The 144,179-nt window shown below is 36.1% G+C and overlaps 1 protein-coding gene across 1 annotated transcript; it reads right to left on the bottom strand.

The window, feature by feature from the left end:
- Positions 1–65,380: 65,380 nt before the first annotated feature.
- Positions 65,381–107,851, bottom strand: CCDC172 (coiled-coil domain containing 172). Its single transcript, XM_061193025.1, has 6 exons — positions 107,773–107,851; positions 107,488–107,573; positions 82,035–82,151; positions 80,648–80,813; positions 65,849–65,950; positions 65,381–65,487 (listed from the first exon to the last, which is right to left on the bottom strand). The coding sequence occupies exons 1-6, from the start codon at positions 107,849–107,851 to the stop codon at positions 65,381–65,383; spliced, it is 657 nt and encodes a 218-aa protein (XP_061049008.1).
- Positions 107,852–144,179: the final 36,328 nt, after the last annotated feature.

Here is a 144,179-nt window from a genome sequence, read left to right on the forward strand (position 1 = left end):
AAAAAAATGTCCTCTAGTGGGGGGCGAAGCAGGTGAGGGGAGATGAAGTCTAACACATAGAAGGAAGGGTTGGCCTTTGTTGAACGGCTCACCTTTTGTGAAAGAAAGAAGGCAGAATGTATGGACAGGAATATGCAGGTAGATGGATAGATGTGGTGCTGGGAATTTGTGGAGGGTCTCTTCTTTTTGTTTCTATTTTCTTTTTTTCTTTTTTTTTTGGCTGCATTGGGTCTTCGTTGCTGCACGTGGGCTTTCTCTAGTTGCAGCGAGCAGGGGCCACTCTTCATTGTGGTGTGGGGGCTTCTCATTGTGGTGGCTTCTCTTGTTGTGGAGCACTGGCTCTAGGCGCTCGGGCTTCAGTAGTCGCAGCACACGGGCTTCAGTAGTTGTGGCACGTGGCTCAGTAGTTATGGCACGTGGGCTCAGTAGTTGTGGCTCTTGGTTTCCAGAGCGCAGTCTCAGCAGTTGTGGCGCATGGGCTTAGTTGCTCCGCGGCATGTGGGATCTTCCTGGACCAGGGATTGAACCCATGTCCCCTGCATTGCCAGGCAGACCACTGAGCTACCCGGGAAGTCCTCTATTTTCTTATTGAAATAGGAAACAAGACCATCAGCCAAGAGTGTTGGTGGGCAGGGAGGCATTGGCGGTTTGAGAAGAGGGGAGAAAAATGAAATAACCCAGGAGCCTGGGAAAATGAAAGGGCCAGGGAAGTAGAATATGATGGCTTGGCAGACTCATAGTCCACTTTAGTTTAATAACCATGATTTCACAGTGAGACAGTCAGCATGGGTTGTGTTTTTCTCCAGGCACACTCAGCTGCACAGGTGCAGTCACAAAGTTGCAAAGTGTTGAATTTAATCAGGGTCATGGTTAAGCCAAGTGAAGTAAGGGCAGCAGAGAAGTCCAATGTGCACACTAAGGAATGATTATGATTGATTATGGCATTTAAACTGTCTAAGAAGGGGACCTAGGAGAGAGTTAGCTGCCAGATAAAAATTTTTTAAAATATAGTTATATGAAATTTAGATTATATATATTTCTACTACACACATATATACATTACACAGCTGCCATAATTTAAAAATTGAGTCTATATCGTGTTTGTATTATTACCTATATTGCGTCTATTAAATTTGTGAGAGTCCATTTGCATTCAGTTCTCTGCTACCTACCATTTTTTACTTTGTGCTTAATTCAATGAGCTTCTAAGCAGAAGTCACTCCCTATTGAAAAGCAAATATTTGAAAAGCAAATATTTCTGATGGGCTCTAGGGAACTTACCAATCACAACTGTATCTCCAGAGCTTAACACAGTGCCTGGCACATAGACGTGACTGTATTTGTTGATTTAAAAAAATGTATTAGCATCCTTGTTCAGAAAGGATTTTGAGGGGTAGGCTGTGAGCAGAGAGAGCAAAAGGACTTTGAACTCTAGAAGGAGGAGATGCCACTGAGAAGAGATGTGATAATACAAGAACGTAGACCAGGGCATACTTCACTCGTTTCTTAATTCTGTTTTGGAATTTATTAATCTGCTTTCAGCATTCAATTGGGACTGTCCTGGGGCAGGAAAATCATGGAAAATAGAGCACAGTTCCTGGCATATACTAAAACTAACGATGGCTCCATCTCCTTTATTTTTCATCTCATAGAGGAGAGCTGGAGGGCAGGGACTAAAAAACACTGAAATCCTTTGATTCTATTTTGGCTAAAACATATCAACTAACTTTTATTTTACAGTTACAATGTTGAACCAGGGTGGTAAGAACAGAAGAAACCAACATCTACTACATAGGTAATGTATAAGGAGTCCACAGTATAAAGTGCACAAGTCAATGAATATTGAGTTAATATGTAAGATCATGACCCAAATGGAAAAAAAAAAATCAATGTGGAGGTTCCAATCAGCATTAATTAATCATTCATTCATTCAAACATTTATTGAGCATCTACTGTGAATCAGGTACTGAAAATGGAAACATGTATGTTTTTATTTACTGCTACATACTCATCTTAGGAGTGAAGAAATTGAGACTTCAATGGACAAATTACTTGACCGAGGCCATAAGGCTAGTAAGTGATGGAGCTGGAGGCCCAGTACAAGACTGTCTAGTGACTTCATTGGAAATAGATGCTTTTCATATGCTCATCAGATTCATTATTATGAAACTGATGCATTTTCCTTAGATAATTTTATGAAGAATAAAATATAAACAGAGCCAATATTTCAAAGTCCATGTCAATTACATTTTAGATGTGAATATACTCTATTTTAAAGAACTTATAATAAATTATGAGTCTTACCTGTTGATGTGCCAAAGAATAAAAGTGCAGCAATCCAAATTCCAAACATCTAAGTTGATTTTAAAAATCACATAAAATCTTCCTGAAATTTTTCACTTACAAAGTCACCTCACTATAAAATATTAAGCTGTTTTGTTCAAAATGACATCAGTCAGTATTTAAGTTCTAGGTCCAGAAGAGGATGGAGCTCACACTACCTTTAATTCTCCTGCTCTGCCTAGTAAATGTGCCATACTTCAGACTCCTAGCTTCACATAAAGAGATATAATTAGCAGGGTATGCCTTGCGTTATGTGATGGGTAATTAAAATTTCTGAGGTTTTGCTGTTTCATCATTAGTAATATTTTGGTTAGGCACAAACTGAGTCACTCTTGAAAGCTACTGATATTTTAATGCTTTGGGATGGTAGTTAACAAACACTTAAAAAAGCAAAATTTTTCCAAACCAGGATTATACACTTTGTATATTTTTTCCCTAACACATTTCTTTTTTTTAAATTAATTTTTATTGGAGTATAGTTGATTTACAATGTTGTGTTAGTTTCTGCTAAACAGCAAAGTGAATCAGTTATACATATACATATATCCACTCTTTTTTAGATTGTTTTCCCATATAGGTCATTACAGAGTATTGAGTAGAGTTCCCTGTGCTATACGGTATGTTCTTACGAGTTATCTATTTTATATATAGTAGTGTGTATATGTCAATCCCAATCTCCCAACTTATCCCTCACCCCCCTTTCCCCCTTGGTAACCATAAATTTGTTTTCTATATCTGTGACTCTATTTCTGTTTGTAAATAAGTTCATTTGTACCATTTTTTTAGATTCCACATATAAGTGATATTATATGATTTTTGTCTTTCTCTGACTTACTTCACTCAGTATGACCATCTCTAGGTCCATCCATGTTGCTGCAAACGGCATTATTTCATTCTTTTTTATGGCTGGAGAAAGCCATAATTTGAAAAGATATATGCACCCCAATGTTCACTGCAGCACTATTTACAATAGCCAGGACATGGAAGCAACCTAACTGTCCATCATCGGATGAATGGATAAAGAACATGCGGTACATATATACAATGGAATATTACCTAACACATTTCTGAGTGCAAACATTCACTTAATACAAACAGGCCCTACTGGAATACGCTATGAGTCAAACAACGAACATGGCTAATCTGCCAGTCTTACCTGTGTGGAAATGTAGCATAGGAGTTGCCTGGTGATTGGAGCCCGATCACCTGGATTCAAATTCTGGCTATGCCACTTATTAGCAGTGACCTTGGGCTAGGAAGCTCACTGTGTTTTCCCTTGCCTGTAAAATGGGGATAACCATGGTTCCTAACTCATAGGGTCATTTAGGTGATTGAATTACTTATTATATGAATAGTATCTAGTATACAGTAAGTACTATATTGTGTTAATTTTATTATTGTCATTTTTCAAGTATGTTAATGGCTATAAGAGCAAATGTATGCTCACATATAGCTAAATATACCCTTATATCATTGTACATAGGATTCATAATAAACTTTAATGTAATACAAGTTCGTCTTTTTGGCTACTCCATTAACTTAAAGTGATGAGCAATTCAATTCACAGATATCCTGAGTCAGTTTCTCAGTTTTTAAATGTTCATAGAAGATGGCTGAAAGTATTTCTTAGTTTTTCATAATTTTTTACTCTCACCATATTAGCATTAAAATTTTAAATTATTTATGAAGCGTTTAGCCTTTTTATATAAACCTTGTTACACTGTGCAAAAATGCAAGACAAAGGAGAGGTTATGAACAAGACTAGTTACAAGTCTCGGGTGGTTTTTTGCTTGAAATATTTCCTGGAACTCATAATAGCCAGTCCACCCTGGCATGCAGATATGTAGTGATTAGAGAATAGACCAAGCTCAGTGCCTGGCACATTGAGCGTCCAGTAACTATGCCACAGAAAAGGCATGCTCTAAAAGCTTCACCAGTTACAACTGGTCATTTTTCCCAAGTGGCATATCAAGAATCAATGTTTTCAGCCACACGCATGGGATTGGCATGAATAACATAATCAGCAGCACCTCTCAGAAGATTGTGTCTTATTCATGTCTGCATCCCACAGGACAAGCATAATGCCTGGAACTTAGTAGGTGCTTAACAAACATGCTTAAGTGAAAAAATACAAAGATCTACAATGATAATATAGGAATTAAAAGAAAACCATTCTCTCTTCCATGTTTTCACAGCACTTTTCAGTGAATCTGCTATAGCACTTAGCATGTCATAGACTTGTTAGGCAATTACCTATGAATTAGTCTCCTTCCCCAGACTAAACCATTCTGGGATAAGGACTGGCTTTTGTTCATCTCTGGGCTCCTAGCATCTATCATAGGTCTAACATAGTAGACATATGGTCAATATCTGTTGAGAAAAAAAAAATAGCATTAGATTTCATTGATCTCATATCATTCAAGGAAATTCTTACTCTAGAGAGATTATCATTCTGAGAGTTGAAGACTCATTATACTTTAACAATTATGTTTAACGAGGGTCAGATACTGGTGAATCCTAGATGCTTACTGAAATCATGGCAGCTCTGCCTGAAAAATGTCACATAGAGGAGTTAACAGTAGCTTTTAAAAGTTCATCACAAAATCAAATCTGTGCTTATATATGACAGCACAACAAAAATGAGGAAAAACAGCAAATCAGTTGAATTCTTGATTCAAGAGTAGAAAATAATTCAATTAATTTTGTCCCTGACATGATCAATTATTTTGAGAATTTAGTAAGGCAGAGAACCTTTCAAGATGCCATAATGAATATTTCATTATTAATGTCAGAACCTTGAATATCATGGCTATAATTTCTTAAATAACTTTTTAGGCTATTTCTTAATGCACAACTCTTTAAATTATCTGAGATTTCAAGGAGGCTGGCATTGTGGCTATTTTGGGGAAGCAAAGAAAGAGTGAAATACAAAGATAAGTGCTTGAGTAATCTTAGCACTCATTCATTCATTCACCTCATATTTGAGTGGTTGCTATGTGACAGGTACTCTCCTGGTTTCTAGTGACACACCAATGAACGAAACAAAATACAAAGACCCTGCCCTCTTGAATATTATAGTGGGGGAGGCCGCCAATAAACACAATAAACAAGTAAGTTATAGAGTATGTGAAAATGTGGTTTAAGTACTATGGGGAAACAAAGCAGAGTAAGGGAGATTGGGGCATTTGGGATTTGCTTGGAAGAGAAGGTTGCTATTAATTTGGGTGGTCCAGGGAGGCTTCATTGAGAAGGTGACATTTGAGCAGAGACTCGAAGAAGGTGAGGGAGATAACTAAGTGACTCTCTGGGCAAAAGGACAGGTCAGCCCAGGTCTCAAGGCAGGAGTGTGCCTCGTATCTCTGAGGAAAAGCAAAAAGGCCAGTATGGCAGGATCAGAGAGAGGGAGTGGGATGAGCACAGGATGAGGTCACAGCGGTGCTTGGAGGTCAGAGCGGGTAAGGCTTTGTTGGCCATTGTAACAACTTCAGCTTTTCCTCTCAGAGAAAAGAAAGCCAGTGGAGGCCTCTGAGTAGAGAAGGAGCCTGGTTTGACTTTGGCTGTAACAGGGTCATTCTGGCTGCTCTGTTGCAGACTGTAGGAGAGGGAAAGCAGAAGCAAGACGACCAGTTGGGAAGCTACTGCAGTGATCCAGGTGAAGATGATGGTGGTTTGGACCAAGAAGGTAACAATGGAGGTGGTGAGAAGTGGGTTGGCTCAGGATATAGTTTGAAGGTAGAGCCCAAAGGGTTTCCTTTGTTATTACCCCCATTCTTTGATTTACTGCTTAAAGGATGTAATGATTTAGGAGCATACTGAGCGCATTTTGCAGAGGTAGAAAAATTTACTTTTTTTCCTGTCTTATTCTTGAATAATGGATTTTCTCTCATGATTATTGTCAGAATATTTCTTACAATGTTTGATAGGACAAAATATTTTAATGACTTGTTTACCTTGATTGGTTTAAGGCATGTAATTTTTTTCTGCAAATTTTTGAAAATGTGTTTCTAAAACAGATAATGTTTCTAAAGTCTATATTTTTTAGTAAGGCTTTATTTGCATGCACATTTTGTAGTAATATACCACTTGTATGCAGACATAAAACAAGAATCTCATATGGAAGTATAACCTCTACTGAGGAAATATTGCTGCAAACTATTACTTTGTGAACTATAATTAGATAGTCATCACATGCTTGTTAAATTATATACAATAAAAATGCACATAACATCAACACAATTCATTATAATTACAAGTTACTCTAGAAGGCTACTTGAAGTTTCCAAGTAGCACACTTTTCATAATAGCAATTTGCCATACTAGAATGTGGCATATTAAAATTACACTTTGAAAAATTAAATTCTTCCACATTCAGCAAAGAAGACGGAATAATATAATATAGAAAAATGTCACCATCAAAGAGGCAATTGTAAGGAAAGGAGAGGTTGGGAGGATTTATACCTACCTCTAGAATTGGCAAATCATGTGTGGGATTTCAATACAGTTTGAAAAGGCTTAAATTCTAGAAGCAGGCTCTCATGGAAGGAATGGTGATGTGGAGCCTGGACTTCAGAATTGGATCAGGGTTCATAGCCAGGCAGGGCTTCTTTAGCTGCATGATCCCTGACAACTTATTCAATTTTTCTGAGCCTCAGATTCCCTCTGTACATTGACTAATAAGTATATGTCTCATTATCTTGCTTGCACTAATTTTATTTTATTTTATTTTATTTTATTTATTTATTTTTTCACACACACGGTATTTTATTTTTACAAGAGATAAATAGACTGACACCAAGCATTGTACATGGATGACCACAACAAAAGCAACAATGATCGCAATTACCAAACATGAAACACACTCATACTATGTCATAATATTGACATTCAGTCCAGTAATCCTCCCCTGCAACAGCTCCTTTACTTTGCAGTGAAAATTGATTTGTATATTCTTTGCCTCTGAGTTCTTGTGGGATTTTTTCTTTTTTTTAAATTCAACCAGAAAGTCACAAAAATTATACTCATCCTCATCAGTTCACTCAGTCCCATGTAATTAATTTTTTTTTTTTTCATCTTGATCTTTTGTTAGCACTTTTATGAGCTCATCAGTTTTTCATTAGAGTTCTGAAAATGCTTATTCATTCAGTTCAGCAGTACAGTCAGGTACCAGAAACCTGTACTTGTCAGAGTCTTTTCCATGAATTTCCTGAAGATGAAACCCTTTTATAGGAACATATTAACAAAAGCATCAGAGTACACCCAGAACTGTCTGTAAATGACAAAAGACTTAAAAATGACCACGGTTAAAGATTTGATGAAAGTTCATAATAATGCAGTTGACAAGAAAATTAGTCATTTCTGAGATATACATTTTAAAGTAATAACTAGGATTATGACTTATAACATTATACCAGAACATATAAGATTTTTAGAAATTTCATGTAATGTCTGAAACATTTATATTAACATATTTCCATACAAATAACCCAATGAAAGTTTAGTATTAGTTGTTTTGTTTGTTTGTTTATACTGCAGGTTCTTATTAGTCATCAATTTTATACACATCAGTGTATACATGTCAATCCCAATCCCCCAATTCAGCACACCACTATCCCCACCCCACCGCAGTTTTCCCCCCTTGGTGTCCATATGTCTGTTCTCTACATCTGTGTCTCAACTTCTACCCTGCAAACCGGCTCATCTGTACCATTTTTCTAGGTTCCACATACATGCGTTAATATACAATATTTGTTTTTCTCTTTCTGACTTACTTCACTCTGTATGACAGTCTCTAGATTCATCCACGTCTCAACAAATGACTCAATTTCGTTCCTTTTTATGGCTGAGTAATATTCCATTGTATATATGTACCACAACTTCTTTATCCATTCGTCTGTTGATGGGCATTTAGGTTGCTTCCATGACCTGGCTATTGTAAATAGTGCTGCAATGAACATTCGGGTGCATGTGTCTTTTTGAATTACGGTTTTCTCTGGGTATATGCCCAGTAGTGGGATTGCTGGGTCATATGGTAATTCTATTTTTAGTTTTTTAAGGGACCTCCATATTGTTCTCCATAGTGGCTGTATCAATTTACATTCCCACCAACAGTGCAAGAGGGTTCCCTTTTCTCCACACCCTCTCCAGCATTTGTTGTTTGTAGATTTTCTGATGATGCCCATTCTAATTGGTGTGAGGTGATACCTCATTGTAGTTTTGATTTGCATTTCTCTAATAATTAGTGATGTTGAGCATCTTTTCATGTGCTTCTTGGCCGTCTGTATGTCTTCTTTGGAGAAATGTCTATTTAGGTCTTCTGCCCATTTTTGGATTGGGGTGTTTGTTTCTTTAATATCGAGCTGAATGAGCTGTTTATATATTTTGGAGATTAATCCTTTGTCCGTTGATTCGTTTGCAAATATTTTCTCCCATTCTGAGGGTTGTCTTTTCGTCTTGTTTATGGTTTCCTTTGCTGTGCAAAAGCTTTGAAGTTTCATTAGGTCCCATTTGTTTATTTTTGTTTTTATTTCCATTACTCTAGGAGGTGGATCAAAAAAGATCTTGCTGTGATTTATGTCAAAGAGTGTTCTTCCTATGTTTTCCTCTAAGAGTTTTATAGTGTCCAGTCTTACATTTAGGTCTGTAATCCATTTTGAGTTTATTTTTGTGTATGGTGTTAGGGAGTATTCTAATTTCATTCTTTTACATGTAGCTGTCCAGTTTTCCCAGCACCACTTATTGAAGAGACTGTCTTTTCTCCATCGTATATCTTTGCCTCCTTTGTCATAGATTAGTTGACCATAGGTGCGTGGGTTTATCTCTGGGCTTTCTATCTTGTTCCATTGATCTATGTTTCTGTTTTTGTGCCAGTACCATATTGTCTTGATTACTGTAGCTTTGTAGTATAGTCTGAAGTCAGGGAGTATGATTCCTCCAGCTCCGTTTTTTTCCCTCAAGACTGCTTTGGCTATTCGGGGTCTTTTGTGTCTCCATACAAATTTTAAGATGATTTTTTCTAGCTCCGTAAAAAATGCCATTGGTAATTTGATAGGGATTGCATTGAATCTGTAGATTGCTTTGGGTAGTATAGTCATTTTCACAATGTTGATTCTTCCAATCCAAGAACATGATATATCTCTCCATCTATTGGTATCATCTTTAATTTCTTTCATCAGTGTCTTATAGTTTTCTGCATACAGGTCTTTTGTCTCCCTAGGTAGGTTTATTCCTAGGTATTTTATTCTTTTTGTTGCAATGGTAATTGGGAGTGTTTCCATAATTTCTCTTTCAGATTTTTCATCATTAGTGTATAGGAATGCAAGAGATTTCTGTGCATTAATTTTGTATCCTGCAACTTTACCATATTCATTAATTAGCTCTAGCAGTTTTCTGGTGGCAGTTTTAGGATTCTCTATGTATAGTATCATGTCATCTGCAAACAGTGACAGTTTTACTTCTTCTTTTCCAATTTGTATTCCTTTTATTTCTTTTTCTTCTCTGATTGCCGTGGCTAGGACTTCCAGAACTATGTTGAATAATAGTGGTGAGAGTGGACATCCTTGTCTCGTTCCTGATCTTAGAGGAAATGCTTTCAGTTTTTCACCGTTGAGAATGATGTTTGCTGTGGGTTTGTCATATATGGCCTTTATTATGTTGAGGTAGGTTCCCTCTATGCCTACTTTCTGGAGAGTTTTTATCATAAATGGGTGTTGAATTTTGTCGAAAGCTTTTTCTGCATCTATTGAGATGATCATATGGTTTTTATTCTTCAATTTGTTAATATGGTGTATCACATTGATTGATTTGCGTATATTGAAGAATCCTTGCATCCCTGGGATAAATCCCACTTGATCGTGGTGTATGATCCTTTTAATGTGTTGTTGGATTCTGTTTGCTAGTATTTTGTTGAGGATTTTTGCATCTATATTCATCAGTGATATTGGTCTGTAATTTTCTTTTTTTGTAGTGTCTTTGTCTGGTTTTGGTATCAGGGTGATGGTGGCCTCATAGAATGAGTTTGGGAGTGTTCCTTCCTCTGCAATTTTTTGGAAGAGTTTGAGAAGGGTAGGTGTTAGCTCTTCTCTAAATGTTTGATAGAATTCACCTGTGAAGCCATCTGGTCCTGGACTTTTGTTTGTTGGAAGATTTTTAATCACAGTTTCAATTTCATTGCTTGTGATTGGTCTGCTCATATTTTCTGCTTCTTCCTGGTTCAGTCTTGGAAGGTTATACCTTTCTAAGAATTTGTCCATTTCTTCCAGGTTGTCCATTTTATTGGCATAAAGTTGCTTGTAGTAGTCTCTTAGGATGCTTTGTATTTCTGCGGTGTCTGTTGTAACTTCTCCTTTTTCATTTCTGATTTTATTGATTTGAGTCCTCTCCCTCTTTTTCTTGATGAGTCTGGCTAATGGCTTATCAATTTTATTTATCTTCTCAAAGAACCAGCTTTTAGTTTTATTGATCTTTGCTATTGTTTTCTTTGTTTCTATTTCATTTATTTCTGCTCTGATCTTTATGATTTCTTTCCTTCTGCTAACTTTGGGTTTTGTTTGTTCTTCTTTCTCTAGTTTCTTTAGGTGTAAGGTTAGATTGTTTACTTGAGATTTTTCTTGTTTCTTTAGGTAGGCTTGTATAGCTATAAACTTCCCTCTTAGAACTGCTTTTGCAGCATCCCATAGGTTTTGGGTTGTCGTGTTTTCATTGTCATTTGTCTCTAGGTATTTTTTGATTTCCTCTTTGATTTCTTCAGTAATCTCTTGGTTATTTAGTAACGTATTGTTTAGCCTCCATGTGTTTGTGTTTTTTATGCTTTTTCCCCTGTAATTCATTTCTAATCTCATAGCGTTGTAGTCAGAAAAGATGCTTGATATGATTTCAATTTTCTTAAATTTACTGAGGCTTGATTTGTGACCCAAGATGTGATCTATCCTGGAGAATGTTCCGTGCACACTTGAGAAGAACGTGTAATCTGCTGTTTTTGGATGGAATGTCCTATAAATATCAATTAAATCTATCTGGTCTATTGTGTCATTTAAAGCTTCTGTTTCCTTATTTATTTTCATTTTGGATGATCTGTCCATTGGTGTAAGTGAGGTGTTAAAGTCCCCCACTATTATTGTGTTACTATCAATTTCCTCTTTTATAGCTGTTAGCAATTGCCTTATGTAATGAGGTGCTCCTATGTTGGGTGCATATATATTTATAATTGTTATATCTTCTTCTTGGATTGATCCCTTGATCATTATGTAGTGTCCTTCCTCGTCTCTTGTAACATTCTTTATTTTAAAGTCTATTTTATCTGATATGAGTATAGCTACTCCAGCTTTCTTTTGATTTCCATTTGCATGGAATATCTTTTTCCATCCCCTCACTTTCAGTCTGTATGTGTCCCTAAGTCTAAAGTGGGTCTCTTGTAGACAGCATATATATGGGTCTTGTTTTTGTATCCATTCAGCAAGCCTGTGTCTTTTGGCTGGAGCATTTAATCCATTCACGTTTAAGGTAATTATCGATATGTATGTTCCTATGACCATTTTCTTAATTGTTTTGGGTTTGTTTTTGTAGGTCCTTTTCTTGTCTTGTGTTTCCCACTTAGAGAAGTTCCTTTAACATTTGTTGTAGAGCTGGTTTGGTGGTGCTGAATTCTCTTAGCTTTTGCTTGTCTGTAAAGCTTTTGATTTCTCCATCAAATCTAAATGAGATCCTTGCCGGGTAGAGTAATCTTGGTTGTAGGTTCTTCCCTTTCATCACTTGAAGTATATCATGCCACTCCCTTCTGGCTTGTAGAGTTTCTGCTGAGAAATCAGCTGTTAACCTTATGGGAGTTCCCTTGTATGTTATTTGTCATTTTTCCCTTGCTGCTTTCAATAATTTTTCTTTGTCTTTAATTTTTGCCACTTTGATTACTATGTGTCTCGGCGTGCTTCTCCTTGGGTTTATCCTGTATGGGACTCTCTGCGCTTCCTGGACTTGGGTGGCTATTTCCTTTCCCATGTTAGGGAAGTTTTCAACTATAATCTCTTCAAATATTTTCTCTGGTCCTTTCTCTCTCTCTTCTCCTTCTGGGACCCCTATAATGCGAATGTTGTTGCATTTAATGTTGTCCCAGAGGTCTCTTAGGCTGTCTTCATTTCTTTTCATTCTTTTTTCTTTAGTCTGTTCCGCAGCAGTGAATTCCACCATTCTGTCTTCCAGGTCACTTATCCGTTCTTCTGCCTCAGTTATTCTACTATTGATTCCTTCTAGTGTAGTTTTCATTTCAGTTATTGTATTGGTCATCTCTGTTTGTTTGTTCTTTAATTCTTCTAGGTCTTTGTTAATCATTTCTTGCATCTTCTCAATCTTTGCCTCCATTCTTATTCCAAGGTCCTGGATCATCTTCACTATCATTATTCTGAATTCTTTTTCTGGAAGGTTGCCTATCTCCACTTCATTTAGTTGTTTTTCTGGGGTTTTTTCTTGTTCCTTCATCTGGTATATAGCCCTCTGCCTTTTCATCTTGTCTATCTTTCTGTAAATGTGGTTTCTGTTCCACAGGCTGCAGGACTGTAGTTTTTCTTGCTTCTGCTGTCTGCCCTCTGGTGGTTGAGGCTATCTAAGAGGCTTGATGGGAGGCTCTGGAGGTGGGTAGAGCTGACTGTTGCTCTGGCAGTCAGAGCTCTGTAAAACTTTAATCCACTTGACTGTTGCTGGGTGGGGCTGGGTTCCCTCCCTGTTGGTTGTTTTGCCTGAGGCAACCCAACACTGGAGCCTACCCGGGCTCTTTGGTGGGGCTAATGGCAGACTCTGGGAGGGCTTACGCCAAGGAGTACTTCCCAGAACCTCCGCTGCCAGTGTCCTTGTCCCCACGGTGAAACAGAGCCAGCCCCCGCCTCTGCAGGAGACCCCCCAACACCAGCAGTTATGTCTGGTTCAGTCTCCCCCAGGGTCACTGCTCCTTCCCCTGGGTCCCGATGCACACACTATTTTGTGTACGCCCTCCAAGAGTGGGGTCTCTGTTTCCCCCAGTCCTGTCAAAGTCCTGCAATCAATTACCACTAGGCTTAGCTACAAGTGACAGGAACCCATTTCAAACTGATGTTAAGAACAGCAGAGGCGAGTGTGAGTGGCAGGCAGCTGGGGGCTGGGTTGGATCCAGGGCTTCAGCTGGCAGCCTCAAGGTTCTGTCTCTTTCTCCATCTCTTGGTTCTCACTAATTTTATTTTGAACATTAAGTTTGCCTTTTATCCTTTATCCAACTATTCATTTCTCTCCTTTCCTCCCCCCCAGCTTTATTCAGTATAACTGAAAAATAAAACTGTATATATTTAAAGTATACAATGTGATGATTTGATATACCAATACATCATGAAATGATTACCACAGTTGAGTGATATGGGGATTATGTACCATAGAGTATTATTGTGAAGATAAAAACGAGGTTATGCTCATTATGAGCTTAGCTGAGCATGAAGCAAACAGTCAACACTCAATAAATAGGAGTTATAATAATTATTATTATTTCTTAGGCAACCCAGTCTCCTGTTACATGTGAAGTGTTACTCAATGAATGTCGTTGAGAGAGGCTGGTTACTTGTCCAAACAAGCCTAGGAGAAAGGCAGGACTGGAAGGGAGGGTCATCAATGGGTGGGTCTTCTGAGAAAGTGAAATAACAATAGGGAAGTCTGGATGTGAATGGCTTATGCAATTATGAGGGATTGTGGACCCAACAGAAATGAACTGCGTGGAGAGAGAGTCATAGAAAATGGGCTCATTAGGAAGCATGATGAAGTAGGTAGACATAAGTGAGGAAAGGGATGACTGAAGGGTGGGGATTTCAGAAAGAAGAACAAGAAAAGTATGTCCAAGGACAAGTTACAAGAAGGTGACTTATAGGTAAGAGATCAGAGGGTGATGATTTGTTTCAGTGTGGATTAAACTTGGGCCCTATGCACTTCTTGTCTTGTGACCAACAGCATTTCTACCCTTGTCTAGTAGTTCTGTCACATACTTCCACTCGTCCACTAGGACAACCAGGGCGTAAGTAGAGTAGCGCAAATCCAGCCAAACACATTTTAAAACAACTCAAATACTCATCCATAAAAGGATTTCAAGTCTCCTCTCCAGTACAGGTGCTTTCAAGACCCTGGAAGTGGTCTTGGCAATGTTTCATCTGCTAAGATATTTTGACTGCAGTTGCTTAAGACTCTTAAGTCTCTTCCATTCTGGCTTTCCTTCCATCAAACTTCCCCATTTTAGCGTGGTGCTAGAGGGGCAGTGGGTGTTTCCAGGGTCCAGCTAAGGGAGACTTAGGGAAACACTTTGTAAGAAAGAGTCTGACTCCGTTTTTTTCATATTTGACTGCTGACAGCTTTTAAGAGTCACCATTACCTTTTTCCTTTCTGCCCCACATCTAAGCAGGCTAAGAAAGCCTCTTGGCACGGGTGTGAAGTCCAAACCACGGAAGCCGTGCCCATGTGAATGGGAACCCTTTTGCCCCAGCCTCAACTCCTCACCACCATAAAGCCCCCAAGCCAGTATCCTTTCTCTCCCCTCTCCAGCCATTTTTAGACTAGCACGGGAGCCTGCCCTGATTTTCTTAGAAAGACTCATGATGTAATTAATAAACCTTTACTACTCAGGTTCTATGTTACATGTTACATATACATTAGCCCATTATTTTGTTCTCACAATTACCCTACAAGGTTGATATATTTCAATTTTTATTCAGATAAGGAAGGTGAAGTTACACAGGTTAAAGAAATAATCCCCAAAATAATTATGAAAACTGACCTAGGATTTGAACCCAGTATAAACCCTAAACATTACAGTGTCTCTCAATAGCCTTTCAAATTGTTGGTCCTCCCTGATCTTTCTGCTGCATTTACTTTCCTTGGCACTGAAACACACATCTTTATCTTCAAGGTCCCTGAAGTCATCTGTTTTCCCACCTACTTCTATGGCTTCTCTTGTTCCATTGCTCGTGGCTTTTTCAATTTTCTTATTTTCAAATACAATTATTCCCCAAGATTCATTTCTTTTCTCCATACTTTGTAGATACCTAGATATTTCCACCTGTGGCAAGATAGTCCCCTCCTATGACTTCATCTTTTGTCTCTTTGTGAGAAACTTCCCTCCATCCCCTTTCCAAAGCTTCTTGCCCGGCAATGTCAACTGTCTTCTGGGCCTTTCTAACTGGGTGTTTTATTTGAGTCAGAAAGTTACCATATTCAAGTTTTAAGAAACTCTTTTCTTTCCAAAGAGCTTTTCCTCACACCCTCCCCACTCCTGTTGTAGGAACTGCTATTCTTTTTTTTTTTAATGAACTTTTTATTTTAAAATAGTTTTTGATTTACAGGAAAATTAGGAAAACAATATAGAGAGTTCCCGTATACCCCACACTAAGATTCCCCTATTTTTCACATCTTACATTGGTATGGTATATTTGTTACAATTAATGAAGAACTATTGATGCATTATTATTAACTCAAGTCCATACTTTATTCAGATTTTCTTAGTTTTTATCTAATATCCTTTTTCTGTTCCAGTTAGCCCATCCAGGATACCACATTACATTTAGTCATTGTTTCCTCAGGCTCCTCTTGCTTGTGACATCTTCTCAGACTTTCCTTGTTTCTGATGATCTTGATGGAATGAGGAGTATGGGGCAGGTATTTTGTGCAGTGTCCCTTAATTGGGATTTGTCTGCTTTTTTTGTTATGGATTTTGAGGAGGAAGATCATAGCAATACAGTGCCATTTTCATCACATCTTATCAAGCAGACATATTATCATCATGACTTATAACTGTTGATATTGACCTTAATCACCTAGCTTGAGGTAGTGTGTATCAGTTTTCTCCACTGTGAAGTGGAGCTGCTATTCTTTGCATATTGGCTGGAAATGTCCAGATTGTCTTTGACACTCTCAAGGTCCCTGGCTTCCAGAGAGTCCTACTGGACTCTGCTGATGCTTCCTTTTTGGTGTTTCCCTCATTCATTTCCTACTATGAGACACATGGTCATAATCCCCGCTCAGGATTTCATCTCTTGCCTGAAATATCGCTGCTGTCCCAGGCTTCTGTCTCTTCAATCATGTATTCTAGACATTATTTACAGATCATCCATCTTGAATCACATTTCTAATCACGTTCTCCTCAGATATCTTTACTGAATGAAACAAACTGTTTAACTTGCATAAAGGACCTCCTTATCCTCTCCTCAGTCTAGCTTCTGAGCCTTCAAGTTCATACCCCTTCACATCCATTGCACCCGCTGACTGGCTGAGGTTTTGCTCATGCTGTTTCTTCCAACTCGATGGTCCTTCCTCACACTTCTCTACATGCAAAATCATTCTTATAATTCAAGGACCAGCTCAAGTGTGACAATCTCTTTCATGAATATTTTTGCTGATTCCTCTCAGTCATATAAGATTTCTCCAGTTTATGGATACCCACTGAATCTTGTATTATTTTTATCCTACTTATAACATTTTTTATATTTCCATTTTTAATATTGTGCAATTTCCAATGTGCTTTCTTTTTTTCCTTGCTTCTTTTTCCTTTTTATCTTTGACCCCCTTCACCCATTTCTCCAACACCCTCCTCCCCCAGCAACCACCCATCTGTTCTCTGTATCCATGAGCTTGGTTTTGTTTGTTTGTTTTGTTTTGTTTTGTTTTAGATTCTACATAAAAGAGAAATCATATGGTATTTGTCTTTCTCTGTCTGACTGATTTCACTGAGCATAATGCCTTTGAGGTCCATCCATGTTGTTGCAAATGGCAAGGTTTCTTTCTTTTTTATGACTGAAAAATATTCCATTGTATATAAATATCACCATTTCTTTATCCATTCATCCATTAATGGACACTTAGATTGTTTCCATATCTTCGTTATTGTAAATAATGCAAATAATTACCTTTTATCCTTCCTATAACTGTAAAAATGTCCATGTTACTTATTTATTCATCTCCATTAATAAACTGTAAACTTGAAAGCCAAGACTATATATTTGTATGCTTGTTATGATACCTGATTAGTACAGTTTTTTTCTAGAACACAGATCTGATCATTCCATTACCCTGCTTTGTCTATGAGATAAAGTCCGAACTCATCAGCATGTAATGCATAGCTTTTCTGATACTGCCCCCTTGTGCTTCTCCCACTGCTTCTCACTCTAAGCACCCATCAAGAGGAACCACTTAGAACATTGCAAACAAGCTAGCCGTGTCTATGCCTCTGTGCCTTCATTTTTGCTATTTCTGCAACACCATTCACTCCCCCTCCTCTACTGGGTAAACCCCTAATCCTCCATCCAAATCCAGCTCAAGTATTACCTACTATGTGAAATCATCCCCAAGCCCTGAATTGGAAATTATCACCCATTCTGGGATCCTCCACACTTATCCAGAGATATCTCTAATTCTGATGCTATTGCATTATAGTTATTCATACATTGGACTGTCCCAACTGATCGCCATCTTGAGGAAATCAATGACATCAGCGATATCAATGTCTCATAGCCATTTTTGTGTTTCCCAGTATCAGGTAAGGGGCCTGTCACTTTGTGGACACTCAGTACTTCTTGAACAGATACATTAACAGATAAATGAGTGAAAGAATGAACGAAAGAAAGGAAAGAAGTGATCTGAATAAATATTAAATGGACTCAGACTGATTTGTTTAACTATATCAAAAAGTAAAATTCTTGTCTATGGTCCAAATTTTTATAATTATAACTTTCAACAACTTATGGAGAAGGAAGCAATTCTACAAGTTTATTCATTCCATTCTTCATGTTTTCTAGTACATGGAGGCACTTAAAAAATCAGCTTCAGGCTGGGTTCCCATTCTCTGAAATCCAAGGATCACCATTACGTATTGTTCTCATTGAGATAGTAAAACTGGTATGTGTATCCCAATATAACAAATATATGTATTCCCACAACAAATAATGCCAAGAATTCAACTTTGGTACTGATGACTATTTACCTCTAATCAGGTTAAATATTGGATTATTTCATTAACTAGTTCAATTTTATTTATTTATGCTTCTATATTTCCAAAATGTCTAGTTGCCACATTAATGAATTCAAATTTTCTGAGAAAAAGATGACTTAGGGGCAACTTGAAGACAATTGGGTTTTCTCTTTTCACTAGAGAGTCAGTATTTGGGCTGCTATAGACAGAATGACATGCTACTACTTGAGGTTTATTGAATACATACCCTTAAGCTCCTTACATGATAAATCACAGAACACATTTTAACCAAAGCACTTATTTCCCTCTGGTGGATTTTAGATTTAAATTTTATGTGACAGTACATGATACAGAAAAGACAACCTAATTTGACATCTGAAGAGAGCTGTATGAGAAAGTACTCTGGACACAGAGAGATAATAGAAATAAAGGGTGTTGGTCTCTGCTTCTCATACCACCACTAGCTAGCTAACCTAGGACAATACACTCTGAGTGTGACTCCCTTGTCTATAAAATGAGGAAGTTGAACTTTGTAATATAATGTCTTTTGTGGTTCTAAAACTGTCTATGCTTTGAATTTTAAGAGTCATATTCACAGATATTTGTGTAAGTTCTTCTCCTGAGGGGAGGAGGGACCTCTCTCACAATAATTCTGGTGCTGTAACCATAAAACCACCCTAAAGTGATTACTTCTTACCATCTATACGGACTCAGTGTTTACCACAGCCAGGTGCTGACTCTTGGCACCATCCAGAAAGGAACTCTTCTCTTGAGCAGGACATCATGAAGTAATTTTAAGAATGGAGCATGACTGGAATTGCAACTAAAAAACAAACAAACAAAGAACCAGTGTGCTTTGGTGAGTGAAGGGGTTGATTTAGGTCCAGTCAAACCTGAGACCTTGCAGCGGCAAGAGCGAAATGAATACCACTGTTGTTTCAAAGAAACCCATAAACTGAGATCAGCTTCCCCATCCCGCCCCAACCCCTCACTGTGGAAGGGAAGAACAAGGAAGCAATAATAAGGAGCTGCTTCACCTTAAAGACGAAGCCCCACCCTTGGGCTGGGAGACTCTTCAGAAAGGAATAGGACCAGCTGACAGAAGTTGAAGAGTTCAATTTAGGGAGCAATTTTCTAATAAGTAGAATGTCCCCAAATTGGAACTTATTGGTTGATTACTTCAATAATACATTTGATGGGACTTCCCTGGTGGTCCAGTGGCTGGGACTCCATGCTCCCAATGCAGGGGGCCCGAGTTCAATCCCTGGTCAGGGAACTAGATACCACATGCCACAAATAGGAGTTCACATGCCACAACTAAAGATCCCCCATGCCGCCCACATGCCGCAATGAAGATCCCATATGCCGCAACTAAGATGCAGCCAAATAAATAAATATCTTAAAAAATAATAATACATTTGAGAACGTTGTTACAGGGAAAACACTTATTATAAACAGGATATTAGGGATTTAAATATTGAATCTGCCCTCAAGGAGACTACAGTCTAGTAGAAGTCATACATCATATACATAAAGAGCTCTAAAACTAGACAGAAGGTAAGATTTATGAACTGAGTAGAAAGGTAATAAATCCAATGTCAGTGGCACTGTTCAAGGAGAGCCTGCATGACTATTTGGGGTGACGTAGAGAGATTTACACATCTGGTAGAAAGTTAACTATTATACATGACCTTCAAGATCCTTTCCAACAAATGCTTTGTGGTTTTATTAAAACTATCACTGTAGTAAGGATTTTTTAAAAAACAGGATTGTCTGATTTTCTGTTTCACTCACAGCTAGTTAGATATTTTTTTCTTGCAGAAATGTAAGAAATCATTTTCCAACACAAGCTCTTAAAACAAACATTCTTTTTTTCTTTTTTTAAATAAATTTATTTATTTATTAATTTTTTGGCTGCGTTGGGTCTTCGTTGCTGTGCGCGGGCTTTCTCTAGTTGCGGCAAGTGGGGGCTTGCGGAGCACGGGCTCTAGGCGCACGGGCTTCAGTAGTTGCAGCACGCGGGCTCAGTAGCTGTGGCTCGCGGGCTCTAGAGCACAGGCTCAGTAGTTGTGGCACACGGGCTTAGTTGCTCCGCAGCATATGGGATCTTCCCGGAGCAGGGATCAAACCCCTGTCTCCTGCATTGGCAGGCGGATTCTCAACCACTGCGCCACCAGAGAAGTCCCAAAACAAACATTCTTAATTTACTTAAAACATGTTTCTGAGAATTCAACCAGTTTTAAAAAGCCAATAGAGCACATTTAAAACTATTTCTAAAAAGGCAGGTACCAACATTCTTTCCAGTATAATTGTGATGGATTTTTTAAAGTAAAACTTAGTTATTTTATATAATACAAACCAGAAAAATGGGACTAATATAATAAACTTACATACATCTATAATTTCCATTTGCTTTTCATACTATTCTGGTTTTAAAATTAATTGTTCAGAATCTTATTTCACAGTCACTCAACTTTTATTGACTCCAATATTGACAGTCTTGGTACAAGTTATAAAGCCTTATGTGGCGTGATATATAATTAAACTACTTCGTCTCTTAACTTATATTAACGGGTGCATGTCAGAGAACACCAATTCTCTCTGAGAAGAATGTAAACTCACATTAATTTATTGAGGAAAAGCCTACCAGGGCCATTACCCGCTTGGCCTGTGCCTTATCTAGTGAAGCGCTGGCAGCTGCAGGCCGTGGTTGGGAGCCCTGCAGCTCAGTCTACAATCTTCCTTAATGTGACTTCTGTTAACAGTAAATTCATATTTAACTAGCCTGCTAGGTACATTTTTCAAAATGTAAAGCCACTGGATTAGATTAAAATACAGCAGAAAAAAAAAAAGCATTAGTATAAACATCTTTTCCTGGAACTACTCACTAGCTATTTTGATTAGCATTTTAAATAATCCCCAAATTTCTCCAAAAGTCTTCACCAATGCCTAAGCTCATCCATTTTATGTGGGCTTTCGAAGATTACTTTTATTTCTAAATTATTGTGGTAGGGGAGCCTCTCACTGTTGTTCCTAAATACTCATACATAAATTCAGTTGAACGGTAATGGGTCTGGTCCAACCATTTTTAGAACACTGAGTTACAAATAAATAAGTAGCAGGATCTGGTCCGTTGTTTATGGGTCAAGACACTTACTCTGTTCTTACGCCTAAGGGCGATAAGGCCCTAGTAACTGATTTAGCCACCCAGACTGACAAGAGGCTGCTATGTAAACTGGAAAGCAAATTTATTAATGTGTAAGGGAAAAATTCACTTCTAAGGAGAAAAGATACTCTGGTGCCTGATAATTATGGTCTCTCCCCTAGGCCAGATCAATAATGTTCCTGTTACTTGGTGAGCATAGCATCTGATCAAGGATAGCTAGTTGAATGATAGTTATGGCCACTGTTATCCATCTAAGAAAAGACTGATGCATCTATCTCCACAGTAACAGTATCCTTGAGGCCACTGGTTAGGTACATTTTCCCCCTAGACAGTGCTGGAGACACTCTGACAAATTCTTGCTTCCCGAATCTGTTTATAGACACCATACAGGCCATTCCCTTTAATACAATCTTTCATCAAAGGATGATTGCACATCACATAGAGGCTTAGGTCAAGGTAGGGGTTACTCATTCAAATGCTTACAAGGGCCAGCCAGTCACGGAAATAAGTGAAGCAGATGAGACGTGAAAGAAATCAAGTGTCAGAAAAACAACCAAATTTACTTTATATTTTCTGAATGTAGTATTAATATAAACAGGTATGTACAGTTTTTTTTTAGAGACACATGAAACTTTAAAATAAAAAATAACATTGAAAAAATAGAAATATTTCATTACTTAAGTTTTCTTTCATAATTTATTACTTCTTGACTTGTCATTGAACCTAACATATCACCATCAGACCATGTAAACCTAAACCACAAATCCTTTAACTGGGTGCAATAATCTGATTTACTCAATTTCATATGAAAAAATGGAATTTACAAACACCAGTGCTACTTAACATGTATAGACTCTCTTTACATGAGGGTTATTGTTGGACAAGTGTTCAGTTATGACATTCCAACATCACTGTATTTAATTTTCAGTTACTTATTGTTTTGCAGTTCTACAACTTCAATTTGTAGCTTTTTTCATATTATCAATATCAAATTATAAAGGCAGGCTTTCTAATGTTTCAATGTTAGTTTATTTTCATAGAGTTTAAAATCAGAGAATCTTTTTGGAGTTTTATTTCAACTCTACAGCTTTGGTAATGTGGTTCAAGCCATGCCTTTCATTTCAGGAAAATGATTTCAGTGTAGGGTAATGGGCCAGATTATTCCTTGCCAAATTATTCTCTTAAAGGTACAATTTCACTTCAAGTGAGCAAATTGAATCATACATTTGTGTAGCTGTTTGTGAATGCCTTTGCAGAGAACTATTCAAAGTTGATAGGTTCTAACATCAACCCAAAAGGCCAAGACTTTGATCCACTTTTTATTTTTAGATATTGAGTAAGGATTTTTTCTCTTGAATAACATAAAAGTGTCCAAAAATATCTTTCAACACTCAGCCACGTAAATCCATATACTACAACAGGCCGCCATAGCATACATCTAATTCATAAAAAGAAGGCCTGGAGTATCTGGATTTCATGCTATGGGATTTTATCCAGTTCACACTGTTAATTACTGCACATTCATGGTATATTACATTTTAAATTATTTAGCACAAAGCTATTCCTGGAAAATGATGTAATCAGGAGACCTAAATTCTATGTCTCTTGGAAAATGTTACCTTCCTGAATTTAGGTTTTCACATCAACCCTGTCCATTTCAGGAGTTGAATCACACTGACTGATTCTGACCAAGTACATTATATTTTGTGAATTTTCTTATGGACAAAGAGAAGTCATTTGCTAAATTCCAATCAGAGCCTCTCATCTTTCGACACAAAAATTTTTGTCAATATCACCAATTTAATATAGCTGACTATGTGATATCATTTATATCTGTGCTCTCATCACCTATTCTATTTTCATGTAACAGAAAATGCTACAACCAATTTAACTTTCCTGTAAGTGCTAAGACATGACTTCAGTTTGCTGGTCAATAGTATTTCCAGTAAGACTTAAATTTACAAATGCTTCTCTCTGTGTAGAACACATAATTTCTGCTGTATTCTTTTATAAAATCGTCCTCTATTAAAAAAGCTTTTGCTGTCTCAGTATTTTTTTGACTTAATATATAACCTCATTTATAGTAGCATCAGATATTTTATTCATTTTCAAAAACAATTGTTTGTTGACATTTCAGTCTTGTTTTCAGGTTAAGTTTTTCATTTCTCATCTTCTCCATATAGCAGTCCTGGATCTTATCGTGGTTTACTTCTTGTGGTTTCATATGGTTTATTACATATTTCACAACCATTTAAGTTGTGGTTCTTTCAATACAGACATCTTTTGTTTGCATATTACATATGGAATAATTTTCTTTACTTCATCAAGAAAACATGATCTCGTCCACTGTGCCTGAATCAAGCATCCTGTTCCCACATTCAGTGGAGACAGGGTATAGAGTAACTATTCTCTGTTCCAGGAGAAACAAGTGCAGGTGGCAACTAAAATCGGCTTCAGTGTTAGAGACAATAGGGCGTCATAGTAATTGTGGCTAATGAAAGAGCAAATGTTCCAGCTTAAGGGAATAATTGCTGCTGTTCCATATAAAAAAAAAGGTGGCTACTATTTTCATACAGAAATGCAAGTTTAGTATTGCCAAAATCAATTTTTTAAAAAGAGAAGCTGAAAATGATTGGCTTAGTTAAACAACATCAAAGCACTATAAGTCAATAGGCTGGACAGAATAGTTCAGTAAGCTGAATTAGCCCCGTAGGCAATCAGTATGCAATCTCTGTATTCGATGTTAGATATTTTCATAGAATTTTACTTTTCTGAGACTACATCGACCACCATGATTGGAGTGCTATATATTCCCCAACACTTCAAACATTTGCAAAAACTTTTATAGATGTGAGTTTACAGTGTGAATCTCTTATTTTTGTTATCCCAGCAAGTTCTCCCTACTGGAGGGGATGTCCCTACTGGGTGGTTATACTGCACCCACCATCATAGAGAGGAAGTTATGTGCTGCAGGCTAGCCACAGTTCTGAGGTTTGTGGATGGGCACATGACCCAAACCAGCCCAGTCAGAATCCTTCCCAGGTTTTTGTTTAGACAGTTGAGATACTTACTCTCTTTGGGGCTCACTTTATCTGAAAGTACAATGAAGTCTAGAATTATTTATGGTCGTTTTTGCCACCACATAGGAAGAGTCTACTTCAAGTTATGCCAACGTGGAGGAAGATATCAGAGCCATAAAAACTGGAAGAAAAGAGACAAATTGGATAATATCATTTGAACTGCTGAATCCAGCCATTTCTGAAGCCAGAATTTTCCCTGGTCTTCCTGGTTACATAAACCAATATATTCTCTTTTCGGCTTAGGCTGGTTTAAGGTGGGTTTCTACAACAAGCAAAGAGTCCTGACTCTGTATCTGACTAGTACAGATAACTCATATTACCAATTATGTCTGAGTTGTTTGACAAGCTATGTGGTCCATATAATCCTGAGTTTTCTTTATTGTAACTTACTACACTTAATCGTAATCTCTTATTTAACATCTACTTTACATGCTAGCTTTGGAAAACTTTTTCTGTAAAGGGCCAGATAGTAAATATTTCAGACATTTTGGGCCAGACTGCCACAACTAACTCAACTCTGTATTTTAGTGTGAAATCAGTCATAGACAATACATAAACAAATGAGTGTGGCCATGTTACAATAAAACTTTATTAACGGCACTGGAATTTGAATTTCATATAATTTTCACATCATAAAATATTACTCTTCTTTTGATTCTTTTTCAACCACTTAAAAATCATTTTTAGTGTGTGAGCCATATTTGGCCTACAGGCTATAGATTGCTGACCTGGTAGTATATTGTAATCTCCACAAGGGTGAGGAGTGGGTCTCATCCTCACTGTATCCTCAGCACCAAGGGGCAGGGCTTGCCTATAGCAGTTTATCACTAATTATTGAAAGAATAGATGAATGCTCAAGGAAAATCAAGATTATAGAAAATTCAGTTTTCACAAAAAATACAGTCACACCAAGTATTTTGGAAAATTAGTAGAAATTATTAAAGACTTAAGGAACCTGAGGAAGGTCGTGCTTCTTCCTAGTTCTCTGGTATCTTCTTTGTCCCTCTCTAATCTCTTTACAACGATTGCTCCTGAATTGTTCCAGGAACCCTCAACTTTTTCTCCTTCTGTTATGCAGATCAATTTTTTCCCTTTACAACTTCATCCCCAAACTTGCATATCAAAACCAACCAAGGTATTCAGATGAACAGAGGGATCTACCCCACAAGTCAGGTGACCAACCTCCCCAGTTCCATTAGCGACATTCTCAGTAGGTCACTGGTCTCAGGCAACACACTTAAATGCTCATTTTTTTGACACAGAAAATGGAGAGAGTATCACCTATTGATCCAACTCATACGTTTTCTTGAAAGTTTCACATGAATTACTGAATATATAGTATATATTCATTCATATATATAGTGGAATATATACATAAGCTTTTAAAATTCTTCAAAGAATTTAATACATTATTAATAAAAATTTTAGCAGTGTTCACAGTGATCAATGTGTATAAGGAATGTGATCCAGCAAGCTTAGATCAAATTTGTTTTTTAAAAAAGTAGTCATTTTAATGAAATTTCTCATCTTAAAATAAAAACAAACTAGTTCAAAGGCTTTCTCAGAAAAAATCAACTACAACCAGAATAACTTTCATACTATATTTTTCTTAACTGATATTCTCATATTCAACTAACTTCAAACTGTTAATGAATGAAAATGAAAAACGATGACACCTAAGTTTTAACTGTGTAAAAATAAACAGAAGAACTCAACCAGTCTAAGATCATAAAATATGAAAAATTATCCTTTTAGGATGTTTTGCTCTATAGGAACATGGATATTTCTGAATATCTTTAAAAATAATATTTTATTCTCATGGAATCTTTCTCTCTTTCATTAACCTGGAGGATAAACTTAGACTTTTAGTTAAAGTAAGTATAAAATGAATAAGACAGCAATGTGTTATCAATACATAACACAGCAGTATTATAAAATTTTTAAGTCTTTCATACAACAGTGAACAGGTCTCTTTTCCTCAAAATCATCTTTAAAGCATTGCTTAGCTGCTGTTGCTAAGATTTTTTCTTTTTTCTTTTTTTTGAAAAAGGATAATAAGTCATACAACCTATGCGCTCCTCTTTTTCTGCCTTAATATCTGCTATTATATCCATGTAAAACTAAAAATCTGCACAGATATATCTTTGTTTTAAATAATCACACATAAAAGTAGCTATAATTTAAATTGTTTTAAATGTTTGCATTATGTTTCAAACTGAAAATTCTCACAAATGAAAAGTTTGGATTTATAGCTCATACCATCCATTTAATCTGTCCATTTTTGCATTTACATCCATTTATGAAATACGCAAGTAAAATATGAAATACCTAACGCTAAGCAAAGGTGATTCTGTCATTTAAGAGACACAGGATGAAAACACCTGATTGCAGACTTTCCTGGTGGTGCAGTGGTTAAGAATACGCCTGCCAATGCAGGGGACACGGGTTTGAGCCCTGGTCCGGCAATATCCCACATGCCGCGGAGCAACTAAGCCCGTGGGCCACAACTACTGAGCCTGCGCTCTAGAGCCTGAGCCCACGAGCCAGAACTACTGAAGCCCATGCGCCTAGAGTCCGTGCTCTGCAAGAAGAGAAGCCACCGCAATGAGAAGCCCACGCACCGCAACGAAGACCCAACGCAGCCAAAAATAAATAAATAAATAAAAATTTAAAACCCTGAACATCTGATTGCTTTAACACTAAACAGAATTGATAGCTCTCACTGGTTATCTCCCCCTGGCTTTACAAAATCAAGTGTGGACCTAAAATGGAATATTTTTTCCCTGCTCTAGAATGTAATGTCATTTTCCACAGCTGACTATGAGGAGCTTTTTCCAAAGAAGATTTCACTCTCATTTTTTTTTTAATTGAGGGGATGGTGTGGGGAGAAGGGCAGTAGGGGAATGCAGGAAATTAAACCAAGTCTAGTCAATTCTTAAAAAAAGATAATGCGTTCTTGCCTCCTGTCAGTTGCAACCTCCTAATTGGCAGGAACCAAGTTTGAACCGAGGTTGTGCACAAGTCTAACTACCCCATTACACTGCGAATTCTTCAAAGGCAGGGCCCTGTTTTATTTATCATTTTACCTCCAACACCTAGCACAGTGCAAGAGAATTAGGAAGAGTTTAGTAAGAGTGTTGAAGGAATTAATGAATGGGTGAAAGGCCATTAGTTGAGATTCTATTTGTAGCCATGGCCATAAGTCTTTTTAGAAGAGAAATGAAGACGACATCTCATTAACTAGGACTGTAGGGTAAGCCCCAAAGAAGAATAAGAGTAATTACTGTTATTGATTTTAAATACAGAAAATAGTGAAAATCACTCAAAAATTAGCATTCATCTATTGAGATCTGAAAGTTTGGGTTAGTTTCTGATTGACCACAGGATAGGGATGAAAGAAATACCATTGGATTAGAAACTAAAGTTTCGCCATGTCAAAGACCATTTTGATCAGTTGTTAGAATTTTTGTCCCCTTTCAATTCCTGTGTTGCATATGGCAATATTTTAGAACAAGGTGGGGTCAGAATTGCTTTTTATCCAATAAAAAGCTAAATGGAAGAATTGGCTTATCTTCTATCTATTTTTTGGAGACAAAGGTGGGATTCTGTTGAAAAGAAAACTGGACCAAGAAGGGCATAATCAACTCATTCACATCATTCCTGATCTCCATCTGGTACTCAAGTAGATCCTTTGTTTTAAAATGAGCACTTTGGGACGTACTGATGAGTTAGATGTTGATCAGTATATGTCCCAGGATTTCCTTGATGGCTTTCCTTTGCACAAAGAAACAGATGTCTCTGAGCAGTTTATGGAATTTGCTCATGTATTTTGATAAGGCTTTCCGTCGTTACTGCTTTACTTATAGTAGTACCATTGATCATCAGAGCCGTAACATCAGACATTGCTCAAAGGTTACCCCTTCATAAGTGGAACCAAGAACTAAGCTGCTTAGGTCAAAGACCTATATACCTTTTTTCAGCATTTAAGTTTTTTGCATTTCTTAGACAACATAGGACAAAATCTAACATGGAGTTACCAATAAAATCCTCCTAATATACTTTCTGACTGAACTCAGCCCAAGTAAATTCCCCAGCCAGTGAGGCCACATAACCAAGCATCACGATAACTGAAGAAATATATCCTAATAACTAATGTTGTCCATATTACACAAGGAGAAAGCTGCTGCCCACAGAGTCAGCAGAACACAGGAATTGCATGCATCAGAATACAAGGAGACAAGCCCAATATGGCTTTGGCTATGTAGTATCTAAAGCTTTACCTACAAATTCAAGGATACCATATGAATATTTTCTCAGGAAGTGCCACTTTGAGTGAACCTGCCATTAGGATGAAAACTTAGCAATAGTATAATAAATTTCAGGACTGGATATGAATATTCATGTGACCTTGACTATAAAAGGGTTTTACTCAGAGGGTCTATGCTAGGGCATAGACCTTAAGGCAGGGAAACATTAGCAGTAGCCCTCGAAATGGCCATGACTTGGTAATGTCTACTGCAGTTCTTGGGAGTCAATCAACGGTGACTACTTCCTCACATGGTCTGTTGCACAGATAAGCACCACATCTGATGTAGCTAGAAAGAGTGCAAAGAAGGGCAACAGCAACTCAGGCAGGGGGACAGCTTATAAAAGCGTCTGGGAAAGAAATGATTCACAAATTTCCTAAAATATAATTCAGGGAACTGGGAGCTTATGAAAAGAAACCTGTGTAATCCACCTGGATTCAGACGTTACACCATTTACTTGAAAACTGAAATATGTATCTCTTGTTTTAAGGGGAAAAAAACTGAGCACCAATTAAGTTAATGGAAAAAGAGGGCCTCAGACTAGTGGGACGACCCCAGTTGGACTACACCAAGTCCCTTCAGAAAGGTCCCAAACATAGAACTACAGGAACATGTTGAGAGACCACCAGTTATCCATCAAATAAGAATCTAAGCACCTATATTTAGTGCTTTCGAGCGCCTCAGTTTTTACCATATTTTGGTTCAATAAATGTGAACTACTGCTGAATTATTTTATAGCCCACTAGAAAAATGTTGCTCCATGATATTAAATTCACCAGCACAGAGATGCTTTCTGGAATATCAAGCAGGTACTGAGTCTTGAATTTGTGCCACAACATTGCAAACACAAGCCACAATTTCTTCTGCTTCACATTAAGAAATCAGACGGTGCTGAGGGAGCAAATGCTCGTTCTTAAAGGACAATGTCATCTTCACAATGGAACCAAATAAAGGAAGCCCTTGATCCTATCTCAGAGTCGAGAAGTTCTAGACATAATTCTAGAACTTTTATATAGAACAATTATGTCTATATAATTTACATTGATCACAAGTTGCTTTCCGGACTACAAGGAGGATGCATGCGCTTTGAAGCAGTGGACAGAGAGAGGACATTGTAAGAGCCTTAGTGTAAATAGTTAAGGCTGGTGGGGGTAGGAAACGGGTGGCTGGATAAACAGGACCTGAACTTTCTGACAGGAAGAGCAAGGAGAATCCCAGCCTTATTCACACGAAGTCAGGTGTCAGAACCTTGGTAGAGAGGAGGTATCCAGAAGAGAATATCCAGGTTCAGGAATATGACCCCTCGTAGCCAGAACAGTGTCCAATGATTTTTTTCTCCAAATAGAAAGGAGACCAGGAAGAGGCAAGAGAGCCAAGCATTGCAGATTTACAGGGAAAAAAAAAACCCCAAAACTGCTGACAGAGATAGAGATACATCAGTATAATCCACACTTCCCCAATTTCCACAATATCCTACAGAGGAGTGCAACTCATAGGTATGAAAAACAAAATAATTATCTTTGGCTCTCAGCCACCAACAACAAAATAGACTTTTGTGACACAACCATAGTTGTATAGTAGTTACCTGCAACTGACAGATCACTAGATCAGATGGTTTCTGACTCAGAGGCTAAATGAGTGAATCAGTTTGTCTATGTTGATATTGGGCAGTCTGTGATTATTTGAACTGTCCTTTGCCTCCAGCATTTAGTCAAGTGGAATGGATGATGTAGATAACAAGGATTATCATTTTGAAGAAAATCGCCATTAAGGCTCACCGGGTTTCTTATCACTCCAGTATCACTTGTCCCATATTTAATTTTTAAAATCAAAGTCTGTCCAGTGAAGACAAGAAGATGGTGCCTCACTCGGCTTCAGCTGTCTCAAGTAAACTGAGAATTCACAGGACAGTCATTAAGGCTGCTCCACCTGTACCTCCCTTCACTTTTTTTTTTTTTTAACAAGTTGGTCTTTGCAAAAAACTATGGAGTTATCAGGGTTGTTTTCTGCCATGGGTGCTGAGGAATCCAACTTTCAAATACCCAGTACGGTGTGCAGATGGGCCAACAGCTCTGGAATGGCCAACTGGAAGATGTTTCCCCCAAGGAACTAAATAATACCAGAACCATTAAAGTATTTCTCAGACTTAACTGAATATTCAATGTTCATTTGAATTTTGTTCAATGAAAAAAATCCAGTGTTCATTTCAATGAGTATTTTTTTAAAATTGTGGTGAATTATAGATAATTAATGATAAAATATATCATTTTAACCATTTTAAAGTACATAGTTCAATGGCATTAAGTACACTAACATTGTTTTGCAGCCATCACCACCATCCATTTCCAGAACTTTGTAACCCAGACTGAAACTCTGTACCCACTAAACATTAGCTCCCCTATAATGTGGAGCATCATTTCATACACTAACTTTCCATCTGAATATCTTCTTTGGTGAGGTGTTAAGGTCTTTGGCTCATTTTTTAATCGGGTTGTTTGCTTTCTTGTTGAGTTTTAAGAATTCTTTGTATGTTTCTTACTCCCACCCCTTCCTCTGCCTCAGGTAACCACTGTTTTGATTATTTTTCACTGTGGATTAGTTTTGCCTGGATTTGAACTCTATATAAATGAATTATACAGTATGTACTCATTTGAATCTGCCTTCATACAATACCTGTGAGACTCTCTTGTATTGTTGCATGTAACAGCAGTTCATTCATTCAGTGTACCAAACACTTTATTGTATGTATACAACCAATACCATTCCAGATATTGGTAATTTGTGTTTCCTCTCTTTCTTGATCAGGCTTGTTGAGGTATATCAACTTTGTTACTCTCTCAAAGGATCAACTTTTGAGTTTGTTGATTTCTTCTTATTTATGTCTACACACACATGCAAGTTCCACATCACAGGTTTTTAAAATGTTATTGTACTATATTTCTAAATTGCTTTTTTTTTTTACTTAACAATATATCATGGATGTTTTCCAAAATTGCTAACATAGATATTTCTCAATTTTTAATAGTTGCACAGTATGCCCTTGATTCCATATTTAGGCCAATTCCAAATTTTTTAAAACTACAAATGATGCTGTATTCTTGTTCACAAACATTCACACAACCCATGCTGATACCCTGTAGTACCTGCTAAGTTATAAATTATGAAGTTAAAATGTTGATAGATTCTCCAAAAATATTCATGCCCTCTCCCTCTTATTTCAGCATTACTGGCATAATCTTTCTGTTTAATTTTTGTCAATTTACAGGAAAAATTGTTATCTTGTTTTTATTTGCATTTCTTTAGTTATAAATGGGCATCTTTTCATATAAATATTAACATTTGTATTTTTTCTATTAATTATTGATATCCCTTGCCCATTTTTCTGTTACCTTTTATAATTTTTTGAAGTTCTCTCTATATTATTCATGTTAACCCTTCACTTATCACTTGTTGCAAATGTTTTCCCAGTTTTGTGTGTGCACATGTGTGTATGTCTGTGTGTTGGATGTCTTTTGTTAAATCAATATTTGAGATGTAATTCACATACAACAAAATGCACAGATGTTAAGTGGACAGTTTGATGAGTTTTGTCAAAGGTAAACACCCATGTAACCACCACCCAAACCGAGGGATAGAATAATTTCAACACTCCAGAATGTTTCTCGTGTCTCCTTGCAGTCATTTCTTGCTCTTTTAAATATTAGAATTAGATAGACGTTTATAACGTTTCTGGCATAGTGTCCAGTGCATAGTAGGCATTCAATGCATGAAATTGTTATTATTAATCCTCTCCTGGGAATGGCTGATACAATGAGCCTACCTCATCTGCCTGTACTACTGAAGTCCTTTAGGAAGCTAACTGCTTCATTTTCTATACACTTCTGACTTAGGTGAGACTCCTCCCCCGCCCCACACCAGTCATGGAGAACCACTGCTTTCTTTTTTTTTTTTTTTTTTTTTTTTAATTTTTATTTATTTATTTATTTATCCATTTATTCATGGCTGTGTTGGGTCTTCGTTTCTGTGCGAGGGCTTTCTCTAGTTGTGGCAAGTGGGGGCCACTCTTCATCGCGGTGCGCGGGCCTCTCACTATCGCGGCCTCTCTTGTAGCGGAGCACAGGCTCCAGACGCGCAGGCTCAGTAGTTGTGGCTCACGGGCCCAGTTGCTCCGCGGCATGTGGGATCCTCCCAGACCAGGACTCGAACCCGTGTCCCCTGCATTGGCAGGCAGACTCTCAACTACTGCGCCACCAGGGAAGCCCGAACCACTGCTTTCTTATTACCATATTCCACTAACAAATCAGCTAAACTTAAATTCAATAACAAATTCAGCTAAATTTCAATCTCCAGGAAACTGAGTTTTAATTACTCTAATCCAACTTACACTAAAACATTGATACCATTTTTCATGACAAGCATCAGAAAATAATTTAAATTCTTATGACTCATCCTTGAGAACAAAATGTCCTCAGACAATGGAACGCAGGTATAATATGTGTTGGTCGGTCTTGCAGTCACCGTCTCATGCTCCCTGGGTGAGAAATAATGTACCCTGGACAAGAAATGAAGAATGTTGATGGTATTTATTGTATTCCCTATGCACCTTATGCCACAAGGAAAAGATTTTGGTGAACTATCTTGCTTGGTTTGATCCAATAGCCTTCGATGATATAAAGAATTCTGCAGGTGCTGTTAGATAAGACAGGTACTTTTTACTGGGTTGGCCAGAAAGTTCGTTCGGGTTTTTCCGTAAGATGTTGAAGAATCACAGGTTCTCTGTGAACCTAGATGAAAAAGTGGGTAGAGCTCTCATAAGGAATCAAGAGGGTGTGAGATCTGACAATTAACTACACTTACAAACAGGCCTTTTGAGTGAGAGACTCTAATCACTCCTATATACTCTCCTAAGTCTTCTGTCTACCAATGACACCTTTCTTTGGCCCAGATTAATTAAGCCGAAAACAGTTTTCTGTCACTGAAACTGGTCTGCCACTGGGAGAAGCAGAAAGCTGGCTGAATACTAGTCATACAATGATGTGTATCATTATATGTTTTATCCCATCTTCAAGCAGCCTCATCTAAATTTTTAACCAAAACAGCTAAATTATTCAACAAATATCTATTAACCATTTACTAAAAGTTTTTACCCAGACTTGTATTCTTAGTACATAGCACTGAGCCTGGCACAATTGCTGATGTTTAATAAACATCTGACAAATGAATGAATGAATGGATGGATGAAATTAGGTGCTGGGCAGTATGGACATGTTTTAATCCTTACTTTTCTTGACAGAAGTTGAACTAGTTGCCCATTTTTTCCTTCTTGAGAGCTCTATTCCTAGGCTTCCTTACGTCACACTCTCCTGTTTTTCTCTCCTATCTCAGGGCAATTCTCACTGTTCTTTGCTGGCTCCTCCTCCTCTACTTGACCCTTAAATTTTGGTAGTTCTTCCAGAGTCTGTCTTAGGCCTTCTTCTAAGCCTGCTCACTTTCCCCAGGCCATTGCATCCATCTCCTCAGACAACACACTCCTGTTTTGTTTTTTAAGCTAGTTTGAGTTGAATATCTGGTCTTTTCCAAGTAAAAAGTGTCCCAGCTTATTCAGTGCTACATAAATATCTATTAAAAAGTATACCAGGTTATCAGGCAGAAAACATGAGACAATATTGTAGGTCAAACGTAAGCGAAGGAGGAAATTAACATTTGGACAGCTTGATTTAACCTTTCTTAAAAATGGAGGAGAATATACACATTTCTGTTCTCAGCAGCCCACAGATGCAAGGTTTTTGATGCCTCTTAAAGCACCTATCTTAAGGCTCCTTCTTCATCCCTCAAATTGTCATACATAAGAATCATGGTACATTATAAAGGAATGATTTGTCCAATTTTGTTCAAAGAAGGCTATGCATCTTGTTTATGCTCTGAACAAAAAGATTCAAAGCAATGCTACAGAACTTATTCATTATATCTATATTAAGCTATTAGAATCAACCCTTAAACCAACCATTATGATGTCATTCTTCTTGACAAGCACCAGGAAACAATTCCTATTCTTAATTTATAACCAAAAGATCTGCATAACCTGTATTATATTCAGACGACATGCTTATGACGAGAGCACTGCCAACTCATGAGGACATGATTTCACTACCTCTTCTGCATTATCAGATTACACATTTATTGAATTAGATCTTCTCAACTTGTCTTGTGTAATTTTGATGTTGCAACTTTTCCATACACACAAAACCTCATTTTTGTTGCTTAATATGATTCAAACATAGTCTACCTTTGACAATCTTATTTCTGGCACACCTATCTCTTTTTTTAAATTGGAAATCCAAAATTTATAAACTAAAGAATTTATATAACAAAGATATGAAAAGGGCCATCAATTGGCTTTTGTAACTCTAAAACCTAGGTTTTAAATTAACTTTAGCAGTTGCTAAAATGCACTAATTGGCAGAGGTTCATAAACTCAATCAAAACTAGTGCTCAAATTTTAGTTATACCTGAAGATCCCACTAAATTTAAACAATATGCCCCCTCTAATATTAAAGGGGTGACTAAATGTAAAATTTTAAAAATAGGTATGTCTCACTTCAACTGTAGCCTTGTCTAAATTTCCCATAATCATAGTACTCATTGCCCTAAAATATCCCATATTGGGTATAAATGCTCTAACACAGTGAATAATAAATGAATATCAAAGTAAGTTCTCAGCACTTATAAATTGGCTTGATAAATGGGACCTTATGGACTCCCAGTTAAAATAGTTAATATGACCCAATGCATATTAAAACAGAGCCTTCAAGGATAAAAACTTACTGTATAAAACCTAATTAATGAAGGGGTGATCATTCTCACGACTTCTCCATTTAACAGCCCAATTTCACCTGTTCTTTAACCTGGAAAAAAATAAAGGGCATCCCAAGGTGGATTACTACTTAATGCTGGCATCCTTTCCATTAAGGCCTCATACTCAATACCCAATATTATTAAACTTACTGACTTCAGTCAACAACTATAAATATTTCGCTCTTATAGATCTGGCTAACACGTTCTGTTCAGTGCCTACTTCAGCAGACTCTCAGCTGCTGTTTGCCTTTACCTCCAAAGGGACATCATGACTTTTCCAGGCTATGTGTGGGGTACCTGTAAAGTTTTGCTAAAGCACACAATCTTTGCAGACAAGGTCTTAACCATATCCACCTTCCTCCAGGAGCACAGGTATGAGATTACATTGATGACATCCTCCTCCAAGGAGATTCATTTGACACACTCACCTTTCTTTAATAAGAGACAAATTCTGAGGTGTTGCTACAGAGGCCAAATGCAGGCCAGGATTCCAGGGTCACAGGTGGCTACTGCTATAGGAGCAGAAACTTAAAAAAAAATCCTTCCATTCTATAAGGAACAAAAACTCTTCACTCCTTGTTCTAACAAGTCAATGGTCCTTAGACTAGCCCCCTCATCACCTATTACCAGTTATACCTAGCCTCCAGCTAAACTAACCAGTCCCTTATCTGCCTTTATCCTATGGAGTGGGGGAGAGGAGATCAAAGGACAAATATATCATGCTTTAATATTTGTCAAAGTTTTTAGCATTGTTGCATGTGTAGTCATTCAGTCATTTGTTCATTCATTCACTCACGTAATCATTCACTGACAGCTGACAGTGCTGGGTCCAGCACTCGGCCCTGGAGTACGAACAGTGGATGAAGCACCACTTCTCTCTCTAGGAGCTCAGTTACCATTTGAAGGCTCTTCTCAAAAGAGGCAATGAAAAGGAAAGATGCTAGTTGTTTTTCCTCAGTTTTTAGTTTTATCCAAGTTATAACTTAAAAAGTCAAATTCTTCTATACATTTCTGCTTCTATCTAGTCATGACAGAGTAATGGGCACTGGACTTGCTATCCCACTGAAAACAAGGAGAAAATGGGACAAAATATATGAGACAACTTTTTCAGGCACTGAGGACAGGCAGAGCAGAATCACAGTTCTGAGACAGGAAGCACAGGTAGGTGAGCCTGGGGCAATTCTGCTTCTGTTGCACAGAGAGGTCAGTCCCAAGTAGAGAGAGGTGAGATAGGTGGTTTTCCTGAGCTGAGAAGGCACAGACTCAAGTTCCAGGTAGCCAAAGCAGCTATAATTTGTGGGGCGGGCTGCCTAAGAGGAGGCTTCTACCCAACAGGGTGGGAGAAGAGGCCTGAGTGGGGGGTGCAGGGTAAGAAGTAGAGGTGGGGTTAAGACCTTCAGGAAAGCCACGCCTTAGTATAGAGACCACACCCTAGAGTAAGGGCCCTGCCCTAAAACTAAGTTCATAATGAAAGTAGAACCGCCCAAACAATAAAACCAAGACTAACAAGATCAAAAGAAATTCCTAGTAATCTAAATGACTGTTGGGATAAAATGAAACAGTCTTTAAAGGAAGATGTCATAATCAAAATTCATTACAATGTTATCACACACAATATCCAGCACAAAATCTTAAACACTGAGGTGTATACATATAATAAAATACTTGGTACGCTGAATGATTGAACTGCTGTTACATGCAACAACACAGGTGAATCTAATAGACATTGTGTGAGGCCAGAATCAAGTGAGTACACACTGTGTAATTCATTTATATAAAGTTCAAGTGCAGGCAAAACTAATCTACAGTAAAAAAAATAAAATAAAATAATCAAAACAGTGTTTACCTGAGGCAGAGACAGGGGTGGGACTAAGAATTGACTGCAAGGAGACATGGGAAACTCTCAGGAATGATGAAATTGTTCTATTCCTTCCTTTGAGTGGTAGTTACATGGGTGTTTACCTTTGTTAAAACTCATCAAACTGTTCACTTAAAAACTGCATTTTATTGTATGTGAATTACATCTCAAAAATTGATTTAAATTTAAAGAAAAAAAAAACAACAGCAAAGAAAAATATAGAACCATGTTTTATATAGCAACACTGAGTTTTTCATGCAAGTCAGAGAGGAATTTTTTACTTAGAAAAAACAGGTACATTTATTGAAGTCTTTATAAGTTGATTTACACTGCCTTGAAAGAAGTGATTGTTAAATTTTAGGAACTTTGGAAGCCAGCTGTTGTTAGCTCAAAATTGGCCATGGTAGAAGTCTTTACAACACATTACAAATCAGGCCTCCCCAAACCCACTCCCACCCCAAGAGCTGGTTTATTAGCACACGACTGGATTTATGATTTATATTAAAATAAAGATCTGCTTTGCATGTCATGTCTAGAGTTATGGTCAATAAACAAAGCAAACTTTCCAAAATATAGTTCTACAAAGATTATTGGTAATAATGGAGACTATCAATACTTCCTTCCCTGCTCCCCTTTTCATCTTATCACCACTACTCCCAAGCAATGATTTCAACTCCTTTGGCTGTTTACTTTTGGATTTGCCTTCATGTCACTAAATGATACACTCATGCTGCTACTTATTTTTTCAGTTTTGGCATTATCTACTGATTTCCCAATATGGAAGATGTGAATTTAGTCTTCTTTCCCACAAAACACCTGCCACCATCAAAAACACATTTCACACCACTCCCATCCTTGCAACATTGTGTTATACTTTTAGTTAGATCAATATTCAGTATTTACACTAATATGGTTATGAAAATATCCACAGCTGATCTGTCTAGTATTATGATTAGTATTACTTTTCCTTCCTTGCACAAATTTTTGTTTTCCCTGGAGTTAGTGATATCCTTGTGGTTTGCTTCTTTCATTTGCTTAGTTTTCTATGCACTTATCACTGATTTATACCAAAAAATGTATCCCAATTGTTTAAAATTTCTCTCAATAGTTCCAACATATCAGGTATTCTAGCAATTTAATCTTCTTGGAAACATCTCTCTGGAGGCTGCTCTCATTTGGATTGACTGCTCTCTAGGCTGGTACACAGTTATGATTCCGGAATTTACCTTCCCCATATCTGTGAGATTCTCATCACCTCTCTTGTGAATTGTTAAACCAACTGTTGGATTGTTTATCCAAGTATCGCTGTTGTTGTTCCTTAAGCACAAGGACCACATCTTAGTCACCTATGCCACAACTATCATGATATCCTGATTAGTAGGTGCTAATTTTTCACTTTAAAATATAGTGAGAGATAGTCAAACTGACTGTATGTAAATGATAAGAAGGTTATACTTATTTGGATATTTTAATTTAGAGTTGACAAAAGCACCAAGAATATGTCCCTACTAATATAATTTATAAAATATTTTGAGAAAGAGGAAAGTAACTCAAAGCAAATCCGTTTGTGTGAGAAATATGCTATATGAGTACATACTATGTGTCAGGCATTGTTTGAGGCACTGGGGAGATTGCAGTGAACAAGAGACAAAAATCCCCTACATTCTAGTCGGAACGACAGATGGTGAATATGACAGAATTCATAAATAAGTAAAATATATCAGATAAGTGCTAAGAGACAAATAAAGCAGAAAAGAAAGACAGGAAGTATCAGGGAGCCTACACCAGGGCAGTAGCCATGGTATAATGAGGAGAGGTTCCAGATTCTGCATATATTTTGAAGGTACAAACAACAGGATTTGCTGATGGATTGGACACATGAAGTATTGTAAAATATTCAACTATTAGGATATTCTTGGAGTCAACAGACATTCAGCCCAATTTCCCTTCATCAACAGCACTGCACTAGGAAATACTCCAATCACTTAATTCATGAAACAACATGAATTCTGACATCATGAATTCTATAGATGTTAAATGATAAGGAGATAGGAAATATTAAGTAAAGCTTTAAAGGAAACACATACCTGGTGATAAAGCTGATTGGCAGGTCAATTACCAAAGATCCTAAGTAGAATGACTTCACTTTATTTGATGGACCAATAATTCATGAATGAATATTTGAAGACTAAAGACAAAGACTAAATAATCAAGATTAACACACCCAGAAGTTATATAAATAATCAACAACTTAAATTAACATCAACTTTTCATGTGGTCTCAGGGTGAAAGTCTGTTACTTATATTTTTTAATTCAAAAATAAAGAAAATGCGTTGATTAACCAATAAGGCTCTTTTAAGTTTAGCAAAAGTAAAAACAGTACTGTAATGTTACTGAAATTTCACTTTTATGTCCCTTAAACTTTATATTTTCTCAAGGGTACATGTGATACTAATTTGAAAATAAGCATCAAATACATAGTATTTGAAAATTATGTATGGAGCAATTGTAAAATATATATAGAGAGAAATTTAAAATTTATACCTATATAAATGGGGAAGGAAGGAGGGAAGAAGGAAAGGAAGGAAGGAAGGGTCACTCTTACAATTTTATCATCTTGTTCGAGGTGGTACCAGAGAAATCCAGCAGATGGCACTCATACATTTTTCTAAATATGATGCTGAATTAAAAACAGAATTGTTTAAACTTTGTATTTCAGACAAGAAAGACCGAATAAATCACAGTTGAAAGCAAACACATTTCAAAATTTTCTATTACCATGGAGAAATAATGCTTTTAAGCTACTCTAATGCACATTCATGGCTTGCAAGCAACTTACAATTTTCACTTCCTATTCTAGCAGCTGGTGGAAAGTAAGCATTCATAATCATTACCTGCCAATCAACAGCTTGATAATAGAAAGCTGTTAAGTTGCCATTGAGAGACTCACAAACTTTTCCCATGATGGAATATGGGATCATTATTTTCTTCCAGTCTCTTTTCAATGCTTTTATTGGTTATTCTATATAGATGGGTTCTGAAATTAGGAAACATTATTACTACCATTTTCAACTAAGTAAACAGAGGCTCAGAAAGAGTAAGAAAATTAGGGGATATGGTAACTCAACCAAGAAAGAGAATCAAAAATAAATGAACCCAGTTTCTTTAACTGGATAATCAATAAATCCTCAATTAATAAATACGGGTTAAATGAACAAGTTAATTCAAGTCATACTTCAACGCACATTTATTGAACACTTCCTATATGCTGACACTGTTCCAGGCTCTGAGAAAAAAGTGGTGCATAAGACAAATAATATCCCTGCTCTCATGGAACTTGCGGTTTAGTAGTGATAAATAGAAACAAACAAACAAGAAAGAGATCAGAAATCAAAAATAGTAGGAAGAGAATTAAACTAGAGTGTGTGATAATGTGATGATGTGAATACTTTAGACTGACTGTTTAAAGGACGGCTTCTCCCAGGAGGTGACATTTCAGCTGACACCTGGACTACAGAAGCAGACAGCCATACAAAGATCAGGAGGAGGAGCATCCCAGGCAGAGGGAACACAGCTTCCAAAATGATCCCAAGGCCAGAGTGAGTCAGGCCTATTTGGGGAGCAGAAAGAACAGCAGTGCGGCTAGAGAGGAACGTGCAAGGAGGAGAGTGTATGACTTGAGTTCCAAGAGGTAGCTAGGAGCCAGGATGAATGGATGGAAGAATGGGTGGAAGGAACAACAGATAGGGAAAAGAAAGAAATAAGAAGAGTGCTACTTTTAGGTTAATCAGAGATTCTTTTACATGTTGATCTTTCTGGAAGTTCTCCATTAGTCCATATTCCTGCCTTAGCAGGTACTGAAAAAATGAATATCTCTTATTATTTGATATTTTAAGAAGATGCCATCCCTCAGGTTAGCACCTTAAATTATCAATGACCACAGGGTAGCACTGAAAAAAAAAATCTGCAGAAAATGTAGTAAAGTAGAGTGAATAGGTATTAATTTCAAGAGATACCCAGAAGGTGAATTTTCAATAGTACTTGATTTGAGTCTGTTTTGTACTGATTTGCCTCTTTCTTCTCATGGAGTGTAAAGGATATTCTTAATTAATTCAAGATTCATTCACTGATTCTGATTAATCAGTGTTTTCTGGTACCAAAAGAGTGATTTAAATAATTCTCAAATTTCTCTTATCTTCTAATATTTACCTGCTGTGTAAAAGTTTATTGTAAGCATATTTTCAAAAGTAATGTATTTTTAAGATTGTTGGAGCTGAAGCCCAAGCAATTAAACAGTAAATAAAGAGGCCCACCGCCCTCTGTGACCTCACACGAACCAGATCATTAATCAAAATCTCAGTTCCTCCTGAAAAAAACTGGGATATATGCTTGGTCTCCAACTAGAATCTCAATAGAGATCTTTGATTTTATTGGATAAAAATATTTTTATAAATATAACCTTCATTTTATAAATTTTAATTGGCACCAGATTTTAGAGGTGACATTACACTGACTCTATGATTGCTCTCATGTCACCCATGCCCAACCAGGAGCTTCTTTGTCTAAAGTCCACAAAAGCTGCCAACATCATGTCATGGTGGTTTGAATTTACAAACACTTTCTCTCAGCAACCACAAAGCCCTATCCAGAAATATTTATTAGTAATTGTATTTGCATCTATTAAACGTAGATTGAGAGGATTTTATTTTAACAAGATTTTATTTACCAACTAATTAGAATGACAATTTATTACAAGTATGACAATAATTAACTTAGAATTAACAGAACAGTATAGCTTTTCTGGTTGTAAGAAAAAAATAAAATCATTTTTCTCCCCCGCTACGGGCCTCGTTTTGCACAGCTACTTATATCAGTCATTGTTATTAATTTCACATTTTTATTTACTCTTTATTTTCCCAGACATTTGAATTCTGCTGCTGTCAATTTCACAAAGGTCTTTTAAAGATAAATTTGCTATGTATCAAAAGCAGTTGTTTAAATAAGCATTTGGTTCTGACAGCTTTGCTCTTGATACTTTTCATAGCAGCAGCTAGGAGAGCATTTTACCATCAGTCATGGTTTTCCTTGTTATGCTTTCTTTTTTTCCTCCAATCAAAGTAAATATGTTCTTACAAACAGCATTACCCTAAAAAATTTTCCTCATGTTTAATGAATGTGACCCTCAGTACAATGAATAACAACAAAGCAATGAAATCCCGATTTTCCCTAAGAGACAAGAGAGTTATCACATTATTTCATTCATATATTAGTCAATGCTGTCTCAGTATTATTCTTTTGTCAAATGTCAAGTTAATAAGAAAATAAAGCTTCTTCACTGGTATGATGATTTTATCGTTAGCAGGCCAAGCAAAAACTTATTTAAACTTGAAAATACAATGTTTAGAAAGCACAAATGCAACTAATTATACATTTCCTACCTCCAACATTTTCAAAGATAACTTCATTCTTCCCATTCTTCCATTAAAAAAAAAATCTGTTGTCTTAAGATAAAAGGGCCACAAAACTCCGAGACCTAATCCCTGCTTCAGGCTAATGACAAAAAATATTTTTCATTTTTAGTTCACGTCTTGAAAAAAATTCCCTTGACAGAAAATGCTCTGAACTAGACTCTGAAAGGCAAATGTGTTTGCTTCATTTAAGTTTTTCAGGATGACAAAGGAGAGAAGAGGAGTCAAGAAGAAACATGAAAGTTGAACTAAAATATATCTGCCTCAAATATTAAAATAGTTTTTAGTATAATGAACAACTTTAAATATCAAATTTCATACTATAAATAAATATTTGAATGACAGAACACCTTATCCTTCTACACCCAGGATTAAAAACCATATCATATTTATTTCTAATCATGTCACTGAACTGCTACTGTTTTCTGGACTGCAAATAAATGACTTATTCATAATAATGCGACACAGTTATGTATGATTGATTGGTATGAAATAGAAAGGGACTTTGTCCTCAGCATAGATTAGAACAGGGCCTGTCTAGTGCATGCTGTCTGTCTATCTGCAGCTAGCCAGCTGAATTACTGATTGCCCTTCTGGTAAAAGACTCAATAGATTTTTCTCAGCATAATTTCTACTCTACAATAAATTACCAAATCTCAATTGACTCTGTTTTAGAGTCATTTCTAGATTCCAATTCATTACAATACAATGACTTCAAACTTATCTTGGACTTTAAGAATCTCATCATGGTTTTTCAAGTTTCAAGAGAAAAAAGGTAGGCAATGTGCTCCTCAATTTTTGTTACTTTTACAGAAGAAAACACTACTATTGATAAAACAATGAGTACTTTAGAAATCTTCCTGACTGTACACACTTTAAAACTTTTCCTTTTCTTTGCTTTTTCCTCCCGTTTCAATAATTAGGCCAGGGAATAAAGAAAGGGATTTCTAGTCCAGTGGTCATGCTCTACATCCTATAATTTTGTTGCTGTTTTTCCCCTAGCCAAATAGCTCCATTCATCAGCAGGAAAAATATGCAGCAAACTATCTATACATCCTAGTATTATCCCCAGTGGAAGGCTGATAATTAGGAAGTTGCTTCTGAAAGAACTTCCATTAGAGTAAAGAACTATGGTGGCATGCCAGGAACCTCAGAGATGTATCAGTGTTACTCTAGGTTAGTTAGGCTTTGGTTATAACTAAGCATAGGGAAAATTTAGTGAATTTATTTAATGAATGAGCATTCATTTAAAAATTGCCTTTTTATATAGCCAAAGTCTTACTTCCAGAGTAAAGTCAGTCTGAGACACAGTTTTACGTAGATAATTTCAGTTATTTTTCCTACTTAAGGGTTTTATGAATTACTAATTCTTAAAAAAACTAAAAACAGACCTAATCTGCTGATATACTGACAGTGTAGTTTCGTACACTGCAATTTCTATTCATTGTTGTATTTCCTTTTTTCAGTGAACTTGTTCCTTTGATTACATTGATTCTAATCGCCCCAGTTATTTTGGTTGGTATTACACGGGCAGTGCACTGTATTACTCTACCATGCAGTGCTAAAACAATCATTCGATTGTTTGAAAAAAATAGTTTAAATCTTAAAATACGCATTTTAAGCATTTTGAAATAATGAAAATACGTAATGAACCTCCCATTTTGTCTCAAATTCAATTCATATGAATTCTGATTCATTACTGAATATTAATCTAGATATTCTATATGATGTGAAGACATGACAAGACTGTTATATCAGTAAGAGTTTATTCTGCATATATGCCATTGTGTGTTAGCTGTGCAAATAACTGGCAGATCTCTAATTCACATTGATATTTTAGCTACAAAACCAATAATGAACAAATATTACTGTGAAAAAGGCTTTACATGTAAACTTAGCCTGCATATTAATGATGTGATACACATTTAATAATAAATATTCAGAAGACTTAGAACTTAGAATGTGGTTAGATAAATGGACTAAAATAAGACAGAACTGAAGTCATGACTAATCCCAGTAACCATTTCCCACTCTGCATTTGCATATAAAATAGACTGCAATTCTCTGGTACCATTCATTTTTTTTTCTTCTTAAGCAAAAGTAATTTACTCTTAAATATTTAAAGAATCAAAATAAAAATAACTTTTGAAAATGCAAATTATTTAAACAGATGGCAATTGGTACACATCTCAAAGGAGAGTTTTAACTTTACTACTTTTTTAAAAAATAAGGATGTAAAGCAACCTATACAAAAAGCTATGCCCAAATAAGACTTGATTTGAAACAAGACTACCTTAACATTAATAGATCTAAGACATTTGTAAACATCTTATATTTGATATTAAACTAATTCAACTAGAATCATAAAAGAAAACATTTGCACTCAGTACTTTGAGTTATATCCTTAAAGTAGCTTTTGTTCCCCTCCCCTGCCTACCACAATTTAGGGCCTTGTTGAATAGTTTCAATATACTTTTTTAAGAAACAGGTGAAAATACACCTTTCTTCCTAGTTAGGACTGCTAACAGCAGAAAGAGATGTGATGTTGGAAATTTGGTGGCAATATCATGATTGATCCAAACATAAGTACACTGTTTTCAGTTGCAATATTTTAGGCCACCAGCAAAAATGAATCCTGATGGCCATAAGGAGACTATGTACCTCCCCGAGTAGATGACTTATTTCATTCTAACCAACACTGGCATTAGGAAGAAAACTGGCAGGCACAGAGTGCTGGAAAGTAGCTGCAGGTGTCCCAGACTTAAATCTGTAGACACATTTAGAGAAAAGTGGAGAAAACTGGCTTCTGTAGATGAAAGGCCTCAGAAGGCCTTTGTCAAAAGACATCTTATGATTAGAGAAGGATTAAAATGAAAGTAAGCATCTTTGCTGGTGCAAATGGCACTGACAAAATTGGGTCAATAATCTGAGCTTTTCTTCCTACACTTGTTTGATTGGATCTGAGGTAAACTGCAACAAAGAATGAACAACATCAGAAAGTACAGATCAGCTTAAGGGTCAGGGGGGGATATAAGAAGCCCGAGAACACAATATCTGTTTCTCCTTTTTTCTTCCTTTAGAAATACAATCAAACTACATAAAAACCCTTAAGTTTCAGCAGGTAACAAGACCAAAAAATTATTTTTTTAAAGTGCTAATATATCAATTCTAGATATCAACAACTTTGAACATTTTAAACCTCACGTTTTCCGCAAGAAATGGGTATCATTCATGTATCTACCACAAAGATTTGATACTAAGATGCTTTGATCAAATCTTAGATAGCTGATCACTTCTCTACAAGTTATTTGTTTCCTGAAGATCTTTCTGTGCCAATGTCTGAAATGAAAACATACAATTATTCATGAGAGAAATGAAATTCTTAATAAAAGAATTACATAAAATTCATGTGAATTTAGCACAACAATAACTCTGGGCATTTCTAAATTTTACTATTGAAAGTTTTTATAAATATATAAATCCTATAAAATATAAATCCTAACATACCTATTGGATAATCTTAAATAAGAAAATATTTCCAGAAAATAAATATGGAAGAAAATGTAGTGTATTAAATTAAGACTATATTTTAACATACTTTAAAGCTAGCTATATATGTCTTCTATTAAAATAGAGCATGACAAATACTGGGTTCATTTTATAAACAACCAAAGTAAGAGGTTAAAAGCAATCTGAAGTGCTCCCACACAATCTGAAAATAAGTTTCCAATAATTGAATCCAAAGTTCTTGAAATCATAAAAATTTGTAATAAGAAAGTTTTAGGATCAAATATAATCAAAGTATAATTTATGCCTATCAAAAACAAAAAGCTTTTAAGCATTATGATAGTTAAACTTCTTCAGTGCATTAATCCTCTAATAGCAGTTTCAGTCAAGGGGATGTTGTGAGGTCAGGTTTGAATTTTTTTTTACTTAGTTTGAAACTGTACATATTCTCTTTATATATTGATATAACTTGCCTTATGCAGCATCTAATTTTCCAAGGCTCAAAACATTTCACAGGTTTATATCATGATCTTAGTTTTGTTTGTTGTTGCTGTTTTGTTTTTTTGTATCTAGTGCAAATAAATGTGAAGGGCACAACACATTCCATGAGATGTATTCCAGTAAAACCATTCTTACCAGTAAGTAAAAAAAGGGCTGAACAAAAGTTAAACAATCAATTATGGCTTACCAACTGCAAAAATTCTATTTCTGTTTGGAGAGCATCATAAATACTTTGCATGTCATCTTCCTTATAAAGTTCTAATTCTTTTTTAAGTCTGTTTTAAAGGAAAAATTCACTCTATTAATTAGTTCATTAGTAAACTTTTATAATAATTCTTTATTACATGAATAGTGCCAGATTTGCAGCTTCTATTATCAGAATTTCAAGTTAACACTAAAGAATTTGGAAAGAAATTTTAATTCTCTATAATTCTGTAAGGAACTAGCCATTAAAATTAGTCTAGGAAAGATAATTGGAGGAACAAGAATTTGAAAGAAGAAATAAAGCTATCTCGTTTTTCAGGTAATTTGAAAACATACTTGGAAAACCCATGAATCAGTGATAAAACCAACTCAAACAATAAAATAATTCAGTAGGGTGACAAGATACAAAATTAGCAAACAAAAATCAGTAGCCTTCATTGTCACCAGCAATAATTAACATGACTTTTTCATGGATAGGACATCATAAAAATGTTAACTATCTCCAGTTAAATAAAACTTAATTTGATCCTAATAAAAATACTAACACTTTTTTCCCCTGGTGCTGGGCGAATTTGATTCTAAAGTTCATATGAAAAAAGAAAAAGAACATTCTAGAAAAACCCTTGAATTTTTTTTTCCCAAGAAAGCCCTGAAAAAAGAGAAAACAAAGAAGGGTAACTAGCCCTATGAGATATTAAATCATACCATTAATCCTTTATAATTAAAAGAGTGCAGTACTGGCATATAAATAGAGCAGTGGAACACAGAAGACAGAAATAGCTTAAAAGGGACAAGTGGACATTTAGCATATGCTAAAGAAGCTTCTTCAAACCACTGTAAAAGACTGACTTTTTAATAAGCTGTGTTAGAAAAACCGGATAGCTATGTGCTATGTGGCTATAAATGGATTGTCAAAGCTAAAATTGGCTCTGTATCTCACAGCATACACCAAAATATACTCTAACTGGATCAAAGATTTAAGTGTAAAAAATGAAACTATCTAAGGGCAAAGTGAAAGAATAGGGAAATTCCTTTATAAGCTGGTTGTGGCCAAGAACTTTCTCACTATGGCTCAAAATATAAATGAAATATGAGTATTCAATTCAATTACATTTAAAAAATTGCATAGCAAAACACATGAGTAAAGTCAAAAGATGACAATCTGAGAGAAAATACTTGCCACATACATCACAGATAAAAGTCTAATCTCTCTAATATGTAAAGGGACTTTATAATCAAGGGGAAAAAAGACCAAAACTCTGATTTAAAAATGGGGGAAAGTCATAAACAGTCATTTCACAGAAAAAAGTATAAAAATCATCCCTAAACATTTGAAAAGTGCTTAGTATTACTCATGATAAAAATATGGTCAATTTCACTCATAATAAAGACTTGAAAATTTACTACACAGGGATATAATTTCTCATCTATCAGATTGGTAAAACTCCAAGAACTTGATAACACACTTTCTTCATAAGGTTGTGGATAAACAGGTGTACTCAGACATTGATGGGGGAATTTAAAATGGTTAAACTTCAAAGGAGGAGAATTTGGCAGTATATAACAAAACTACATTTATATTTTTCTTTTGACTTTGCCATTCCACATCAGTAATACACCCTATAAAAGCAAACAACATATGCACAAAGTTATTGTTGCATTATTATTTGTAATCACAAAATATTGTAAACAACCTGTGTCCATTCTTATGAGACTGGTTGAATAAACTATAGCACATCCATATAATGGAGTATTATACAGTATAAAAAGAATGAAGATAAAGATGAAAAGAAACACAGAAAGGATAAACCAGTAACTAGTGAAAATGGTCACCTACAGCAGTGAGTGAAAATGGGGTGGGATAGATATGGAATGAAATGATGAAGATGAAAGGCCTGGGTATACCTTTTTTATATACTTCTGACTTTTGAATCTTGATGATTATTTACATATTTGACAAACAAAATTAAATAAATAAAGCTGAGGAAAAGACCATAAAGTTTAACACAAAATAACAGTTGAGTTAAACACAAACAGAAACAAATAAACCTAACTGTTTTTCAAATTTATAATCACAGATAAAAATAAAAAAGAATTAATTCAAGTAATTTTCAAACATAGGAGTCTATAACCCTCAGTGGGATATGTTGTGAGGCAATAAGAATTATAAAGGAATCTTAAATTTTATTTACTACTTTTGTTGTTAGTGAAGGTACACAGCTAGTAATTCTAAAATTATTTTACAAGATTGTAAGAAATGGATAATTACATTGATGTTGTTAAGAACCAGAGTTTTCACTAGAAGAAGGAAGATATACATAGAAAATGGAGGGAAGAGGAAAAAAAAAACCCTGTCATTTTGGATTTGAATGGAAGGGATCAGTATAAAAAAAATCATGATTTAAAAAAATGGTATTTTTATTTCTGTCCGTTTAAAGTATTCAGAAGCAATGACACCCAGTAGTAACAAGCACATCTAGCATGCTAATCTTAGTTTCTAAAACCAGTACCAACTAAAAGATACCAGGACTCCTTGAAATAATTGGTCCCAGGGCTGAGGTAGGTATTATAATATACAAGGTGAGCCTAGAATACTTTGTTGCACAAGAAGGAAGGAAAGTGACCAAAAACTGATGGGAACATGTCAAAAGACACAAAAATTGAGTTCAAGGGACTGCCTCTAGCCAAATCTGGGACAATTTGAGAATCAAAAATAGTGACAATAATGTATTATAACACATGAAATAAAAAAGAAATCCATGAATCCATAGAAAATCTTAAAAAGGAGAAATTAAAAGGATGGCATAAGAGGAAGGGGAACTTCTGTCTTTTTTCCCCCCAGAATTTTACTAGCTAATAAAAGAAGAGGGAATTCCATTATTAGAAAGTTGCCACTTTGCAACCATCAATGTAATAACTGACTCAGGGAAGAATCATTAGTGGACACTAAAATGATTGCATGAAAAGTTATTGGGAAAAAGGCTATGCAAAAGGTCTCAGGGTCATCCCCTATATCACTTAGTAAATATCCATGGAAAAGAATATTTTCTCACTGGAGAAATCTGACAGACACAATCTTATCTAAGGGATCAAACCTAACATAACTGAAAATGAAACAAACTGACATTATATACCTTCTGATGCAATGCTCTGAGGACACAATATTACTTATATATTATTCTTGCCCAAAATTATTTAACCTGAATCTAATCTCAAAGGAACAAATAAATCTAAATTGAAGGACATTTTACAAAACAACTGGCCTAGACTCTTAAAAAAAAAAAAGAAAATGTAACTATAAAGAATGTACAAAGAACTCATACAACTCAACATCAAAAAAACAAACAACTTGTTTAAAAAACAGGCAAAGGATCTGAACATTTTTTTTCCAAAGAAGACATACAGATGGCCAACAGGCACATGAGAAGATGCTCAACATCACTAATCACCATGGAAATGCAAATCAAAGCCACAATGGGCTATCACCTCAAACCTGTCAGAATGGCTAAAAGACAACAAATAACAAGTGTTGGCTAGGATGTGGACAAAAGTGAACCCTTATGCACTGTTGGTGGAAATGTAAATTGGTACAGCCACTGGAAAACAGTAGAGGATTTTTCAAAAAATTAAAAATGGAACTGCCATATGATTCCAAACTTGCACTCCTGGGTCTTTATCTTAAGAAAATGAAAACACTAATTAGAAAAGATAGATGCACCCCTATATTCATTGCAGTATTATTTACAATAGCTAAGATATGGAAGCAACCTAAGTGCCCATCAATAGATGAATGGATAAAGAAATTGTAGCATATATGTATGTGTGTATATATATATATATATATATATATATATATATATTCAGCCATAAAAAAATGAAATCTTGCCATTTGCAACAACATGGATGAACCCAGAGGGTATTATGCTAAGTGAAATACATCAGACAGAGAAAGACAAATATTGTATGACTTCACTTATATGTGGAATCTAAAAAAACAAAACAAATGAGCAAACATGACAAAACAGAAACAGAGTTATAGGCATGGAGGTAGTTGACAGACAGGAGGGCGATGGTGGAAGGAAGGAAATAGGTGAAGGAGATTTAGAGGTACAAACTTCCAGTTGCAAAATAAATGCATCACAGGTATGGAATGTACAGTGTGGAGAAAATAGTCAATTACTATGTAATATCTTTGTATGGTGACAGCATAACTAGACTTATCGTGGTGATCATTTTGATACAGAAATACCAAATCACAGGAAATAATAAAGTACTGTAGGTTAATTATACTTCAAAAACAAACAAACTCATAAAAAAAGAGATCAAATTTGTGGTTACCAGAGGCAAGGGTTGCGGGGAGGGGGAACTGGATGAAAGCAGTCAGAAAGTACAAAATTCCAATTATAAGATAAATAAACACCATGGATATAATGTACAACATGACAAATATAATGAACACTGCTGTATGTTACATATGAAAGTTGTTAAGAGACTAAATCCTAAGAGTTCTCATCACAAGGAAAAAATTTTTTTCTATTCTTTAATTTCACATCTATATGAGATAATGGGTGTTCACTAAACTGTGAACCATTTCATGATGTATGTAAGTCAAATCATTATGTTGTATACCTTAAACTTATACAGTGCTGTATGTCCATCTTATCTCAATAAAACTGGAAGAAAAAAGATAAAAGGAGAAATATAAATGTAGACTGTATATTAGGTAACAGTACTGTATCAACGTTAAATTTATTAAGTATGTTAGTTACATTGTGTTGATGTAGAAGAATATCCATGTTCTCAGGAGATACATATGGAAGTATTTAGGGATGAAGTGTTGTTATATCTGCAACTTAACCTGAAATGATGCAGCAAGATAGATGAATAAAGGGATTTATAGGTATGCACTGAACTATTACATTTTTTTATAAATTTAAAATATTTCAAAATGAAACTTAGGGATAAAAAGTGCCCTCCTCCCAAAATGAGAAAATACAGTGAACAATTTTATGCCATAAACTTGAAAACTTAGGTGAAATGGACAATATTCTAGTAAAATATAACTTTCAATATTTATCTAGAAGAAATAGAAAGACTGAATAATACTATAACTTAAGGAAAATCAAATAACTGGTCCAAAAGTTCCTACAAAGAAAACACTAGGTCCAAGTGGGTTTAGAAGTCAAACCTACTAAAAAACATCAAAATTTCAAGGAATAGATCATCCTAATCTTATATAAAATCTTCCAGATAATAGAAAAAGAAATAATATCCCATCCCCATATTCATTTTATGAGTTATGAGACCCGTATTGTCTTGATACTGAAACCATACAATAGTACAAAAAGAAAAAAAATCAAGTCAATCTCATTCATAAATATAAATGCAAAATCTTAAAATATTAGCAAAACACAAGAGCAGTATGCCAAGAAATATACACCATGACCAAGTTGAGTTATCCCAGGAATGTGAAGATAGTTTAATATTTGTATATTCATAAGTGCTATTCACCACATTAACGGATTAAATAATAATATGTAAGATGTTCTCAAGATATGCAGAATAAAATTTTTTATAAAATTTAACACCCATTCAAGACTAAAAAAGAAAAAACCAAACTCTTAGCAAACTAGGAAAAGAAGACAATTGCTTTAATCACATGAAGTATGTGTACATAAAACTCTCAACAAAACATTCATAATAGGAAAAAAAAATGAAAGCTTTCCTTTTAAAATCAGCTACAAGGTAAGGATCCTCCCCATCACTGTTTTTATTCAACATTGTATTGGAGTCCCAATCTACCGCAAGAAGACAAGTAAAGAAGTTAAAGTTATAGTGACTATAAAGAAAGAACAGGGACTTCCCTGACGGCGCAGTGGTTAAGAATCTGCCTGCCAATGCAGGGGACACAGGTTCAAGCCCTGGTCCGGGAAGATCCCACATGCCGCGGAGCAACTAAGCCCGTACGCCACAACTACTGAGCCTGTGCTCTAGAGCCCCCAAGCCACAACTACTGAGTCTGCATGCCACAACTACTGAAGCCCGTGAGCCTAGAGCCTATGCTCCGCAACAAGAGAAGTCACTGCAATAAAGCCTGTGCACCACAAGGAAGAGTCGTCCCCGCTCACCGCAACTAGAGAAAGCCCGTGCACAGCAAAGAAGACCCAGTGCAGCCAAGAATAAACAAATAAATAAATTTTAAAAAAAGAAAGAACAAAACTGTTATTTACAGATGTCATTGTAGTGGATGGTTGGCTGTATATACAACTATATTCAGTATTCCTCCCTATAGGATGTTACCTTTCTGCCCTACTGATTTAGAGTTTGGCCACATGACTTGTTTTCGCCAATAAAATATAACCACATGTAATTTTTTTCTCTTCTGAGCAGAAGCTTTAAGAGCAGATGTATGCTTCATCATGATCTCTTTTATTTATGCCGTGAAATTGTCTATATCCCAAATAGGGTCTGCTCCTTCACACTTGGTCACAGAATAAAGATGAGGAGGAAAAGTGTGGCTAACTCTCAAAGGACATGTAGTATGAGCAAGAAATTGTTGTAAATCACTGAGATGTGGGGGTTGTTAGCCTCTGAAGCATAATTTAGTCTAAGTCCCGGAAAAAAATATTAAAAAATAATTAGAAAGTTACTAGGAATTGAGCATCAGTGGCCACTAACATCCAAAAAAAAAGAGAGAGAGGGACTAGGCATTATAATCCTTCAAATAAAAAAACAGACCATCACCTTTGATATAGTTTTGTCAAAAAATTTCCACCTGAATTTGATAAAGCCTCTAGATTCAATTATCATTTTACAGAAAATATAAGTGAAACGAACATATTTAACCATACAGTGGCAATATAATCACCAACATCCAAAATGCTGGAAACTATAAAGGATAAAAAATTTAATTTCCTCAACAAATAAATTACAAGTTAAAAAAACAAAAAAGAAGAAGGAAGCTTCTAGATTAAAAGAGATTTAAAATATCAGCTGCTTGTCATGGGTGGACCTTATTTGGAACATAATTCACACAAACAAAAAATGACATTTATAAATAATTGGAAGTATGAACATTGACTTGATATTTGATGATATCAATTATTTGCTGTCAATTATTTTATGTGTAATAATGGACTCTAGTTATTTTTTTTAAAGTCCTTTTTTTAAGAGAGACATAATAAGATAATAATATGATGTGTATGATTTGTTTCAAGTAATATAAGAGACAAATGAGTAGAAATATAGGTGAAACAAGACTGGCCATATATTGATAACTGTTAAAGTTGAGTATAAGTATATAGGATTCACTATATTTTTCTTTTTTACTTTCGTATGTGCTTTAAATGTTCTATAATAATTTTTTTAAGAAATAGAGTTTAACAAAGATAGTGGCCAAAAAGTCAACATAACAAAAATCTGTTATATTTCCATGCACCAGCAATAAACAGAACATTGATGTCATTAAAAAAAAAAAAAAATCTAAAACTACAAGATATCTAAAAATAAAACCCACAAAAGATGTGCAAGATTGATAAACAGAACATTAAAAAATTTTATTAAAAGATTAAATAAGCCAACAAATCGATATATCCTAAGTTTATAGATGGGAAGTCTCAGTTTAACAAAGATGTAAAATCTCTCAAAAGTGACTACAGAATGAGTAGAATCACAAGAGATTTTCATGGATATGATAAGTTGGTTCAGAAATGTGTATAAAAAGCAAAGGGTCAAGTATAGCCAAGACATTCTTGATGAAGACAAAGAAGGATAAAGGGAGGTATGCTGCCTTACATCAAGATTCCTTATAAAGTAACAGTAATTAAATAGTTAAAACTGAATAGTATGCATTTAGTAGTAATTAAGACAGTTTTGAAAGAAATGAATAAATTGACCAATGAAAAAGAATAGGAAATAGAAACTTGAAATAGATCCATAAATATATTATTTTTTTTTCATAAAAGATGTGGTACTGTAAATCACTAGAGGAAGGAGAAACCATTCAATAAATGATGCTGGGACAACTGGTTAACAGGTGGAAAAAACATGTATCTTACTGTGAATGTAAACAAAAATCAATTCCAAATAAACTAAAAACCTAAATATGAAACACAAACCTTAAAAATTATTAGAGAAAATATAGGAGAATAACCTTCTGATCTTGAGTAAGGAAAGAGTTCTTAAAAAAAAGACACAAAAATGATAACTATAAAAAGAAATGACTGATAATTTCAACCACAGTAAAAGTAGGAAATCTATTCAAGCACAAATGCATAAAGAACACCAAAAACAAGCAAACAAACAAAAAACTTCTTAAGTTGGGAGAGGATATTTTCTATGCATAACAGACAAAATCCAGAACTGTTAAAAAACTAAAAATAAAAAAACTTCTGGAAATCAATAAGAAAAAGAAAAATTACCCAACCACCCAGTGGCAAAATAATTAAGAGGCATTTTACAGAAAAGGAAACACGTGGCCCATAAACAGATGAGAAGGTAACCAAACACACAGGTAGTCAGGGCAGTACAAATTAGCCACAAAATACCATTTTATGCCCACAAGATTGGCAAAATTTAAGAAGTCTGAAAATAAAGCATTGAAGAGAATGGATATGAATGGGGAATTTTATAATGTGCCAATGGAAGTATAAATTGGTTTAATCACTTTGAAAGATAGTTTGTTGCTATCTTGTAAAGTTCAACATTTATATGCCTTATACTCAGCAATTCCACCAGGCATATATCCTACAAAAACTCTTGCACATGTGCACAAGGATGATCAAAACAACACTGTTTGCAACAACAAAAACTGAAAACAACCCAAATGTGCATGAAAAAGGGAAAAAAATCTGGCATATTCACATATCTACACTCAATAACATGGACGAAGTTTAGAAACAATGTTGAATAAAAAACAAGTCCCATAACTCAAAAACAAGCAAAAATAACCAATATATTATTTTGGCATGCATATAAATGACAGGTAGATCACATATATACATACATGATATAAATTTTAATAAATCATAAAGTAACAAAGAAAATTACACGTAAGCAGAAATGAATCAAGTAAGTCATATCACACACACACACACACACAAACACACGAAAATGAAACAAAATGTAGGACAGCAATTACATCTGAGGTAAAGAAGGGAGTGTGGGTTAACAGAGGATCCCATAGCAAGATATTGGTAATGTTCTAGTTTAGTTCACAGGTGCTCAGTATATTATTATACTTTAGAACTTACATACAGTTAGGGAAAAAACATAATAGTTATAAGGATGGATGGAGAAACAATACCTCATATATGTGAAGTTCATTGTCTTCTGAACTGGTAGGAATTTAATAGTGAATAAAAATTCTGAAGGAATGCTCAAGTTGGAAAGATAGAACAAGTTATTAATTTGGAGCATTAGATGTTTACACAAGCATAAAATCCCTTGTAATAAATATTTTTAAAGAGTAAGTGGAAAGTTAAATGGAGAGTTACAATATACTGTAGATGCTGCTATGCAATGTACATAAGGTTTCATTTTAATATATTTATCTTTTCAAATACAGTGATAGGGATCTTTCTTCCCACCATACCATCAGTACTTGCCCTGTCCCCTTTCAGTTCAAATGGACTACAGGTTTGTAAGAGCTCTCAAGCCCATCAGAATTGGATGGTGACCACTTCCCCTTTTAGCTAGCTAACGATAAGGATGAGAGACTACTGAAATTAAGGACGGCATTTAGAATGAATTATAGGAAGTATCTCACTATTCAGCATATAATCAAGCTGTAGAATTTAGATCTGCACTTAAAGATTACTGTTGCTAGCTTTAAAAGAGGCTAGATGCTAATGGTATGAATATTAATGTATTTGCAGCTAGGCCAAAGCTATATAATGGTAAGCAGATCTCATGCTTCAGTGCATAGACTGATTGCCTACAGGAGTCAAGAAGAACTTCCTTCACTTACTGCACAATAACTAAGGGCAGTGTGCATTGTTATTGCCACCTTTCTCCAAATCATCAGATATTGATGAGGATGGGCCAACATTGCTAGTTAGTTTAGCAAAATGTATGTTCCATGTATTTTTATGATATCCTGCACCATTTCGTTTTTTTGTTACCTCTAAGTGCCATAGAAAAGCCTTAACTAAAAGAACACTCTTTTTAGCTATAGAAATGTAAACAAGTACTATTTAATTAGAAAGAAGGACAATTTTCACCCAAAGTCCTACTACACAAACTCAATGCTATTAAAATTTAGGTATACTTTGTCTAGGTCTTTTGTTTCTATGTGATAGTGATTATGTAATCTTGCCTCTTAGTTTTTTTCTTTTGCTTAATGCTATCATATACATTTCCCCGAGTTAATTACACATGCCAATTAATAACATTTAAGATAAATATATAGTAGTCCAAGTGGTTATACCACAGTTAATTTAATCATTCATTTATAGTACAGCATTTGTTGTATGCATTGTTCCTATTTTTATTCTACTATAAATAACATTTCTATGAACACCTTTGTACATTAAGCTTCCTCTGTACTTGGAATTATTTCCCTTGGGATAGAGCTCATAAGTGGAATTATTGCATTAAATGGCATAAACATTTTAAAGATGCTTACAATAATTTGCATTCATCAAATTACATTCCAAATATATGCAGTGTATACTGCCACAGCAATGGATGAACTATCTCTGTACCACACTGTTGCCAATTTTGATTATGGTCATTTAAGTATGTCCTTCAAAATCTGAGAGAAAATTGATATTCAGTAGTTCTAATCTGTACTTAATTGATAAGCAGTATAACTGAATTACCTTGTCTTATTCATCTTGGTATCTCTAGTAACTTGCATAGTGTATGGAACAAAGCAAGTGTTTAATACATGTTTGCTGGATGAATACATGAATGAAAAACTATTGATTTTTAGTGTCTTCTTACTGATTTTTTTATTGGTTAATTGTTTGATAAACTGTTATCCTTCATCATAAGTACTATAGATTTCACCCAGATTATCATTCAATGTTGATGACATTTTTGACACATGGAATTCTAAATCTTATGTGTTAAGTCTATTAATCTTATCCTTTTTGGTTTCCTTAATCACACTAAAGGTTTAATAAGCAGTCCTTCCTACTTTTCACTTTCTTCATGGCTTGACTTTTAAAATATTATTTCTCTACAGTAATTCATACGAAAATTATTTCAGTGCCATTTATACACAAAATACTCCTTTTTAAAGATATATATGTCATTCTCTTTCATACCCAATTTATTTCTGAGAATGGGTTTGAAAGTTGATTGTATGAAAGTAGAATTTCAATTTTCTAATTATGCCTTCCTTCAGTCCAGGCCACCAGCAGACAGGTAGGAACTTTCACAGGTGTGTAAGGCTGAACTTGAGAGGTCTACTGAGAAGGAGGTAAAAGAGAGAGGGGTCCTACCAGCATCTCCGTTACTCCAAATCCTGGGTTGGGTGGCATCTCCTTTTACCACATATTTTCTATTATCTTCCTCATCCCCACACCAAAAGGGGTTGTTTGTAAGGGTAAACATATGAAAATGAAAAAAAAATCTGCATAATGATATCAAAGATACAAATGAATTTTGGAAATGATTAATATTACATATGGCTCATATAATAAGCAAAATTACTTCAATGTTTGGAACCTTTGCAAATAGGCACATTTATATCAGAATATAACATTTAAAATAATCAACTGATTTCTACCATAAAAATTTCCCTTGTATTTACTTAGAAGCTTTAATATCTACAGTGTGTGCCGAGAATTCACAAAACAGGGGATCTCTATTAGCTTTAAGGCTACATAATCAATGCTGTAGAGGCACTTCTGTTAGTGAATAAATGATGAAGTTTTACCAGAAAAGATGCAGAGTCAACAGAAATATTCAACAAAATACATAGCTAAGAATGATCCTGGAATTAAATGGGGATTTTCACATCTTATAAATGTTAAAAAAAAGAGAGAGATGATATGGGTTGGTTACATACACATAATTTTTGACTAGTATTTTCCAGAAGCTTTAGAACTGAGATCTTGTTACACTTGTCCACTTTGAGTTCATTCCTGTTGATAACACAGAGTACTGCAAAGTAAATGTGCATTATTTTCTCAATATAGACTGGATAACAATTCTAATTACTCTGCTAAATGATGATTATCCTAAAGAATGTTACACAAAAACTCCCACAAGTATTTAAGGATACATTTATAAAAGTGTTTCTAATTATGAATATTTAAGAACTCATACATCCATCAGTGGGAGGAAGGTTACAAAATATGGCATCTCCATACACTGGCATTAAGAAGAATAAAGTTGATTAGTACGTATTAATGAGAAATGTCTGTATTTTCTAAGTAATAAAGCAAACTACAGACCAGTACGTGTGACCCTATCTTTTTGCTAAACACACACGTGCGCACAGGTGTATGTGTGCTTGCAAACTCTGAAAGGATATATGCCAAACTTTTAACACCGGTTACACCGAGGGTTTCTGGAGAAAGACAATGAGAGAGGAGACTGATGTTTTACATTTTTGTAATGTTTGAGTTTTTTATTTAATCAACATAGCCTACTCTCATAATTTAAAAGCATCTATACATATTTGGTAAAATAAAAAATACATACGTATGTAAATATACATATTTTTCTGTGTATCTTTTAGAGAGGTTAGAAGTATTTTAACATCATCATGTGCTTATACCTTCTTATAAATCTAAGGACCATCAATGTGACCTCTATGACCAACTTAACTGGATGACCTTTTCACTGAAGAGGTAACAGCACTGATTTACTACTTCATATAAATGCATTTAGAGTCTCTCAGTAGCAGGTGTATATTAACTTTTGTGCTGTTTCCATTGCAAATGCTGTTCACAAAACCACTCTATCTTCAAATGTTCAGAAAGAAAATCCCATGCTGTTGACTTTGTAGCTTCATTTCTGAAACAAGCTTCCTGCTGTATTAAACAAGCATAAACACTGGATATAAAAAGTGTAAAACCATTCTAAGAAGAAGTGTTGTAGGTAAAAAAATGCCTGAAATGTTTCGAGTTGTCTGGTATGTTACTATTGCAGTAAATAAAAAGTCATGATGAAGAACTGTATTTTGGTGACCCTGGTGTTGAGTAATAATAAAAAATAATAGGTGTTGGGAGTTTGAAGTGGTCCAGTATACGATGCTATTCTTTCCTACCTGAATTCTGCCCATCTGAGAAATAAGGAAGGCAGAAGGAAGGTCAAGATGTCAAGTTTGCTACTAATATAGCAGAGACTGGAGAATGTGGCTTATATCTGCATGCAAAGGATTTACTAATACTGAACCCCAGAATTGGACTAATGTAACTCACACCATTAGAGACAGAATTGGATGCCACAAGCTTTCTTTCATGGAGTCCTATCACTGTAAAACTTAAGGGATAGAGGAGCAGAGTGGAACATACACTCTGAGGCAGGCCGTACTCCAGAGAGATAAGGAAAAGAAAGCTGGACTTCGGTTTATCCTTCCAAACTCACCAATCAGACTGAATCACTCCTCTCCACCTTAGAATAAGAAGGAGTTCTAGGGGGGACAACAAGGAGGGTTAAACCAGTAAAGCTTTTTCTTCATGGAAGAAAAAAACCAGGAGTGGAAAGAAGAATTCCATGGGGCTATCTCAGGGGTTAATATATACCATGTCTTTGCAAATAACGTTGAAAATAGATGAGGAACTTTTATCTGCTTTGTAGTAAAAATAAAACATGTAGACTCAATCACTGGAACAAATATTTATTAAACACTAAGTGCCCTGGACTATGTTAGATTCAGACACTGATAGAAAAATGAAGAAGTAGTAGAGGGAGTTCCCAGTTAAGTGGGAGAGATTGATACACATAAATATCATAGAGTATGATCAATGATATAACAGAATTATAAACATATTCTTTATGAATACAGAGAAAGGAACAGTAGAGGAACGCTTTCATAATTTATTACGTTCATTTATTCCTGCATTTATTTATTCAATACCTACTATATGCCAACCTCTGTACCAAGGTATTAGACCATGAGTATACAATGGTAAACAAAGTAGACAAGATCTTTCCCCTTACTGAGCACATGATGAGATAGACATAAATAAAATAAAGCACATAAATATGTAATTACAAAATGGAATCTGTGCTATCAAGGAAAAAATACAGTGTGTTATTAGGAAAAACAACAGGTTGTAAAATTTAGATCACAGGGATTCTTCTCTGAGGAAATATTTCAACTGAGATCTAAAGGATAGGGCTGTCCCACCAGGTAGGAGACAAGGGGCAAACAGATAACTTAAGGAGAAAGAAAGGCATAGATAAAGGTCTTAGGTGGAAGAAAGCTCGGAGTGCTTGAGGGAGCAGAGTGAGAAGGGGACCATGGTTGAAAATAACATCAGGAAGGTGGTCATATACCATATTGTGACGAGTCATGGATTTTAGGATGATTTTAATAAGGGGGCTGACACTATTCAATTTATAATGCAATGAAGGTTGCTAGAGTGGATGACGGGAAAGCAGAGAGAGATTGTTACTGTGATCCAGGTGAGAGAGAGTAGTGGCTAGAACTAGGATGGTAGCAATGGAGAGAGAAGTGGAAGGATTCAAGAAATATTTTGGAGGTAAAAGCAACAAAACTTGGTGATGGACGGGGGTAGGGTGAGAATGATGCGATTTCTGAACACATCAAACATGCCTGCTACATTTTGGGTTTACTCAGGAAAAATGACATGTGAGCTAGGCCTTGAAGACTAAATCAGATTTGTAACTAATAGAGAAAAAAGAGAAAGATACAGAGGTGTGAAGTCCTGTGGCATATTTGGAATTCCACAAATAGTATTCTGATGTGCTAGTAGAATAGAGTATGTGATAGAAATGCAGGGAGATAGCACAGATTGTGTTTTTGTTTGTTTAATCAGGGCAGCATCACTTCAGATCTATTTCTATGTTTATATTAAATTCTTGGGAATTCAGAACTGGAGCTTAGGAAGGAGGGATTAGTGACAAAGATTTGGAAATTATCTATGGATGATAACTAAAACTTTAGACCAGATGAGACAGCCCATGGAGAGTACACAGTAAGAAAACAATCAAGGACTAAACTTTAGGGAGCCTCTGCACTTAAAGGACAGGCAGGAGAAAAAAATGAGAAAGAAGCCTGAAAGGCATGAAATTCACATGGATAGTATGAAATAAAAATGAAATCATAAGTAATTATACAATTATAATTATGTCTAATAATTACAGAGCATTTACTATGTACCAAGCACTGTTGTAAGGGCTTTATATATATTAAGACACTTAATTTTTGCTAGAGTCTTGTGAGGTAGGGCCATTATTAACCTCATTTTATAGATGTAGAGAATGAGGCATAGACCAGTTAAACTGCTTGTCCAAGGTCACTAACCTAGTAAATAGCAGAGCTGGGATTCAAAGGTGTTTGTAATATTAACCTCTATGCTTACTGCCTCTCGAGACCCTGAGATTTAACATTTCTGTCCTCCCTGGACTATGCGGAAAAAACTAGCTTGGTCTGTTATACAACCCTCAGGGACGCTTCTTAGAAATTAACACAACCTCTGGTTTAGGTATTAATCATAGCAATATTCTATAAGGTAGTTGCTTTAATGTGTGTTAATTAATGAACCCACACTCTTCACATTAGAATCTTTTAAATAAACAAACATCTTGTAATTTATAAATAGGGGAAGATTACCTAAAGCAGAGACCATTAAACTGTTGTGAATATAAAGTACTGGTTCTCAACCAGTACTTTATATTCACAACAGTTTAATGGTCTCTGCTTTATGTAAAATAGATAGCTAGTGGGAAGCAGCCGCATAGCACAGGGAAATCAGCTCCGTGCTCTGTGCTCTGTGACCACCAAGAGGAGTGGGATAGGGAGGATGGGAGGGAGATGCAAGAGGCAGGAGATACGGGCATATATGTATATGTATAGCTGATTCACTTTGTTATAAAGCAGAAACTAACACACCATTGTAAAGCAATTATACTCTAATAAAGGTGTTAAAAAAATAAATAAATAAAGTACTAGTTCTCTCCATTAATGGATGGCATTAAGTTAGCGTCCAACAAGCAACCTGGGCATGGCAGATTAACTTTATAAAAACATAATCATTACAAAAGAATTTCAATAATATAGACAGAATAAAATATGCATCAAAATTTTCTAATTACAAAAAGTAGAAACAATAAGTTCATAGAGATGAAGTATTAATTTTTTGTAATTAATTTTTTGTAACTTTTTGTAACCAGTAATTGCTTTCTTACTGGTTAAAGTTTAATAAAAGTAGAAGTACAATTATAATAACTTTAAAATAAAACTGGTTCTGAACTGGGGACAATTTTGCCCACCCGTCTCTGCCCAGGGGACATTCAGCAATATCTGGGGTCATTTTTGGTTTGTCACAACTGGGGGTGGGTGGTGCTACTGGCATCTAGTTGGTAGAGGCCAAGAATGCTAATAAATATCTTACACTGCATAGGACAGCTCTCCCACAGCAAAGAATATCCTGACCCCAAATCTCAACAGTGCCAAGGCTGAGAAACCCTGCTATAAAAATAGCATCTATACCAAGAGTAGTTAAACCTGAAAATTTAAGATAAAGGCAATTACTATAGAATTCAGTATACATTTGAACACACAGACGAAAAAGATTATTCTATTCCAAAATTTAGGGATAAAACCAACTTAATTTTGGCCTTAGTGATGTTCAGTAAATATATCATTTCTTGCCATCATTAGCTCCTTGTTATTGCACTAATTATAAGACTGATGGCCCTCTTTTCTAAAATCTTTACACTTAGTATTTTGACTCTGCTGTTCACACTTGAAATAACTTTTATGGAACATACCAGAAGGGAAACTAAGCTACACATATTAAAGAATTTAAAGTGGGAATTGATAAATATTGGCATTTCATTCAATAACTGCTAAAATGCAAAGAACGGACTAGGTATATTGATTGATGTTTCTTTCTATCCAAATTTCCTTTGTCACCATCTGTGAAGGAAAAGCTCTCTCTAACAGACTTTGTGTGTTTAATTTTAATCCAGGGCAAATTTTTATGACTGAGTGATAAACAAAACTGGAGTTCATATTGGAAGCCCCTTTACTACTAACTATAATGATACCAGTGGGCATTACCATTTTTAAAAGTGTAAAAAAATCAATGAGCAGACTGTCATTACAGAAACTCATTCTGCATCAAACATATCACCCAAGAGATTGATATTTCATGCTTATAAAACTTAACATAAAATTAAATTACAGATATTTTCTCACAATCTACTAAAATTACGGCCTAAGGCAATACACTGCTAATATGAAGCATTTGTTCAGCTCTAGTGGACTTATTTCCTATATGATTTATGTGAAAGAAGTCTTCATTTGTCTCTACGTAGATCTGGTAATGAGGTTTCTGTTTCTTACATTAAATGTAGAAAGTATAGGAAGTTCTTTAAAATTAAGCCAGCAAATATAACACTGAATTATTAATAAATAACAGTGAAATTAATAAACTGGGGGGGGGGTGTCCTCCTTTGGTATATAATTATGTCATTTCAAACCTCAGCTATTCTTTCATTATCCAAATGCATTAAAAAAAATCTAAATATTCCATACAGAAAATACATTTTCAATCTTTAGGCCCAAAACCAGAGTGACAGATTTCAAGTAAAATAGTAGACTGTGTTTTTTTCCCCTGAAATCTAGAAGGACAACAAATAATTTCAATCATTTCACTCCAGAAAGTTAGGATAATAAAAAAGAGAGTTCTGGAAACAATACTATATCTTAATCTGTTAGGATATGAATAACTCTGAGACCATGAGGTATATGAAAAGATAAAATTGATTTCAACCTTATCAACCTGATGCATCGTGAAACTTATGTGTAGCACTTTCTAGCCAGTAAAGTGTTTGCTTATTAGTATGTTTCAGAATACACATAGAAGGAAATAATTTCTTAAACAAACTTAAAAAAGAAACAACTGTGCCTTTAGTTTTATGCTGAAATCTACTTGACAACTTGGAAAATTACCAGATTTTATACCAAAGTACAATAGACAATTCTTACCTTAAGCATTCAGCATCATTTTGAGGCTTTTCACTGATTTTTATTTTTTCTGCCTCTAGGTACTTGGTAGTACAAACGGCTTCTTTTTTTTTATCTTCAAAACCTAAACAATTAAGAAAATTCTTACAATCTTTAAAAAATTAAACATAAAGGTTATCTTTATTCATTCATAAGAACAATACTCAATTTTGGTGCTTCATGTAAAATATATGTATTAGTGATTTTTATTTTTCTACTTTAATGTAGCAAATAAAGGCACACACAAAAAAGATCTTAACAAAATTTGTGACATAAAAAATACCAGATCTAACACTGATCAGTTCAGTGCTTTACCTATTCCTTTTTTACGTCAATAGCAGCACTATATCCCAATAGGTGAATACATTTTGAAAGAATAATACTACCCTATAGTAGATATATAACAATATTCATCAGCAAAATAAACTAACTCATAAAGGTAATACCTTTAAGCTCTCTCTGCAAAGTAAATAATTCTTGTATCAATTCACTCTTTTGTTTTTGAAGTTCATTTAACTGGCCACTATCATGTTCCACTGACTTCATTTCTAGAAACAAATAGACAAAAACCAAAAAACATATTTTAACTATTTTAAGTTTTGCCTTATGTATGTCAGGAATGATTAACTTTTTCTTGTGTAGTAAAAATTTAAGCAGTATATGGTCAATTTTAAGTCCCAACAGCTTCCCTTGGCCAGGTAGGAACTGTTTCTTAATAAACTGACCAGGATTATTTAAGCAACAACTGGATACAAAAGAACAAGTTAGTTGAAGGTTAGACTGCTGAAAGAGAATTCAAAATAGTGTCATATTACTAAGTAAAACAAGCTTCCCAATGAAATAAGAAAACTCTGCTCTCTTTTTGGTTACCATGAACAATGCTGCTATGGAACATTCATGTACAAGTTCTTATGCAGGCATATGGTTTCAATTATCTTGAAATACCAGGGAGTGGAATTGTGGGTCATAGGGTAACTCTAGGTGTAACATTTTGAGAAACTGTCAAACTGTTTTCCAAAGTAGTTGTATAATTGTACATTTCTACCAGCAATGTATGAGGTTTCCAATTTCTCCACAGCCTATCCAACACTCTTATCTACTCCTTTATTATAGCCAGGCTAGTGGCGTCTCATTGTGGTTTTGATTTGCATTTTCCTAATTATTTTGAACGTCTTCCATGTGGCCATTTGTATGCCTTTTTTGGATAAGTGCCTTTTTAAATACTTTGTCCATTAAAAAAACTGGGTTATTTTTCTTTTTATTGTTTAGTTGTAAGAGTTCTTTATATATTCTGGATGCTAGTCCCTTTTTAGAGACATGATTTGCCAATATTTTCTACAATTCTGTGGGTTGTCTTTTCACTTTTTTGATAGTGTCCTTTGAAACTCGAGTTTTAATTTTGATGAAGTCCAATTTATCTATTCTTTTGTTGCTTGTGAATACCTAGAAAACCATTTCCTAATCCTAAGTTATGAAGATTTACAACTGTGTTTTATTCTAAGAGTTTTATATTTTTAGCTCTTACATATAGGTCTTTGATCTGTTTTGATTTAGTTTTTGTGTACAGTATGAGGTACATGTCCACATTCATTCTTTTGCATGGGGATATCCAGTTATCCTAGCACCTTTATTTAAAAAGACTATTCTTTTGCAAATGAATTGTCTTGGCATATGTGTAAAAATCAACAGACCATAAATGTATGGGTTTATTTTTGGATTCTCAATTATATTCCCTTGATCAATATGCCCATACTCATACCAGCACCTCACTGTCTTGATTACAGCAGCTTTGTTCTAAGTTTGAAATCAGTAAGTGTGAGTCTTCCAACTCTGTTCTTTTTCAAGTTTGTTTTGGCTGTTATTGGTCCTTTGCATTTCTATGAATTTTAGGGTCAGATTGCAAAAAGCCAGCTAGAATATTAGATAGGGGTTATATTGAATCTGTAGATCACATTTGGGAGTATTGCCATCTTAACAATATTAGATCTTCCAATCCATCAACTTGGGATGACTTTCCATTTATTTAGGTCTTCTTTAATTTCCTTCAACAATGTTTTTTGTAGTCTTGAACTTTTGTTAAATGTATTCCTAAGTATTTTACTCTTTTTGATTGTAAATGGAATGTTCTTTAATTTAACTTACAAATTGTTCATTGCTAGTATATAGAAATATAATTGATTTGTATATATTGATCTAATATCCTGCAACCTTGCTGAACTTGTTTATTAGCTCAAATAGTTTTCCGGTGGATTCCTTAGGATTTCTATACACAAGATCATGTTATCTTCAAATAGAGATAGTTTTACTTCTTCCTTTCCAGTCTAGATGTCTTTTAATTCTTTTTCTTGCCTGATTGCCCAGGCTAAAATCTCTAGCAAAATGTTGAATAGAAGTAGTAGTAGTGGATATCCTTGTATTTTCCCAATCTTAGGTGAGGAATTTTCATTCTTTCATCATTAATAGCATTCGCCATGGGTTTTTCGTAGATACCCTTTATCAGGTTGAGAATGGTCCCTTCTATGTCTACTGTATTGAATTTTTTTTTTAAACCATGAAAGGGTGTTGGATCTTGTCAAATGATTTTTCTGAATCTTTGATTATTTTTATATCTTTTATTTATCTCTTCATTATATTCATGGTCTTGAGTGTATTTATAAGAATAATTTTAAAAGTCTTTCTCTGCTAATTGCATTATCTCTATGATTTCTGGAGATGTTTCTATTGACCTAATTTCCTCCTTGCTATGAGTTACAATTGGCTTTTTCACATGTATAGTGATTTTTGATTGGATACTAGACATTGTGTTCACTATTTTCTTGAATGTTTGAATTTTGATCTCTTCCCTTAAAGCATGTTGATGCTTGTTATTTAGCAGGCACTTAGGTAACATGATTAAGTCCAAACCTTGCTTTTAAGATTTTTTTTAAAAGAGTGTGTCCAGAAGAGCCTTAAGTCTAAGGCTAATTTAATCTTGCTATTAAGGCAGGACTCTTCCGTTTAATGGGATCTTTCTATTCTGACAGGATGGAACATGAATGTCTCCCAGTCCTGTGTGAGCTCTTAAAATTGTCGACCTTATGACTCCTCAGCAGTTTTTCTTCACTCAGCCTAGCAGTTTTCCCGAATGTATGCACAGAGTAATATATAACCAAAGGCTCAAAGCAACCTCTATGAAGATTTCTGGAGGTTTTTGTCTGTGTAGTTCTTTCCTCTCAAGTACATTGTCCTGAAAATTTCAGCTAACTCAGCCTCCCTGAACTCCAATCTTTGCTCCCTCAACTCAATCAGACCACTCTGCTTTGCTTAAGTTCCCCCTCTCAGTCCTGCTGTCAAAGAATTGCATCCAGGTAAAAAGCTAGGGTAATCATACGTCATGTGTTTCCCTTCTCTCAGTAATCGTAGTCTTGAACAGCCTCTTGTCCTCAATATGTAAAAATAGTTTTTAATATATTTTCTTCAGTTCCAGTTGTTTGTGTTGTGCTCCTTCCTGATTATAAGTGAAAGTTCTCCACATACTATTTAAATTATCCTTTTGCTTGTCTATCTCCCATAGTAGACCATAAGCTCCTTAAAAACAGGATCTTTCATTTATCTTTAAACTCCAATTCTTGTACAGTGCTTGTCATAACATATGCAGAACACACAGCATGTGCTCAGGAGAGTGTGCTGAACTGAACTCAAATAAATCATATAATTGAATTAAAAATTTTTATTATCCATGTTTTTGTCAATTAATTTAAAATGAACAGTTCTTTGAAAAAAATTAATAAACTCACATTTATGCTTCTGCTCCTTTAATAAATGAATATTTAAAATATAAACATAACTACATGCTAATAATTAAGAGAAGTATTCCAGGATACCATTACAATCTTTAAGAGATTTAAAAAGTGAAACAATATTTTATTCATTATTAACTGATTTATCAGACATTCTATGATAAAATGATAAAATATCTTTGTAAAACTTGGGCAAGAATGATAGAGAAATTTTGGACTTAAACATTCCTGAGGTAGAGAATGTATTATTTTTCTTAGTCCTAACTCTCTAGGCTAAATGGAAAAGGCATGGTTCCAAGACTGTTTCTTCCCTCCCAAAAAATAAGACAAGTGCATCAATTCCTTATGACACTTACACAACAGAAAGAATAAACACAATGTTTGTGGTAATAACTTTTTTCCCACTTTTCTACTGCCTCATTTTAATTTTGTTATTACTTTTATTTTATAGCTTTATTGAGGTATAACTGATGTGGTGATAACTTTTTACTTCCTTCCACTGCTTAAAATCCAAGAAGTTCTAATCAAGCTAGGTTTTATGGCTATGAATATTAAACCAAATTAAGACAATGAAAATTCATTCCCATCTTTTGACATGTGAGTTTTCTTTCTCATATACCTGTACATACATTGCCTATCTTTAAAGAATACTAGCAAGCAAGGTGTGTAATATGCTTCCTCTTATCTAACATCCAAGAAAAACTGATTCACCAACTGGAAGAAATAAATAAGAGGGATATTTTGAGAAAAATGTTGTGACAATCATTATAGTCATTATTTTGAAGCCAAAAGTGATGGACCCTTTTATCTATGAATTATCAAATGTTCAAAATAAATAAGCATTTATTAATTTCACAAATATATATTCAATACCAAATACCAATACTTCTAGTTGCTCAGGCCAAAAAAACTTGGAGTCAACTGTTAATGCCTCTCTTTCTCTCACACCCCACATCTAATCCATCATGAAATCCTACTTGTCCATCTTCAAAATTTATCCAGAATCCAAACACCTCTCACCATTTCAATTGTTTACAGTCTTAAACTAAGCCATCATTATCTCTGGTCTGGATTACTGCCACTTTTCCCTAGGTTTCTGTTTCTGCTTTTACCTCCATTAAGTGTGTTTTCAACTGAGGCCAAAGAAATCCTATTAACATATGTGAGACCCTTCACTCCTGTGCTCAAAATTCTCCAATGACTTCTGATCTCACTTGAGTAAAAGCCAAAGTTTTTCGAATGGCCCACAGGTTTTAAATGATCTGAGTTCTTTTTCTTTAAATTAATCTTTATTGGAGTATAGCTGCTTTACAATGTTGTGTTAGTTTCTAATGTACAGCAAAATGAATCAGCTATACATATACATATATCCCCTCTTTTTTGGATTTCCTTCCCATTTAGGGCACCACAGTGCATTAAGCAGAGTTCCCTGTGCTATACAGTATGTTCTCATTAGTTGTCTATTTTATACACAGTATCAATAGTGTTTATGTGTCAATCCCAATCTCCCAATTCCTCCCACTCCCCCTTTCCCCCTTGGTATTCATACATTTGTCTCTATTTCTGCTATGCAAATAAGATCATTTATACCATTTTTCTAGATTCCACATATATGCGTTAACATAAGATATTTGTTTTTCTCTTTCTGACTTACTTCACTCTGTATGACACTCTCTAGGTCCATCCACAACTCTACAAATGACCCAACTTCATTCCTTTTAACGGCTGAGTAATATTCCATTGTATATATGTACCACATCTTCTTTATCCATTCATCTGTCAATGGACACTTAGGTTGCTTCCATGTCCTGGCTATTGTAAATAGTGCTGCAATGAACACTGGGGTACATGTGTCTTTTTGAATTATGGTTTTCTCAGGGTATATGTCCAGTAGTGCGATTGCTGGGTCATATGGTAGTCCTATTTTTAGTTTTTTAAGGAACCCCCATACTGTTTTCCACAGTGGCTGTATCTTGTCACCTCTCTGACCTCACGACCTCTCCTTCTACTCTAAAGACATTAGGCTCTTGGGACTTCTCTGGTGGTGCAGTAGTTAAGAATCCGCCTGCCAATGCAGGGGACACAGGTTCGAGCCCTGGTCCGGGAAGATCCCACATGCCGCGGAGCAACTAAGCCCATGCACCACAACTCCTGAGCCTGCACTCTAGAGCCCACAAGCCACAACTACTGAAGCCCGCGCACCTAGAGCCTGTGCTCTGCAACAAGAGAAGCCACCGCAATGAGAAGCCCATGAACTGCAACGAAGAGTAGCCCCTGCTCACTGCAACTAGAGAAAGCCCGCGCGCAGCAATGAAGACCCAATGTAGCCAAAAATAAATAAATAAAAAATAAATAAATTTAAAACAACAACAACAACATTAGGCTCTTTGTTTTCCCGCGAAATCAGATTAGGCACAATCTCCCTTTGTAGGCTTTATATCAGTTATCCTTCTGTCTGAAATGCTCTTCCCCCAGATATTCATTTGGCTCATTCTCTTACTTCTTTCAGGCTTTATTCAAAACACACCTCATCAGTGAGGCCTTCCCAGGACATCTATGTAATATTGTAACACATACACATGCACATCTGTGTGCACACACACACGCATACACATAAGGTATCCCTAGAAGGTGGAGAACCACTAGGTTGTGTAGGGCTGGCAAAACAAGTTGAGGAACTTGGTTTGCTATGTTTATCATGATATTTTAAAACATAATGTAACTAAATTAAGAGGCTCATAGTAATAGTCCAGAACTAGTAATTCCTTCTAAAAATATATGGGTGTTAATATCTTGGCAACTTCAAGGGGTAAGAATAGCATCCACATCTGAAGTTAAAAACTAATAAATCAAGGAAGATATCAGGCAGTGGAAAGAAAACTCTAAGTAGCAGAAAATAATAAAATAGCTATGGAGAGATGAAGATGAAGATTATTCAAAACCCAGTGTAACTGGCTGACTAACCATAGTTATGGTCTAAAAGCTCAATGGGAAAGGTCAGAGGGGACAGCCAGCAGAAGAAGGAAGAGAGAAGAGAAAAATCAAGTATCAGGAAATAACAGATATGGTGGTACAAACTAGAAAAGGGAATGGAAGAGCAACCACTGACGGGACAGAAGACAAATGGAAACTAAAACTGCTCTGAGAAGAAAATGGCTATAGTATGTGCTTAAAATTTGAGTAACTCCTTTCCCCACCAGCACCACCAGGGAGAAACAGTCACCATAAACAGTTTCACAGGTGAATTCTTTTGAACCTTGAAGGAGTTGATAATTCTAGTATTTACATTTTTTCCAGCTGGAGAAAGAAGAAAGCTTTTGCATTCTTTCTGTTAAGTCAATACAACACACACAAAAAGATTAATCTCACTTATAAATACTGATGCAAAAATCTTAAAGAAAACATTACAGACCACAGCTAAGTAAGGTTAATAATAGGATATTTATTAACAAAGTTCACTATGTTAATAGATTAAAGTGGGAAAAGCATATATGATCATCTCAAAAGGGAGAGGGTAGGGAGGGAAAGAAAAAAGAGGGGAGAGAGAGGGAAGGAGAAGAAAGAGAGAGAAGGAGAAGAAAGAGAGAAAGTTTCAATCTGGTGTCATGATTAATAGTAAAACTCTTCCTAAGCTGGAGACAAAATCCAGAAGTCATAATGAAAAAGATTGATGAAGATGACTGCAAAAGTTTAACATTTCTATATGGCATTCAGACATATGCAGACACACACAGAGACACATACATACATACTATAAGTATAGTCAAAGGTAAACAATAAACTAGGACACAAATTTATAACACATGACACAGGGCTAACTTCATTAATTTACAAAAAGCTCATATAAATCAGTAAGAATAAAAATACATAAAGATGAACAAAGAATATTAACAGATTGTTCACAGAAAAAGAAAAATATAAATGGTCAATAAATTCAGATAAATTCAACATAGTGCAAAATCAAAGAAATGCTAATTAAACCAACAATGAAAATAACATCTTGACTTGTCAGATTGGCAAAGATTAAAGTCATTGATAATGCCCAGATTGGTAATGGTAGGAGGTAATAATTTAGGAAAACAGGCACTTTCCTATGCAGTTGGTAGGAAAATTAATTCAGTGCTACAAGGAGTGTAATTCAGTATTAAGTCTCTTAATATTTCCCTTTGATTTAGCAATTTCATTAGTAGATTTTTTACCACACAAATACATTCACAAAAGTACAGATAACATACTCAGATTATTAGAGGCCCTTGTTGTTGTTCATGTAGGTTGTTTCTTAATTTTTATTTTTATTTTATTTTGTTTTCTTCTTGAATCACCACCAGTCCCACCACCTGTGTACCATTGCCCATCTTCACTGGGAATTTAGCTTCTTTCTGTAATTTTCAACTCTACCTCCCTACTGGCTCCAATCCATCAATATTTAAATATGTTCAAATATCCCCCATTTCAAAAAAGAAAAATGAAAAAAGGACAATCCCACTTTCCCACTAAAAACCCTCCCCTGACCTCACATCCTCCTGGGTTACTGGACTTTCTATCTTATCTGCAGAGAAACTTCTTCGAAGACTTATCTATGCTCATGGTCACCGTTTCCTCTCCTCACTGCTCAACTCATTACAACCCGGCTTCTGCCCTTCTTCTCTAATTACCTCAATCTGTTGCTTTTCCTAAAGATCACCAGGGACATCCAACTGCTGCTTCTTAGTCCTTATGGTTGACAGTTTGGCAGCTTTGCCAAATATTCTCAAATACAACCTCAAATACTCTCTCCCCTAGGTGATCCCAACTTCACAGAGCAATGTATCCTTTCTTGAATGTGCCTAAATTTCTCGAAGCTCTTTCTCACACTCTGCTGGCTTTCTTCCTCTTCTTGAAAGTCGTGGTGTTACTCAGGGTTCTAGTATTTTCTTTCAATACATTCTCCCTGGGTGATTCCCCAAATTCAATAACTCTAGCCCAAACCTCTCTCTGAGCTCTTAAGTTAAATATCTAACTATCTGACATCTAGACCCAAACCTCTCATTTGGCTAATCCCTATGACACTTCAGATCTCAGTCTGAAAGTCACTTGCTCAGGTAGTCCTTCCTTAACTACCTAGTCCAGGTTAGGTTCCCTTACATGTTCTCATATCAGTTTGTACTTCTCTTTTTGAAGCAGTCATCGATTTATAATTATCTCATTTATACTGTTGGAGATAGAGCATTAAACAAAACGAAGTCCCTGCCATTATGGAGATTAAATTTCATATGGAAACCCTAGAGACATTTTGTAAGTATAAAGAACCAACAGTATCAAGCACCATGAAAGCAGATCTGTTAAAATAAATTCATATTTCTGGAAGAAAGAACACAAAATAGGGGGTTCCTACATTATTTGTGGCATCAAGGACCTTTTTTCTCTATCATTTTTATAGAGGAGTAATTTACATAAAGTACATACATTTATAGCACACAATTTCATGAGTTTTTACCATCATATATACTGTGAAGCCACCACCATAATCAAGAAATAATGGATTTCCATTAATCCCCCAAAATTCCTGTGCCCCTTTGCAGTTCATACATTCCAACCTAGGCAACCACTGATCTGCTTGTTGTCACTTTCTGATTGCTGTCACATAGTTTGCGTTGTATATAGTACGTATTTTTCTGTGTCTAGCTTATTTCACTCACCATATCATTCTGAGATGCATCCATGGTGTGTGTCAGCAGATTTGTTATTTTTATTGTTGAGTATTCCATTTCATGGATATACCAGTTTTGTTTATCCATTCTCCTCTTAATCTTAATTAACCTCTTAACATTTAAGTTATGTTCAGTTTTATGAATAAAGTTGCTAAAAACTTGGTGTGAACATATGCTTCCTTTCTCTGGAGTATGTTTAACTTTTTAAGAAACTGTAAAACAATTTTCCAAAGTGGTTGTATGATTTATTTTACATTCCCATCACTACCATATGTATTTCAAGTGCTCCATATTCTTGTCGACATTTGCTATGATAAAGCTTTTTAATTTTAATTAAGTGAATATACAGTGATATCACATCATGGTTTTAATTTGCATTTTCCTTATGACTAAAGATATTGAGTGTCTTTTCACATGTTCTTTGGTCATTAGTATATACTCTTTTGCAAAGTTCAAATCTTTTCCCCCTTTTACAATCAGTTTTGTTGCCTTCTTATTAAGTTGTAAGAGTTCATTATATTCTGGATAATAGTACATTGCCAGATATGTATACTGCAAATATTTTCTCCAAGTCTGTGCTTTGATTTTTCATTTTTAAGTAGTATTTTTATATTTATTTTAAGTCCAATATATTTTTTTCTTTTACGGTTTATGTTTCTGGGTCCTATTTTAGACATCATTGCCTATTCCAAGATGGTGAAGGTTTCCTACTACGTTTTCTCTTAGGAGTTTCATAAATTTAGCTTTTATGTTTAGGTGTATGTCCATTCTGAGTTGATTCTTAATATGGTGTGAAGTAAAAGTTAAGAATCATTGTTTTGTAATAGATGAATGAATTTCCTTTACCCACTGAATTGCCTTGCTACCATTGGTGAAAATCAGTTGACCATATATGCATAAGTCTATTTCTGGACTCTTTTCCATTCCAGTGATCTATGTGCCTATTCTTAAGCCAATGACACATTATCTTGATTATCGTAGCTTTTTAGCAATTTTGAAACCAGGGAGTATAAATCTCTAAATTTTGTTCTATTTTTTAAAAATTGTGGCTATTTTAAGTCATTTGTATTTCCATATAAATATTAGAATCTGCTTGTCGAGATTTAATAAAACTTAACGGGACTTTTACTGAGATTCTGTTGAACCTAAGATCCATTTGAAGAGAACTGACATATTAAAAAAATTGAATTTTCCAATCCCTGAACATGGTATATCTATTTATTTAGTTCTTCCTTAATGTCTCTCAGTAATGCTCAGTTTACAATGTAGAAGTCCTGCATGTCTTCTGTTAAATTTGTTCCTATGTTATTTTTTGATCCTGTTTAAATGGCATTTTTATTCCATTTTCCAATTGTTTGCTGTTAGCACATAAAAATTCAACTGATTTTTATACATCAATCTTGCATTACTTTATTGACTTATTAATTTTAGTAATTGTTTTGTAAATTCCTTACTATTTTCTACATAAACAATCATGTAATCTACTAATAGAGGCAATTTTATTTTTATTCTTTCTGATCTGTACGCTTTTTTTCCCCTTGTCTTATTGCAGTAGCTAAAATGGCTAGGACATCCAGAGCCATATTGAATAAAAGTGGTATTAATGGGCACCCTTACCTTATTCTCAATCTTTGTGGGAAAGTATTTAATATGTCACCATTATATACGATGTTAGTATTCAATATTTCACCATTAAGTATAATGTTAGCTGTAGGCTTTTCATACAGGATACTTATCAGATCAAGAAAGTTCCCTTCTATTCCTGGTTTTCTGAATGTTATACAGAACTGTACAGATCCACTTACCAGGCCCCCTTTCCATTTCTTTATGTTATAGTTGTCATGTATGCATATGACATACATGTATACAAATTGCCTCTACATTCATTATAAACTCCACAAGACAATATATTTTTTTAAGAAATCAAATGTATTTTTAAAAATTAAGAGAAAACATAGGTACTTATATTTTATTTGCCATTTCTGTATATTATAATTAAGATATGAGTTTGTCTCTGGTGTCATTTTTACTTCTACTTGGAGAGCTTCCTTTAGTATTTCTTGTTGTTCAGTCATGGTTATTCAGTCATGGTGGCAAAGAATTCTCTTAATTTTCCTTTACTTGAAAATGTCTTTATTTTACCTTTGTTTTTGAAGGATTTTTCACTGGATATAGAGATTTACTTTTCTTTCAACACTTTCATTATTCCACTATCTTCTTGACTTCATGGTTTCTAGTGACAAGTATATGGTCATTTGATTAATTGTTTTCAAGATTTTTTTATCTTTGGCTTTTCAACAATTTCACTATTATTATGTCCCTAGGCATGAATTTCTTTGAATTTATCTTGTTTGGATTTGCTGAGCTTCTTGAATCTATGAATTAATATTTTTCAGCAAATTTAAGACATTTTCTGCCATAATTTCTTCAAATATATTTTCTGCCCCATTCTCTCTCCTCTTTCCTTCAGAAACTCTAATTATTTGCATGTTAGACCTTTTGAAATTGTCCCACAGGTCCCTGAGTTTCTATTTTTTTGTTTTGTTTTGTTTCAATTTTTTCTCTCTTCTTCAGATTGGGTAATTTCTATTAATCCAGCTTCATGTTCATTGGCTCCTCTGTCAGCTCCATTCTGCTATTAAGTGACATTTTTATTTCAGATATTGTATTTTTCAGTTCTAAAATGTTCATTTGATTCTTTTTTATGTTTTATATTTTTCTGCTGAGATTACCTAGCTTTTCATCTATTACAAGTGCATTTTTCTTAACTCACTGAGCATAGTTAATAAAGCTGCTATAAAGTTTTTAACTCCAATATCTAGATCACTGTGGTTTTGGCATCTCATTATTTTCTTTTGACATTAGGTCATGTTTCACTGATTCTTCACAGGTCAAGGAATTTTGGATTGCATCCTGAACAGTGTGAATATCATGTTGTGGAGATCTTGACTTTTTTTAAAATAACAGCCATCCTAAATGGGTGTTAAGCAATATCTCATTGTGGTTTTGATTTCCACTTCCCTAATGACTATTTAGGTTGAACATCTTTTCATGAGCTTACTGGCCATTTCTTTGGAAAAATGGTCTATTCAAATCCTTTGCCCATTTTTTAATTGGGTTTTTTTTGGTTTGGTTTTGTTTTTTTGGTGTTGACTTATGGTTTTTTTTTTAATATTCTGGGTATTAATCCCTTATCAAAGATATGATTTGAAAATATTTTCTCCCATTCTGTGGGTTGTGTTTTTACTCTCTTGATAGTGTCCTTTGATGTACAAAAGATTTTAATTTTGACCAAGTACAGTTTATCTATTTTTTCTTTTATTGCCTGTGTTTTCACTATCCAAGAAATCATCACCAAATGCAATGTCATGAGGTGTTTCCCATATGTTTTCTTCTAAGAGCTTCATTATTTTATTTTTTAAGTTTACGACTTTGATCCATTTTTAGTTAATTTTCATACATAGTGTAAGGTAAGGGCCCAACTTCATTCTTTTGCATGTGGTATCCAGTTTTCCCAGCAGCATTTGTTGAAAAGACGGTCTTTTCCCATTGAATGGTCTTGGCACCCTTATCAAAAATCATTTGACACAAGGGTTTATATTTGAGCTCTCTGTTCTATTCCATTGTTCTATATGTCTGTCTTTATTCCAGTATCACACTGTTTTGATTACCATAGCATTTTACTAAATTTTGAAATCAGGAGTTTTGAGTCCTCCAACTTTGTTCTTGTTTTGGCCATTTGGGATCCTTTGGGATTCCATACAAATTTTAGGATGGGTTTTTCTATTCATGAAAAAAATGCTGTTGGGATTTTGATAGAGATTGCATTGAATCTGTAGATTATTTTGGATAATAATACCATAGTAGCAATATTAAGTTTTCCAATCCATGAACATGGGATATCTTTCCATTTATTTAGGTCTTCTCTAATTTCTTTGAGTAATGTTTTGTAGTTCTCAGTGTACAAGTCTTTAATCTCCTTGGTTATTTTTTTTCCTAAGTACTTTATTCCTTTTGATGCTATTATAAGTGGAATCTTGAAAGATTGCTCTTTGCTAGGACATAGAAATGCAACTAATTTGCAACTTTGCCGTATTTATTAGCTTAAGCTGTTTGTTTTGCTAGTTTGTTTGTTTTGTTTTTTTTGTGGAATTGTTAGGTGTTCTACCTATAAGATTATGCCGTCTGGGAACAGAGATAATTTTACTTCTTCCTTTCTAATTTGCATGTCTTTTGTTTCTTTTTCCTGCCTAACTTATCTGGTCAGAATTTCCAATACTATCGTGAATAGAAGTGGTCATATCCATGACTTTTTAAAGAAAGGTAGTTTTAGAGTATCTCCTAAGGTTAATACCTATTTAAACTTGTGTTCTACACCTGTGATCATTAAATAGCAGTAAACATGAATATTATCTAAGGGACTTAAAAAATTATGTTCCATATCCTGATTCAATAAATCTGAGATGAGACTCAAGCATTGAATATATTTTTTTAAAACTTCCCAGATGTGTGCCTATGGTTAAGAACCTCTGTCCTACACTCTCTACCCGAAGCAATTTATCTCTGAGAACCTCATTTCCTTCATCTATAAAATTAAACTAATTAAAAAGTATAATCCCTATATTATTAAGGGTTTAATTATGTTCCCGGTAGCATTGTATGTACTTAAATATTATTTCATTGAATCCTCACAACAACCTTGTTAAGGTCATTATTCTTATCCTCTGTCTTTACAGATGAGGAAACTGAGGCAAAGAAAACTTAAGCATCTTGCCCCAAATCACATATTACTCTCTGCTGGTTCTCCCCTTGCCCTCTTTGACATCTCTGTCTCATTCTTCTTCTCTTCCTTTCCTTAAATGCTATGCTTTCCCAGTTTCTGTCTTTGGTCTTCAGTCCTCCTCTATGTTCCCTCTACATGTTCCCTTTGAATTATGTCACCAATTCCTCTGTATTCCCAAACCCAGTACTCTAGCTCTGATCTCTCTTATCAGCTTCACGACCAAATTTCCACCTGCTACCTGGGCATTTCCACCTGTTTATCCCACAGACATCTCCAACTAAAACTACCTGAAATAAAACTTAATCTTTTTGTCCAGAAAAGGCTATAGTTCACCTCCACCTCTGCTCTTCCTCCTGGTACCGTATTCTACCCAATCTCTTAAGTTTGAAAACTGTGATTCATGCTTGACTTTCTATATATCTGTTTACATTAATCAGTGATACAGTCCTATCATTCTTCCTAAACATCTCTTTAATTCATCGTCTCCTCTCTTTGGTAACTTCTTTAGTTCAGGATCTTATCACAAACTGCAATAACCTGCATACTACTGTTTCTGAAATGAAATTCTCCCCACCTCGCTGTGTAACCATGTTTCCTAGTTTAAACTGAATTGATGGTAAACTGAGGATCACAGCAACAGTATTACCCTTATTATAGCTTCTATCACATTTTACTATAAACATTTGCTTATGGATTTGATCCCTTCACTTTTTAGTTTTACATCTCCAGGACCTAAAAGAGTAGCTAACACATAACAGATAGTGAACAGATTTGATTACTAAATAAATGACCAATGCTCATGTCACATCTACTTCTAAAGAATTTGAGACTGCTCACAATAAAAGATACATACCATTAAGATAAAAGTAAAAGAATAGCTATGCAATAACCCAATTTACTTATGAAAAAGTTAAATTTCTGGAAAAACTATTAATTCAAAATAAGTTATTTTCAATAATATCAGATAAATGAGGTGGTACTATGTATTCATACCCATTTTCAGAATGTTTGCCTCGTTTTCTAAGTCAGATATTTGAATCTTGACATTTTCTTTCACCAAAAGCTCTCGTTTCTTTGTTATTTCATACTCATTATTGAAGTCTGTAATTTCCTTAATAAATTTTTCTTCCTCCTCTGTCACTTTTCTCTTTGTAGCCTCCTGAAAAATGGAAACAAAGGAACAAATATAGGTGTTAATTGCAACAATATTTTTCCTTAGTGATTTAAAATGCAATCATTTGGAAATATTAACAACAAAATAGAAAATTATACTTCCTGGGATTAAAATGCTGTACTCCTCCAGCAATATTAATTAAAAAACTGAAGTTATTACATAGTAACAACCAACTATATTCATGTGAAAGATTTACCCTTAATGTTTTAGGACAATTATTGAGGTAGAAATTCTACCACCCACCATTATGTATGCATTTGTTTGTGTATTAAACTTACAGCCATATATGCCGTTTTTTCATTGCAAAATGGGTGGTAAAATAATTAAACGACCAAAGTTGAAAATGAAAGTCTACATGCAAAGGAATTACTGTCTTACAGGATAAAAAAGAAAAACAAAAAAGGAAATCCAAGAAAACCTTTTAAAATTTAGACAATGAAGGTAAAATTATATATTCATTTCAAATTCAGTTCTAAATAATAGCTACATTTCATGAAATGTCAACATGGAGTAGAAATAAGAATTTACAAAAACTTTAAACAATGCTAGTACCTAAACTTTTTGACAATGGTAGAACCTAAACATTACTGCATTTTCCTATTTTTTTCTAAGAAATGTAACTAATTATGAGCTACATTTGGAAACTGGCCATGTCATTCATAACCATTTGGTGGTTGATTCTGACTTTAGAGATATATTTTTAATATTTTAAAATGCATTTTTTTCAAAATGTCAGTTAGTTACAAATCATATTCTTAAACTGTCCTTATCATTTAAAACTACTGAGTCTGTTGGCTCTGACTTATTATAAAAAGATAAACAAAATCTATCTTTTCACCCACATCCATTAGTATGCCTAAAGTGTGACCCTCTCTGCCTTTCAAAAGCATTAAAACCAAGGTCTTGAAGCCTGAGCAATTCAAATCAATTTCACTATTTCTTTTATGCTTATTACAATTGCAAATAATTTCTATACTGCATGCTGCCAATAAAATTCTTTCAAACTATATTACTCTACCAACTGGTTTAAAATAGCACTTAATAATTTTCCATATCTGAACAGGACTATCTGCCAATATGCATACGGATAATTTTTTCTGAAAGTACACCTAAGTATATTTTAATACTTTTTTTTTTTTTTTTTTTATTTTAATACTTTTTGATACAGTTAGTGAAATAAATTTTTCTAAGTGGCTGGAGACTTACAAACGTTTGGAGAAGCATATTCCTTTGGCTTGTAATTTCACTGCACTGTCTTTCTAAGGCATTTTCATGAGTTTTCAAAAGCTGTAAGAGGAAGGCTTTTTCAGAAAACTGCTGAATCTTTAAAGTAAAAAAAAACAGAAATCAGAATGAAACAATTAGACATTTTAGGGTACCTTAGTTAATAGAACAGATCTGTATAGTATAAAATTTTTATATTAATCTTTAAAATGAAAAATAAAATTCACAGTAAACATCTTACTTTATATGCTCTATCTTAAATTATTGTATAAATGCTTTATAATTATAATTTTTATAATCTCTTCCCCTAATAAGACTATAGGCGCCTCAAGGGCAGAGACTGTGTTTACTTTTTCCTTTCTAATACCTAGCACAATTTGTACCTTAGGTACTAAAGCTTTTTGATGACACACATTGAAATCTGCTTTAAGACAGCTTGTTTTAAAGAACAAATTTCTATTCTCATCACTTACATGAAAGATATGGATGAATAAATCATGACTAATCAAATTATGAGATAAAGTCTAAAAACCACAGGCAAAAACCTAGTCCCATGACTATAGTTATACCAAATAAAACACAAATCTGCTAAAGTCTTCAAATGGGTTTTGAGAACTCATTTTTTATTTTAGTACCTCATTTGGTTCTAACTAGCAAAAGATAAAATAAACATTAATATTAGATATGTAACTGTTATTTCATTTGGGCTGTAAAGAATAGCATCTCTTGAGACCACGAACATTGAAATGAAAGTCAGGAAGCTTTAATATATAAAAGCTAAAAATGATGCCAGACTGGAAATAATCTTTCCACTACATTCACTACTGGCCCTCATAAGAAAGCATCACTTCAAATCTGGGGCTGTTCCCATCTCCACAGAGAAAAGGAAAAGGAAATAAATTCAACTTAAATTGCAGAAAGCAAGATTTACGTTAGCTGTAAGAACTTCCTCAAGGTGAGAGACAGGTTGTGAAATCTCTGTCCCAGAAGCTATTGAATAATAAAGAGCTTAGGAATAGTTTAGTCCAGAGGCAAAGGGTTGGCCTAAAAGACATTTTGAAATGATATGGCTAAAAAGCCCTAGAAATACTGGCATTAAAAAGAAAGCAGCTGAAATAAAACAGAAAATATGATCTTAAATTTATATAATATCATAGCCCATCTGCCCATACCTTCAGCACTTGGTGCTGATTTCATCAACTTTATCTTAAGAAAGGCATCAATAGAGAAAGATTAGAAAGGTGCAATTTACATGACCAAAGGAATTCAGAAAATACTTTCAAAATTGGGGGAAGGGAGAATGGGCAGTTAGTATTTTACTGTCTGAGAAGACAGAAATTAGAAAACATATGGTCTGATCTATAAAATTATATAGAAACTGGTAATAATGGTGAACAAGAGTATGATCATGAATTTTATCACATTTATTTTGAATAAGAAAATACTTCTGAGCTATTTAGTATATATTATATAAATGAGAATAAAATGAGTTCCAGAGAAGTAATACCTTAACAAAGGTTATATAATTAATTAGGGGCAAACCCAGGACTAAAATTCAGGTCTTCTGACTTTATTGCCTCTAAATCATGATACTAATATGTAAATATTAGAACTATTTCAAAGTAGTAAAAAGATACTTTTGGTACTAAAAAGGGACTTCAGTCTCTGACAACAGCATAAATTGAAAGTATATAAGTTTAAGAGACAGAAAAATTACCAAATACTAGGTCCATCAGAATTTATTGAGAAAAGGTTGCTTGCAGGATATTCCTAACTCTCAGAGTTGCAATTATGAACAATAACCATGAATGTTTACAAAACTGCTTTGAGACCAAATATCAGGCTGGATAAATTTTGGTTTAATCCAATTAGGTATTTCATGTAACATGCCTTTCAGAATCAAAATTCCTAAATTCTGATTCTGTTTCTACCACTGATCTGTAGTCAAACCTGCATTGAAAACCAAAAATGGAGAAAATATTATTTATCAAACTAAGGAATTTTAAAATAAGACAAGCAAATTTATCACTTGAATTCACAAAAGCCTTATGTTAAGGACTCAGAAATTAAGGTGCTCTGTTTCCAGCTATCACTAAGACTTAAAATTATCACTGAGCTCATGTCTTCTTTCTTAAAAGGGAAAATAACAATTATTAAGGAGAGATATTAGACATATTGGCATTTAATTGGAATGTTTTACCATAACCTGAAAAGATGAAACCTATATACCCCAAATGAAAATCAGACAGCTGTTCAAAAGATCTATAAGAAGGGTAGAGCTATAATTTTCCTCTTCCCTAAAATTCTATGTAAATTATCCATTTTGAGGTCTTTTCTATTTTTTTGTTTTCATTCTTATTATTGGTGTACTCTTCATTCTTACTTTGTTTTACACTCTGTCTTATCTTTTACTCACACATTTTCCTCTTTTAATCAAGATCTAAAAAGCCCCAGAGAATCAATAACTACAGAAAGATTACAGTAACATTAATTTTTAAATTTACTTAGGATCTGTGATGAAAACATTTAATGCATAATGGAATTGGCAAGTAGGGAAAAGAGAGTAAAAGAGAAAGAAGCAGGACTTTGGAAAAGCTCAAGTTAGGAAGGTCAAGAAAGAATAGATTGCCTACGCTGACTCACAAGTTGAGGAAGGCAGTTAAGTTATGGTTGCAGAAACTACATGGGGTCTAATATTATTAGACCTTCTATTTTAATGGAACTAATGGGACAAACGCCTTAGGATTTATCCAGTTCCACTCTACCAAGTATAAGTTATTAACTCTCACTACTAAAAAAAGCTTTTCAAGACCACCTATTTGCAGAACGTGTTTCTCATTGTTCCTTTTGTTCTTCCTGTTATCACAACTCATTTCTTAAATTATTTTTCACATTCTTGCTTTTGAAAACCAGACCTACTGATGTATAAATATTCCAAATATAACCCTGAAGATGTTGATAGGATCACAAGATGAGGTCATTTCACAGAATAAATAATCATCAGAAATCTCTCTCACCTTTCTTTTGTCGCAAAAGTGATGGGTAGGAATCAGAATTGGGAAGATACTAGAAGAGATGTAAAATTGTAATTTAAAAAGATATTTTTGAACTTATCTGAGTCAGGTTTGAATTGAGGCACTATCTTATATCCATGGTAGCCTGGACATCCATGATAAATAAAAACTTAAGAAACTATTGGCTGTATCTGCTAAATTACCCAGGGATCTCAAGGGGCTACAAATGATAAAAAGAAAAGGGTGGAAGGTTCAAATTTCTCTTTCTAATCTCTTTCCTTCCTCTGACTACAAATGAAATGAAAATATTTGCGCACAGCCTTAAAGTTATATGCTAGAATCAAATAGCCAAGCTTTGTCAGAAAATATTGCTGTTTCGGAAAATTTTAATTTATAACAGTGCCAACACTCTGGTTAATTTTACTTCTCTCAGAAATAAACACTTTTTTTTCCCTTTCCCTGTCTTATTTTTCCTGGGATATTTGATTTTTCAAAAGAGCTTGTAGTTTCCCCAGTCAGTTGACTTATCTGGTCAACTAGGTCAGTTTTCAGCATAGCCATGATTTGTGACTCTTCACCACTCCTGCTGCTTGGGCACCCTTAGGTATTTTTCTACCAGAATAACTTGAAAATTGAGAATGACTGAGGATTTGAAATTAATGTTTGGGTCCAAGTAAGCAAAGTACAAAGTACAATCTACACTTTGTTGTGGTTGCTGTTGCTTAAAATAATTTCAGGCTTTAGGAACTGGTATTTTGCTGACTAAATGCTCTGCCCAAGAGTAAAACATGCAACACTATATAGGAAAACATGAAAGTTAGGTAGAAGATTTCACATTCGTAATCACAGCAACTGGGGAAATAATGCGTTTATTATGACTATGATAAAAGACGTTTCAACACTAGAGTACATCAATGAATACTGTATCAATTGCAGATATTAACTTTTTAAAAAAATAGATCTATTTTTTATAAATACATTTCTTAACCACAGATGCAATGCTTAAAGAAGAACTCACTATGACACAGTAATCCTAATATAGTAAGCAAGGAAGGTTCAATATTAGTAAATATTAGTCCTTATAATGGCTTATAAGGCTTTACATGATTGCACTCTTATTCCCTCTCTAATCTAATCTTCTACCAGTTTCCTCCTCAATCACTCCTCTCTAGCCACACTGGCCTCCTTGTTATTCCCCGAACATCCAGCCACACTCTCTCCTCAAGGCCTTTGCACTGGATATTCTATGCCTGGAAATCTCTTTCCCCAGATTCCTCATGGTTCATTCCTTCATCTCAGTCAAGTCTTGGCTCATCTCTCATCTTTTCATTAAGGATTATCAGGATGCCTGATAAGACCACTGCTATTTACGTCTGTTCTGGAAGTTCTTGTTAATGCAATATGTCAAGAAAAGGAACAAGAGACAACAATTATTTAAAAAGCTGGCACACAATTCTCTCTCTTTTGTTTGTTTGGGCAAATGTGATTACTGTGTACCTAATAAATCCAAGAAAATCTACTGAGAAACTTAGAAATAGAGAAGAGTTCAGTAAAAAGGCTAGTAACAAAATAAATACCAAAAACTAGTATTTTTTCTATTTACCAACAATAAATAGAAAAAAGCATGGAAAAGATCCCATTTACAACACCAAAAACTAAACAAACACAAAAAAACTTAATATGAAGTATGTGGGACCTATATGAAAAAGCCTGCACTGAGGCACATAAAAGAAGGTATAAATAAATAGAAAGATATGCTATATTTTTTTTTTAATAAATTTATTTATTTATTTATTGGCTGCGTTGGGTCTTTGTTGCTGCGCGTGGGCTTTCTCTAGTTGCAGCGAGCGGAGGCTACTCTTCGTTGCAGTGTGCGGGCTTCTCATTGTGGTGGCTTCTCTCGTTGTGGAGCACGGGCTCTAGGTGTGCGGGCTTCAGTAGTTGTGGCTCATGGGCTCTAGAGCACAGGCTCAATAGTTGTGGCACAAGGGCTTAGTTGCTCCGTGGCATGTGGGATCTTCTTGGACCAGGGATCGAACCTGTGTCCCCTGCATTGGCAGGCAGATTCTCAACCACTGTGCCACCAGGGAAGCCCCTATGCTATATTCTTGAATGTGAAGATTCAGAGTTGTAAATATATCAGTTCTCCCCAAATGAACTTAGTATAATCTTAATTAAAACCCCAATACTTTTATTTTGTTGGAACTTGAAAAAATGATCTCAAATTTATCTAGGAAAACAAAACAAAACAAAAAAAAGAATCAGGAAATTCCTGAAAAACAAATTGTCATTCCACAGGGTCAAAGATATTTTAAAGCTAATGTAATTAAGTGAATATGATACTGGTGCCAAAACAAACAGATTAACAGAATAATATAGAATATCTAAAAACAAACACAAATATACAGTTTCACATATATATATATTACACACACACACATATATATATCATAGTCAATGAGAAACATGTGACATTTACCCAGGCAAAAATGGAGAATCATTTTTATTTAAAATATTAAAGAAAAATACCTGTAAAAGTACTGGAAAAAGACATTGTTTAAACAATGAATTTCAGAAACAAACAAAAGGATTAAAAATTCTAGCAACATAAACATTCTAAATTTTGATTAAAAAACCATAAAAAGCCAAGCTACAAATAATAAAATTTGCAACAAATGACAAAGAAAGGGTAATACCTATAGCACATAAAAAGCTAGAATTCAGTGAGAAAAAGACAAGGAATGGATATGAATAGGCAAAGCACAAAGTAAATATGAACAATCTGAACAAATGAAAAAATATAAGTAAACTAAAAAGTTCAAATTAAAACCATAAAAGATGCCGTTTTTCTTGTATTTGTAAAAAAAATCAATAATTTCTATTGTACAAATAGTGATATTGTGGGAATATAAACTGGAACTTTTCTGGAGGAAAATTTGGAAATTATCAAGAGCTTTAAAAGTACAGTTGACCCTTGAACAACACGGAGGTTAGGGGCGCTGACCCTTGCTGCAGTCAAAAATCTGCATATAGGGACTTCCCTGGTGGTGCAGTGGTTAAGAATCCGCCTTCCAATGCAGGGGACACGGGTTCGAGCCCTGGTCCAGGAAGATCCCATATGCCACGGAGCAACTAAGCCCGTGTGCCACAACTACTGAGCCTGTGCTCTAGATCCCGCCAGCCATAACTACTGAGCCTGTGCACCTAGAGCCCATGCTCCACAGCAAGAGAAGCCACCGCAAGGAGAAGTCCGCACATCTCAACGAAGGGCAGCACCCACTCGCCACAACTAGAGAAAGCCCGCGTGCAGCAACAAAGACCCAACGCAGCCAATAAATAAATAAATAAATTTATTTAAAAAAAACTGCATATAACTTTACAGGTGGCTCTCCATGTCCACAGTTCTAATCCACACATTCAATCAATTGGATCATGTAGTATTGTCGTATTTATTTTTAAAAATCCTCACATAAGTGGACCCATGCAGTTCAAACCTATGTTGTTCAAGGGTCAACTGTATCTACCCATTGACATCGCAATTTGATTTCTAGGACTTTATCCTAAAAACATAAGTGCACACAGATGTATGTATAAAAGTATCATCACAGTGATATTAATAATAGTAACTATTAATAGTAATAGTAAATATTTATCAATAGAAAACTAGTTAACTAAAATATGGTATAGCCATTTACTATGCTACCATTAAAAACTGCTTATTTAGATATATATTTACTGATATACCCAGGGTATAGTGAATGGAAAAAAGCAAATCATTTAAGAAAAAAAAATACATGCATTTAAACAATTCTGAAAGAAAACCTATGAAAATATTAACTATATGGCAGAACTATAGGTGGTTTTCACTCTGCTTTTTGCCTATCTCTATCTTTTGAATATTGCAGTAAACAGGCATTACTTTTATGAAGAGTTAAAATAATAGAGCTAGTTCAATTCAGCAAAAAACAAACAAAAAACTGCACGTTCACCAAATATAATGGCATCAGATCCTCAGAATTTCCCAGGAATATAATCCACTCTTCCAGTAGGGACATAAGCAAGCACTCTTAATAAAGACTGAGAGGAGCAGGAGCTCATAATAAAGAGGCAAAGAACATTTTAGAGTAACAGCCTGATCTACTTTCCTACTGTGGTGGTCACGTATCTCCCATTCCTTCTGCATTTCTGTCTTCTCTTGAGAGAAATTGATTAGAATTTTAACCAAGGGAAACTGGACTATATTTAAAGCCATGGAACTAGTTTTAATCAAAGAAGCTGAGGTAGGCAACCTTTCAACTTACCTTGAAGTATTAATTCAGGCAATAACAATTCATAAGACCACACAAGCACCAAAGGCTATATAAGAAATTTTTCCTGCAGCATCGAGATCACAGGCACAGCTATGAATAGCCAGTTTGCCTTTGACTGTTTCCATACACCTTTTCTGAACCCTTCTGGTGTTCCAAAGTCTACAGATAACCTACATCTACCCTTCTCAAAGTAACCCTCCATCTCCAAAATTTTTCTTCCCCTTTTCCTCAAAAAAACCTCCCATTTGTAGAGAACTGCTGATTCAGCTAGATATTAATCTGATTAGGGAAAGAAGAGTAAAGTACAAATACTGATAGGCCAAGAACATTCTGTAATGATACTTCTTAATCTGAAAGACTCTCGCTGGGGAGCTACTTTGAAATAAGGTGACTTCCGTGCAATTTGGCAACTTAGGAGGCAGGACCTCACCTTACCTATTACTACATCTTCCTGTTCTGTCAGGATATAAGACAATGGAATGCTGAGGGCAGTGATTTTTCATGTACTGCTTTCAATGGAAGATCTATAAAACGTCACAGATTCTTTAAAACATACATTTTCCTCCTCATAATAAGAAACCTTGGCACACGATCAAGAAAAGATCACACCTCAGTCAAGTATTCCACAATAACACTAGAAATTGGGTTGGGGATATTCACATCAACCTGTCAAACAGCAGTTTTAGTTTTAAGAAGACAGTTCATTCTTCAAGAACTCAAGAAAACAAGAATGGGACAAATAACAATTTATATATTATAACTGTTGGCAAAACGCAAGTCTGAACAGTTCTCACAGAATAACAACATACACTCTACAAAAATACCGTCACAGAAGAGAAAAAGAGAAGTGCCTGACAGATTATAGAGAAAGAGTATTAATACACCTATAATAATTTTACTACAAAGTACAAAAATTTTTTTGTTAATCAACTACCTGATGTCAAGAGGATGCAAACAAAGATATGTCCACTAAAAAACAAGAGCAAGCAAGGACATAAGAGAATAAGATAAAAATACAAGCTGAGATAAAAAGATAGAAAATTTTTAAAAATGTAAAAAAGACAGCAACACAGAACTTAAATTTGCAGAGAGTATTAAATAATAGAACTAACACTGTAAAAGATGGAATCGGTGATATAAAGTATAAAGAATTGTCCAATACTGCTGAAACTAGCAAATAACAGAACATAATAGATTCAGAGAACAGAGAACAAAGATCCAAGCTATAAGAAATAAGGGTACTTGAAAAATAAACCAGAATATAACATTTACAGTTAAAATGGGAGACTTATCCTTGGACTAGACAAAATTGACAGATACACAAATTTGTTTATCTGTGCACACATTTGGAATCATGAGGATAAAAAAACGATTTCTACAGCAACCAGGGAAGAAAAAAGAAACAAAACAGTTTCATGCACATATTCTTCCTGAAAAATTACTTGAACAATCACACAGATTGACCAAAAGATAAATAAAAAATAGGAACTCAGGAATGAGGAAGTTGAAGCACTAAGGTATTTTACAGTGAAGAATTCTGGTTAATATGACAATCCAAACAAATATGGGAAAGACCAACTTTCTATTCAAAGACAGAGAAATGCTGGATAAAACATAACTAATTTAAAATATATGTCATTTACATAGGTAAGCCAAAAAGCAAGAGACAGAAATAATCATGCCAGAAATCATCATGCTAGAATTCAAGTCCAAGGGGTATCTTTGAGATTGGATACAGGCAACAGAGGCTAGGGTTTTAAAAATGCCCAAATAATACTCAAAGTGAAAGCCAAAGGGAGATACTGGGCTCATTCGATAAAGTTAGGAATAAAATAAACAAATGGGACCTAATTAAACTTATAAGCTTTTGCACAGCCAAGGAAACCATAAACAAAATGAAAAGACAACCTGGGGGCTGGGAGAAAATACTTGGCAAATGATGTTACCGATAAGGGATTAATTTCCGAAATATACAAATAGCTCATACAGCTTAATATCATAAAACAACCCAATCAAAAAATGGGCAGAAGACCTAAATAGACATTTTTCCAAAGAAGACATACAGATGGCCAACAGGCACATGAAAAGATGCTCAAAATTTCTAATTATTAGAGAAATGCAAATTAAAACTACAATGAGGTATCACCTCACACCAGTCAAAATGGCCATCATTAAAAAGTCTACAAATAATAAATGCTGGAGAGGGTGTGGAGAAAAAGGAACCCTCCTACACTGTTGGTGGGAATGTAAATTTGTGCAGCCACTATGGAAAACAGTATGGAGGTTCCTTAAAAAACTAGAGTTACCATATGATCCTGCAATCCCACTCCTGGGCATATATCTGGAGAAAACTATAATTTGAAAATATACATGCACCCCAATGTTCATAGCAGCACTATTTACAATAGCCAAGACATGGAAGCATGTCAAGAATGAGATTGATAGTTATGGTTACCAAAGGAGACAGTGGGGAAGAGGGGAGAGATAAATTAGGAGTTTGGTATTAACATATACACACTACTATATATAAAATAGGTAAACAACAAGGACCTACTGTATAGCACAGGGAACTATAGTCAATATCTTACAATAACCAATAATGGAAAAGAATCTGAAAATGAATATATATATATATTTACACACACACACACACACACACACACACACACACTTGAAACTAACACAACATTATAAATTAACCATACCTCAATAAAAAAAAAAAAAAATGCCTGGAAGGAAACTGCTAACAGAGACTACCTCTCAGCCTGGAAATGGGGCAAGGGAAGGAGTATAAAGACTTCAACGACTATCACTCTTTTAAACTAAACTGTTGCTTTTGTTTTTTGCAAGAAAAAAAAGTGCCTATGCTGGCTATGCAAGCAGAGTAACAAAACTCCATCCACTGGCTTGGAGATGCAGCATAAAAGTGAGCTGCCTCCATTGATTCATGAGTGGAAGAAGAATCATACCCAAGAAACCCCAAACCCAAGCTTGAATTGTTCACGGATGTGAGATTCAAATGTCTCCTAGCCATGCAGTGCAGAAATCCTGAGCTCAAAAATTAACATGAAAACTGGTCCTGAACAAATGAAATCTGCAAGGTTCTGGCAGCTGCGGTGAAACTGCTCCTTAGGAACATCTTTTTTATCAGGAGAATATGTAGGACTCCCAAGAAAGAAAAGCCCTGCTAAAGATAAGTTCACAATAAAAAATTTTAAAGCTCATATACAAATGTACCACCATGTGAGAAGGCCATCAGATGAAACAAGCAGAATTCACAGAAAAGGAAAACAGAAAACAGAGAATTCTAAGAGAAAAAAATTAAATTAATTTATTCACTCAATAATATTTATTTAACACCTACTGTGATTCAGGCACTGTTCTAGACACTGGGAATAACGGTAGTGAATAAAATAGATGAATATGTATTCCTTGTGTAGCTTACATTCCACTGGGCAGAGACAAACAGTAAACAGATCAATACAAATACATCAAGAGAAATTAAGTGCCACAAAGAAAAATAAAGCAGAATAAAGGACAGAGATACTGATGGCATAAGGTCATATTATTTTATATATGGAGCTAAGGGAGGGTCCTCTACAGCAGCCGTTCTCAAACTTTCTGATCTTATGACTTTTGGTCTTTATGACTTTATGGTCTTAAAAAATTACTGAGAACTTTTATTTGATGATTTTTGAGTTATATCTATAAATATTTTCAGTATCAAAGATTAAAACTGAGAAATTCTGAAAACACTTAATTCATTTAGGAATAACAATAAATCCACTGTATGTTAAAATATATTTTTATGAAAAAATAATATTTTCCACAACAACATAAAAATAGTAAGAAGAGTTGCATTTACATTTTTTGCAGATCTCTTCTAACAAAAGACAGTTGGGTTCTCATATCTGCTTCCTTATTCAACCTTTTGCAATATGTTTCTTGGTTGAAGTATATGAAGAAAACCTGGCCTCACATAGATGTATAGTTGGAAATGGGAGGGTTATTTTAATACCCTTTCCAAACAATTATGCATATTCTTAAGGAACTTAATAAGTGTTAGTTCCTTAAAGGTTGGTTGCAATGTGGAATCTGAAACCACTTCAATAAATTTTTCATCCTCTGTTACAATAAAAACCACTGGTCTATTTTGTGCTTTGAGTGGATCTTTTATCCATGCACAATTCTGTAAAATTATGTGCTGGTTATTTGGAAAATATTCCTTCACTGAACTATTCAGATCCTCCAAATGTTGATACACTTCTTAATACAATACTAAAAAATAACACTTATTAATATCACCAACAAACTCATTAGAAAAGTCTTTCAGTACTGGGAAACTGTCAAGCTTACAATGACAAATCTGAGTCTTCCAGAATTCTAATTTTTGTTTGAAAGGTTGAATATTATCATTGGCAAAATAATAATAATAATATCAGATTTTTGCCTTGAAATGTCAGGGTCATTTCATTCATTTTTGAGAAAATTTTGCCAAATGCTCAAGTTTAAATAACTATCCTTATCTGTCAATTATTCAAGTAAAAATGGTATTCCAGAAAAAGAATAGCTAGTTCATACTGCAACTCAAACAATCATACAAATACTCTCCCTTGAGACCATCACTGTACTTTGGAATATATAAGTATTTTATGTGAACTTTCCATTTCAACACACAATATTAAAAACACATACACACCATGGTCAGTTTCAAAACAATATTTTTTACACTTTAATCAAGGGCATACAGTGAAACTGGTGGGTTTTGTTTTTTTAGTGTGAGTGGGTGGCAATGAAGAATACAATGACTACTAGTAGTTTGTTTCCACTGCCTTAACTTGTGCTAAGTTGCCAACAGTTTGACTCACCATTGCCATTGCACCATCAATGTACGTATCAGCACAGTGAAAATGGCAAAATAATAGCTTTGTATTATTAAGAAAATAGCTTGACCTCACAAAACTCCTGTAAGAGTCTTGGGGACGCCCGTGGATCACAGATCACACTTTGAGAACTACAGCTCTAAAGGGGCAATTGAGCCTAGAAGTAAGGTAACCAACCATCAAAATTTGCAGGAGACTGTCCCAGTGTTAGAAATGAAAGTCTCACATTCTAGTAGAATGGTTGGCCACCCTACTGGGAGACAGCTGAAAGAAGTGAGTGTGTATAAAACACTAACAGCTGAGGGAAGAAACATTTCAGGCAGAGGAGACAGCAACTGCAAAGGCCCTGTGGTCAAATAATGGTTGGTATATTCAAGAATAAAAGAACCCATTGCAAAGGTACACACCCTAGAAAATCAGATTATCCCCAGTCAGGTGGGCTACTAGAAAATGCCCAGTGCTACACTCAGAAAATATATGATGAACTCAACTATTTCCACATTTTAGATAATTATTCATGACAAATGTGATAAGGCTTTCTTTGTAAAATTACATAGAGAAAGTTTAAAGTAATTACACAATTTAAAAAAAATGAGAACATCAAGAATTTTGAGTTCACAGTTAGGTTTATATAGTTGAAGTTGCTTGATGTCAACTCTCTAAGGCAGAAAGTTGTTATATAATTTATTTGCCAATTACTCTTGGTGTTGTTTAGGAGTTGCTCAATGAATATTTGTTGAGTGAATGAATAGGAGAAGAGAACATAGCTAACTGATTTTCTAAGAAATCACAAATCAAAAGGTAAACTTTTAAAAAGGCATTCTTTTGTGCTGTATATTCTTACGAGGTTAGCAAACTAAATGTTAATCTCATGCTTTCTGCATACTGAGCCACAAACTTACTGTCTTTAATTAGAAGACCATTCTCTCAGTTCCTGGAAAGGAAGCTTTTTTTTTCTGTTCAAAACTTTTCTAACATTTTAGGGTAAACAATTTATTTACAGTAGCTCTTTTAAAAAAAGGAATAGAAGCACACTAGTAGATTTAACAATTAGAAACAGTGCAGTAGATTTTCCACTTTGTGGATCCAAGCCAGGAAGTGTGCAACTTTTGTGATTTAAAAGCACTTGCAAATAGAAAGCCTATCTGGCATACTGTTATTCAGTTTGCTCTAAACGCTATTACCATGAAATATTCTTCAGATTTATTTTCTTAAGATCATGAAAACAAATTTGAGAAAAAGGAGTCCAACAAATGTTATATGTAATAATTTTTTACTTCATTTGGAAATACAATAATTCAGTTCTATTAATATGAAGAGAGATTACTACTTCTCAGAGATAAGGCCCCTCCATAAAAGAATTGCAACCAATTATATGACCAATAATTAAGTAGCTCATGTTAAGAATAGATGTGCCAAATGGCCAATAAGCATCTAAAAAGATGTTCAACATTAATCTCATTGGGGAACTGGAAATATAAACCACAACGAGATACCACCTCCCATCCACTAAGATGGCTATCAAACGAACAAACCAACCAACCAAAACCCCCAAGAAAATAAGTGTTGGTGAGGATATAGAGAAACTGGAATCCTTGTATATTGCTGGTGGGAACGTAAAACGCTGCTGCTGTTATAGAAAGAGTCTGGTATTTCCTCAAAAAGTTAAACCTGGAATTAACCATATGACCAAGAAATTCTACTCCTGGGTGGAATACCCAAGAGAATTGAAACATATGTTCTACAAAAACTTGTACACAAATGTTCACAGCACCATTACTCACAATAGCTAAAAAGTGGAAACAACCCAGTGTTCATCAACTGATGAATGGATAAACAAAAGTGGTGCATCCATACAATAGAATATTACTCAGCCATAAAAAGGAATCAAGTACTGACACATGCTGCAACATGGATGAACCTTGAAAACATGCTAAGTGAAAGAAGACAGTCACAAAAGGCCATTATTGTATGATTCCACTTATACGAAATGTCCAGAGACAGAAAGTAGACTAGTGGTGACCAAGGGCTGGTGGGATTTGAGGGGGATGGGGGGTGACTAATATGGGTACAGGGTTTCTTTTGGGGGTGATGAAAATGTTCTGGAATCAGATAGTGATGGTTGCACAACCTTTTGAATGGACTAAAAGCCATTGCTCTGTAACTTTTAAAATATATCTTTATTTTTTTTAGTAACCTAACAGCTATGTCCCCCAGCTTAAGGAATAAAACATTATAGATACAGCTGGAATCCCCTGTACACCCTTCCCTGATTACGTTTATCTTCCACTCCCACGAGAGATAATCACTAAGTTGATGTGCTATTATCATTCTCATGTGTGTCATTATACTTTCACTATATATTTTCCCTTATAAGATGTATTATTGTTCCATGTGTTTTTAAATGGTATCATGCTGATGTAACTTTTATAGGTTTTTTTAATCACAATATTATGTTTCAGTAATTAATGGGGTTTTTTTACATCATTAAGTGGCTTTTTTACAATGACACCTAGCACTTAGAATTCTGAGGTCATACTCCCAGGAATAATAACTAAATCAGTTAAATGTCTCTGCCTAGTTTTTTAATCAGTTCAACCAGGTGATTTCTCCAAGCATCCCAAACCATCATTAATTGAGCTCTTGTTCAAAATAAGGGAATTTAAAGTGCATTTTATAACATGAAAGCTTTACTCCTTTTTGACTGAGCGATAACTTAGAGGGGAAAAGCTTGCACTATATTCCATCATATATGATAAATCATAGTAAGGTTAAATGATAAACATAATCAATAATTAACATGAAACATTTCAACCAACTACAGGGAGTCTCTACATGGCCATTCTGGTTTTAACCACTAGAATCTTTGTAGTAGATACTGTTGTACCTGGTTGTCTCCCTAATGTGCATTCCTCCTTTCCTTGGTAGTTAATTTCTTAGTTAATTATTTTTTGGAAACCCGCACCATCTCCAGACAGCCCACTGAATTTGGGAGAAGTTACTACCCCTTGACCACAGTTATTGGTTCAGGGTTAGTCAAATGTCACAGTTTGTGAAAATGACATGAAAGAAGGTATCTGACAAGAACAATTTCCCTGCTTTTCAAAGAAAGCTTCTGGAAACTTCCTTCTTTCTCTCCCTGATTTTGAAAAGAAAGCATATGACTCTAGGAGTTGTTAGTAACTATTGGGAGAACACAAGGACAACCAGCCATTCTACCATTCTTCTTTACTAATAAAATTCCAGTTTTATTCACAGCAATAATGCCTCCAGTTATAAATATTCACATTCTCAGATTCCATTTCAGGGTTGACCACTTGACAAAACTGTAACCCTTGAGATGCAGGCCCAAGTCACTGGAGAGGACTTCCCTTCCACCAAAACAATGATAAAGCCACATGAGAAGAAGCCTTTTGATTTTCATCTTTTCCTCTTTTTTCCAGCTAGAATTCAGGTATTATGACTAGGGATGGAGCAGTACCTGTGACTACCAGGATGAAAGCCACATGCTAAGGATGGTGGAACAAAAAGATATAATGTGCTGGGGTGTTTTACGATTTCTCTGAGCCACTTTAATAAATGGCCCTTGACTGCCAACCTCCAAACTTCCCATTACATGAGGAAAAATAAATCCTTATTTGGTAAAGCCACCAAGGCTAGACTTTTATTTTAAGCAATCTGATGCAATTCCAACTGATATAACTGCTGAATCAAATGTTGGGTTTTCAAATATATAAGTCGTTTCCCAATATTGCTTAAGCCGTTTTGAACTGAATTTCTGTGACTTGCAATCAAGAGCACCCTGAACTGATAGAGCCTCATCTCTAAGGAAGGGATAATACCTCTGATTTGACTCTAAGTCTCTCAAAGGCAAAGGCCATATACTATTCATCCTAAACTGCTGCCTGCCTGATTTGGATCTTTAGCAATGAGTAGCCACATGATTTTCCAAACTCAAGGTACTAACTTTGTTGTAAAGGCCATCCAACTGGTAAATCAGAAGAACAAAGAAATGAAACATTAATAACTTCATTAAACATATGTAACACATACTCATTAAACTAGTTGAAATAATAGAGCCAGGAGACTACTTTATGTGACTCATACCTTCAGTTTCCTGTTACTAAGTCTTTAAACTTTTCTATATTCTCATCCTTTCCTTATTCCTTCCTTTTACACTATACTATAGCTGTTAAGAGCAAGGGCTCTCTAGTTAACCCAATATAGATTCAAACCTTAAAGCTCTTACTTACCACTTGTGTGACCTCATGAAAGTTAGTTAAATTTCTGAGTCTTGATTTTCTCAAATGAATCAGAGTAAAAATACTACCATCCTCATAGGGTTCTTGTTAGAATTAACTGAGATAATGTTTGTAAAATGATCAGCATAAGGCCTGATATATAGTATTTACTAAATGTTACCTATTTTGTTTAGTTTTTACAACAGAATAGGTATCTCTCCTCTTGTCTAAGGCCAATTCTTACCTTATGCTCTGGATCCCATCCTCCTTCCACCATTCCTTCCTTCCATATTTTCTCTCTAGTGTTTATCTTCAACCTCTCTCTATAGGGTCCTTCCCACTAATATGCATAAAAACAATAATAATGATGAAGATGCTGATGATGACAGTAATGATGATACAAGAGATGACAGGATTTGAAGCATAGGTGGAGGAACTGTCCACTGTCAGAAAAAAAAAAAAAAAAAAAAAAGGCACCTTCTCCATAACAGGAAAGAGGAGAAGAAGTTTCTCCACTTAGGCAGGTTTGGAGATCTGTATGTGGGAAAATAAAAGATTTCCTTTTGGATGATTTCTATTTTCTCTTTGAAATAAAAGGCAAAGTTATCATGAGAGTTAAGTAGTTGAGAAGAGAGGATAAAATACATGAGAAGAGTAAAGGTTTACAACAGTCACTGCAGAGAGTGAGAAAGAGAAATGCAGCAGTTTTCCTGGCAGTGTGAAGGTCTCAGCTGAGGCTGAAGCTAACGTCCATGTGTGTATACTGGATCCAAAATCTCCTGGAATCTCCTGAGTGCTGCCACAGTAGCAAATAACTGACTCGTCATTATGGAAATAGGTAGTTGAGGTAGAATGGAGAAAAAGGTCACTGAAACTCTGGAGACCAAAGAACTAACAGGCCAGGTTGGTAGCTGAATAGTACATAAAGACGATGACATCATCCAAGATGATGGCAAGAGTTGACACAGAGTGGAAGCCTGAGAGCCACGTGCTAAATTCTGAAGAACAAGGGAAATTATCCTTTGTGAGGATAATTATCCCTTGTGAGTTAGTAGGATGACAGAAAAGAGGAGGGGGGAAAGTTGGCAGAGTCTAGAATATAGCATTAACTATCACAAGCAGGTAGAGAAATAATGTCCTGGAAGCATCTATGGGGAGTGAAGAGAACATCCATCAAACCATCAACTATGAGGTATCTTGGGTGTGAAAGAAAAATCATCTTCCAGGGCTTCCCTGGTGGCACAGTGGTTGAGAATCTGCCTGCCAATGCAGGGGACACGGGTTCGAGCCCTGGTCTGGGAAGATGCCACATGCTGCGGAGCAACTAGGCCCATGAGCCACAGCTACTGAGCCTGCGCGTCTGGAGCTTGTGCTCCACAACAAGAGAGGCCGCGACAGTGAGAGGCCCGCGCACCGCGATGAAGAGTGGCCCCCGCTCGCCGCAACTGGAGAAAGCCCTGGCACAGAAACGAAGACCCAACATAGCCAAAAATAAAATAAATAAATAAAAAATAAAATTTAAAAAAAAATCATCTTCCATAGAAGAGACACCAGACTAAGATATACATTGACTGGCTATGGAATTGTACAACTGACCAAGGTGAATGTAAAAAGGGAAATATACCTAAACCTCTTTATTACAACTTTAAAAAATCAGCTATACATGTTCAAGACAGGAGAAATTTGTAAAGGAATTTCATGTGAAAAAGTCACAGAGACTAAAAGCAATTAAGTATAACTACCCTCAAAAGTGTCTTGGATGACACAGTAGACCACATGGATTTAATTGATATTTACAGGACATTCCATCCGAATACAGCAGATTACAGTTTCTTCTCAAGTGCACATGGAACATTCTCTAGGATAGATCACATTTTGGGTCACAAATCAAACCTCGGTAAATTTAAGAAAATTGAAATCATATCAAGCATCTTTTCTGTCCACAACACTATGAGATTAGAAATAAATTACAGGGAAAAAAACGTAAAAAACACAAACACATGGAGGCTAAACAATACGTTACTAAATAACCAAGAGATCACTGAAGAAATCAAAGACAAATGACAAATGAAATGACACAAATGACAATGAAAACACGACAATCCAAAACCTATGGGATGCAGCAAAAGCAGTTCTAAGAGGTAAGTTTATAGCAATACAATCCTACCTCAAGAAACAAGAAAAATCTCAAATAAACAATCTAACCTTACACCTAAAGGAACTAGAGAAAGAACAAACAAAACCCAAGGTTAGTAGAAGGAAAGCAATCATAATGATCACAGCAGAAATAAATGAAATAGAAACAAAGAAAATAGCAAAGATCAATAAAATTAAAAGCTAGTTCTTTGAGAAGATAAATAAATTAATAAACATTTAGCCAGACTCATCAAGAACAAAAAGAACAGGACTCAAATCAATAAAATTAGAAATGAAAAAGGAGAAGTTACAACAGACACTGCAGAGATACAAAGGATCATGAGAGACTACTACAAGCAACTACACGCCAGTAAAATGGACAACCTGGAAGAAATGGACAAATTCTTAGAAAAGTACCTTACAAGACTGAACCAGGAAGAAACAGAAAATATGAACAGACCAATCACAAGCACTGAAATTGAAACAGTGATTAAAAATCCTCCAACAAACAAAAGTCCTGGACCAGATGGCTTCACAGGTGAATTCTACCAAACATTTAGAGAAGAGCTAACACCTATCCTTCTCAAACTCTTCCAAAAAACTGCAGAGGAAGGAACACTCCCAAACTCATTCTATGAGGCCACCATCACCCTGATACCAAAACCAGACAAAGATGCTACAAAAAAAGAAAATTACAGACCAATATCATTGATGAATATAGATGCAAAAATCCTCAACAGAATACTACCAAACATAATCCAACAACACTTTAAAAGGATCACACACCATGATCAAGTGGGATTTATCCCAGGGATGCAAGGTTTCTTCAATATACGCAAAACAATCAATGTGATACACCATATTAACAAATTGAAGAATTAAAACCATATGATCATCTCAATAGATACAGAAAAAGCTTCCGACAAAATTCAACACCCATTTATGATTAAAAACTCTCCAGAAAGTGGGCATAAAGGGAACCTACCTCAACATAATAAAGGCCACGTACGACAAACCCACAGCAAACATCATTCTCAATGGTGAAAAACTGCAAGCATTTCCTCTAACATCAGGAACAAGACAAGGATGTCCATTCTTGCCACTATTACTCAACATAGTTTTGAAAGTCCTAGTCATGGCAATCAGAGAAGAAAAAGAAATAAAAAGAATACAAATTGGAAAAGAAGTAAAACTGTCACTGTTTGCAGATGACATGATACTATACATACAGAATCCTAAAGATGCCACCAGAAAACTACTAGAGTTAATCAATGAATTTGGTAAAGGTGCAGGATACAAAATTAATGCACAGAAGTCTCTTGCATTCCTATACACTAACAACAAAAGAGCAGAAAGAGAAATTAAGGAAACAATCCCATTCCCCACTGCAACAAAAAGAATAAAATACCTAGGAATAAACCTACCTAAGGAGGTAAAAGATCTGTACTCAGAAAACTGTAAGACACTGAGGTAAGAAATCAACTATCACAAAACAGATGGAGAGATATACCATGTTCTTGGATTGGAAGAGTCAATATTGTGAAAATGACTATACTACCCAAAGCAATCTACAGATTCAATGCAATCCCTATCAAATTACCAATGGCATTTTTTACAGAACTAAAACAAAAAATCTTAAAATTTGTATGGAGACAAAAAAGACCCCGAATAGCCAAAGCAATCTTGAAGGAAAAAAATGGAGCTGGAGGAATCAGACTCCCTGACTTCAGACTATACTACAAAGCTACAGTAATCAAGACAGTATGGTACTGGCACAAAAACAGAAATATAGATCAATGGAACAGGATAGAAAGCCCAGACATAAACCCACACACCTATGGTTAGCTAATGTATGATAAAGGAGGCGGCAAGGATATACAATGGAGAAAAGACAGTCTCTTCAATAAGTGGTGCTGGGAAAACTGGATAGCTACACGTAAAAGAATGAAATTAGAACACTCCCTAACACCATACACAAAAATAAACTCAAAATGGATTAAAGACCTAAATGTAAGGCCAGACACTATAAAACTCTTAGAGGAAAAACATAGGAAGAACACTCTTTGACATAAATCACAGCAAGATCTTCTTTGACCCACCTCCTAGAGTAATGGAAATAAAAACAAAAATGAACAAATGGGACCTAATGAAATTAAAAGCTTTTGCATGGCAAAGGAAACTACAGACAAGACGAAAAGACAACCCTCAGAATGCGAGAAAATATTTGCAAACAAATCAATAGACAAAGGACTAATCTCCAAAATATATAAACAGCTCATGCACCTCCATATCAAAAAAACAAACAACCCAATCAAAAAATGGGCAGAAGACCTAAATAGACATTTCTCCAAAGAAGACATACAGATGGCCAAGAGGCACATGAAAAGCTGCTCAGCATCACTAATCATTAGAGAAATGCAAATCAAAACTACAATGAGATATCACCTCACACTGGTTAGAATGGGCATCATCAGAAAATCTACAGAGAACAAATGCTGGAGAGGGTGTGGAGAAAAGGGAACCCTCTTGCACTGTTGGTGGGAATGTAAATTGATACAGCCACTATGGAGAACAGTATGGAGGTTCCTTAAAAAACTAAAAATAGAATTACCATATGACCCAGCAATCCCACGACTAGGCATATACCCAGAGAAAACCATAATTCAAAAAGACACATGCACCCCAATGTTCACTGCAGCATTATTTACAATAGCCAGGTCATGGAAACAACCTAAATGCCCACTGACAGATGAATAGATAAAGAAGATATGGTACATATATACAATGGAATATTACTCAGCCATAAAAAGGAACGAAATTCGGTCATTTGTAGAGACGTGGGTGGACCTATAGACTGCCATATAGAGTGAACTAAGTCAGAAAGAGAAAAACAAATATCGTATATTAACGCATATATGTGGAATCTAGAAAAATGGTACAGATGAACTGGTTTGCAAGGCAGAAACAGAGACGCAGATGTAGAGAACAAACGTATGGACACCAAGAGGGGAAAGCGGGATGGGGGGGTGGTGATGGGATGAATTGGGAGATTGGGATTGACATATACACACTAATATGTATAAAATGGATAACTAATAAGAACCTGCTGTATAAAAAGTAAATAAAATAAATTTTTTTTTAAAAGTGCCTTGGTCACAACTGACAACTATAGGTATGTATTAAATTGTGATAAGGAGAATTTCTACTTAATTTTTTTAAATTAAGATTAAATAATTCACATGTATTGTTATTTAAACAAATGTTAATTAGAGAGGGAAAAAAATGCCTTTCTTTTATCTATGTTTTTAAGCAACTTTTAATCAACAGTAAAATTAAACTCAAGTAGGATATAAATTTTTCTTTGATTAAACTTTTAAAAAAAGGAAAAAATCTCAATTACAAAGCTCTATTTCAATATTAAAAATGATAATAATTTGTGATTTTGTTCTTTCCCTAATTGGGTAATAGAGTACTAACGGATATGACTTTGCCTGCTGTTCTGGGAGGGTTCCTAACTTTTATTAATTAAAAAAAAAATGAATGAGTATATTTTGAAGTAAATGAAGCCACCTTAAGTTACTTGTTTATTTCAATATCACTTTCCTTTAAAAATTCATGGAATATTATTTCATTAGTGTTAGGATGTTTATGCAATAGTTTAAAACTGGAGAAGAAAAAAAAATAAAACAGCCTCAGACTTTCCTCCATTTACTTCCTCTTGAGGGAGTATGGCTTTATGTTAGGTTTTATGTAATATGTTTATAAAGATTAAATGCCCCAATTTTAACTATATGCTACTATTTTTAAAAAGAAAAAACTCTTTTAGATGCTTAAAAGAAACAACAAACGTTCTGTGAGTCCTTAATTTTGATTTTCTCTGTCACTGATACTATAAAACCTTTCCTAGATGATCAGAAGCTTTAGGTATATTGGTAAGCATTAACGCAAATCCAGAGCATGTTCTTGTCTTTCTGTTTTCATATTACCAAACCTAACCAGGTATACTATAGCTCTCCAATTCACAAAGTACTCATACTGTATAATCTGAGACTTTTGCAACCATATATTTTAAAGGACTCATTGAGCCCTGAAAGGCAAATGCTATCATTTAAGTTCTAATTACATGCTACCTGGGTTTTACAGAACAGAAAAAAATACTGTACTTCCTCAATACATTTTTTGACCACGAGCAACTTCCAAAATAAATGCCCAAAATATTTGCTGAACGTATCATTGTGCAGATAGCTCAAGCACTGGCCTATTCAAATTATGTTCTAGTTTCTCCTTATGCTGCTTCTACTTGATAAATTGGTCAATAAATGCCAAGTCAAATATTCAAGTAAATATATTTTCATTGTTATTGGCAGACATATAATTAACTCTGAGAATAAAAGAAACAAGAAATCAATTTATGATTACTTCTTCAGTTCTTCTCATTAGTCAGTTACACTATAATTGTGGCTCCACTTTAAAAATCTTTATACACACACACACACACACACCCCATGTTGACTATATTATAAATCAAATTATTTCAATTACAAATTAGTACTGTATGAACTGTGAACCTCCACATGTAAATTTTATTAGTAGAAAGCAACTGTATTACTAACCACATATATGAGCTGATTAAATGCACATATATGCACATATATGTGCATTTTATGAGCCTATATTAATTAGTAATTTCAGCAAATGTTTTAAACAATGCTAGGGATTTGTTCTGTCTTCTCTTAAGTATAACTATTTTAATCAGCTTTTTAATGTATGTATATATATCAACAGACTACATTTCCATTTTCAGGAAAATAGACTGTTAACTGAGAAAATATTACAAAGAGTAAACCTACTTTTTTCCAAAGAAGATATTCAAAGAGTAAATCTTTTTTTTAACATTTGTTATCTATCAGGTCAATATCTTCACCAATCTGGGGAAAATACATTTGTACAAAAACTTACATAACTGAACTTTTAGAAATACTGCCCTTGACTAGAGGCACAAGCTTCAGAGACACTATTATATGTGAATTTCATGAAGAAAAAAGTTGAAGAGGAGCCCCAAAAATCTGTTAATAAAATATGCTGTCATTACTCAGTTGTTACTTTCATTACTGCCGTTTGTTTTTAGATTATATACCATGGACAAGTCATTGAACCTCTCATTTTCCTCCCCCAAAAAGGGGGATTAACGATGGTGCCTCATCACAGGATCCCTGGCAGGATTAAAAGAGTTAATACAAATGAAGCACTCAGAACAGTGCCCAGCACACAGTAAGCGTTCAATAAGTGTTAGCTATGCATTACCTAACTGCCTATGTTTTGCCTATTACTTATATTAACTTCTAGTTACCAATCCTGAAAGTATCTTAATTCTTTTTAAAGAAAAATTTAAGCTACATCATGACATTCTTAATGCCTTGCCCATGCCATCAGCTTTTAGCATTGTTTTTAGCAGCTAGTTTATCTGCTACTCACAGGCGAAACAAGACCTAAAGTCTCACTGAATATTTCCAAATTCTATTGATATTTTAAAAGACAGCGCAATCCCTATTATCTCCCTATTAGTACTCATTAATTCATTCAAAACACTAATGTATACTGTGTGCTAGGCATGGAATACAGGCTGTGGGAATAAAAGATGGTTAAGAAAAAAATTCCAAATACATTGCTCACAAAATCGTGGGGGATACAAACAAACACAAGCATGTATTGTTGTTTAATTGTAAGGTGGTATCCAAATGCTATGATAAAACAAATTTTCCAAGATGTACAAGGGAGGGCTCACAGGTGATGTGTGAACAAGACTTGGAAGGAAGAACAGAAGAAGCTTGCAAGGTGGAGAAAGAATCTATGATTATTTTATCCAAAAAGAGAACTGGAAATTTCTCACTGTGGTAAGTCTATTTGACTTATTTTAGCAAAGAGACTTCCTCAAACAGATTTCCCACTGTACACTGCTCGCATCGTTTATCTTTAGGAGTTGAATAAATATTTTTGTATGGCTGTCTACTGCCACCCATAGCTAGACCTTCATTGTGACATACTTGATGTTCTTAGCTCCCATCCTCCCAGAGCTCAGAGAGATTTTCCTAAATCCCTTTTATCACACCATTCCATTATCAAAAACTGCAATGGTTTCCTCCTATTCCTAGGTATCAGCCCTCTGCTTTGGGAGATTTCTCTTCCCAATATGCCTTGGCTATGCCTCCCTTTCGTTCATATTCTCCCGGTGCCCCAAATACTTTTCTCCTACTACTTCTCTTTGCTTCTCAAAAAATTCTATCCACACTTCTAAATCCTCCTTCAAGAAGCCATCAGATTCCCTTGCTTCTATGTAACATAACAGAACTTTACAGATGTTGCAGAAAAAAGTGAAACACTAGTGGAAAAATGATCCTTTTGGACGAAGGCCATGTCCAAAATGTGGTAGAAGACTGAAAAACAAATGGCAGAGACTCGTTTGAAAGTTACATTCAACTGTTACCTCAACACAGAACACTTCTTAAATTATTTATCATTCAAAATTTACTTCCCGCACCAACTACTTAATGGAATAATTCTTTTTCCAGTGGCATTGTGCTCTTTTGAAACGTTAGCCATCCCACAACACGGACAATGAATTCTTCATGACTTAAACTGGTTTCTTTAGGACAAATTCATGTTAGGATGGAAGGCGTCACCAGATTCAGAACTTTAAATATTACCAGACAACATGGAACCACACTCACTAACTCAGTAGTGTGCTTCATAACTGAAGGACGACTAGTTAAATATCAATAGCAACGTATCCTCAAAAAGTCAAGCGAACACACTTTTTCAAGTGATAATGAGCATGCGCTACATGTCAATACCTTAGATTCCAACTTGATTTTCTCTTCATTCAGCTCCTCGGCTGCTTTCTTAATTTTTTCACGACATCTGTTTATTTCCGACCTGACTGTAACACAAATTAAATGCTTAAACACGTCCATCTTTCTGGAGTCCCCGTTTCTGGGGCCTGTGATAAGACACCTTTCAGCTGTCCTCCCCTCCACGTGGAAAGCCGCCTGCCCTCCCCGCTCGGCCCACTGCCTCCTGATTCCCTCCGCCTCCAAGCCCCCGGCTCCAAGACCAGAGGCCGCCCGCGAGCGCCCGACCTTGTCGCATCAAGCGGCGACCCTCCTCCGCCAGGTGCTCGGAGAAGATGATGTGCTGAAACAGGGACTCCAGACTCATCTCGGGCTGGGCTCCCGCCGATCCCTTCTTCGCCTTCAGTAGTTTATAACGGAGTCTGAGGATCCTGGAACGCACAATAAAGGCTTATGCCAGGACCACTCCTAGCTCGGCCTCCAGCGGCCTGTCCCCTGCCCACGCCAAGGACGGGGCCCACGCGGGCTGAGGGGAGGCCCCGAGGCTGCGGGCGCCGCGAACCCAGCTCCGGGCCTCCGTGGCTTCCGCTACGAAGGGCAAACCCGCTTTGTTCTCCCCTGAGCCCTCGTTTCTCCCGTGACCTGTCTCAGACTGCCTTTTTCCCCTGGCTGAGCGCAGCTCCCCTGAGACGAGGCCTTGGCCCCTGTGCGGGTTCTTTTTCGTTTTGGCGGCAGGGGAAAAAAAAAATGGAGGCCCTGAGGCCTCCGCGTGGGAGCGGTTTCGGGCAGCAGCGCTGCCCTTCCTGCGGTCGGCCTTTTCCTCCCATTCCACCCCCGCCAACACCCCCCTGTTCGGGGAGAAGGTCCTCAAAGTGCTCTTTATCTCAGCAGAACATGTACTTGAAACAATACTGTGGGCTGCAGAGCTTGCAGAACCAGCGCCTCAGTCGCCAGGTCTGGGTCCGGTGGGAAGTGACACTACGGCGTCTCCTTGGGCCCATTGCGCGTTTGGCGTCTCCTTGGGCCCATTGCGCGTTCGGGGGTTTTGCTTTGCTTTGCTCTGGCCATGTGGCCCCCAAAGGTCTTTAGGTCGTGCTTGGAGTTGGGGGGAATCTATCGCCAAGGCATGAACGCAGTGTTACAATAAAGTACAAAGTACCCGTGATCCTAAATATAAACTTTTGCAAAGTCTTATCCTTTGACGATGGGAAAGACTGCTATAAATGTGCAATGTCTGACATTCGCTTTAATCATTCCTTTGTAATCAGGGCATATCTTTTTTGTCTGCTTTAAAATTAATCATTGCCTTTTGTAATCAAGCTGCAGTAATATTAACACTTCAATATCTGCGCAGGATGTGTCAGAGACCAAAGTGGTTGCTAATTAAAGCTTAAACGTGAAAGGCACCTTTGGGACTTTGGTATGGGATTTTTTAATTAAAAAATAAAATATTTTTAATTTTTAGCAGGTCAAAATATTAAGATTATAATAAACATTTGACTTTATATCTGAATGTTAAATTGAAATTGGCTAAACTTTAAAAATATGTTTAGTATTAAGTAAAAAAATAGTAAATGTAAATTCTGTTACATCATCTGTATAATAAACTTAATTAATATTTCATTAATGATGTAGTATAATCGGATATAAATGTTAACCTTTTCCAAATTTCCACCTAAATTTCCGTCAAGCCATGCATGCATAAAACTTAATTTTTAAACTTTATTATAGAAGAATGCATACTGAAAAGTGTAATGAAGTAGAAAAGATTGCCCATAAATATATCATTCAGAAGCAAATAGTAATAACATTTTGGTTATTGCCTTCAGGTAATTCTCCTCATCTTGCATTTTTTCTTTACAAATATATTGTGAATATATTGCGAATAAGTAATAATAGTAGTTATTATTTATTTGCCAGGTACTATTCTGAACACCCTTTTGAGATGATTTTTACTATAACCTTCATAGCAAAGTTGAGGAAACTGAGGCACAGAAGTTAAGTTATCTTGCCAAGGTTGCATATCTAGTATGTGGCAGAACAGGATTTGAAATCAAGAAATCTGAGATCAGAGGCCATGGATTTGATTTTGGATTCTGCTCTGCTTCACTCTTATTATATCACAAGCGTTTTACCATTTCATTGAAAACTCTTCATTAATACATTTCTGTAACGTCATAATCCTCCATCATATGGATGCATATGTAAAATTTAGATATGTTGATATAAATTTGACTCTTTTATCTGTTCAAGGATGGGAAACAAAGCTGAAATTGTGGTGTGAACCATTTTCTTTGCACTCGTTTGGAGGCTTATGAACTGTGCCACAGCAGCCATCAAAGGAAACAGCTTCCAGAAGATAAATTATATTACTAATGAATATTACTCCCTTCAGAATTACTTCCCGTGGACTTACACAGGGAGCATCCTCACAAGGAGGCTGGTTTTCAAAAGCATGCTGCTCTTTAACATTCCAATTTTATTAGTTACACTCAAATTTATTATTTAATGTGCTCTTTCTGTACTGAAACATGGCAGAGTGAAAGTTGGGCAGCCTTTAGGGAGCCCAGTTGCCACACTCACACAGGAGTATGGAAGGGAATGCTGCTGGGAATTCTGGGAAAGGGACATGGGAAAAATGGCTTCTTCATCTTCCGTAGTCTTCTTCACGTCCCACAATATTTCGGTGCTTTTAAATCCCAAGTTTGAGTCTTCTTAGAGGTACCACAACTATAGGCATTAGCAGGATTTTTTATTTTATTTTATAGAAGCAAACATGATTATGCAAGGTCACAATTCAGATTTTAAAAGTGTTTCATAATAATGAGTAAAAGTAACATATTAATATATTAAGATGTTGCTATCATATGTCTAGCTTTATGCATACATTTTCTGTAGCATTAAGATATTTTTTTCTTATAGATATACATGCTGATTACATTCTATAATGTTCAGAGCAAGAGTAGCATTACTTCAATTTATGCCAAATAAAAATGGTACAAGACATGGTAAAACTAGGGCATTCTATTTTTTGAAAATGTATCTTATAAGCCTAAAAAAAGGAGATGATTCATTCAATAACTTTTTAATGAGTGTCTGCTATTCATTCAACAAATATTATTGAGCATCTCCTATGTGCCATATTAGAGAAACAACAACAGGATTTAATAAAAACAAAACTACATAAAAAGTATTTTTCTTCCCCCAGATATTTCTAACCTCATTGGAGAATTATGATATTTTTCAGCATTTTGGCAGCAGTATAAACAACTGCTTTCAGAGTTTCAACAGATGTTCTTTAGAAAGAAAGCCAATTATTTGCATTATGATACCCACATATGATTCTCAGATCGAAACTTTCCATCTGTACATGTTTCATGGAACTGCGTACCCATGGAATATAAAAGTTGAGATCACTCACTGTCTCTCAACCTCGTATTTTTGTTCATAATAACACTATCACCTGGGTTATTGAGCCATCGATAATTGCTTTGCTAGAAGGCCTTATATAAGGCTATATTGCTCTTGTGATTTAAAATGCATTTCCTTTCCTTTCTTAGATTGATGACTTCCCTAAGTTCTAAACCAGGCTTACAAGTACCCACTAGCCCAGGGCATATATATTGCAATGAAAAGAAGAAAAATAATTCATTTATTTTATGATTTTCTTAGGGCATCTGCCAAAAAAAAAAAAAAAATATGGGTTCAACCAAGTTAACAACCACTTATTGAGTATCTACTAAGCGTAAAATCTCTGGTAGGTACTATGGAGGATACAAAATTGAAAGATACAGGCCCTGCCCTCCTGGAGGTCATAATCTATCAAATGGGACATAGCATGCACGACTCCTAGTGGGCTGTGTATAAGAGCTTCACGCTGGTGCTATGGAGATATGGCAGGGGGAGAAAGAATTAGTCTGATGTAGGTGATCTGGGAAGACTTTTCAGGAGGGGATAAAACATGAGCTGGATTTTAAAGGAGAGTGAGACTTCAGTAGATAGCAAGTAAGGGAGAAAAAAAGCAGAAAGTCAGATGACGCCAATTTTTGGAGTGTCTAACATTTTTATGCATATGATGGAGATTCATGTAATGTTTGCTAGTTGGTGAGTGGCATGTCAGAATTGCTTTATGCAGTCATCTGGCAATAGGTTAGAAGCACTAGAAACAAAGAGACTTAACAGCTAACATCTATTAATAACTATGTTCCAACCACTGCCTGAGACCTTGACATGTCTTCATTATTTTAATCAATCCAACAGTCCAATAAAATCAATGTTTTTATTATTTCCACGTTACAATTAGAGAACCGAGGCAGAGAGAGCTCAGTAACTTGTCCAAGGTCACATATACTAGCTAAGAAGTGGCAGAATCAGGATTTGAACCCTGATAGTCTCTTAAGGCAAACCCTTAACCACTTCACCTACTGCTTCCAAAAGCAAGAGGCTGGAGAAAATGAGACTATTTCAGCAGCTGTGTTATATTTCAAAACAGAAACATTTCCTAAAAAAAGCTTATTACCAACACATTAAGGTCTTTTTTAAAGACATTTTCAGATTTCTAGAATTTGGATTAGTAACAGAATGTATCTTTAACAAATTAAAATCAAATGTGATATAAAGAAAAATAATTGAAAATGGATCATGCCTTGTTGTAAATGCTTATTTAACCAGCTACATATTAGTATACAAAGTTCCATATTAGTTTCTTATTATTTTTATTAGATTCCTAGGTCTGCTATAACAAAGTACTACAACTGGATCGTTTAAAAACCACAGAAATTTATCCGTTCACAGTTCTGGAGGCCAGAAGTCTGAAATCAGTGTCAGCAGAGTTGGTTCCTTCTGGGCCCTCTGCGGGAGCATCTTTTCTGTGCTTCTTCTTAGATTATTGTCCTTACTGGTAATCTTTGGCATTCCAAAACCTTTGGCAGATGCATCGCTCCTATCCCTGCCTCTATTTTCCCTTGGCGTTCTCGCTGTGTCTCTGCCTCTGTGTCTGTTCTCCTCTCCTTATAAGGATACCAGTCATATTTGACAAAGGGCCTACCCTACTTCAGTATGACCTTATCTTAGCTAATTCCATCTCTAACAACCCTATTTTCAAATAAGGTCACATTCTATGTTATTGGGGGGTTAGGACTTCATGTATCTTATTGGGGATCACAATTCAAACTATAACAAACCTTAGAAGTTAAGTCGTGGGAAAGAGTTATGATTTTTTTTAATTGTAAGATTTATTTCTATTGATATTACAATCAAAGCATTTTTAGTGGCTTAATGGACTTTAGAAAATATCTTGCACAGTCCTTTGATTTTTTAGATGTTAACACTGAGGCCTGTAGGATGATGGATTTCCCCAACACTGCACAGGCAGTTAATGTCAGATCTAAGTCTAGAACTCCCTCCTAATTCCTTCTGCTGCAACAAAAGATCTTTTTTGTTCACCAGTGGCTTTCAACTACTTCAGTTAAAACAACTCCTCTTTTATCTTTTTTCTGTATTGAACTTTCTAGTAAGAATTTGAAGAAAAGGTATAACAACTAGGGTACAGAGAAGGCCTCAGGCAATTTAACTACTGCAAGAGTTCCACCCCATTAAGGAGATTAGATAGATAGATAGATATAGGGAAAGAGACAGAGACAGAGACACACACACAGAGATAGGTAGATAGATGTAGAGAAAACATATGCATACATACATATACATACATATATAGATACTCACATATATATGATAAAATCAGATACATATAATATAAATGCTTAAAGGTGTTAATTTTATTTTCAGACACTTCTACAATAGAAATGAAAGTAAACTGTCAATTCTTAATTACTGATTAAGAAAAGCAAACTTTTTTTTTTGGTTGTAAAATATATTGCATGAAGAAATTCCATTAACACATTAGGAGTCATTCAATACCAAAGTCTTTGGAAGAAGAAAGCTGTAGTTTAGCTAGTGAACTTGATTTTCACATTGTCAGAGCCCAGAGCCCAGCACAAGGCCCAGGAGGGCTACTCCATGTGCCCTACCCAAGAGATTAGACTGTCAGGCCCAGGAAATGAAAATAAAACAAAACTTAGAAACCACTGTTCTCCACCTTGCACAATTCATTTCTTTAATAAATATTTACTGGGTATACACGTAAGGCAAGTAAGAACTTGGGATTGCAAAGAAGAATAAGCAAGGGGCTTGAAATCTGGTTTTATAAAGTTATAGTTTCCATGACAATAAATTTAAGTGGCCGGGGATTACCTAGGAAGAATTAAAAGATAAATGTAAGACTTTTTGTTTGCTTGCTTGTTCATTTTCTTACCAGTTACTTTAGTCATTAATGTACTCTTTGCCTACCTAATAAGTGCATGGCTACTTAGTAAGTAATTGACTCTTTAGTTATTAAGCCCAAATTTAAACCAACAATCAATATATTCTACTCTAATCTCTTTTTACAATTTTTATGAAAATTTCTATTAATTTCAGTGAATTAATCATAGTGACTATTTGGAAATGTGGCGTAAATCACAATATTTCTACTACTTTCTATGAATTATTCACAGTGACTCTTTGGAAAGTTTGGAAAAAATGTACGTATATACATATATTGTACATGTGTAGGTAGAGTGAACCATAAACCCTATATCTTCTTAAAATAATTTGAAAAACTGCTCATTTATCAGGATAAAATTACTTTATGTTTCCAATGTTTAAAATGAATTTAGTGGCCTTAGTGCAATAATATTACATTTTAAAAGCCAAGCACTGCCATTATTTTCCCTTCACGATGCCACAGACAGTTCAGAATGTTTTATCATTGTTTACATGGCTCAGAAACCTTATCTTTTATTTGACATGGCAGGTGTGTCGATGGTAGGATATGGAAACTCTGTAAGATGGTTAAAGGAAACAATTAATTAGCATTTAAATAAAAGAGCTCCCTAAGAAACATTTTAAACAGAGAATAAGCTGATTATGTAATAGGTGATAGTAAGCAGTTCTGGAATAGAATTGAAGGAGATGAATAAAGAGAGTGAAAGGAATTTAAATATCTGAAAACGAATAAGGAAATATTGCAAAATATTAGAATTACTGAAGTTGTGTATATATCCACATTTGGAATTTGACAGTCTTGTAATTCTGTACTTGTTATATCTCATTATTCTACTTATAAAACGTGTACATGCACGGGTTTCCTAAACTGTTGGATAATCTACCTTTACCATTTTCTTTTTGAAGGTGTTAACACAGAGAAAAGCAGGAAACAGCTGAGATCCTGCACCCTGTTGTGCCTTAGCCTCAGGTGAATAAATGCAAGTATTGTGCACACGGGATCCAAACACTCATAAAAAAGATTCATGGTGATATTCTTAGAAGAAATTAGTAAAGCCTAAGAGAACTTGTCAGAAGCACGTCCTAAAGATGATTTTATTTTGGTAATTGTTGTGTTTTAAATGCTTTCATTTTCTTCTTTTGATGTCTTTTATCTTACAGATGCTATTACTCATAAAATAGGCTATTTCAGTCCACAAGGCCGTAGCTGTGAATGAAACATAATATTCTCATCTAGAAGTAGATAAGGGGATGCAAATCTCCTGCTTCACAGTGTAAGCTGATTACCGCAGGGGTCAGAAAGCTAGTTTCCACTTCCTTTCAGTACGAGCTATGATATTTTCTATAACTGACCAGACATCTTGTCTTTCCTTTATTCAGTCCAGGCGTCTGATTGACAGCCTGTCTCAGTGGTTTACATGGTGGACTAGGAATTCTGTGGCTTGCGAGTGGTGGCAGGACTTTAGGGTGAGGCCATGAGGAGTGACCACAAATATCATTCACTAAGTGTTCACTGAATAACTACTATGTACGAGGCTCTGCCACAACAATGAGCAGGATGAATGAGCTCTCTGCACGCGTGGACCCATAGGGGCCACAGGAAGCAAAGGACACACATTCATTAGCTCAATACCCACAGAGTGAGTGATGGTGTAAAACCTATCAGTGCGGGACACAGACCCTCTACAGGCTGTGGACAGCACATTTATGCTTCATCAAGTCCCTCAGGCTGGACAGAGCTGGCATCTGGAGAACAGAGAGGAAGCCAGTGGGAGCACATCACAGATGGGGTTGGTGAAATGGTCAGGGCGCAATCCTGCCGGGCCTTCAAGGCAATGGAAGGAGTTCAGATTTTATTCAAAACGCGGTGGACGGCCGTAAAAGGGCTCTGCAGGGGAATGACTGCATTTTACGAATAAGAAGATGACCATTAAGCACTGTTGCCTTGGTGGAGGAGTGACTAAACATCACTGAATGGAAATGGAGACTGCTGACCCGGGTGCAGGGCTCCATTTGGCTGACAACACACATCAATTGTGATGTGACCTTGAGAAAGTCACTGACTCTCTTTCCCCCTAATTCACTTGTTTTCAAATAGGGATGGGGAGGCAGAGTAAAAGAGAGAAGGAAACAGGAGAGATTAAAAAAAAGAAAACCTCAATGCTTACAGATGAAAATTTCAGACAGTAAATTGAAAAAACAAACAACTGAGAATTCAGTAATAAAAGCCTTAAAGCAAGACTTAAAACATCTCAGTCCACACTCAGGAAAAACCCCACGGAGGATACATAGAAAAGAATCTAGAAATCTGTTAGAATCATTGCCTTGGTTCCTTCGGTTAAAGGTTAATATCAGGGCCCTAGGGAAGAAAAATTCAAGAATGATGCTAGAATCTACTCTATATCCTTTAGATTTAGTTGTACATAAGTGTATGCACAGCAAAAATTCACTGGCACACATGTTCCAACTGCAAAAACATTGAAATACTCCCACAGTGGCTGGTAAATAACCATGACCCCAGCCCTCCAGTGTCAACTCCCACCACCAGGACCGTGCAGGTCTTCCACAATCTGGCAACTAAAGGTTGACACCTGGCTTAGCAAAGTGTCTCAAGGAACCTGCTCAGTGTCATTTCTGATTTTTTAGTGCCTGGACCTTTGGGCGTATTGTCCTATTGCTGTTATAACAAATCACCACAAACTCAGTGGTGTAAAATACAAATTTGTTATCTTACAGTTCTGGAGGTCAGAAGTCCACAGCCGGTCTTAATGGGCTAAAACAAACAAACAAACAAAGAAATACTCAGCAATCCTTCTGGAGGCTCTAGAAGGAAATTTGTTTCCTTGCCTTTTCCAGCTTGTAGAAGTTGCCTGCATCTTTTGGCTCCTGGCCCCTTCCTCCATATTCAAGCCAGTAATGCATCCTCAAATCTCTCTCCTTCTCTGACCTTCCTGCTGTTCTCTTACAAGGACACTTGTAATTCCCTTGGGCCTACCTGGATAAGTTAAGATGATCTCACTATCTCAAAATCTTTAACTTAAATCACATCTTCAAAGTCCCTTTTGCCATGTAAAATGACATAGAGGTTTCAGGGATTAGATGCAGATATCTTCGGAGGCCATTGTTCTGACTACCACAGTGGTTAGATATTTTAAATATCGTATAATAATAAGTTACCTTAGAATGCTCATGAAATAAAACTGAGTGTGTCATAGTCATAAACTGAGATACGAGTGGAGAGAATCTATCATATAGAAAAAAAAAGTAACGTAGGTCCATATCTCAAGAACTTTCTGAAATACTGCAGACGTTTAATTTTCCCATCTGGTTTAGTAGTTCTCAGTATCAAAGAGATGAAATAGTTAAAAGGAAAAAAAGAGTTGAGGGCAATATAGAAAGATGGAGTAAGGAAGAGGGAGAAAGAATACAAATACCGCTTGTGTGTCCAGATCTCCTGTAAGGACTGAGGAGGGGAAGAACGAGGACCCAGCAAGGGCAAGAGGAGACCAGCAAGGGCAAGAGGAGACCCCAGAAACTGATGGTGGGATTGCACCAGGTAATGTCCAATCCGTCCGGGGTTAATTGTCTCTCCATCTGGCATACTCAGGCACAAAGGAAGTGAAAAAATGACAATTTAAATTTCCCCTGTGATTTAATGCCCATGGAACTACATGGGATTGGTTTGATGAGGTTTGGGGAAATTTGAAGATGGGTAAGGGACAGCTAATCTTAGAGGGCAGGACCATATCTGGTGGGTCTTTGTATATCAAAATGCCTTGTATGCAGTGAGAGCAAGCGTCCTGAAATAAAATCCAGGAGCCACAACAGACTGTTAGCTCCATGAAGAAGCACCTGTTGGTCTTGTCACCACCGATTCCCAGCTCTTGGAACAGTGCCAGGCAAAGAGCAGGTACCCAGTAACTCTGTGTTAAAACATTCCTTTTAATAACCAGAAAATGCTGGAAACCAATACTCAATTCAATGTACTGACATTTTGATGCATTGTATCAGAACCTAAGTGATCAAATGAATGGAAGACCTATATTCCTGTCTATAAATACGGTTGCCAGATTTAGCAAATAAAAATACCAGGTGCCCAGTTAAATGTGAATGTCCGATAAACAATGAATAATTTTTTAGTATAAGTGTGTCCCAAATATTGTATGACAATCTAGCTATAAAGTCATATTGTATCATATTTTAGATAAATTGTAACTTTGTAAAGATGTTATACTCTTAATGATGGTATTATTAAGGAAGAAAAAGGAAGGGCTTTCACTAGATTGTGTTCAAAATGGGGATAGAAGGCTGTGTTGCACCATACTGTTTTAAAAGCATGCTTGGCTGTGAGCAAGTGCCCGTGGAGGAGGGCTGAAATTCAGCTTCTCATAAATTCTGCAGAGCTACCAGGGAACAGTAATCAACACGGATAAAATCTGGAGGGAAGGTCAGTGAGGCAGGTAAGAGCTGCTGCATCCATATTACCTAAAGCACACACAGCTCCACAAAGCAGGACCAAGCAGGACCAGGAAAGAGCAAGAGGGAAAAACGGAATCACCCTATGCGGGTTTCATTAGATTGCCTTTAGGAAAAAAACCCATATCAACCCCAACAGCAACTTTAATTTTATGTGCATGTTGTGCTTGCTTAGCCTATGCGATAGAGTTGAGCATGTCCTATGTACTAAGTGGTGTGTTTTCATAATGCTCAGTTGCTGGTGAAGTAATTCACTGTTTTTCTTAAAAAGGGCATGGTGTTGCTGTGTTCATTTGTGCCAGATCTGAGGAATCTCTATCGAAGCCTTTTTTTTCCACTAGGCATTTTAGATGCTACCTGGCTGTTAGGCCTGAAAATACCAGATGGAGCTTGGGAACAGAGCAGGCACTGTTGTCATAGAAACGAGATGCTATCCCAGCTCTATGCAGCCGCCATTTTTTTTCTTTCACTGTGTGGAGTTCTGATAGGAACAAGTACTGATAAAATATAGAGATTCCCCCTCCCCCTACACACTCACCTACCTTGGAAAATAGACCTACATTTCAAATGTTGCACAGATAATTCATTAATACATCCCGCAGTGGACCAAGAGCCTTTAACTATGGAAAACTGACTTGATTTACAGGTCTTCTAATCAGAGTACAACTGGGAAGCCCATGCTTTGACATCATCTTTTTTCCTCTAAATGTGATGCATTTGTCCTAACCCCAAATGAGACAATATCCTTTGTAGCCAGGGGAGCTCAGCTTTGAGATTCCTGGAAAATGCAACCTAAGTGTTCGTAATCATTCTGCAATTGTCTCTACTCAGCAAGAGAATGGGGAGGAACCTCTCGTGATTCTCTGCACTCCCCACAGTGGCCAGCAAAATGCTGAGCACACAGGAGGGGTGTGATGGATCCTTGTGGCTTGATGTCCAAGCTTGAGGGATACAGTTATCGGCCAGGGTCCCACACTGCTGCCTTTTCTCTTGGGCAGCTGTGGCATCCTCAAGGAAATGTGACTGTGAGCAAAGAGCTCAACGCAGATGGGGCAGTAGTATTTTCTAGAGACAAGGCTGCTTTTGTGTCCTTCTACCCTTGGGAACAGGGTAAATCCTAGGGCCTTGAAGCTCTGGCTCAAAGAGTTGTGTTTAGCAACAAAGGACTATTAAAATTGATATGGTTTAGGGCAGTGATTTCCTGTATTCGTTTCCTATTGCTACTGTAACAAATTACTACACACAGTGACTTAAAACAACACAAATTTATTCTTTTACAGTTTTTAAGGTCAAAAGCTTAAAATCTGTTTCACTGGGCTGAAGTCGAGATGCCAGCAGGGCTTGTTCCTTCTGGAGGCTCTCGGGGAGAATCTCTTTCCTTGTCCTTTCCCATTTCTAGTGCCCACCTGCATGCACTGGCTCTCGGCCCCTTTGTCCATCTTCAAAGCCAGAGGCCTAGCATCTTGCTTCTATCATCATTTTCTCTCTTTCTTCTCTAGTCAAAGCTCCCTGTCTCCCTCTTATAAGGACACTTGTGATTACATTCACAGCCTACCAAGATAATCCAGGCTAATCTCCCCATTTCAAGAATCTTAATTTAATTACATCTGTAACCTCCCTTTTGCCATATAAGGCAACATTCACAGGTTCCAACGATTAGGACATTTAGGTCCATTATTCAGTCTACCACAGTTCCCAAACCAAGATGATCATTAGAATTACCTGAGAAGCTTTTCAAAAATAGAGATTCTTGATGCAACTAGAGATTGTCATACTAAGTGAAGTAAGTCAGAAAGAGAAAGACAAATACCATGTGATATCACTTATATGTGGAATCTAAAATATGACACAAATGAACCTATCTATGAAACAGAAACAGAATCACGGACATAGAGAACAGATTGGTGGGGTTGCCAAGGGAGAGGGGCTTAGAAGAGGTATGGAGTGAGAGGTTGGGGTTAGCAGATGTAAGCTATTATATATAGAATGGATAAACAGCAAGGTCCTACTGTACAGCACAGAGAACTATATTCAATACCCTATGACAAACCATAACAGAAAATAATATTTAAAAAAAAAGAATGTATATACATGTGTAACTGAATCACTTTGCTGTACAGCAGTAATTAACACAACATTGCAAATCGACTATACTTCAGTACAAAAAAGAAAATAGAAATTCTTAGGCCCTACACTAGAGTGATCCTACCAGAATTTCTTAGGTTGGGTGGGGCCTGAAAAGTTCTTTGGAAGACTCAGGTGATTCTGTTGGAAACTTCCGTTAGAGCTTCTTCAGGGTCTTTCCTAAACACATGCAGTGGAGTTTAATGACACTGTGATTGGCTTCTTCAGGGTCATTGAGTATGTGGGAGAGGTTTTAAAAATGTATGTGTTTGGAAGCTTGGAAGGCCCGACCATCCTCTGAGGTTCACAACACTCCCACAGAATGGCTTTGGCAAATGATTGCATCATGTGACCTGGGCATAGCAACTCTTCAATTTAATGGTAAAGATACCAAAATTGTTTGCTAATGCTTCCCTAGACCTTTAACCATATGAAATATGTCCTTTTTTTTTTGTCTCTCAATTCTTTTTTTTTTAATAGATATTTATTGGAGTATAATTGCTTCACAATACTGTGTTAGTTTCTGTTGTACGACAAAGTGAGTCAGCCATATGCATACATATATCCCCATATCCCCTCCCTCTTGAGCCTCCCTCCCATCCTCCCTATCCCACCCCTCTAGGTCATCGCAAAGCACCAAGCTGATCTCCCTGCGCTATGCTGTTGCTTCCCACCAGCCAACTGTTTTACATTCGGTAGTGTATATATGTCAATGCTACTCTCACTTTGCCCCAGCTTCCCGCTTTCCCCTCCATGTCCTCAAGTCCATTCTCTATGTCTACATGTTTATTCCTGCCCTGCCACTAGGTTCATCAGAACCTTTTTTTTTTTTTAAGATTCCATACATATGCGTTAGCATACGGTATTTGTTTTTCTCTTTCTGACTTACTTCACTCTGTAGGACAGACTCTAGGTCCATCCACCTCACTACAAATAACTCAATTTTGTTTCTTTTTATGGCTGAGTAATATTCCACTGTATATATGTGCCACGTCTTCTTTATCCATTCATCTGTCGATGGACATTTAGGTTGCTTCCATGTTCTGGCTGCAATGAACATTGTGGTACATGTCTCTTTTTGAATTATGGTTTTCTTAGGGTATATGCCCAGTAGTGGGATTGCTGGTTCCTTAAAAAACTGAAATATATATCTTGATATCTGGGATCTACTGTTGTTTCTTTTTCTTATAGAGACTTTTCCATTTACTGCCTCAGAACGTTCTCTTCCTTCAAAGATGCTATCATGCTGTCCTCAGAGCTCTTAAAGTTGCCTATTTTGCCTGCTTCAAGAATGGCGATGGTAGAGGAAAAAACCCATGTAGTATCTTTAGGAAAACTCTAAATATTTCATCGTTTCTTACTAAACATACATTATTTACTCTGTAATGTAAATATTTTATGGCCTGCAACTGGCAATTTTGGAATATATTGGTGTGTTTGGAGAATTACAGTTCAGTTAAAAAAATCCTACACTGCACACCCAGCTCATATTTAACTTACACAATTGTTTAAAAGGCATTTAACTCTCAGAATTAAGGGAGTAATAGAATCTATTTGTCAAAAGGGGCCTTGAGGACCAAACTCAAAACCTGAGACAACACATTTGTGTGAAAAGAGAAAGTTGGAAACTGTATGACAACTTCAGACTTCCCTCCATTGCAGGATGACAACATGATATAGTTATCTGTGCCCGAGTGGGTCCAATTTCATCTAGTGGATCAAGGGGGTAGCCAGCCCACAGCCAGCTCATTAGAATGTTTACAATCTGGTTAGGAGTGGAATCTGAGAGGAAGAATTTTACCACACACAAAAAGGCAGAAAATCTTCTCCAGCTTTAGTATTTGGAGCTGTGGATAGGACAAGAAAATCCTTTCATTAAATAAAATGGCTCCACGTCAGACATTTAAACCAGATTTTCAAATATAAACCTAAATTGTTTGGAGAATTTTTTTTTTAATTCCAGTGACTCTCCAATATAGAGGTCATAGGAGCTGCCATCATTCTAAATTACAGCCCATTTCAGAGGTTGGCTGTAATCCAGGAGGTTGCATTATTCCAAATTGCCTGTCAAAAACTGTCAAAATACTGCCATTATCAAAAACTAGTTCTTTTAAATAATTTTCTCACTCTTTTCCCTGAAACTTTACTGGCATTGAGCCTTAATATCATAGCTTATAGGCATAGTAAGTGAAAGCCAGTCAAATGAGAAGTGGGAAAAATAAAAACATTCTAGGCATACAACAACATACAAAATTCTAGGCAGAAAAATGAGTCAAGTTTGGAAATGTTGTATCCCTCAAAGCAATAGCCAGTGCTAATCTACATGTGAAATGGTAACCAACGAATACAAAATTATGAATCCTAGTAGTATGACTTTTTCCCCACATTTAACACTTGGGGAAAAAATTCTAGAGTTAGTTGATAGACTCCATATTTTTCCTTTTTTTTTCTCTCCTTCCATATCATCCTTCTAATGAAAAATGTTATATCTTCTAGATTACTGATGTCTATTCCTTTCATTTCATAAATGTGGAAATTGACACTCAGACAGCTGCCTGATTTACCTAAGGTTTCATGACAGATCTAGACCTGAGCCCTGCATTCTTTTTAATACACATTCAAACTCTTATTTTGATTTGGAAGTCCGTCTCCTTCATCTTCTCCTTTTTTACTTTAGACTTGACCCTACAGAATTCCCCTGTTTGGAGTAGAAAAACCTACCCCCAAAAGAGCAATACCTGCCACCTACATTCTCTCTGATATAGACGCTGATGTTAAAACTTCAATTCTAACAAAGAATTCCAGCAACTATTCTGTTTAAGACCATTTATCTTTCAAACAGTGTAAGATGACAAAATATTTTAGAGACATGGCTCTTATTTTGAGTCATTACAATTCAGGCAACGAATTAGGAAATCAACAGGGTAATTCAGTCTTACAATCATTGTGACAGTCGTATTTGTCAACAACTAGTTTTCAGAAGAAATGGAACTCAAAGAAAATGCATAGCTTCCAGATTCAGACAAAGAGATGCACAGAAATATGTCTCTAAGCTATCAGTAGTGTATTGTAGAGAAAAGTTAATGTGCAGGTGAATTCGTTTAATAGAAAGACAATGCTTTGAACAAGTGTAGCGTAAAGGTATTTCAAAATAGATCTGCAGTTTCTGGGGATGCCAGTAATATATGTAATGGTGCTGGGTCTCATTAACAAGCAGCTCAAACTCTTCAGCTACCATAAAATACAAATCATCAGCAGCACATTCTCAGGAGCAGTATGTCTGTCTGACCCGACTTCTGCTCTACAGTTAACAATTTTGTTTTAATCCATAAAAAAGAAATTTTCATCACCTCTAAATTGTGCAAATGATCACACTTAAGTCTAGTTTTCATGGTGTTCCACAGCAATCTCTAGGGTTGGGCAAAAATGTTTTTTTTAAAATCACTGAAAAGCCATAATTAATTCATTACCTACAAAGACAACCCTAAGACCTTCCAGTGGAGGACTCTATGAAACCACCCCACCCAAAAGAGCATTTTGCTGAGTACTTTTGGTTCTTTAGCCTGTTATTAAAAATCTACCAGCCTGAAATATCTGAGCTTGAGAAAACTTACATAAAAATGTATTTTCCAAGCGGTGCCTTAAGGAACCCTTAATATTCCTCAAGGTTTTCATAGGCTTTCTTTAAAAAACAAGAACAGTGATTCTATGTGAAATTAATTTGGGAATGGCATTCTATAGTCCCCTGGAGACTCACAATGCACATTAGTTTATTAAAGGTTCTGAGACATCCTGCAATAAAGAAATCTGATTTGTACAGTTTAAAGAAATGATCCCAAAGATATTTGGCCATGACCCTTGTTTCATGTAGCTTACTTAAGCATGTTAGGGCCAATGATGTCCTACAATATACAATATGGCTCAAAGCCTGGTACAGAGTTCTGTCCTAGGCAGCTACCAAGGCCTTGGTCACAAGCTACTCAGCTTCTCTCTGCCAGGCATTCCAAAAGTTTTGTTCCTGATCTAGGCTAGCATTTCCAGTAAACTGGTCTTCACCAGGGGGACAGGACATGACTGTACGTTTTGAATAGAGCAAATCACCACTGATAATTTTGCTGCTAAAAGATTTTCTTGATGATAAAAATAATGAACATTTATTAGGCACTTACAACATGTAGAAACACCGTTCTCAGTATTTTGGCTATAAGCTCATTTAATCCACATGAACATACCTATATATTTTTCTTTTCCAGATAAGGAAACTGAGACACAGCGAGATTAAGATTGAGTTGCTTATTGGGATTACTAGCAAATAAGTAGGATTCAAACTTAAGCCATCTGGTTCCAGAATCCCTGCTCTTCACACATGTGCACACAAACATACACACACACACGCACACACACACACACACATTCACCTTTACAAATGAATATGTGGGCTTCTCCATACACATTAATTCTCATGATACCTAAGTATGACCAGTATTTCCGTATGGCCCCTCAGCCTGGAAATAAAAATAGGATTACAAAATAAATAGCACAATGATATCTCACTTTTAAGACAATAGCTACCTTTGAAAATAATGTATTGTCACCCCGCTTCCACACAAGACTACATCTAAGGTATCTAAGAAGAAATAACTGCTGTAATTCCCTTTTAATTAATTGATTTTTCGGATACTAGTAATGGCAGCTCACATCTGTTATCTCATTTGATCCTCACAACAATTCTGTGGGAAAGCAGAACAAATGTTATCATTGTCTCTGTTTTATAGATCAAGAAACTGAGGTTCTGATTTACTCAAATGTGCAAGCTGGTTCTAGACACAAAAGCCTCCACTTTGGGTTGACTTTTTCTGAACTGAGAAGCCCTAAAGTCTGCAGCTTCTTTGTCTAATCTTAAAAATTCTCTCAACTTCACACTTTTTTTAAGGAAGGCCAGAAGTCAGTGTAGACACAGCCAAAGGCCATTATAATATCACTTGAAAAATTGACCTAAGAAACTAGGATTTAATTATGAATAGGAATTTTGGTTTTTACCCATTCTGCAAAGTCATGTTTATCTGATTTTGCAAAATCTAACGTACCTATTATGATTTTCCTGTTAAATATTTTTTCTCAAATTTCCTTATGAATACAAACCATGGTGTGGCCCAGTTCTGTTATCCCAACTTTATGTCACACTTTTTTCTAAATTGTATCTCTCTTTTGTACTTAATCATCATTTGGAATGATGGATGACCACAAGGAGTCATATCTTGCAACCGTTCAGCTGTTTCAATAAATCACAGACAGTCGACACATCCCTTTGGTGTACATATCCAGCTAAAAGTCAATTTAAATGGCAGCTATGTGAATAAAGTCATGGGAAGTTCTGCCCACAAAGTGTGTAGCCCTAAGCACTCTCTTCCATGAGTTTCTTTTCAATTTGATATCTGCAATCAGTCACACTTTATTCCTTGTGTATTAAATGAGGTGAATTACAATGTTTCGAAGCAGTTCAAAAAGGTCTATTTACCATGCAACCCACTGAAAAGTTTGCCATGACTTCTCTTTTCACACAAATTCATATTTCAGTTCCTTAGTACGAAATCAATTCCAAGTCAAGAGCCCAACAGGCAAATACATTTTAAAGACATGCAGCCTTGAATTATGTACCTACTTCTTGTGTGTAACATAAACAGAACATTCATAGTCATTTTTGATCCATAGATGACTCCACTGTTACCCACACTACACTTCAGTTAGAAGCTTATGCTTCCTTCTGTCTTATAAAGAGAATATACAGCTCAAGCCAAAGATTAAACATAAGCAAATTCTGAGACTTAATGCTCATGAAGTGATGTGTTTTTGAAGTGAATTTTCAGATAACATGAGGAAGGTCTGTCTTTGGGGATGAAAAAAACTTTGTGTCATGGCCTTTGGGCCCAATATTAACATTAGCATTAGCACTCCTTCTTTCTCTCTCTGAAGCCAAACTCTTGTGATGCCAAATGGCCAAGGTTTCCAGCAGAAGGAGTCCAATGCCCTTCTCTTTCCTCTTTGCAAATAACAAAAGGGTAAAAAGCACTGAAGGTCATCGCTTGGCCCTCTGATGATATTCAACATGTATCAATGTCATAATGACAGTTCCTAAATCTTGTTAATGTGACACCTTAGTGAAGGGACCAACAGATAAGATACATGGTACCAGATTAGAATCTTGATGTAATGTCTGCTTCTTGGTTAGTACCAGTTCTAGGGCAATTTTCTGTAATTTCACTGCTCTGTTGATTTCAAGATAATACTGTGTACCAGGCACTATGTAAAACATTTTTTTCATGGATTGTCCCTTTTAATACCCAAAATAACTCTACCCTATAGGTACTGCCATTATTCCAATTTTAAAACTGAGGTCTAGAGAGGTTAAGAAACATGTCCAAAGTCGCACAATTAATAATGGTGGTGCTAAAACTCAAACTGAAGTCCATTTAGTTTCTGTTCATTTGCGGTGTATTTTGTGGACTTTAAGCCAGAATTTCTTCCCTCTTCAGATTTCTATAGACGTTTCTACCAAAGACTTGTTTTCGCATAAATTCATAATCTCTTTCCTTGCAAGGCAAAAATTTAATGCTATTTAATCTTCAAAGGATGTGTTGAATGCTAACAAGCTACCCAGACATTTGGGGAGATGGAATAATGGAGGAGCAGGCATAGGAGTCAATTCCTGGAGTTCTACTTTAGTTTGATTTTGATGTTAGTAAATTCTTGAAACATTATTTGAATGATTACCATCATCCTACTACAACTACTTATGAAGCTTTCACAAGACATCGATTGCATATAAATACATGATTTGTGCTCAGGGTATTTGCTCTCTGAGGTGAAACCCCTCCTCCCCACCCCCACTCCCACCCCCCCCCCCAAAAAAAAAGAGGAGGAAAAAGTGAAAAGAGACAGAGAAGAAGGGTTTTTGTTTCCCTTTCTTGTAAAGTCTACTTTTTCCCAGTTGAACTCAGGTGTTCTGGTTTTTCTCTGTTCCGTCTATAAAATAATTTTTCCAACACTGAACATTGTGTGGTCTCTGGAATCAAGACTTTTTCTCTTACAAAAATGCAGCAATGGCCAAATTTCCACAGCCAGGAGAAAAGGAAAGATTGAGACAGTTTTCTCAATAATTGCTTCAATCCTCCCCCTTGTGCTGGCCGTGGAAACTTGGCCAGTGACTAGTAGAGAGATGTTGGATTGATCTCCTCCTCCTCTTACTGTTTCCTCTGCCTAAAATGCTGTTCTCCTTCTAAGTTATCACACTCCCTCTCATTCTGCAGGTCAGATGTCACCTTCCCTGGGAAACCTCTACTGACATCCCTCTCTGCCCACTTCCCTGATTCCTGTTCGTTTCCTTCATCTCCAGCAAAATTCATCACCTCTTCCTCTTGGTTCCTGTAACACTTTGTTATACCATTCTCATGCTTTTCTGTGTTCCCCTAAAAGCTGTGAATTTTCTGAAGGCAGGGAATTTTTTAAAATATTCCCCAATATGTCCCCATAATGTCTGATATGTAAGAGATGTACAGTCCACTTTTCTTTGACCAGGTTTGCACCAGAAATGGCACAAAGCCTCCTTAGCCAAATTCCAGGGGAAGAGAACTTTCCCATGTCAATGCCTCCCCTCATTCACTGCAGTAAACATCAGCTTACTCCCTGGCCTGGTACCTTGTCCACATTTTGAAGCCTGGGTACATGTGTACAAGTTTTGAGCAACATTTTTTGGTGAGGATGGGTCTGATGCCACAGCAGGAGGTAGAAACAAGCCTTCCTTTCCTCATTTACCTATCAGTGACAGATCTCCATACTGGAATTATTTCAACTGGCTTTATGGGTCTCAACTGGATCAGAAAACTGAGATCAGGGAAAAATCACATAAAACAACAAATCCTGATTCTTCACGGTGGTTTCAGTAGTTGAGGCAGAGTCTGTTTCTTACTTATGTGTGGTAGAACACTTACTTCTGGGGCCTGCTTCCCTCACCCCAGTTGCACTTGTAGTTAGTGGGGCTGTCCATTAAGATATGCTTCAATTCCCATGGGGATAGGCACACCTTAGGCACATCAGAATACTCCATCCCACCGGGCATAGTGATTGTCAGGGTTGAGGGAGTTGGTTACCTTAGCAGGACTAATTAGTGCCCTGTTTCAAAATTTGATATGGATTGGGAGGGGCATGGAGGGGAGGAAGAGAGAATGAGAAACAAAGACAGAGCAAGACTGATAGATAGAGACTCTTACCTTGTGAAATGATCATGGAAGCCCTTGAGTAGACCCATGAGAGGAGGCAGAGTTGGGAGTGTGTGTGTTGACGGGTGAAGATGTAAAACAGTTTAACCTTGGTGGAGAACCTGAAAAAAAAATGTCCTTCAGGCCGCACCAGCTCTCAGAAGCGCTGACTGTCAGTGGCCTTCTACGTGGTTACAGCCAGTTTGGGGACGAGTCCATTACAGAGGAAGCACAGCTGAGAAATGCAGAGAAAAAGACATACTCCTGATGACATCATCCCTACCTCTGCATCCAGCCTTACTCGAACTCTCCAATAACATGTGGCAATAGATTGTCTTTTGGCCTAAGCTAGCTGGAGTTTGGTTTCTGTCACTTGCAACTGAAAGAGTTCTGACCAATAGACTTTTCTAATGCATAAATCTGCTTCCCATTTCCAGGTTATGGGAAGAGTACTTCAAGGGCAATGATGCAAGGCCATTGACTTAATTTTGATGCTATACTTGGCTGTTATTTTTGGGAAGATGTTACCTAAGGGTGATTTTAAAGGAGTGAGCAGACTGAGAGAGTTCAGATTCAGACTCTATTAGAGCACTTGTCTTACCTATACATCAGAAGTTAGTTCCTGAAAAAATTTCTTGCCTACATAAATACATTCTGGGTCCTTCAAGAGTGATTGCTTTGGCCTGCTAGGGTTTCCATTAAAAGATGTCACTGCCTATGGCTTCTGCCCAGCTGTGCACTTCTTCTAACATAAAGTGAGTTTATAGTCTAACTGAATATCTTGGAACTTTTCAAACTATCATAAAGGTGCTTGGTAAGAAAGCTTTGACGTTAATGAGATTCCTCTTAGTTTGCATTGTTTTTTCTATAACCTAGAAACAAAACAAAACCCCAAACCTTAATAATTTAAAATGACCATACCAGTCAAATAGTCCTCACATTTTCAACTTTCCTGTAATATATCATGTTTCCATTGAAGCGGACTCTTGTAACTGCCTGAAAAAGTATTGTTTGATGTCTGTAAGCACAGTCAGCAATCAATAATTTGAAATTTGTACCATTTGTACCTTTAAGTTCTGGCACATCATTTTTTTATTTCATTCAATCTGCTTACTGTTGAAGAAAAAGCATTTTGAACCATTGCCACAGAGCACATTTATGTGTGAGACAGCGTTCATTTACATGGTGGGAAGTATATCATTTTGACGTTTACTTGCAATATTAATTGTATATATTGATTCCATTTTTTCAGAAATTGTAAATTTATCATAAATACTACCACTGGTGACCTTATTTTGGTGAGAATGTTCTTCTGCAGAACTTGAAAACATTTTGGAGTCAAGTCATGGATTTTTAAATTCAGAAAGACAACATATGCTGTAATATTAAATTAAAATTCCATAATCAGTTGTTAGTTCAAGGACAAACTCGAACAGGAAATGCATTTTTTTTAAAAATGTCTCTTAACTGTTAGGTTAAGAACGAATGATCTTTTGCGATCATTAGCTCTTCTTTACTCATTTCTTGTGTTTGATCTTAAGCCCAAATATAAATGTAGCGTGGAAAGTTTTCTTTAGCCATTTTTAAGTGTCCCCAGTGTTTTCAGTTAATAATCATAAGAGCAGTCTATCTCAAAATCTTTCTCTGCCCCCTCTGATTATACCACCCCCAATACAAACACACAGGGATAGGTCTGGATTTGAAAATAGCTGAGTCATGACCCTTACAAGGAACACCTGAGTTCAGCACACTTGGAAAGAAAAGTCAGAGAGCTGCCACCCAAGAATCCTGGGAGCATTTCAGACTGAGAAGATATCAGACTCCTCACTAGGTATGAGATGCCCTCAAGCTGTTAAAAGGGTTTTGGGATATAGGCTGCAGGGCAGGCAAGCTTGTCCCTGAAGGAGTATTGCCAGCAAGAGAGGAATACTCTTCAGACAGGATGATTCCCCTCTGGGAGAGAGAGTGATAATCTGGATTCTGTCTTTTTCACTCACTCAAAAGTATAGGTCAGTTACTTTATTTTGCAAACACGTAATTTAAAAATTACATCAAGTGATTTAGTACTTACATTTTTAGCAAGCACCTCCTGTGGGATGATGTGATAGGCAACCCGGAGGGCATGCAGGTGAGGGAGATGAAAGCCATGACCCTTGCAGCTAAGAGGCCTCTAATAGGGTGGGATAAAAAGTAAATGTATAGAACTATAAGATAATGTAGAGGGAGATAAGTGTCTGCAGAGATGTACAGATACAGTGCTATAAATATTTACAAGGCGGAAAGACTGTCTCTGCCCTGGGGAATTTGAGAAGACTTCATGAAGGAGGGGGCATTTGAGTTGAATCCTGAAGGGAGAGAAGAACATTAAGCAAAGGGAATCCATGCAAAAAGGCAAAAATTACATATATAGTATATTCAGGACATTATCCAGTATACATGGCATATAAAATGTAAAGAGTAGCGAAGTGGAAGATAAGCCTGGGAAAGCAGATTGGAGCCAAACTATGGCAGGGCGGGTCTTAAATGACAAAAACAGAGTTTGGACTTTCCTCTGCAGACACTGGGAGGCCACTGTGTTCTTGGGTAAGAGAGCCAGGATCCTATTAGAGTCTAGGAAGTACCCGGTACTGTTCTTATTGTCATGAAAATTGGGGAGACTGGAGGGAGACATTCAGGAAGAAGGCAGTGAGGGGCTGATTGGGGTGATGGCAGCTGGAATGAAAAGAAGGGGAGCAATAAAGGAGACATGGCAGAGGCAAAACCATCAGGTCCCAGCAGCTGCCTGAGTGGAGGATGCAAGAGACAAGGGGAGAGCTGAGCCTGGGTAAGGAGAGGATGGTGGGAGGTGATGAATTTGATCCTGGATATGTTGACTTAAAGTTTCCGGTGTGAGACTTAGGAGAAGAGTCCAGCCAACAGCTGGAAATGTGGTCGGGAGAGAGTACGGAGCTAAGATAAGGATTTGGGAGTCAGCCACAGAGAGGTGAGAGTTGACACCGTGAGAATGGATTAGATCACCAAGGAAAAACCATATGGAGGGAGGACTGGGGTGAACACAGAGGAAACTGAAAATGGATGGGAAAAAAAAGTACTTCGGAAGACTGGAGAGTGCCAGAGAAATGCTCTATAGTAATGAGGATTCATAGAATAAAAGGCTATTATTTGGAGATGAAAGAGACCTTAGCACTCAGTCAGTCCAATCTTTTCATTTGACAGGAAGCAGAGGCTCAGAAAGGTTAAATTACAGCTGGCAAACAGCTGTATTCCAGGCTGTACTGAGTCCAGATTGAGCAGTAGGTAAAACGTTTCCTTGTCCTCCCACCTCCCTTTCCCGGACAGTCCTCTCCTTCTCTATCACTTATAATAACATTCAGAGTAGCGACATTTGTTAAGCTCTTTCTCGGAGCCATGTATAGAGTCATGGTTATGAACTTTGGAGACAAAATTGCCTGGATTCTAAACTCAACTCGACTCCTTTGCTTCCTAGTTGTATGACTTTACACAGACTACTTAACCTTTCCAAGCCTGTGTCCTCAGCTGTAAATGGGGGTAATAACAGTATTTGCCTTATAGTTAATATATGTAGAACACTTAGAATAGTACTTGGCATTGTGGAATCACTGTGTAAGCATTAGCCATTATTTTATGAAGTACTCTAAATTAGGAAACCATATAATTTATTGTTCAAACTCGGATGCTTTTGAGAAGTGCCATGTGGAGCCACATGGGAGCCTGAGGCAAAAGGAAAAATCAGTAATACTGATCCTTCTTTTATTTAAATTTTTGGTATTTCGTTAGTCATGGATTTTTTGCATTTTTAAGATTTTTTTAAAAAATTGCTGTAAAATACGATATATCTTGATTGCTGAGTTCTTTGGTATCCCTTAAATTTCACACCCTAGGCAAATATCTCACTCGCCTCATTCCCCTACTTCTAGGTCTGCTGTTGAGGATGATTTGTGAGACTTTCAATAATTACACAGGGAGAGCAGGCAGAAATCAGTACTTTCCTGGGCACACTGAGACATACAGTCTCCCTAGTAGCTTTCAGTGCACAATCTGTAGAGCTCTTCTCTATTTGTGTGTGTGTGTGTGTGTGTGCATGTGTGTGTGCATGTGTGTCTTTTCTCCCACTAGTGAACACACTACCTTTCCCAGGGCATAGCTGTGACCTCAAGACCAACTGGGAACCATGTATGAAATTCAAGTTCGTTCCACAAAACACCACCTGGAATTAGAATCTGGCCCCAGGCCCCGACCTCACTGAAGTTGTTTCCCTATAAGTTTGTGCCTTCAACTTTCAATCCTTATGTCCCTAAAAACGTGCCACTAGGGCCAATGATAAGCTAGTCTCAGGAGGTAGAAGTGACTAACAACTTAGTGTCTTACTATTTCCTGGAGTATTTGCATAATTTGAGGGATAATATTAGAACCTACCTCATAAGATTAAATGAAATAATGTATATAAACTACTTAGCAAAATGTGTGGACCTGGTAAATACTCAGTAGGTAATAGAAGCTGTTATTGCTATTTAATAACAAATTATTATATACTTATTACTACGGTTGAACTGTTTGAAGTTGTTGGTAATCAACAGTGTTTGATCTACAAAAATAGCAATCTCATATGATTCAACTGACTACTAATACTACTCCTGTGTTAATTAGAATATGTTGAACCCTATTAAAATGCCACTTGGGGGATCAAAAAATGGTCAAGTGTTGGCAATTTCATATGGTTCAACCTAGTAAAAACAGTCTATTGTTCGCAACGTTGAGTTAATCCAAAGGGCTGAGCAATTAACAGTTGTTGTATTGGGTCATCACTTCACATGGGCAACTGCTTGCTTTATGAATTAGAAAGCTCTTCCTAATTACATGCTATACAATTATCTGCAGAGTATCATTGTATGCATTCCACTGCCTTCCACAAACATTTATGAAGCTTCCCCAATGTGTCAGGTATTGGGAGATGACTGAAAGGACTAGATGCCTGCCCTAGTGTAGATTTTCTCCAGAGCTCAGTGTTCTGGAGAACTAAGGTTGTACGTCAGATTGTGTCCTTTTAGACACTAGATATTACTGTAAGTAATTGCACCACATGGTCGTTTTCCTATGTTGATAACTGCCAAGTTTTCCAAAAAAAAATTCACTCTTTTTAACAGAGCCAGTGAAGTTATCAGGAATGATATATGAGATGGTGTCAGATGGTGGTGTTCTGACTTTACTACCAGTTCTGTAAGATACAGCCCAGAACAAGCTGAAAGGAAGCCTACACACTTGATTTTGATTTGCTGACATACACTGAGAACCCCTTCTGCCCAGACTCCCTAAGTCATCCCCATGAGAAGACAGGATTTAAAAATGCATAAACAGGGCTTCCCTGGTGACACAGTGGTTGAGAGTCTGCCTGCCAATGCAGGGGACACGGGTTCGAGCCCTGGTCTGGGAAGATCCCACATGCCGCGGAGCAACTAGGCCCGTGAGCCACAACCACTGAGTCTGTGCGTCTGGAGCCTGTGCTCCGCAACAAGAGAGGCTGCGACAGTGAGAGACCCGCGCACCGCGATGAAGAGTGGCCCCCGCTCGCCGCAACTAGAGAAAGCCCTCGCACAGAAACGAAGACCCAACACAGCCAAAAATAAATAAATAAATAAAAAATAAAAAATCAGGTACTTATTAAAAAGAAATGCATAAACATTATACTCTCCGGAAATAACGTGGTTTAAGTTACAGTATGTCAGCCAGCATGACCCTGTCTTTCCAAGTCTTCTCCACTGACTTAGATTCTTCCCGCAGTGGACTAATTCACCCTCCCCTAGTTCACATAGAATTTGGCTTCAAATGAACTTTACCTAAAAGTAAGTATTCTGGTTAAATAGGGGTAAAAAAACAAACAAACCCAGGAATCATCAGCAGTCCTATAAAATGCCTAGGAATTCAGTTACCAAGAATCTATAGAAATAAACAGATTCAAGATTTTTCTTGAACTCTCATTAAAACCAGTGAAGCAGTAACTGGGACATGATTAACACTCTGAAATAGTGGATGGTAGATAAGCAGGCCTATGTGAACTTCAACATAAACAACTTTGATTGCAGTAATTTTTCCCCTGAAAATGTCCGAATATGAAAATATTTTTTAGAAACAATTCTTTCAGAAGATGTTTCAAAGTCACTTAAAACAATCTGGCGAGGCTCCATCTTTGTTTTGCTGACTTTTTATTTATTTATTAGCTATAATTTTTCTTTGTGTAGTAAAAACACTTAAGATCTACTCTTATCAAATTTCATGTATACAATATAGTATTATTAACTATATAGTCACCAAGTTGTACATTAGATCTCCAGAACTTACGCGTCCTGCGTAACTGAAACTATTCCATTTGACCAACATCTCCCCATTTGCCACCCTTCCAGTCCCTGGTAACCACCATTTAACTCTCTGCTTCTGTGAATTTGACTTTTTTAGATTCCACATATAAGTGAGATCATGCAGTATTTGTCTTTCTGCACTTGGCTTACTTCACTTAGCATAATGTCTTCTGGGTCCATCCACTTGATTGCAAATTGCAGGATTTCCCCCTTTTTTAAAGGCTGAATAATATTCTATTGTATATGACTGCTTTATTTAATTCTCTTTCTCTCTCTCCCTGGAATAGGGGGGAAAGAGCCTTTCAAACTTCAAGTTAAAACTTCCTCTTTCCCCTTTCCCTCTGCACAACTTGTCCTCCGTCCCTTTCTCTCTGCTTAGCCTTTCCCTGGCTAAAGAACTGATCATGTGTCAGTCTGAGCCCCTGGATTCCTCGATGCACGGACTACAAAATATGTCTGTCTGTGCTGTCATATTCTGTAACTTACTCTGAACAGTCCCTTTATTCCAGGCAGAATGGGGTCCTGAACTTCTCCAACTCTAGCGTTTGGTCTGATTTGTCCTTCCAGACAGGAGTATTCCCACTTCTGAGAAGGGCACTTATTGAAGGATAAACCACAAGCTTCTAAAAGTCTTGCTTTACTTTAAAAAAATAAAACAAAAGTTTTATTTGCAACATTTTTGTTTTCATGATTGTTTTGCTGCCTACCTTCTCTAACACATAAATGTGTTAATTTTAAGCAAATAGTAACCCATTTTTGCTTCTTTCAAAATTGCTCTTCTGTGAATTATATTCATTTATTTCTTCATTCACTGAATTTTTGTTGGATCTCATTTTATTAAGGAAGTATCCAGCACATAATACACTGTGAGATTTTCAGTACTGTGAGTTACTCAGTGCTATTGTTGAGAGGTATCCAAAGATAATCAAGAACTAGTTCCTACCTTCAAGAAACTTGCAACTCGATGAAGTAAAATAAGAAATACACACAGTAACCTATAATACAAGGTATTTTGTAATAAATATCATCCAAGTTAAATGATTTAAGTATTCAGAAAAGCATTCTCCTGAATTTCTTTGAGTCTCCCTCAGCCTAAAACCTTTATCTCTGACTCAAGCATCTAACAAATCATGTCCCACTAGGCATTTTTTCATAATATCAGATCTTTTCAAAGTAATTTAGCCATGAAAGTCTTCCTCTATTTTCCCTCTCAGAGAACAAAAGCTTTATAGTCAATGTGTCAAGATAATCTCATATAGCTTTGGTGAACTCTGGTAAATGTGAGAAGAGTCATTCTCAAATGAGGAAACCAAGAAATCAATACCAATATTTCATCAGTAACGAAGGAATGGATTAATGATTGAAATAAAGAATGCCCCCAAAACACAGAAATTATCACCAGTGATAATTCCCTTATGCCTAAGGAAAAAAAATTTAATGTCATCAGCTTAGATTCCTACAGAGAGGCATTTAAGTATTAAATAATCCTTTGACATTCCCTGGGATCAGCATGGAGGGAAATTATTAATAATGATAAGCGATATATGTGGATTTTGTGAAACAATTATCAAAATTACATGTAGCAACAGTTTTCTGTAACTTTCCAGCACCTAGCATGGTGCCTGGCTTATTCTAAGTAAATGGATAAAAGAGCACATGCTATTTCTTGTACCTAGCAAGATGCCTGGCATACAGAAGGCACTTAACACATATTTGTTAAAGGAATGATTGACTAATACTCTTGCTTTAGGTACTAAACCAAGTTATGACACCAATTTACAGTCCTCATGGCTGATGAATGTTCTTGTGTCAATTCCAGAATCTCAGTATTTCAAGTGAATGTCAGAGCCCCACTTCCAAGTGTGCAGGGTCATTGTTGTTACCTCCCTTTGACTTGATCAACTCTTACTCATGCTCTGAGACTCCGTTTGAATGTCAGTTTCTCAGGGAGGCTTTCCCTAACTCCTAGAGCAGCATTTATCAAAGTCTGGCTCATGACCCACCTGTATCAGATTCATCTGGGTTATTCGTCAAAGTGCAGATTCCTACAAGTATCAAACAGATACTTGTACAGCTATGTTCATAGCAGCATTATGTGCGATAGCCAAAAGATGGAAGCAACACAAGTGTCCATTAACAGATGAATTGATAAATAAAATATTATATATTGTATATACGCACACACAATAGAATATATATATTGTGTGTGTGTGTGTGTATATATATATATATATATATATATACACAATAGAATATTATTCAGCCTCAAAAAGGAAGGAAATTCTGATACATGCTACCACATGGATAAAACCTGAAGACATTATGCTGCTGGGGAGAGAGGAGAATGGAGAGTTATTATATGGAGTTTCTGATTGGGAAGATGAAAAAAGTTCTGAAGATAGTGCTAATGGTTGCACAACAATGTGAATGTATTAATGCTATTAAACTGTTGAAAATAACTTTAAAATGTTAAATATTAAAAAGGTAAATATTTCGTTATCTGTACTTTACCACAATTTAAAAGGAAGGGCAGATACCTGGCATCCACTCTGGTCTATTAAATCAGAAGATTGAGAGGAAGGGACAGGAACACAGCAGGAACCTGCAAGCCCTCCGGGTGACACTGTTATAAAAATGTGAGAACACTGATACAGACCACATTAAATCCCCCCTGTTTTATACCAACATAGCAATCTACACTTTCTCTTTGAGATCATGCTTGTAATTTGACCATATGCTCCACGAGGGTAGGGACTATGGTTTTCTTGTTCGACACTGCATCCCCAGCATTTAGCACAATGCCTGGCTCAGAGCAGCACTCATTATATATTGATTGAATTACTTTATCTGAACACGAGTCTCATATTCCTTATTTGTAAATAAATATAATAATTGTCTTAAGATGTTTGATATGAAGATTTGAGATAGTACACATAAAGGACCTCCCACTGTGCCTGACTCATAGTAAGAGTTCAATTACCAGAAGCTTGCTTTATTATTAATAGCATTATTTTGTTGTTATTATTACTAGGAGGGGGAGAGTATAATTATTCAAGGTTTAGACCAGGAGTTACAGACTTAGTTACCTACAGCCTCCAAGCAGGTAATGAAATTACATTCAGCATGCTGGGTTTACACTATCCAATAGAAAGTGGTGGGAATTGCGGAGCTCTGAACATGTATAGTCCATATAAAGGAGGTTACCACTACCTAGCTTTTGCCTGTTGGTACTATATGGGTACTCAGATCCAGAGCTATCAGATCTTGTGATTTTTCAAGAAAAGCTGGTAATATGAATTTCCATCTGAAATTTCACAATTTATGAAAGACACTGTTTTTTTTTAAGTTTTTAAAAGTTCTGTGCAAACCAAACAAAACACATTGATTCATGGGCCATGAGTATGTACCCCCTGATTCATCCCAAGGTCCAGAGTATCCTTAGGTCCCTAGGATAGACCCTCCTTTTATGAAAATGGAACTGGAAACATCCATCTTGATAGGGCTCACTGTACCTCTGGGTTTTGGAGACTATCTAGTTCAAACCAATCAAGACAATAGGGGAAAGGGCGGGGACGGTGTCTTTATAATTGACCTGTTAAGAAGTTCAGGGGTATGACAGGCTAGAATGGATGTCCATGGATGCTTACAGCAGTGTGGACATTACTACCAACCCAAATGGTAAGACAATAATGGAGGACATGCCAGATGCTTTTACTTGTTTTCCAGTAGGTTTCCTGGTGAATTATTTACTGTCTTTGCAGTTAGGTTATTCACCTACACCCAGAAGGACAGAATTATTTCTAACAGCTAGAGGGCTCTAGCAGTCCACCTTTCAGACGCAAATGGATTTGCTGTAACAGTTTCAAATCTAAAAGTGGATGACTCTCAATTGTCATCTCTAAATATCAATAGATTAATATTACCTACACATTATTTAATCCATATGCAAAATTACCAATACTCTATGTCAAAAATTCTTTCCCTTTTTTTACTTTTTTCTCCCTTCCATTAATTTTTTTTTCTATATGTAATTGAGCTTCTTGATTTTATGTTGAAAGCGTTCCTCCAGAAATCTAAATTAGAAAGTAAATTTCTATTGACGTGGTAGATTATTAAAATGTCTGGTAACCATATTAAGCATTTAGGTTGGTATATTTTAATTCAATTCTTGTCTAGCACAACCAGGAGAAAACTATACAGACTGATAGTGATAGAAATCAAGAAAAATAAACTCTCACTCCACAAAAATTATATAATTTGACCATTTTAGGATCAAAACAACTTTTCAGCTTTTAGGGATGCTCAACAAAAGAAGATTTAAGTGGAGCATCTGAAGTTTTATCTGCTCGTCACTCCTGCTATTTTTTCTGACATTTCCACTATCAAGACACTTAAATGTTATAATTTAGCCTTAATTCCCAGTTTCCCTTTCTTGTGCCCTCCATTCTGCTCTAGGACATGTTTTTAAAGCACTTAGAGGCACTTAATGGACAGATTTAGCAAAATCTTCATCCTGTTTCCACAGCTCAGTCGCATACAAAAGCCTGGGTAAACTCTCTCCTCCTTCTGCCTTCATCCCCTAAAAATATTGATTGTGGTCAAGGGGGGAGGCAGAGGGAGATTTCTCTGTGTGAAAGCTACACAGAAAAAGAAATTTTTTTTTGAATTGGTTCTTTTCAGATGCTAAATGCCCACTTCCCCTTTCTTATCAGCCACTTTAGTTACTTCTGGAAATAACAGTACTTAAACAAGTACCCACACATATTTTCAGTTTCCTGAACATCTCAAACATCACTGTTTCCCAAATATACTGACTTCAGGAAAATAGAAAATGCGTTTTATTCCAAACCACTCTTTCTGATTTGCAAACCCGAGAGAGTTTAAGGGAAATGCAATCCACATGTTTCTGGCCATCTCTAGTCACATGCATTTATACAAAGGTCTCTATATTTTCTTTATAAAAATAATTTGAAGTCTATGAAGCTGTTAAAATAAATCTTGATACCTTTTATTTTTCTAAGAAAGAGGAAGTTTCTTTGGATAAGATTAAATTAACAGAAACTCTTTAAGATTTGACTTTGGCTTCAAATTTAAAAGTCATTTGGTAAGGGTGGGTTCTAAACTCACTTCAAAACTATCACACTGGGGCTTCCCTGGTGGCGCAGTGGTTGAGAATCTGCCTGCCAATGCAGGGGACACGGGTTCGAGCCCTGGTCTGGGAAGATCCCACATGCCGCGGAGCAACTAAGCCCGTGAGCCACAACTACTGAGCCTGCGCGTCTGGAGCCTGTGCTCCGCAACAAGAGAGGCCGCGATAATGAGAGGCCCGCGCACCGCGATGAAGGGTGGCCCCCGCTTGCCGCAACTAGAGAAAGCCCTCGCACAGAAACGAAGACCCAACACAGACAAAAATAAATAAATAAATAAATAAAGGAGTTCCTTGAAAAAAAAAAAAAAAAACTATCACACCATCTAGTCCCTCAACTGTTTTTATTATTTCCATTATTACATTGTTTCAAATTCTCTGTGTAGAGTAAATCATTCGTTCACCCAACTTATATTTAGAGTGCCTACTTGAGCCAGGCCCTTGATGGGTGCTGGGGATACAAGAATATGGCAGACATGCTTCTGCCCTCACAGAGCTCAGAGTCTGGAGGAAGAAGACATATTGAACAAGGGATTGCAAGTCTGATGAGAGAATGCCAGGGGATAGCAGAGACGGCTTCCCAGAGGAAGGGTCTTAGAAGCCACGATGTTCAGCCAAAACAAAAGAAGGGCCACATCAAGAGCCAGGCTAAGGGACCAGCAAGTTGTAAAGCTCTGAGGTGGAACAGAAAGAAGGTCAATACAGTTGGAGCTTAGGAAAGTGAGGGGGAGGGTTGCAAGGTGAGGCTGGGGCAGATCACACAGGACCCTGTTACCCCATCTGCCTTTCAGAATTCATGGTACAGGCACACTGATAGGGACAAAACAGGATTCTCTCCCAGCCTGACACATCTCCCAGACCAGCCCTCTGAGAGCTGTTCACCTGAGTGCCACCAGCCAGGCAAAGCAAAGGCTCAAAGGGCAAAGACACCGCCTCTGAAATCTTTTTATAAAGATCCTATATATAAAATAATATATATTCATATGTATGTAATCTATGTATATTGTAATATAATATATGTAATATATATGTTCAAATATATTTTTGAATATGAAAATATATGTATGAATATGAATGTGTGAGTATATCTTTTATATTTTACTACCTTTTCAGTGGAGCCCTTCTCCCTCACCACTGCAGCTGCCTTGGTTTAGGCTTCTAGTTCATCACACCCCTCAGGCTGTATTATTCAGTCTCCCTGCCTCCAGCCTCTTCCCTTTCCAATCTCCACTGCCATGTTTAATACTGTCACTTTCCTGGTTAGAAATCCCTGAGAAACTCTAGATGAACTTCTGATACATCTGCTTTACCCAGAGGGCAGAATCCAGAGAAGTTTCTGGCCCCTATCCACTTCAGCAGCCAGACCTCCTGCCGTTCTGCCCTTCTCCACATCCTCCCCTTCACCTCTGGGCGCTCTGTGCTGTAGCCAGGCATCCACACAAGCTTTCCACTCGTCACCTCTCAATCTATGCTGGGAAACACTGGTTCCATGGGATGTTAACAGGAATTAGGCCCTCAAGTAGTTAGATATGTTGGGAAGTGATGATAAAGTTTGTTATGAGTTGAATTGTGTCCCCTCACCCCAAATTTATGTTGAAGTCATAACCCCTGGTACCTCAGAATGTGACCTTATTTGGCAATAGGGTCTTTACAGAGGTAATCAAATTAAGATGAGGTCATTAGGGCGAGCTCTAATTCAGCATGATTAGTGTCCTTATACAAAGAGAAAATTTTGGATGCAGAGACAAACACACATGGGAAGAATGTGAACATGAAGGCAGAGATTGGAGTGATGTATCTTCAAGCCAAAGAATGCCAAAGAGTGCCTGCATCAGGACCATTAGACGTTGGAGAGAGGCATGGAATAGATTCTCCTTCGCAGCTCTCAGAAGGAACCAACTCTGCTGACAACTTGATCTTGGCCATCCAGTCTCCAGTACTGTGAAACAATAAATTTCTGTTGTTTAATCCACTCAAAATGTGGCACTTTGTTATGTCACCTCTAGGAAGCTAATGCAAAGGTAAACAGCTCATTTCAGCGCAAGACTTTTCAGAGTTTTTAATATGCTAATGTATATCCTAAACTCCAAGAGGGGATAGAGCATCCCAAACTTATTTGACAACAAAGCTTTCTCCCCCAGTGCATTTCATGGGAATCAGTAGACTGAAGAACACACTTTGGGAAATGCAGACCCAGGACTTTGAACTTAGCTAAGGGTTAAGGAGGCAAATATGCAGTGAGTGAATGAGTAAACAAGTTCTCCCTGAGTTGTGAATAACTAACAGCCATTTAACATTCCTGGACGTTCTCCTCCACAAAGTGCATCTCTAACTGGTAGATGTTGAGGCCCTGTGGAAAACTGAGTGAAAAACTGCCAAGGGTGAGAGGATAAGCATTTGGGGGTGATAAGATATTCCATCCTTTTCTCTCTTAACTACCACGCTGATCAAGGTCCAGCTGTATAATTTGTGGGGGCCAATGCAAAATGAAAATGCAGGATCCCTTGTTCATAAATTATTAAGAATTGCAAAATAGTGACAGCAGAGCATTAAGCCAAGCTCAGGCCCCTTGTAAACGTGGGGCCCGTCTCATGCTCATGAAACCACTCCTTCCTTGATGGATCCAACCTAATCCTTCATAATCTTATACTGCTGTCTATTCATTTCATGAATTACATGTAGAATATTTCCGTATTGGAGGTCCCCCATACCACCCCCAGGTTCAATGATTCTCTAAAAAGATGCATAAGATTCAGTATCTAGTTGTACTCATGGCCATGATTTATTACAGTGATGGGAGACAAAGCAATATCAGAATGGGAAAAGGCACATGGGGCAAAGTCCAAGGAAACCAGGCACAAGCTTCAGAGTCCTCTCGCAGAGGAGTCACACAGGACCCGTTTAATTCCCCCAGCAAAGTGTAGTGGCAACATGTGAAGTGCTGTCTACCAGGGAAGCTCACTAGAGACTTGGTGACCAAGGTTTCTACTGGGGGCTGGTCATATAGTCACACTCTTCCCAGCATGATCCAAAATTCTAGACTCCTAGAAGGAAAATGAGTCTTTAGGATAAAGCATATTGTTTTCACAAACTGTTTAGGCATGGTGAGTCATTCCTGTCAGGAAATTCTGGGAACCCTCCTAAAATCCAAGTTCCCCGATGCCAGCCAAGGGCCAACCTCGTAAGCAGGCCTTTCTCAGGATGGTGGTTCCAGGCCTGCCACGTTACCTCTTTTCTGCACAGTCCAAAGGTGTGTTTTCTACAACTCATTAGGTTTTGCTAATAAGTGTTTACACTAACAGGGAATAGTGAATTCAGACACTAATCAGCTTCTCTGAACACTCTTTCCAACTCATGGTGAGTTGATATACTTGTCAATGAATTCAGATTATTTCTTCTGTTCAACAATTTAAGAAGACTCCTCCAAGAAGCCTGTAGAAGATGACACACAGTGAGTCTCAGCTATTTGGCAAAGAAATCTTTCCATCTCTACTCCTACAACTTACTTGAGCATGAGGTAAAAGTGGGAATTTATCATACCTTTTTTAGAAGCATTACACTCAAGCATTTGGGTGCTGTTACAAACCAACTCCAAGCTGACCACCAGTTTCCAGAAATGAGTCTCTTTTTGGGAGCTCGATGCTCATATGCTCGAGAACATGGTGTAATTTGGTGCTGCAGCCCTTTCTCCTTCCAAGCAAGTGGCCGCAAACTCAGTCCCACTAAAATGAAATTGACTGAAAACACTTCTAATTTAACTCTCCCAAGGATGTTGGTGTTTGACAGAGGACACTAAGTATATCAAAGCCTTAAAGATGGCTCCTCAGCCAACAAAGCAGGGAATCATTTTGGTAGGATAGGAAGCTATCCTGAAGCCTCTGATGGACATTCTGCACACTCAGAATTGGATGCATTTAACAGAAGACCCAGTTAGTTCACTGCAAGTTTGCACTGACTTGACATTCTTAACCATTTCTTAGTCTTCACAGTAGGTAC

This window comes from Eubalaena glacialis, chromosome 1 (assembly GCF_028564815.1).
Source record: "Eubalaena glacialis isolate mEubGla1 chromosome 1, mEubGla1.1.hap2.+ XY, whole genome shotgun sequence".
NCBI classification, from domain to species: Eukaryota; Metazoa; Chordata; class Mammalia; order Artiodactyla; family Balaenidae; genus Eubalaena; species Eubalaena glacialis.

Bases quoted from the DNA above. Each gene is read 5' to 3' on its own strand.
- CCDC172 (XM_061193025.1), bottom strand. From the start codon at position 107,851: ATGAGTCTGGAGTCCCTGTTTCAGCACATCATCTTCTCCGAGCACCTG. The intron at 107,574-107,772 runs GTCGGGCGCTCG...TTTGTGTTACAG, and splicing joins TCGCCGCTTGATGCGACAAG to TCAGGTCGGAAATAAACAGA. The intron at 65,488-65,848 runs GTATTACCTTTA...TTAATTGTTTAG, and splicing joins TTTGCAGAGAGAGCTTAAAG to GTTTTGAAGATAAAAAAAAA.